The following is a 144,179-nucleotide window of genomic DNA, read 5'->3' as shown; positions in this document are numbered from 1 at the left end:
CTTCTTAAACTTTTGAGTCGCGAGTGTCTTAGTCGAGCGAGCTAAGCACTGGGGAGCAAGGCTGACTTAGCAAGATCAAGCGTCTTGGCTTGTCTAAGTGCCGCACGAGCTTAGTGAACGACTAAGTCCGTGACACTAAGGTACCTAAATGGGCCTAGGGTGCCTAAATGGGCCTAAGGTACCTAAATGGGCCAAGGGTGCCTAAATGGGCCTAGGGTACCTAGTGAGCCTAATGTCATAGGATGCTTCAAATGAGCCTCCTCATGGGCTAAGGCTACCTAAATGGGCCTAGGGTCCTTAAATTGGCCTAGGGTGCCTAAACGGGCCGTGGGTGTTTAAATGAGCTTAGGATGCCTAAATGGGCCTAAGGTGCCTAAATGAGCCTAATGTCACAGGATGCTTCAAATGAGCCTCCTCATGGGTTTATATAGAGCTCAGGAAGCTTCTGGAGACTCTTAGAGCCATCTACACTAAGCCATTGGAGGAAAGAGTGTGGAAGATTCTAGATATGCCTTGAGATGTCCACACATCTTTACACTATGGTGGAAGACATGAGAGGATTCCAAGGCTTTCTAGAAAATTCTAGAGATCTCTTGTACATAGGGTTGTACATAGAATTGTGTAGGGTATTCTAGAATCTTCTTGATTTTTAAGGAACTCTCCAAGGTTCCAGAGAGTTCCATTGGTGCGTATAAATAGGTGAGGACCTCATTTGGCTATGGCACCACCCAAATCACTTCCTAACCAAGCAAGTGAGCTTCTAAGCATTGTATAGATTCCTTTGAAAGCAATAAAGCTTCCATTCTTTAAGAGTTTCCTACTATGCCTTCTAAAGCTTCCGAGTTGTGAGCGTCTTAGCCTAGCAAGCTAAGCATTGAGAGCATGGCTGACTTAGCAAGATTAAGGGTCTTGGCTTGTCTAAGTGCTGCACGAGCTTAGGAAAAGACTAAGTCTGTGACACTAAGGTGCCTAAGTGAGCCTAAAGTTCCTAAGTGATTCTAAGTCTAAATAGGACTGCCAAGAGTCACAATGGGGTTAGGTAAATCCCTCAACCAAAGTCTCTAAGGTGGCTTAGAAAAGGTAGGCTACACAAGTAGTAATGGGCTACCAGGGAATTGCTATAAAGTATCGAACAAATAACTAATAGGATATGTGCTAGGAGGACAAAATGGAGGGTCTACAATGACCTTAGCATGGTCGAGATAGATGTTAAGGAAACTTGCTTGGCCGTTTTCTTAGCATGCTAGTTATGCAAGTTTGTTCTTCCTTGGGGGATGTCAATTTGATTCATCTTAGAGTCTTTAAGGTAACTAGTAGAATGGCTCAAGGTGAGACATTTAGCCTTGATGTTCTAGTGCTAGCAAACATTTACAATGGCTTAAATGAAATTGCTTATTCTTCAAAGCCTTGGACTAATTGTAGACCCTCCATTTTGTCCCTTTAGCACATGTCTTTAAGTTCACTTTCAATGCTCCACAGTAGTTCCTTGGTGGCCCATTGCGACTCATACTACTTACCTTTTTTAATCACTCTGGAAACTTTGGTTGAGGAATTTATCTAGCCCCCCATCCGTTGTAAACTTGGCAGCTTTGAGTTTAAGTTAGGCTTCACTTGGGTGCACTTTAGGTTAGATTCCATTTAGTTCGCCCTACATCACTTAGACATTTTTTAACTCACTTTCTTGCATGTTTTGCATAGTTTCATGACTCGCATGGCTTGTACAACTTGCATGTGCTTGATTATTTTTTATATTGGTTAGTTTTATTCACTTATTTATTTATTTACTTGTTTTTAGGAAATTGATTAAGATTACTGATTCTTTCTTTAAGTTATTTGAAATCATATTTTATTATCATAAGTATTTAAATATGTATGCATTTGATATTTTAGTTTTAATTTCATGATTTTAATTTTAAATTTCAAATTTTCAATTACATGATTTTTTTTATTCTATTCTTTACTTTTTATTTTGCGAGGAAATCTTCACTTTCCAAGCAAGTTTGACTCGAGAGGAAACACCCCAGTAGCTTATGGATGGAAAGTTTGGCCACATTGGAAAGTAGATTCTTTACATGGTACATAAGGTTTTGCAAGAGAAGATGCAGTGGCATTTTTTTTTTTAAGAGAGTTGAAGATTTTTAGAAAATGAAAGTAGTAGTTTCCTTTATAAAGAAGGATAGTGATTGACTTTTTACATGGAGAAAAGGAAAGTGGCAGAGTTTTTGATATGAAAAAAGGAGAATGATAGAACTTACCTTGGGAAAAAAAGAAAGTGGCATATTTTTTATATGAAAAAGAAAAGTAGCAAATTTATTGAGGAATACCTTCGATTATTTTTCTTTGAAGACGATCAACACACACCATCATGAGATGCACCGGATTGTGATTCATCACCAGAACTTCATCCATTGAAGAGCAATAAGTTTGGATCATTGTAGGAGGAATCAACATGCATCATCAGCAATCACCATTGTGCACCATCAGATTTCTTTATTTTTTAGCACTAAAATGCTTGGATTCTTGAATTTTTAGGAAAAAATGGCAGCTTGATGGAATTTATTTTAGTGGAAAGTTTTTTTTCAATGAAGAAATTTCATCCCCTTTATGCTTGTTGATGCCTTGATTTAATGGAGAAGATTCTATACACATTCAGTCATGTTGATGCATTGGTTAAATGGAAAGACTGTCATTCATTTTCAGTCGTGTTAACACTTTGATTCTAATGGAGAATGGGCAACCACTTTGTGAATACTAATTACTTGATTTCAATAAGGTTTCAATGGCCTTGAATTTATAAATCTCCATGGATGAATTTTATAATAACTTAATGGAGATAATGGCCTTGAATTTATAAATCTCCATGGATGAATTGCAGAATATATGGTTGCATATGGAGAGTTCCTTTGAAGGTAGTTTCATGCAAAAGGTGGATTCTTGAAGACTGAATTTTGTGGTGGACACAACTCTTCATCGGAAAAGGCTCTTAGGCTTACTAAACACACAGCTACAACCATTAAGACTCTGGACATGAATACAACTGTAGATTTTGAAGAAAAAGGGGCCAAGCTCCTACATAGAGAGACTCCGAAACATAGCACCATGGAGGGAGGAAAGAGGGACATGCTAGAATTTTCTTTAGGAGGAATATACATGCACCCGAATTTTTTTTTAGGAGTCCACGCATAGGTGATGGAAAGTTTCATTCATTAAGGGGTTTATCTAGATTTTTTTAAAGAAAAGACAGGCTGCCACTCAGCATATGGTAGCCGTGATTCGTGTCCAGCTGGTGTATGTCCTGTTGATTGGTGTTCAATCAACTGGTGTACCTTGATTTCGGTCCTCAGACAGGAGTAATCAACAAAATTTATAAACCTATTTCACCATGTACTAGGATAGCCTCAACTAGCATAGCATAGTGGCTCTAGGATCGTTCACTGGGATGAGTTTTCAAATTACGACTGATATTAATTCAAAGCTGAATTAGTGCTTTTTCTTTTCAAGGTTAGTTTTAAAAGAAAACATAAAGATGTTTGAAAAGGTTGGTTTTTAAGTGAAACCAATAATAAAGTAACGAAAATTACTTACAAAGAAAAGTGTTTCTTGGAGTTTTTAGATCACTGGGCTCAGGTTCCTATTACAAAAAGAGAGTTTCAGTCACTTGAATCTTTTCCTCACATTGGGGATTTAACATATAGTTATTTCCCGAACCGGTGTGGTACAGATGCCTCTCTTTTATGGATTCAAACACTAATTCCCTATCACTGAATCATCTTGCATTGGTTCATACCTCTCACCTAGTATTGGCCATTCAAGGTGATTCTTAACCTTGGATTACCCGTCAAAAGCTCGCAAGAGATAACTAATGGATGTCTCCTTGGAGTCCAAAAGCTTACCAAGTGTTGGCTATTCTAGAAAATCCTACCTTTAAACGACTTCCCAAAGGCTCGCAAGAGATAAACTAGTGTATCTCAATGGATGGAGACCACTTGCCTTACCAAGTGTTGGCCTAGGTGAATTTAAGGAGTTTTAAGTTAACTAAAAAAATAAAAAACCATTAATGGGTCACACTTTCTCTTCATTAAAAACTTGAAACAACAAAACTTCCAATTTTGCATTCGGAACCTTACCTAGCTTTCTTCACTCTAAGAGACAAAAAGCTTAGTCACTCATCCTCTATGGCCTCAGATGATGTTTTGGCTAGAAAGAAAATGAAAAACAAAAAGGTGAAGGAAAAACAGAGCAAGTGCTCTGTAAAATATATTTTTTACTACGATTGTCTTCCTCCTTCCCCCATCTCTTACCTTACATTGGTTCAGAGATATATATAGAAGATATTTTCTAAGAAATATCTAGAGAGATGTTTTTAACCTACTTTTAGATATCCTAAATATCCCAATAATATCTTTAGCTGATTACAAGGAGAAATTAGAAATTTACACAAAATATCTTGAGAAAAAATCTAATTGAGTCGGTCGCAAATATATGAGATTACACAGGTGGATTTCGCAAGTTCAAATTGTCCATTTCGCAAGTTGATTCATTTCGCAAGTTGATTCACATGATGCGAAAATGGAATTTGAACTTGCGAAGTGGCACACGTGTGCCTGCAAGTGGTTTCGCAGCTGCGAAACAACTTGCGAAATTGTCTTTCAGCTTGGTGTGGTTGTCTTCCAATAGCCATAACTTCTTTGTTTCAGCTTCAATTTGCACACCGTTTGAAGCGTTGGACTCCTGACTTCTCAAGATTCAAAATGATATATAGTATGTATAAAATGAACTCCAAGAAGTTTTTGAAATGTGTCCTTTAGATGCTTTCCTCTTGAATTTCTTTATGTTATATTCCTCTCTCTGTTTTTCCTCCTTGCATTCTTGACTAGCTTTGGCAAAGGACTACGAAACTCCAAAGCTTGGATTCTTCATGTAAATGAGCTTTCATTTGCTTTGCCATGGATTATATAGAGCTTTCCCTTATCTTAGATTGCTTTGGTTATAAAAAAGCTATCAAAAACACCAAAACTTAACACAACTTGATTAGAAATGATTGCAAGGGTCCTTAACATGCCAATTGAGTTAAAAGGTAATAACTACTACTCAAAAGTGTTTAAAAGAGTTAATTACAAACTATAAAATAACACTTTTTGAGTAGTAATCAAGCCTCACAGTCCAACGTACCTCCATGTGGCTGCAACTTTGAGGGGAAACAACCAACCACACCACAAAATTTCTCCATATGATACACCATAGGATGAAAGGCAGGTTGCACCATTAAAGAATGAAAGTGGAGGCTACATCTTGGAATGACCACACTCATATAGCTTGGAGACATTACAACAGTCCACGCACCTATTAAAAAAGGTAAGTGAGTTTTTTTGTTCTTTAGTTTTTTATTTCTTTTTTATTTATTAGTTTATTAGTTTTTTTTATTAGATTGAAAATTAGAGTTTTGTTTATTAGTTTTTTTATTCAATTTAGTTTTCGAGTCTTCAAAATTTTAGTTGATTAATTTATTTGGTTTTATGTCATTATCATCTTGTTTTTATTTAATTTTAGTTTTTGGATTCACTCTAATTAATTTGTGTGATGCTTTAGAATTTTAGTGGATTAATTTATTTGATTCTATGTCATTATCATCATGTTTTAATGTTATTTTATTCTCTTTTATTTCATCTTAGTTGATTCATGTGACGCTTTGGGTTTTTAGGTGATTAATTCATTTGATTCTATGTCATTATCACTATGTCTTTAGAATTTTAATTAATTAATTTATCTAACCCCCTATCATTATATTCATGTTTTAAGTGTGTTAAGCTCTAGTGCTTGATTGATCCTTATTTAGTTCAAGTGCTTTAGAATTGTAAGCGCTTATGGTACTATATTTTACATTACTTTAATCATAGTTTTGTGTGTTCGAGTGATCTAATTTAATTATTGATTATATCCTCAGTTTATGCGCTTGATTAATCCTTGTTAGTTCTTGATTGATATCTGATTGACTTTATTTGATTTAAGGTCGTTTAGTTATTTGCTTTGACGTTTGTTCGTTAAATTTAATTCTTGGAGACCATCGGAAACTCATGAAGGTTGGCTTCTACTTTCACCATATTGGTTTGATTGGTTGTCAAAAATTGTACTTTGAAATTTTGTCTTCCTCTAGGTTGCCTTTGTTTGACCTTTGTGTATTGTTGTTTATGAATAATGTCTTTCCTTTTAAAAAGAATCCTTTTCTTAAAATGTTCCTCATTAAAGTGCATTTCAAAAATTCATTTAGAGTACTTAGAATCAAAATCCTATTTTCTTAAATAATATGCAACCATGTCTTGATAGGTTTGCATCTTTCTTAGTTTTCACTAAAAATTTTGGTTTTGAGTGGAATACGTATCCAAGCTTGTGGTCCCAAATAAATGGTATAATTCTAGGCTAGATTTGTGTATTTCAATTGGGGAATTGGTGGAACCCCTACATAAAATCATTCTTTCAAAAATCTTCCCACTTGCTAGTTTTCACTCAAACACTGACCCTTTAGGTTTAAAATTTGTTTTACCAACTTTAGAATATTTTAAAAATTTTCAAAAACTTGTATGATTTTACTCACTTTTTGAAATCGAAATTAAAATTTCATTTGAGTTAGAAAGCAATTCTGAAATAGAAGATATAAATGAGTTTTTGAAGGGCTCTGTTTTCACCCAGTTCTAGACACATGAACTATTTTTCTAAAAAACAGATGACTTTTTAAATTTGATTAAATATTTTTTCTTAATTCTAGACTTCTTGAAATTGATCTTAAACATATAAAATATTTAAAAAATATGCATTTTTGAAATAGATATGATTTTTCAAAGTTGTATCTCCCATACATAATGAAATCTGGACATCTGAAAAGTTGGAGTATTTTAAAAATATTTTTGAGTATTACTCAACCTTGAATTTGTTTTTCCTATGATATAGGAACTTTGAACGATGTGTGTGATTTTTTGTGATCTCTTATTATTTTTAAAAAATTTGTATATGCATGTCACTTTTTTTTTTACCTAATCTGGACCTTTTGGAACTTTTGGGTGTCTTTGCTGCAATCTATCATTTGAATGAGTGTTTTTTTTTTTTTGGTATGCTGTTCTAGATGTGTAGGAGTTGTTTCTTAAACTTTTTTTGTAATTAAATTTCACTCCAAGATATTTTTTTAGAAATTGTTTTGTGATGCTCCTGTTTTTAATTGCATGCTGATGATCTTGTACATTGCTTGAATTGGTTATTTATTTTTGGAGTCATTTGACTTACCTTGGCTCAATTTTGGCTTTGGTGCTGCATATTAGACATAATAAAGATTTTATATAATTTATACTTGTCCTAACCACTCTAGCATTTTTGGAGGAATCTTATAAATTATGCATACTATCGAGGTACGTTTTCTATTACTTACTTTTCAGAATTTTATGAACATGCATGTTGTTGTGAGCCTTATTTATGTTTGATTCCATCCTTAGGTGCCTAGATGTCTGTTTGATTTGCTTTAATTAAATACATGTCATGTGCTATATTTTTATGCTAACTTTAATGTCTTATGATAGCGCTTGAGAGGCAGTCCAAGTACACATCCAAACCTTCCTTTGTGATTGTGATTTGATTTTTTTTTTTTTTTTTTTTTTTGGCATGCTAGTTTTAAAATCACCTTAGCCTACCTAGGTACCTTCAATCAATTGATTAATTGCCATTTCTCCCTTAACTTAGTCATTAGAGACCTCTTTCGGGCTTAGAGGGGTGCTATCTCTTAGAGGTACTTTCCCAATAGGTAACTTGATCCCTGGACCAAGACTCTAGTTTTTTCAAGACTTGCTTTTCCTAAACTATGGAGTCACTTCTTTAGGGGTTTCTTTCTTGTTTTTATTTTCCCTTTTAAAATAAAATAAAATAAGCGTCGAATCCAACTTTTCTAAAACTAATTTTTCACCAATAAAAATGAGTCTTGCCATTGAGTAGGGACGCACGTGAAAAATGTGGGTTCATAAATTAGCGACTCTGCTGGAGATTTTGAGGATCAAGCTTGAACACTAGTTGACGAAAATGTGATGTTTAATTGGTCGATTAGAGGGTACCTCATTTTTTTTAGGCAAGGTGATTTAGTTTGCTTGTTTGATTGGTTTGCTATCTTAACATGTCTTTATACTTTTTTTATCTTGCATGATCACTTGACTGCTTTGTTCACTTTAGCATGATTCACTCTCACATATGATAGATAGGACTTTTACTGTTTAATATTTATCTGCTTTGCATGACCGCTTGATTCATGCCTAATTGGTGTCTCAGCTGATTCGTGTCCAGCTGGTGCTCCTTGATTGAGGGAGTAATCAACAAAATTTATAACCTATTACACCATATACTAGGGTAGCAAAGACAAAGCTACTATAGCATAGTGGCTCTAGGATCGTTCACTGGGATGGGTTTTCACTTTGCAAATGATATTAATTCAAAGCTGAATTGGTGCCTTTTCATTTCAAGGTTAGCTTTAAAAGAAAACATAAAGATGTTTGAACAAAGATTGGTTTTAAGCTAACCAAAATTAATAGTAACTAATTTTAATTACAAAGAAAAGTGTTTCTTGGAGTTTAGATCACTAGGCTCAGATTCCTCATGCAAAAATGGAGTTTCGGTCACTTGTTTCTTTTCCTCGCATTAGAGAATTAACATATAGTTCCTTCTCCAACTGGTGTTATACAGATGCTTCCCATTAATGGGTTCAAACACTAAATCCCTCTCACTGATGCACCTTGCAATGGCTCATACCTCTCACCTAGCACTTGCCATTCAAGGTGATCTTTAACCTTGGATTTCCCTTCACAAGCTTGCAAGAGATAACTAATGGATGTCTCCTTGGAGTCCAAAAGCTTACCAAGTGTTGGCAATTCTAGAAAATCCTACCTTCAAGTCACCTCCCAGAGGCTCGCAAGGGGTAAACTAGTGAATCTCCATGGATGGAGATCACTTGCCTTACCAAGTGTTGGCCCAGGTGATTTAAAGGCATTTTAAGTTAACTAAAAAGATAAAAACCATTAACGGGTCACAATTTCTCTTCATTAAAAACTAAAACAACAAAACTTCCAATTTATGCATGAGGGAACTTACCCGGCTTTCCTCACTCCAAGAGACAAAGAGCCTAGCCACTCATCCTCTAAGGAAAAATCCTCAGAGTTTGATTGGCTAGAAAGAAAAATAACGAGAAAACAAGAATATATATGAAAAGCAGAGCAAGTGCTCTGTATTTTACTTCCTTGCAAATTTGTACAAAGGATGCGTCGGAACCACCTCCTCCGAGAATCCCCCTGAGAGTTTATATAGGAAGGTAATTTACCCTTCCTTGGATACTTCCTAGCTAAGGAATTACATGAGTGGCTGAATACAAGGAGAAAATGGAAATTTATACAAAAATATCTGAAGAAAAGATCTAAAAGAGTCGGTGCACAAATATCGGGTAACTTCAGGAGAACACTGTGCAAAATGGCTGCGAAATCATTTTGCAACAAAAGGGTGATTTCGCAGCCGTGCAAAATTCTTCCTTCAGCTTGGAGTGATTGGCTTCCAATAGCTGTAACTTCCTCATTTCAGCTCCAAAACGTGTACCGTTTGAAGCATTGGATTCTTGACTTCCTGAGCTTTGAAATGGTATATAGAATGTAGAAAATGAACTTCGGGAAGTGCTCCAAAAGTGTGAAAGAAGACTGCAGCTGCTGTCCTCTGTTTTCTTCACTCTGTTTTCCTCTTTGCTTCTCTCCTTTTTGCATTCCGGATTTGCTTATGGCAAAGGACTTCAAAGCTTCGGTTCTTCATGTTTCTGAGCTTTCCTTTTCTTTGCCATGGATTCCAAATAACTCTCCTCAATCTCGGATTGCTTTGGTGATCAAAAAGCTATCAAAACACCAAAACTTAACACAATTTGATTAGAATTGATTGCAAGGGTCCTTAACATGTCAATTGAGTTAAAAGGTAATAATTACTACTCAAGAGTGTTTAAAAGAGTTAATTACAAGCTATGAAATAGCACTTTTTGAGTAGTAATCACCGCTTATTTCATGACAACCCTTCCACTTGCCTGATGTATGATTGCTTGTCTATGTTTACCTTCTCACTTTAGATTTTAGGTTTTTTGGATGCACCCACATCCTTTACTATACACTTTAGATTATCCTTGAGTGTTGAGATATGAGAAAGCCTTCACTATTAAGAAACCTCTTGGGAAAGTGAGGAAGCGCATATGTGGAGGTGATGATCACCTTGCATGGAAGCATCCCGTCTCCTTTTAGGCGTGCAGAGGATTGTGTACCGCCGGAAGGTACGATCGCTTATGCTAGGGATCTTTTAACCCACCCATTTTGTCTTATAGAGCCACTTTAACCTTGTAGGCTAGCCTAGACCCAATTAAGATTTCATTCATACACGTGGGTGCATCTGTGGAGCTTCACAGCTACCTTGGTCATAATTGGGTTCAATTACTCTCGTCATGGTTTTTTTTGGTTAGCTCAAAGAATGGTACATGTTTGAGTTTTGATTGGGCCACTTTTCTGTATTGTGATTAGTGCATTTCCACCTCTTCTAAGCTTTCTTCGTGTCATTTCTCTTTTCATGTCTTTGTACCATATAGGAGTGTTATTCATTTTGGTTCGAATTCGACTTCTTATATTAGAGTTGGAGATAGATTAATTAAGGTTTCAAAGCAGTAAAGTATAGATCCTCAGAATGTTATAGTTGATTGACTTATAATCACCATGACTCTATTCAAGAGACATTAGCAAGTTTAAGCTAGAGGATTGATGAACAGTGAGATAGATAGCATCCAATTTAGGATAAGATGTCATGTGATTCATTGCCTCCCATTCCCACCACCTAGTTAGCCAATGCAATTATTGAGTGTAACATTGTACATATGATGAGTTTAGTGGATTATGAGTCAAAGTTTATCAAATGATAGTTCTTATAGAGGATGTTAGTTTTTTCTCTAAGATGGGAAATTTAATTGACATGGTTTACTTCATGATGAGCATGAGATGGACGTATTGGATGATAGTTGGATGGTTTGCATAGATTAACTAGAGATAGTTCACTCTCTTGATATGCTTGAGGTCTTCATCATTGAGAGTTCAGAAGAGATTCAGTTTATTTATGTTGGGGCATCTCGCTTATGTTAATGATATATTTGAGGATGGTGTTAGCCCAGTTATGGTCATGGAGATTCATCGATTCCAAGAGACTCTAGGGACTTACTTGGAGTACACCACATTTCACTAGAGAGTTGACCCCAAAGAGGAAATATGATTGACATATCTGGATAGAGACTAGTTCTTAGACCCGACCATTGTGGATCAGCTGAAGAAGTATTACATTTGAGACCATGGTCACAGGATGGGTGGCCATCATTTCGGTTAGCCTTACACTTTATCATCTTTATCTATATATTAGACCGTTGTTAGCCCATTGAACTTCACGTGGTATGTTAAAGCATTTTTTCTTTCTTATAGCCTTGATTACCCTTTCTATACTCGGGTTGAGGCCCTTTGATACATACACATGCTTTGTTAGGAAAGTCTCATGAGCTTTAAACTTATAGGCCTATCTTCTCATTCTTATTACCATCTCCTTATCACCCCATTTGTTCTATTTTATTATCACATTTTCATTCACTTTCTCGCTTTTATCATTATTTGTTTCATCTTGTCTCTTCTCTTCCTTGGGTTGATGATTCTTCACATCTTGGTGCAAAGAGGATAGTCATATCACTCCATTCATCCCATCATTTGGCATTAATTCAGAGATTTTAGTTTGAGAGGTTGTCTCATGGGATGAGGTTCATGTATTCATCAATGATTTGAGAGAGTTTGTTCATTCCTTATATCTTTTCCATTGGATTTTGATTTATTGATGATCACAGCATGCACATTCATGCAAAAAAAGGTGCAATGATATGTTCATGTATGGTATCTTGCTCTATAGGGCACTTATGTCACCTTTTGAGGCCTGTTTATTGGGCATATTTGTCATTGTGGATTCTTGTGAGATTTTTATATGGGTTTCCACTTCTTGAGCCACTCTTATTATGTTTTTGGAGTGTCAAGGGTTCATGTGAGAGTTTTATGAGATCCTATGCTTCTTGGATCATGGTTGATATGTATTAGGTATGAGAGATGAGTAACCTTTTAATAGGGTCTCTAAATCATTGTCTTATCCACCATTCCATCATTGGTGATATGACTTTCCTTTATTGTACTAATATGGACTAATCATCATTCATTCCACTTTCTCATTGTTTTTTTTTTTTTTTTTTTGTCTCATCACCTCTTTCCAAATCTTCGTTCCACCTTTTATCCATTTCTTACATATTGATACACATTTATGATTCGATACATTCTTCACATCATTCACATGTTTCATTGATGGTTTGACCACTTATCCTTTTTTTTTGTTTCGCCATCGACATTTCCCTTGGTTACCTTTGGGTCCATGGCTCATGAGATTTTTCTATGCATTACATCTTGCACATGAAGGTATGGGTTTGGTCATTGGGTATTTGAGCCTAGTTTTCCTTCATTTCTTTCACCTTATCACCTTGGCCTACGTTACGTCCTATGTCTTAAGACCACCCTGAGGCCATGAGATTAGATGCTATCTTTGATAGCCTCTACTTAGGCTGGTGTTTGGGATTTGGTTGATATATAGACATCGTCTTGTTTCTTATTCTAAGAGATGTTTCTTTGATGCTTGGAGGTGATTTAGTGGTGGATGTAGAAGATTGCTTCATCTTATGGATGATATTTGATGTTGTCTGGCTTCCCATTCTACTATGCATTAGCTATCATACTGGAGTACATTCCTCTATTGAGACTACCATTTTTTCATGGTTTATGATGATAGATGATGATTCGGTAGTATACCTTTGCTCCGATGCCTCTAGTGAAGTTTTCCCCAAGCCATTGAGTCATACTCATACTTTTTGATATCCTTAATATTCTCGATGGTTTTACCCTAGTGAGACAAGTTTTCGTCCATATTCTTAATAAAGTAGATCAACATGATGATTTTTGATTCCTAGCGGGGTCTGCTTTTTAGTTAGCATGGTGGGTCATTGCACATGTACCATTTGAGTTGTTGATTATCTCATCATTGGATACAAAGAATATGGGTTAGTGTCATTTGAGGTACCTTGTGACTTTGCATCAATTGCTATACTGGGGCATATTCCCCTTTCATTTGGTTGAGATGAGCCCTTAGTGGAACACTTTCTTTGAGCCTGAGCATTTTCACCAATCAAAGATCCCTAGTGGAGTATGTTGAGATGATATCAGTTCTAATGGAGCATCGTTGAGCTCATTGACGGTTTTCATGATTCTAGGTCCCATTTATGGAGTATTTATGAGATAGACTAGTGGATTATTACTGAGTTGGAGACAGTTTTCAATGCAGTGTATAGATCTTGTATACTGAGGCATATTTCCCTATTTTGAGGTTACCAGATTCCTATAAGATGTAGTTAGAGATTCATCAGAGGCATGCTTCTACTCTTAAGATTATCACATCCCTCATTATTTTGGTTATTCCTTTGAGATTAGATTTAAAGTGTCTCCCTTAAGGCATTGGCCGATACATCTTTTTGGCTTCTTAGCAGATTATTGTTGAGCTTGAGATAGTTGATTGGTGATGTTGGATTCATCCTTTTTTTGTGCATTAGATATCCACACTGGGGCATATTTCCCTTCTTCTTCGAGATTCCTAGTTGTTGTTAGGTTGTATGGCTATCCTTATTCATGGTTATAGAGATGTTTGATTGATTTTGATAGATTCTTTATTGTATATCAGTTATCTATACTAGGGTATATTCCTCTTTCCTTGATGAGATTGTGTTTGGGTAGTGGTACAAGGATGGATAATCATTGTTGTTTGTTTACCTCATGACTTTGACATCGGAATATCCATATTGGGGCGTATTTCCCCATTTTCTTTCAGTATCCTTGAGATTGGGATAGTGGCCAACTTGGTTTTAGATTGAGTACTAGTCTGGGGCTTCCAATGATTGACTGTATTAGGACCTCCCTACATAGATTTGTTCAAATAGAGATGAATCACATTAGGTTTCACCCGAGAAGCATGGGTGGATCTTTTAGCTAGATGCTCATGAGATAGATTGTTTTCTCCATTGTTATCTTGCGGATTAGACTATCCAGAGGAGTAGTATTCTGTGCACTTTGAGATTTTCTTTTAGATGAGCCACGATATACACACTTTGAGATTCACTTTTTGAGATTTGTCGACAGAGCATCTTTTTAGACTCAGAGAGTTCTTTCAATTAAGGTTTTTCAAAGATTTGTCATGATGCATCAATTTCTGGCCCATGGATTCCAACGGATGATTGATTTATTGGTTGTTTTAGCAGTGCAAGCACCTTGGATATTGGGGCATACTTCCTTTCCTAAGTTTAATAGTCTGACCCTTGGCATTTTTTAGTGAACGACTTTGAGCCCATTTACTTCCTATCCACTTTCGAGTTGGTCTTCTTTATCTATTCCTTTTAGGCCTTGAGTCTTGTAGCCCTGAGCTATCTATTCCTTCTAGGTCCCGAGCCTCGTAGCCCTAAGCCATCCCTCTCCTCTTAGGCCTTGAGCCTCATAGCCCTGAGCTATCCATTCCTTCTAGACCTTGAGTCTTATAACCTTGAGCTATTCGTTCCTTCTAGGCCCTGAGCCTCATAGCCTTGAGCTATCAATTCCTTTTAGACCTTGAGTGTTATAGCCTTGAGCTATCCAATCCTTCTAGGCCCCGAGCTTCGTAGCCCTGAGCTATCATTTCTTAAAGGCCCCGAGCCTCGTAGTCCTGAGCTATCATTTTTCCCTTAGGCCCTGAGCCTGATAGCTTTGAGCTATCATTTCCTAAGGACCTAGAGCCTTTCTAGCCCTGAGCTGACTCTTCATCATTTGGTCGCCCATGAGTGGTTTGAACTGAAGTTTACATATCATACTATCCTTCTAGCCGATCAGTCATAGAGCCTGGAGCTCATAGCCTGGAGCTCATAGCCTTGAGCTGTTCACAAAACCCTGAGCTATTTATCGTAACCTTGAGTTACTCATTGCATCACAACCTAGAGTGATTCTTAGCATTTAAAACCTTAAGCCTCTAACTTGGAGTCATCCATATCATTTAAAACCCTGAGCTTCTGACCCAAAGTCATTCATGGCATCCAAAGCCTTGAGCTCATGACCTAGAGTCGTTCGTTTCCTTCACATCCCTGAGATGTTTTGTTTTCATCATTCTAGCCACTTGTGAGTGGCCTCGACTTGGAACCATGAGCTGGAAAACATCCTAATAAGCTATCCATTCAGAGCCCTAAGCTCACGACCTAGAGTCATTCTTCTCATTCATGACCTAGAGTCATTCTTAGCATATAGAGCCTTGAACTCACAACTCAGAGTTGTTTTACTCATCCACGACCTAGAGTCATCCATACCATCTAGAGCCTTGAGCTCTTGACCCAGAGTTATCCGTAGCATTTAAAGCCCAGAGCTTCTGACCCAGAGTCATCCATATCATTGAAAGCCCTAAGCTTTCGACCCAGAGTCATCTATAGCATTTAAAGCCCTGAGCTTCTGACCTAGAGTCATTCGTATCATTTAAATCCCTGAGCTTCCGACCCAGAGTCATCTATAGCTTTTAAAGCCTTGAGCTTTTGACCTAGAGTCATCCATATCATTTAAAGCCCTGAGCTTTCAACCTAGAGTCATTCCTAGCATATAAAGCCAAGAGTTCCATGACCCAAAGTCATTTATCCCATCCATGACCTTGAGTCATTCTTTTCATCATTTTCCATCTTTGTGCTACTCATCACATACTTTTCACCCTTTATTGTCATTACTCCACATAGAGTTGTTCCATTTTTGCAATTGTGACCCCATGTTCGGAGTTTACTCCGTCATGGACTAGGACAAAATCTCTGGTCCTCTTTTTTAGTTATTCGATATAGTTCACTTTGTTCCACTCATTATTTGTATTTCAACTCACATTCTCTACACTTGTGATTTCTACCGAAGAAGGGCATATTTGTAGACCTTCCATTTTATCCTCCTAGCACATGTCCTATTAGGTGTTTGTTCGGTACTTTACAACAATTCCCTGGTGGCCCATTACTACTCATGTAGCTTATATTTTCTAAGCCACCTTAGAGACTTTGGTTGAGGGGTTTATCCGACATTGTGACCTTGGTTGCCATTTGAGTTTAGATTTGGTTTCACTTAGGTACACTTTAGGTTAGACCCACTAAGGCTCATTAGGCCCATTTAAGTCCACTTGACTCATTAGGCACCACCTAGGTCACTTGGGCCCACTTAGGCACACTTGGCCCACTTAGGCACACTTGGCCCATTAGACATTCTTAACATGACTCACATGGTTGCATGACTTGCATGGCTTGCATGGTTCATTTTATTTATTTATTTATATTATTATTATTTATTATCAATCACTTATTTTTATTTATTTATTTTTATCAGTCACTTATTTTTATTTTATTTATTTATTATCTTGCTACTTGTTTATTTATTATCATTTTATCATTCTCTAAAAATTTTATTCATTTATTTGATTCAATAATTTGATGTTTTTTAAGAAAATTTACCAACAAATAAGGAGAAGTTGATTCTTGTAAGACTTTGAGAAAGAAAGAAACTCTTTTGGCCGTTATTGGAGATCACCTTTAGAGAGTTAAATATGGTGATTAAGAGGTTTTTGAAGAAAGTGGGATTGTCCTTGGAAGAAATTTTGGGAGAGTTTGAAATTCTAAGTGTTTGTTTTAGTAAGGAAGATATAGATATTGGGAGTTTAAGGAAAATTGGACTCCTTGAGAATAATGGGAGAGTCCACGATTACATGTTTTTTTTTTTTTTTTTTTTTTTGAAGAGAAAAAAAAAAGAAAGAAAAATGGTGGACTTTATTATTGGAGAATGGATTCACGGACATATGGAATTCTTTTGGAGATCAGATCATTAATGGAATTATGTGGGCTACCATATATATATATATATAAACCACCATTGGAAAGGGAAGGTTGCCACTAAAACTCTACAACACACATTCCATTGAGAGGAGGGACTGACATTACCATGGGGGATGGGTGGATTTTTCTCAGACAGGTTGATCACTCGGACAATGGGACAGATTCTCCACGGAAAAAGCTAGGGAATCGACCGTCATCTCGACGGGAAGAAGCAGTATGCATGTGTAGGCCTTTTTTTTGGTCACTTGGAACACACTATGAGTCGAAGACATCCAATCCACGCACAAGGATCCCACAACTGCAACTTTTGAGGGGTCCACATCCCAATTTCCATAAGATATCCATGGTATCTTCAAGAGAACCATGTACGCCACTGATTCAAAGCGAGTAGGCTGCATCTTCCAAATGTAAGGAGAGACAAGGCAACACGCATGGATGAAGGCTTCATTCTGCTGCCAGTCCATAACCTCCATGGGCTGCAATTCAATAGACGTATAGTCCAATTTGGGATTGATCACGCACCATGGACGTCTCCAACACTTTGCCCGCATATGGAGAATACCATCCATGGACCTTAGGGAGAAACATCAACGCACACCAGATTCTTGTTCGAAAGATGGCGTCCGTCATCACCATTGGTGTTCCATAGATGCACCAACAACAGCCACCATTTTGACATGGATATGAATATCACACTGCTTTGGAGTGGAGAAAAAAAGGAACCAACCGCCATGCCCACAAAAGAAAGGTGCCACCTTTGATGAGGATTCATACAACCACATAGAAGTGGAAATGGGCTAGCATATAAAATCAATACAACCATGCATGGATTGAAGGGGCAGTCTACTTTCATAGCAAAAAACGGTCAATGCACCAAGATGAAGGATCTCCACTTTCCATTAACAATCACATGGCTACAAATAAAAGGATGCCACAAATTCTCTTCATGGGTATGTTTATATTAAGGGGATGTACAGTCCACAATGAAGACGACTTGCATGCATAAATGGATCTCCACACGAGCTACAATTTTTAAGAGAAAATAGCCTGCACTTTTGGACTTTGAAACAGCCCCCATGCATTGATCTGAAAGGTAAGTTCACATTCTTAAACTCACTTTAGTTTAGTTTAAATTTATCCATTCGGTTTAGATTTTTTATTTCTTGTTATTTCAATCCATTGGTAAAATTTCTTTTGTGCTAAAGTTTTTATTTTTTTAAACCTATTTTCATCCATTTTAGTTAGTTTGGATTTTGGTTTTGATAAGTATGGATGTATTCGCTATATTAGCTCTAATGATTGGATTTTAGTTTCAATAAGTGCGGATGTAGTTTGTTGTATTGGTTTTGATGAATAATGGACTTTAGTTTTCAAATAATTGTTGATGCTAATTTGGATTTTAGTTTTTGATAAATAATGAGGTTAGTTTGAGTTTGAGTTCTAAAATTTTCATTGAGTATTAGTTTCTTTAAGTTTACATGTTTGATGCCTTTTAAAAACTTATTGAGCATTCATTTGTTTAAATTCACATGCTAGATGACTCTTAAAAATTTACTAAGTTTTAGTTTGATTAAATTCACATGGTAGATACCTCTTAAAAAAATTCATTGACCAATATATGGGATGTTATATGTGACTGAATTGTTAGTTCTCTTTATATTTGATACTTATTTTATAGGCACCTTAGGGAATTCTTGAGTTTGAACTTTCTTTTAGAAATGTTTTTTTGTTAAATTGATATTTTGAGTTGAGTCAAACTTTCCTTTTTCAAAAATGAATTTTTCCATCATAAGTTTGGTTCCTTCATTCTAAATGAAAGGTAGTAAAAAAAAGGGATCCAATTAATTTTTTCTCTTATTTTCAAAACCTTTTTAAGTTAAAAATAAAAAATCCCTCTTTTGTGTATATTTATTAGGATTTAACAAATCATTGGATCTTTTTTTTTTTTACTTCCCTTAAAGTCATTTTTAAAAGCATTTAAATCACCAATAAAAGGTTTTAGAAAACATTCATTATATCTTTAGGTAAAGAACACACTTTCTATTAAAATTATGCAACTCATTTCATTTAAGTTGCATTTTTCCTTTGTTGGTTTTTCAAAAATTTGGTTTTTATTCACATAGGTTTGGACTTGTGCTCCCTAACTAATGGGGATACACAGGTAAAACTTATGGGAATTGAATGAGGACTTGATGGAACTCCTACAGAAGATAATTTTTCAAAACTCTTTCTTGCTATCAGTTTTCACTCAACCACTGACCTTTTAGTTTTAAAATTCATTTCAGCAACTTCAAAATATTTTTTAAAATTTTTTCCAAAACTTGTATGAGTTTTCTCACTTTTTGAACTTGAATTTAGAATTTCGTTTGAGTTAGAAAGCAATTATGGAATAGAAGATACTAATGAGTCTTTATGAGGGCACTGTTTTCACCCAATTCTGGACGCCCGAAATATTTTTCTAAAAATAAAATAACAAATAACTTTATAAATTTGATTAAATATTTTTTCTTAATTCTAGACTTCTTGAAATTGATCTTAGAGATATAAAATATTAAAAAAAATATGCATTTTTGAGGGAGATATGATTTTTCAAAATTGTACCTATTATACATGATGGAATCTGGACATTTGATTAGCTGGACTATTTTAAAAATATTTTTGAGTACTACCGGACCCTGAATTCATTTTTTATATGATATAGACACTTTGAACAATGTGTGTAATTTTTTGTACGATTTTATTTGATCTATTGTTATCTTAAAAAATTTTGTTTATGCATGTCACTATTTTTTTTTTTTATCTAATTTGGATCTTCTGGAACTTTTGGGTGTCTTTGCTACAATCTAATCATTTGAATGACTGTTTGGATCTTGGTATGTTGTTTAGATGTGTAGGAGTTGTTTCCTATTTTTTTTTTTTTTTTTGTAATTAAATCCCACTCCAAGATATTTTTTTAGAAATTGTTTTGTGATGTTTCCTTTTCTAATTGCATGCCGATGATCTTGTACTTTGTTTGAAATTGTTATTATTTTTAGAGTTATTTGACTTACCTTAGCTCAATTTTGGCTTCGATACTGTATATTAGACATAATAAAGATGTTATATAATTTATACTTGTCATGACCACCCTATCATTTTTGGAGGAATCTTATAAATTATGCATATTATCCAGGTACGCTCTCTACCACTTACTTTTCGGAATTTTAGGAACATGCATGTTGTTATGAGCCATATCTATGTTTGATTCCATCATTAGGTGCCTAGATGTCTGTTTGATTTGCTTTGATAAAATACATGACATGTGCTATATTCCTATGCTAACTTTAATGTCTTATGATAGTGCTTGAGAGGCAGTCTAGGTACACATCCTAACCTTCCTTTGTGATTGTGATTTGATTTCTTTTTTGGCATGCTAGTTTTGAAATCACCTTAGCCTACTTAGGTACCTTCAATCAATTGATTAATTACCATTTCTCCCTCGACTTAGCCAATAAAGACCTTTTTAGGGCTTAGAGGGGTGCTACCTCTTAGAGGTACCTTCCAAATAGGTAACCTGATCCTCAGACCAAGAATTGGGTTTTTCAAGACTTGCTTTTCCTAAACTATGGAGTCACTTCTTTAAGGTTTTCTTTCTTGTTTTATTTTCCCTTTTAAAATAAAATAAAATAAGTGGCGACTCCAACTTTTCTAAAACTAATTTTTCACCAATGAAAATGAGTCTTGCCATTGAGTGGGGACGCATGTGAAAAATGCAGGTCCACATAATTCCATTAATGATCCGATCTCCAAAAGAATTCCATCTATCTGTGAATCCATTCTCCAATAATAAAGTCCACCATTTTTTTTTTCTCTTAAAAAAAAAAACATGTAATCGTGGACTCTCCCATTATTCTCAAGGAGTCCAATTTTCCTTAAACTCCTAATATCAATATCTTCCTTACTAAAACAAACGCTTAGAATTTCAAACTCTCCCAAAACGTCTTCCAAGGACCGTCCCATTTTCTTCAAAAAAAAAAAAAAAAACCTCTTAATCACCATATTTAACTCTCCAAAGGTGATCTCTAATAATGCCCAAAAGAGTTTCTTTCTTTCTCAAAGTCTCACAAGAATCAACTTTTCCTTATCCGTTGGTAAATTTCCCTAAAAAAAATCAAATTATTGAATCAAATAAATGAATAAAAATTTTAGAGAATGATAAAATGATAATAAATAAACAAGTAGCAAGATAATAAATAAATAAATAAAAATAAGTGACTGATAAAAATAAATAAATAAAAATAAGTGATTGATAATAATAAAAATAAAAATAAATAAATAAATAAAATGAACCATGCAAGCCATGCAAATCATGCAAACATGTAAGTCATGTTAAGAATGTCTAATGGGCCAAGTGTGCCTAAGTGGGCCCAAGTGACCTACGTGGTGCCTAATGGGTCAAGTGGACTTAAATGGGTCTAATGAGCCTTAGTGGGTTTAACCTAAAGTGCACTTAAGTGAAACCAAATCTAAACTCGAATGGCAGCCAAGGTCACAATGAGGAGTCGGATAAACCCCTCAATCAAAGTCTCCAAGGTGGCTTAGAAAAGATAAGCTACATGAGTAGTAATGGGCCACCAAGGAATTGCTATAAAGTACCGAACAAACACTTAATTAGACATGTGTTAGGAGGACAAAATGGAGGGTCTGCACTAATGCATCTATTTTCCCTATTCATTATTTTTACAGATGGTTAGATGAATATTTTGATACCCATTTCATTTATTTATTTATTTATGAAAATTTAAAATAAAAATAAATTTATAAATTTTGTTGAAATTATATATGGATTAAAAAAAAATATTTTTTATTAATTGTTTTGATATTTTACTTATTTATCACTAAGTATATTTTTTTTTTGATATTTTAAAATTATAAGATTTAAAATGATACATATATATATATATATATATATATATATATATAAAATTAAAAGTAAAGGTGGGAGAATCTATTTAATTTGATTCATGTGGTACATATGAAAAAATTAATGTGATAAATATATTTTTCATATTTAATATCTAATAATATTTTTTCTTAATTTTAATAGCAAGTAATTTTTTTAATTCAATACTAAATTTTCAATAACAAGTAAAAATGAAGTTCTCCAAAATAGTTTAAACATAAAATAATATATATTTTTAGTATTTTAAAATTTAAAATAATAAATGTATACAAAATTAAAAGTCAAGACAATTTTTTTTTTTTTAATTTGATTAATGTGGAAAATTTAGTGTAATAAATATGTAATTTTTAAAAAATAAAATTAATTGATAAATATAGAAATAATTAAATATAAGAAAGATCAATCACTATATTTATGATATATATTTTAATGAAATAAAAAAAATTCAAATTGAAAAAACTATTGTGATACATATGCATTTAAAAAAAAATTAATATGATAAATATAGGAAACATTAAATAAAAAAGATGAAATAACCAATTTTATAAACAAGAATCCCCAAAATCATTGAAAATTAGTAATAAATTGCCACTTTTTGATATTTTCAATATTAATCATTAGTGATTTTTTAAAGTCCAATTTATCTGTACCATCGTCCCATTTTTTTTATATCGTAGGTTCAATATCTTTGTACCTTCATCCTGTTTCCTTTTATCATGTCTTATTTTCTTGTACTTTGATCTAATTTTTTATATCTTGGCGTAATTTTTTTATTCTTTAGTCTTATTTCCTTGTACATTCTTCTCATCCATTCATATATCAGGTTCATTGTTTTAAAAATGAAGTGTATTTACCTATAAGTTGATCATATGATTAACTTATCATATTTATGTAATATACCAGTCATTACAACCTAAAAAAAGTGAATTTTTAATAATTTTGTGATTCCACTCTCATTCATTCATCTTTTACTCCCTAATTTCCCAATTGCACTCTCAATTTCTCTAATTTCTTTTTAAAAGACAAGATTATAAATAGTTCAGAGTTAAACCCAAAGTTCCATTTAGTTGTATCTTGGTCATATCTATTTGTACCTTAATATATGGTTTTGTATCCTATGTTGATGATTTTTAATAAGACATAAGAGTTTGTTTGATAGTGATTTTACGAAGTGTTTCTACCCTTCTAACACTTGAAAAATTAAAACCTTTTTCTTAGAATCCCTACCAAACGAGCTCTAATAATGTGTTTGACAGTGATTATTCGAAGCATTTCTAGTCTTTTTTAATACTTGAAAGATAAAAATTTTAAAATGTTAGAAATGTTAAAAACACTTCCTAAAATCACTACCAAATATACTTTTGGTTAAATAATTTTGGATTATTACACTAAGAAACCAAATAATGCAGAAAATTTTGAACTTCTCATCATTTTAGTAATTCTACCCCCATACCTTACAAATTTGCTCATTATTCCAATTCTACCCCCATGGTACCATCTCTTTATACCATGATCCTATGGCTTTAGCCCTCTCTCTCTCTCTCTCTCTCTCTCTCTCTCTCTCTCTCTCTATATATATATATATATATATATATATATATATATATATATATATATATATGTAATTAGCTTTTTAAAAATATAAATTTTCTCACACTTATAGTGATTAATTTTTAAATTTTCTCATATTTATAGTGATTTTGTTTTCATACCTTCAACTTTTTCTCCCTTTCTAGTTTTCCAATTTTGCTCTCAATAATCTAAATTTTTGAAATTTTAATTCGTTTTGCTCCTAAAATTTGAAATTTTGCTCCGGGTATTGAAATATTGAAAATTATATTTCTAATTTGTATTATTGAATCATTTTTATTTAAAACTTATATTTTATAAAAAAAAAAATTTAACTTATTCTTTATTATTTGTTTTTGATATTTTAGTTATTTGTCAATCACTTTATTTTTTATTATTTTAAAATGAAAAAAAGAGAAATGATAAATATATAACAAATAAAAATTGAAGACCATATAATTTTTTATAATTTAATTAATGGGCTAAATATAGAAAAATTAATATGACAATTAAGCAATTTTTGTAATTTTAAAACTAAAATGAATTGATAAACATGGATAAAATTATATATACAAAATGGATAAATCATTGATTTTTAGTAAGATAAAAAATTTGGCTTGAAAACATTGTTGTGATAAATTTGTAATTTCTTGTAATTATTTAAAAAAAATTAATTTGATCAATAGGGGAAAAAAATTAAATATAAAAAGAATAAATCACACATGTTAGCAAAAATGGCAAGGGATAAAAACTAATGATTAATCTTTTTCTTATATTTATTTATTTGTTTTCATATTTATCAATTGATTTTATTTTTAAAAACTGAAAAAAGTACACATTTATCATGTTAATTTGTCCATATTAATCACATTAATTAAATTAGAAAAAAAATTGAGCCTTCATTTTGTATTTTTTTTCATATATTTATTATTTTCATTTTTAAAATGATAAACATTTTTCATTCATAAAAAAAAACTTATTTAAAAATTATCTTAAAGAAAACTAATTTTTTTAAAAATGCATTCATAGAAGGTTTATTTATATTATCACAAACATAAGACAAAAAATTGTATTCATATAAGATTTATTTATTATTTTAAGAATTGTTTTTAAAAATAAAAATTAAATATGCCATAATATTAAGAGAAAAAAAAAATGTATTCATACAAGATTTCTAAATGAGATGTCTAATGCTCCCATAACCAACTATTGAGTGTTTCATTGTAAATGAAGTGGTATTGTGAGAGTCCTTACCCTCAATTAAGATTTTGTCTACTTTCTTGATTTATTTATGCTTATATGATTTACACATCAAATTTGCTGATTAAGCTCTGTCACGCCCCAAGACCCACTCCAAGGGCATGACAGTCATTTCACACTTTAAACCCGAAGGCTTATAGTGTAACCTGACCCAAACACTTATCTTGTAATTGGAAGTTACCAACTACCAAATACCTGTTCAGAGTAGCGGAACAAAATTTAAAATCCTCAAAATTCAATTTCAAAACTAAAACATCCACTATCCAAAATCCATTGTCCAAATATTTGCAAACTTAAACAATTCAAGTACTAGAACAAATTTCAAATCTCCAAAACTCAACTTTGATCTAACATAAAATTTGAAGGATCAATATCCAAATAACTTCCAAATACCAAATGATCCAAATGAGCATAACTAACAGTTAAATAAAATCCAACATAAAATCTTAAGTCAAATCCTAATGATGACCATTCCTCAGCCTAGCCATCACTCCTCACCCGAACTAAGAGTATCTGAAAAATTGTCAACAACTGGGAATGAGCTCACAGCCCAATAAGGAATATTAATGCAATTCATGGATCAAATATTTCCATTTCAAATAGGAGATATCATTTTTTTTTCTCATCAAATATCAGAGTTTCAAAAATACTAATATATTCAAAATTCAACCAACCATTTTCATATCAAATTCAAACACTTTCACATAAGATTCAATCAAATCCATTCAATTTTCATTACTCTGGTTATCAAATATCAAATGCCCAGTTAGGTGGGACTTTTCAAATGGGTGGCTAGCCTCAAATTGTTCCTGGTGGAAGGAACCAAACACTACTAGTACTAGTAACCTCTAACCAAACCCCTAGAGGCTGGGGTCCAAATCAATTACATTCCCACCATGAAATGTAAAGGTCAACTATTATATCCCGTTGACAGGGCCGAATAGTCAACTATTATATCCCGTTGACAAGGGCCAAATAAATCAGAGTGATGTTTTTGTTCAAGTATTCAAATTTACACAACATAATATCTCCGTATTTTGTGTCATAAATAAAACAAAATATTCCAACATAATATTTAGTGCAAAACAATTTGATCCATGCATAGTAACAAAATATCATTTTCTTTTCCACAATTCAAAATAACATATAAAATAATTTAATTTTATAAATATTGCATTAACTTCCCTTACCTCAAAATATGCAAAGACCTTGAAGGAAAAATAACCCTGAAAAGTCTACTCCTCACCTAACACAATAAAAAGACAACTATTACTATTTATCTCAAAATATAAATCTGATAATCCTAAAATTTCTAAATGTTAAGATTAATATTTATGATTAACAAAGTAATAATTTAATTACTCTATTCCTTATTTAATTATAATTAATAAATTCCCAATTTGTTTCTAATAACACATTACTAATTTAATTAAATTACAATTTTATTTCATTATAAAATTCTCTCTCTCTCTCTCTCTCTCTCTCTCTCTCTCTCTCTCTCTATATATATATATATATATATATATATATATATTGCTAAATCTCTCATTCTATTTATTACAAAAAAAGACCATTATTACTATTATCTTATTTATTAATCTAAAACTAAATATTATTATTATTATTATTATTATTATTATTATTATTTTAATTAACCAATTCAAAAGCCACTCATGTCTCGGGTACACCAAACCAAAAAAAAAGCAAGTTTTTTTTTTTTTTTTTTCCATTGCCATTATCATGATTCATTATATATATAAAAGGCTTTCTTCCGGCACACGCCCTTTTTTTTTTTTTTTTTGCTTCCAGTAGCACAGTACGCGTGCACCCCCCCCCCCTTTTTTTTTTTTCCTTCCTTCCTTTCTTCCAGTGCTGTGCACACGCGTTCCCTTTTTTTTTTTTTTTTTTTTTTTAATAAAATTAACCCTAACCTAAAATCGAAACTTTCCAAGGAATTTATTTTTTTTTCATCTAATAAAATTTAAGATCTCCCAGATTCCAACAATAAAATCAAAATCTTAAATTTTTATTATTTTGATATTAAAACGAATTAAAAATAAAATAATCTAACCCTAATCTAGATTTGGGGTTTTCCAAAAAAAATATATCTAATGTGTTTGAAATTAATCAATGAATCTAAAATATTAAACTAGGGGTTAGATTCTTACCTATAGAGATCTGTTCTTCAACCCTGAAATCTGACTCCAACCTACGTTCTCTGGAATTCTGCGAACAGGAACTCTATTCAGAAAAGAACGGAAAGAATAAAATTTCTAATTTATACCTAGGGTATTTATTCGTAAAATTACCCTTTTACCCCTCTTCCTTTTTATTAAATTAATTAATTAACTAAATTAATTATTATTAGTAATTTCCTAAATTACCCTTAAAAGAAAATGCTTGGGCATTACAGTTTACTCATTGAAATGCTTTAATGAAGCATTTCAAATGCATATGTAATTCACTTTTACAACCAACCAAAATGCTTATAGGAATGAATCACTAATAAGGAAACAATTTTAGTAAATACTTACCCTTCATTTGTCTCTATTTATATGCATTTCATGTCATGCATGCTTCATTCAATTGAAGTAATCACACATAATTGTCAGACTGTATATATAAATAATTGATGACTCAATTTAATGTTAGATATGTACACTTTCAATTGAATACATTATACCTTGTCTAATATAACTATGTTAGTATTCAAAGCATAACATGCTATTTGTGGTTTGCACTACCATTAAGACCTTTCTTATTGGTATGATCACATAGTTTCATTGAAAGCCTGGATTTCTCTTAATTGGCTTCATGAAGACAAGGTCTATGGCCAATGCAATATGAAAGTATGCGGAAATTCCTTTCTCAAAATTTGAGTTTCATCCATTACAATCTTCACTACTTAGCATGTGTTTGATTATATTTCTCAAATATGATCAGAGCTCGTGTCATGGATCCGAATGAATATCTGAAATAGAAATACAACAAAAAATAGGATTATTTCTAAGCTATAAAATTTATTGCTAGTGTTTTGTGTGCTAAAATAAATAGCTACCTTGTCACAACCATCAATGTTGGTCATACAGTTACTAAGGAAGCCAAATATCTTCTATGAGAATATTTTGTTTCCATCCTTAATGATCGAAATTATTTGCTATAAAGATAAAATAATTGAAGTATTAGGTAAGTAACGATAATTATAAGTTTATAAATATTTAAGGAGCCTTCAAATCCTACTTCCTTCACAGTCAATTTTTAATTTGGTTTTTGTCACAGTTCGAATTCTAAAACCATGGTTTAATTATAATATAAAAGAGTTAATCCATAATTCTAGAATTTGAAATATGAATTAAAGTCTAATAATATAATTATTAATAATTTACTTTCATATTTAGAAGTTTTATTTTATGGAGTACAAATATCAACAATTTTTTTTATTAAATATATATTTCCTACTAATGATAATAGCATACATTTTATTTTTCGATTCCCAAACTTAAAATTTTATTTATTTTAAAAGTTTAGATAACATAGTACAAGGGATTAAAGTTCAAGTGCATCAAAGGCTATTGACATAAAATATCTTGTTGTGAGAGAAGGGAAACAAAATTTAATAGTGTCAATAGAACAAATTAATACAAACTTGATGATTGCGGACCCTTTGACTAAAGCATTGGTGCCAAAGACCTCTAAGGAACATGATTGTAACATAGGGTCTCCATATTTTGTCAAAGGATTTTTAATTGAGACACTATGAGATCTCTTTATTGTTTATTGTGATTCTACTCTCATATTTCCATTATGTGCACATCTTGATGGAATAATATTCAAAATAATATTGCCATGTATTTGACTTTAAAGTTGAACCATTAAAGTTTATGGGCATAATAGAGTTATTTTAGCCCAAATTCTTCATCAAAGGTGGTTTGAGCAAGAAAATTACTGATATTGTGGTGCATGTTTGGAATTACATTAAAAGAGTAATATAGGACCATCATGATCCAGAGTAGCAATTTGTTTGTTCAAGTTATACAATTTTGGAATTTCAAGTAATTGTGATTATGGATAACCACCTAATGAATCTAGTAAAGGAAAATTTAAAGTCATCATTATAAACCAAGTGGGAGAATGTTAGAACCAAAAGTGGTCTTAATGACCACCTTAAATTTTCTTTTCTTATAAGTTAAGTTTTCTTTTCTTAAATATCTTGATTCATTTTCCCATGCATGAATTTTGATGAAATTAAATTAGATTCATTTTAAAACTCACAATTGGTTGATAGTTCAATATTGATAGGAAAAACCATACTACACCTATAAATAGAAGAATTCTTGGTCCTTCTCTCCACTTTTACAATTTAGTGGAAGTATCTCCATACCCATTACTAAGGAATGCGTAAAGAGAGAGTAGGAAAGGGAGGATCAAGAGTAGAAGAGTTTAAGATGGTTTCTTGAAGAACTTCAAATCATATTAAAGTTAGGAGTATGGATCAAGGTATGTTTTTCTTCTTCATATCCTAAATGATATTTTTTAAAAAAAAATTCAATATTAAATACCAAATGAAAATATTTTTCCAACATTTTGTTTATTTATTGATGAAAACTAGAATGCAAACATGCAGAATATGATTTAAAGGGAATATTAGTATCCAAGAAAGGTGATATATATAGCTACAGGACCATGCTAATGGAACCTTTTACAAGGAAAAAGGCTATAGATGGTATGTTTCTAGGGTTGAAGACTTGGGTAAAGTCATCAGCCAATAACATAGTGAAACTTATATATGCCAATCTATTAAAAGAAGAAAATGAATGTTTTTCTTTAAAACGAGTTTGTTTTCTTCCATCATAACATTAGCTTCAGATTGTAGAGTTTATTCTCTTAAAGTGGATTAACATGAAAGATGTGTAGTTAGAGTCAAAAAGATCTTGAATCATATTGTCGATGTAAGGATTCCATAAGAAAAAAAAAAGGCATGGAGATCATGTTGATCCATTTCTTCCATGCTAAGCTTGATTTCTTGATACAAATCAAGAACCAAGGACCATTAGGCATTATCTGCTAGGTATTGAAAATTCCTTATTATATTAACTCTATATGAATTATCCTTAAGTGTTTGTGCAGTTCCTTCTATTTTTCCTATGTAATTTAGCTTGAATAATTCAATGGGTTTGTATGCTATTATTTCAATGGGTTTGTATGCTTTTATTTCATTTTTTACCATCAACATAATGTTAGGAGAAGACACATAAGGAGTAACTTCTGGAAGAACATTTCATGCTTTTCTTTTCAAGATTCGTCAGAGATTGGACTGATATGCCTTCCAAACCTAGATAGAGTTTACTATAATAAAGTTGTAGTAATAATGAACCAATGACAGACAACATGCATCAACCATGAATTGTAGACATATTTTAATTATTGTCTTATGAGTTGCAATTACTTTAATAGAAAAATACAAGTTCAAAGAGAAAAGATTTTATTGATTGAGCTAGGAAACAAGATTAGTTTAGCTTTGCCTAATTAACAAGCTTGACAAAAAGAGAGGTCTCTAGCAAAATTAACATTAATATCAAAGTGTTATAGTACATGAGATAAAATTGTAAAACAAGGGTGACAAAGTTTTCTATGTCACAAATTAATCATTTTACTTTTATTGTTATTTTTACAAAAACTAGTGGTAGAAGTACATGTACAATTGACTTGAATCAAGAAAACATGAGGACAATTTGCATCTTGTTGATGACAAAGATTGTAGTGCTAACGTCTTAGAGCGATCAAATTGGTACAAACCATCTTCAAGTCTCCCTTGAAGCAACACACAAGTATTCTCATCCTCAACAAGGCAAAAATAAGGATGAAACTCAACAATCACATTATTATCTTTAGTAAATTGTGATATACCCAATAGGGTTTTGGTAATGTAGGGAACATGTAAAATGTTGTTGAAAAGAAGAAGTTTAGATTGTGCATTTGAGTCAATAATAATTGCTTCTATATGAGAAATAGATAAGTTTTGATCATTACTTATTATCAATTTGCCTTTGCCTTTGTATTCATTCTTGAAAAACATGTTGTTGAGATTTGAAGTAACATAATTGGTTGGATCACTGCTCATGTACCAAGAAGGATCATTCATAGTTTCTGGACTAAAAAAGTATGCTTAAGAGTTTTGATTTGGGTTGTTGGCTTGACGAGTTAAAGAATTATTGTTTTCACTAATGTTTGGACCAATGAAACTAAGATCAAATCTATGATAACATTTGCCTGCTATGTGACTTGGTTTGCTTTGTGATAACATTGTTGATCTTAAAATTCATGCTTTTGTGTTTATAATTACATTGGAAATTCCTGTTGTTTTGATTGTTGTTACTGGTGTAGTCTTCCTTTGCTACATAATTTTTTAATATTGTCATATCAATTGAAATAACAATATTTAATTGCTTTAAACATACTTCTTGGCTCTAGAGGAGGAATTGCACTTCTTGTAAGGAGGTGTTGTCACTTCTTGTGAGGAGATGTTGTCACTTCTTGAGGTGATGTTCATTACTATAGAATCATATTCTAATTTAAGACGTCCAAGAATTTAAAGAGTAAAATCATCATTTGAAATAAATTTTCAAAAAGCTGAGAGAATATCAACTATGTTTCACATTTTAAGAAATAGTCATTGATGCCGAGGAAACCTTTTCTTGCAAGATTGCAAAATATAATGGAGTTGCATGGTTCTTGCTTTAGATTCTTAGATGAAAAGCCTTTTCAAGGTAAACCAAATATCAATAGAGTTGATGCAGCAAACAACAAGTCCAAACATTGATTTAGATATGGATGACATTAACCAACTCATGAGAAATTGATAAAGACACAATCTAGTTTGGAATTACCTGAATTGAATATCCAATTTTTCAATGGATTGTAGTGGACAAATTTTGGTTCTAGTGAGAAAGCCATCATGTTTGTATGCTCTTACTACCAGAAGAATTTGAGATCTCTAAAAGCCATAGTTGTTCCTATCAAGCTTGATTGAAATAGGATTCAAGTTAGAGGAGAAAGGAATTGTAGTTGATACCATTGAATATCGTACTAATTGCAATGGTTAATTGATGAGGTTTCAATGGATGAGATCGAAGTAGCGGTAAGATTGAGTTGATCGATTGCCATTTATGTTAGTTAAGAAAGCACTGATACTAAGTTATGATACAAAAATAAAATATAAAATTTAAATGAAATAACTATAAAAGGCTCTCAGATTATAACTAATAACTTTGAACTTTGTTTCATATATAATACTAATTTACAAAGATAACAATCTTTAATAACAAACTTCATAGTATAATAAACAAAGTTTCTAATTGCAAATTAACTATACTTAACACATATGCATAGTTGGATTTGACTTATTTCAAAATCATGACATATAATAATTAAAAAGTTAGGGAAATCATATTCAAATATGACTTCCTTTTTTCAAATATGTTTTATGTTTCAAAAGAATCTAATATAAATTGATAACAATCAATTGTTTTAAAAAAATGGAGCAAAAAGGGTGTTTTCTTTACTCAATTAGAGATATGACATGATCAATGTTTATAATTGAATTTGAACAATTTTGAGAAGGTCCTACAATTTTAATTTTTTATTTTTAATATTTGAGAATTAAAATCTCAAATTGGCAAAAAAAAAAAAAAAAAAAAAAAAAACCAGTACAATGTCATAACAAAAAACAAAAAAAAAAAATTGAATGAAGATTAGCTTTTGGGATAATATTTATAATTGATTTGTCAAAGAAGCAACTTTTCCTGAAAATAAAATCAGGATGGCAATGCTAACTATGGTTTTATGTTTATAAACAAAAAGTTGTAATCTCATCAAATTAAGATATATAGTAATCAACAAGTTTGAACTCAAATTGAATTTTTTAATCAAATATTTAAGATAGCTTAGATTTCTTGTGAATACTTCAAATTAAGAATTTGAAAATATGAGGAATAATTCTTTCATAAAATATATTAAAGAATATATTTAGGATTGGTGATACTAAAAATATGGAATTAATTAATATAATTTGATTAAAAAAAATCAGCTAATCAAGCAAGCTCATACTTGAAACGAAACTCCAAGTCTTAGTTATTTTGGCCTCAAAGCCCAAAAAAAAAAAAAAATAGGGCGTCCAAGCACCTTTATTTATTTATTTTAGTCTTTTTTTACTTTACAAACACCCTTCCATACTTTTAATGTTTGAGAATTTTATTAAAACTCTGGTGTTAGTGGGATAGGTTTAGGTATTGTATTGTCCCATTCGAGTACATATATAATTAAATAAAAATAATTTAATATTTTATTTTTCAATTTTTAACTGAGGAAGAATGAAAATTCAATTCTTATATAAATAAATTATAAATTAATAGTATTTATTTATAAATTATATTATTTTAATATAATTATAATTTTTATTTTTAAAAAAATAATTAAAAAATTAAATAGGGTTGGGTGGGCAAGGAAGGTAAGAGAAATTCTCGTGCCCACTCTTGACACCCCCTCCCCAAATTTAAACTTGAAAGGACCTATTTTATAATAGTGTTGTCACATATGAGGAGGAACAATTATAAAGGCACAAACCACAACTTGAAAAGTTAGAGGACTTGAATTGAGTTTATTATTGTAGAGGAATAAATAAACAAATCAAATAAATATTATAATTCTCTTAATTAATTATAATAATTAAAATAAATGATAATTATTATGGGATAATTATCTTTAAAAAATTTAATTATAATAATAATGTAGACCCCTCATTTTGGGTCTATAGGGAGACATCTTTTTGGTTGTTTTGGAGGCTTGTAGACTTTTGCTATGTTTTTGCTCCCTTTAAGAGGGAAACGCATGGACAGGAGATGAGCTGTGAGTGAGGTGGTGCTTTTCCTGCAAGAAAGGGGATTTTGTGTGAGGTGTTAGAAAGAGTTGGCTGCAGCAGTGACACGTAGGAGGGTGACAGAGGAAGATATTCTGGGGTTTTTGGAGAGGTGCAGAGGAGGCTTGGACGGCAAGAAAGTAGGCAAGGAGAGGGAGAGCAAGCAAAGGAAAAGAGCAGAGGAGTGGGAGAACCAGAGGAGGGGAAACTGAGCAAGCTTTGCTTGAGAAGCTTAGGTATGGCCACTATGGATTTCTTTGCTTTCCTTCTCTGTTATTGCTGATTTTGACTATTATTTCTTTACTTCTTGTTGTTGATCTTTTGGATTCTGTGATTTGGTTATAGTTGATTCCTGTCTCATTTCATTTGGTACCGTTTGAGCATGATTTGTCTTTGCTGTAGCTTTAGCGTGGCATCTCTATATCCCTTAGATAGACCGATTCGTCCTGATGTTATTAAAAAAACCTTAGAACATATAATGCCAAAGAATTTAAATAACAAAAAGAAGTTAAGCTGGGAAAAAAGGATAAATAATTTACAACCTTAGAACATGCTTCTCTATTTCCATTTGACTCCTTTGAACACGAGAGCTAGTCATTAGAGGGAAGACAAGGCTCATGGAGTATGACTTATGTCTGAATAATGCCTGTGTTCTTGTTTAAGCCCGTTGATTAAAACATGAAATGTGGCTTAGTATAGTAATTCACCTTTGCTTTCTATTTCTTTCATTTGTGCTCTGTTCTGTGCATCCCATTTATCATCGACTGTATCATTACTCCCCCGTGCCTGTCATTCTTTGATACAATGGAGAAATGGACAATGGACCAGTAGAGGTTTTGGTTTGATACCTGGTGTTGTTGGGCATTTTGACTCGTCTAATGGTTTCCGAGTACCTCATATTGGGTGGAATGCTTTACACACAGTGAAAGACTCTGAGATTTTGGATGATATTGGAAACCTTCATATCTATTTTGTTTAGTGGAATCTACTTTGTTCCCAAAGTTTCCATGAAGCTTAAAGCATGCCCAGTTAATGTTCCCAAGGATATGCAACAGCTTCAACCCATAGCAGGCAGCATTTGTTTTGTAAAAACTGATAGACTCAAGAGGGGCTTGCAGAGTATGGGATCATCTGATTATCCAATGGGCGAAATTATAAGTGGAGAAAATTCTAGGGAGGTGGATGAAGTAGCAGCAAGACAGTGTGAGCATGCACTTTTGTAGAATACAATGGACAAAAAGTTAAATGCAGCTATTGTTCTGACAGAATTCAGTGATAAAAACAGATTTGTATAGTACCCAGACTGGAGGAAGAAAGTAGTTTTTGCCTTCTATGTTGGAATTTTTATATAGGATATTATTTTTTTTTCCTTTGGAAGACATGTTATTTCTTAATAAATACAACTTATTTTAAAGAACGTGTTTTGTATTTAAAAGACAAAACCTCTTCCAAAGGATGTGCTTGATGTCTTAAGACACAACCCTTCAAAGGATGTGTCTAGTATTTTAAAAGCACATCTCTTCTAATAAGTCACCTTCAAATCTATAAATAGCCCCCATGACACTCTTTCTCATTTCTTGTTATTCAAGTCCTTCTTAACTTCAAGTTTAGTCATTTCTCTTTTTTACCAAATATTTGATACACAAAAGAGTACAAATCACTAAGTGATTTGTTGTTTCTTGTGATTTAAAATGCTACTATTACAAGAAACTAAATGTTGTATTTTGGAAGATTGTCAATAAACCGTAAACACTTGAGCGGGACAAATCGTTTTAAGAACATGAAGTCAAACTTTAACCTTGATCAACCTTATTCGTGAGTTCCAATTTTTTACTTACTTTTTTTATTTGTATATTTATTATATACACTTGTTATCCGTTTGGATAACATTGTAAACATTGCCCGAAAAAGTCTTTTGACATTGGTGGGCTGAGCTATTACTGTTGAGTGAGCAGAAACTTTTGACATTGGTGGGCTGAGCTATTACTGTTGAGTGAGCAGAAAATTTTAAGAGAGTAGTATTGTAAGGCTGACAATAATTATATTCTATTCTGGGGAACTCATTACTCGTTACGGGCAATCATTGAATCGCCCCTTGGGGATACTTTCTTTCGACTGAACATGGACCAGAAAAATTTAAAAGCACGTGCAATGACAAGCAATGCGAGGCACCTTCATGATCAGCAAAGCTAGAAACTTTCGGGAAATCCAAGCCAGTCATAGATAACCAGGAAAGTGGACACCAGAATGGGAGATAAGGCACAACATGCAAGTGAACCCCCATCAAATGGAGGGCTTCAATTTTCTGATAAGCAACTTGGTGGCAGAAAATCCCAGGGGCGGCATTCTGGTTCATGCTCCAGGGTCTTGGAAAACTTTCATGATCATCAGTTTCTGTCACGCCCCAAGACCCACTCCAAGGGCGTGACGGTCATTTCACACTTCAAATCCGAAGGCTTACAGTGTAACCTGACCCAAACAATTATCTTGTAATCGGAAGTTACCAATTATCAAGTACCTGTTCAGAGTAGCGGAACAGAATCTAAAATCCTGAAAATTCGATTTCAACACTAAAACATCCATTATTCAAAATCCATTGTCCAAAAAAAATTGCAAACTTAAACAACTCAAGTACTAAAACAAACTTCAAAATCTCCAAAACTCAACTTTGAACTAACATAAAATTTAAAGGATCAATATCCAAATAGCTTCCAAATACCAAAAGATCCAAATGAACAAAACTAAAGTTAAACAAAATCCAACATAAAATCCTAAGTCAAATCCTAATGATGACCATTCCTCAGCCTAGTCATCACTCCTCACTCGAACTAAGAGTACCTGAAAAATTTTCAACAATTGGGAATGAGCTCACAGCCCAATAAGAAATATTAATGCAGTTCATGGATCAAATATTTCCATTTCAAATAGGAGATATCATTTTTTTTTCTCATCAAATATCAGAGTTTCAAAAATACTAATATATTCAAAATTCAACCAACCATTTTCATATCAAATTCAAACACTTTCACATAAGATTCAATCAAATCCATTCAATTTTCATTACTCTGGTCATCAAATATCAAATGCCCAATTAGGTGAGACTTTTCAAATGGGTGGCTAGCCTCAAATTGTTCCTGGTGGAAGGAACCAAACACTACTAGTACTAGTAACCTCTAACCAAACCCCTAGAGGCTGGGGTCCAAATTAATTACATTCCCACCATGAAATGTAAAGGTCAACTATTATATCCCGTCGACAAGGCCGAATAGTCAACTATTATATCCCGTTGACAAGGGCCAAATAAACCAGAGTGATGTTTTTGTTCAAGTATTCAAATTTACACAATATAATATCTCCATATTTTGTGTCATAAATAAAACAAAATATTCCAACATAATATTTAGTGCAAAACAGTTTGATCCATGCATGATAACAAAATATCATTTTCTTTTCCACAATTCAAAATAACATATAAAATAATTTAATTTTATAAATATTGCATTAACCTCCCTTACCTCAAAATATGTAAAGACCTTGAAGGAAAAATAATCCTGAAAAGTCTACTCCTCACCTAACACAATAAAAAGACCACTATTACTATTTACCTCAAAATATAAATCTGATAATCCTAAAATTTCTAAATGTTAAGATTAATATTTCTGATTAACAAAGTAATAATTTAATTACTCTATTCCTTATTTAATTATAATTAATAAATTCCCAATTTGTTTCTAATAACACATTACTAATTTAATTAAATTACAATTTTATTTCATTATAAAATTCTATATATATATATATATATATATATATATATATATATATATATATATATATATATATATATATATTGCTAAATCTCTCATTCTATTTATTACAAAAAAAGACCATTATTACTATTATCTTATTTATTAATCTAAAACTAAATATTATTATTATTTTTTTAATTAACCAATTCAAAAGCCATCCAAACTATTACCCACTTGTCTCGGTACACCAAACCAATAAAACAAAGCAAGGTTTTTTTTTTTTTTTTTTTCATTGCCATCATCATGATAATGAATCATTATATATATATATATATATATATATATATATATATATATATATATATAAGCCTCCTTCATACACCCATTTTTTTTTTCATCTAATAAAACTTAAGATCACCCAAATTCCAACAATAAAATCAAAATCTTAAATTTTTTATTATTTTGATATTAAAACGAATTAAAAATAAAATAAACTAACCCTAATCTAGATTTGGGTTTTCCAAAAGATATCTAATGTATTTGAAATTAACCAATGAATATAAAATATTAAACTAGGGGTTAGAATCTTACCTATAGAGATCTGTTCTTCAACCCTAAAATCTGACTCCAACCTACATTCTCTGAAATTCTGCAAACAGGAACTCTATTCAGAAAAGAACAGGAAGAAATAGAATTTCTAATTTATACCTAGGGTATTTATTCGTAAAATTACACTTTTACCCCTCTTCCACTTTATTAAATTAATTAATTAACTAATTTAATTATTATTAGTAATTTCCTAAATTACCCTTAAAAAAATACTTGGGCGTTACAGTTTCATGCAGAGTTTCCTAGCTATCTTCCCAAGCCAAACCTCTTGTTGTACTTCTCAAGGGTATCTTGGCAACATGGAAGAAAGAATTTCTGATTAGGCAAGTTGAGGATACTCTACTGTATGACTTCTACTTTGTGAAAGCAGATAGGCGGCCTCAGCAACTAAAGGTGTTGAAACAATGGGTGGTAGAGAAGAGCATCCTGTTTTTCAAAGTACAAGCAGTTCTCCTAAATTGTTTGTGGTGATGGAGCTTCCATCTATTGCATGTCACATGTCTCCGTGTTCCAGAGAGAAACCACCCATGTAAGGAGCCACTCCAACTCAAGTACATTGATGAAGAAGATGATAGACAGAGCAATGTGAACTCGGGATTGTATTTTAGATAAGCAAGCAAGGAGCAAAATGCCTTATTCCAGTTGGTCTTGGCAATGGCGATCAATGCATGAAGATGATTTGCTGCTTGGAGAGAATTAGTGTGGCCTGAGTTAAATCTATTACTCCAAGATGAAGATGATATAAGTCCTGTGTCCATTCTTCGAATAACTGTTACCTTTGAATATAGAAGTCAATTTTACAGTTCAGCAAGAGCTGCATACACTGGAGCCTGATCGTTCCTGCATACGTCTGGAGTTTGACACATCAAGCACTGGTATAACATATGAAGCTGTAGATCATGTGGGTGTTTATGCTGAGAATTGTGATGAAACTGTTGAGGAATCAGGAAAGTTGTTGGCTCAACCCAGTAAAGTGAATCTAGTAGAGTTGGGTCCTGGACAAAGAACTGTCATGACTGATCTTCTTTGCGGTACATCTAAGTTTAAAAACCTCATAGGATCATTGCAAATACACATGGTTGAATGCAGGCGACAATACAGAAGTTTCAACACAAGAACTTGAAATGTGTGAACGAAGACATTCACAATGGAAATGTCGATCAAAAGGGATCCTTGGCTTTCCTCAATTATCTGGCACAGCTGATGTTTAAATCCACAAAGAAGTGCACGTCTCCTAATTTCAGTTTAATTGGTGTTTAAATGACATCGGATGCTCTAGTCGTGGATTTTTTCCTTGGTAATTTGCAAGAGGCTATCTTTACCATGGACCTAAAAAAAAAATCACACAGATGGAGGCGTTGTTTTGCTCAACAATGGTGAGGTTTCCCTTCTTACTTGTACCCAGGACTCTTAGCAGGAGAATTGTTCAATGGCATGGGTTCTGCTTTCTCCAATCAGACAGTCCCTCCTGTTGCACCAAGGATTTCTCCCCACTGTTGTGCTACACTGCTACCTCATCTCATCCACAGGTGGGCCCACCTGGGACTGTCACCCATGCAGTTTCTGGACTAAGTCCTTTGCCAAGCCCTTCAACTTACTGCCACAACCTTACCTATTACTGGAACCCAATATTTAGATGCTAGGAATTTGGTCAGGGTGCAGGTATTAAGAGCAAAAACTGTGAATGGGAGGTTGGAGAGAACAAAAAATGTTTCACTAGTGAAATATGATCCGGTGCATGCAAAAGTAAAAGGGGGTTCATTGGTGAATGGTTTAGATATTCAGCAATCCATGCCCTCAACTGCTTCACACGCAAGAACATCCAGATCCGGAGAAAATCAAACACAGGTGGGTGAATCCACAGATAGAACATTGGATGAAAGCACGACGAATATTCCTTAGAGAGCATCATCTGAATCTGAGTCGAGAATTACCGCAAAGCGATCACTGCTACTCAGATGCTTGGATCTATAATCAAGTCTCTTTGTCCAGTCCGTGTTAAAGCTACTGATATAGCCAATGCAGTTCTCGGTGGGTCTGACTGTGATGCTGAGTGGAGTGAGTGCATCAAGAGCCTCCAGAGATGGTCCAAATACAGGCAAATGATGGAACTACACTGTATGGAGCTTTGTATAAACTCGATCAAACAAGGTTCGTACCTCCACCATGCAAAACCTTGATCGCTGTCTATGGTGGTCCAAGCGTGCAGCTTGTTTGTGATTTTTGTTCACTGCTGAATCGTTCATCTTCAATGAAGCCTTATGTGGAGCACGACATTTTCAAGTCATAGCATGTGATAAAAACAACCGCACTCAATCATGGAAGACAAAGTCATTCATCTTGAAATATATTCTACTACCAGTCGGATCAACAGTAACTTTAGTGGCTTTCATTGTTCTGTGGATATGTAGACGAGATAACACGGAAATACCAGCTCCAATTGATTCATGGCTTCCTGGAGCACATGAAAAAATTTCACAGCAACAACTTCTTTATGCAACAAACGACTTTGGTGAAGACAAATTGATTGGGAAAGGAAGCCTAGGCATGGTATACAAAGGGGTATTATCTAATGGCTTAACTGTTGCTATAAAGGTTTTCAATTTAGAATTCCAAGGAGCCTTGAGGAGTTTCGATTCAGAATGTGAAGTGATGCAAGGGATCTGCCACCGAAATCTTATCAGGATAATTACCTGTTGCTCAAACCTTGATTTCAAAGCATTGGTGCTTGAATATATGCCTAAAGGAAGTCTTGATAAGTGGTTGTATTCTCATAACTATTTTTTGGATCTCTTCCAAAGATTAAATATTATGATAGATGTAGCATCGGCATTGGAGTATCTTCATCATGATTGTTCGAGCCTTGTGGTGCATTGCGACTTGAAGCCCAATAATTTTTTGTTAGATAACAACATGGTTTTTCATGTGGCTGATTTTGGGATTGCAAGACTCTTAACTGAAACAGAGTCTATACAGCAAACAAAGACCTTGGGCACAATAGGCTATATGGCACCAGGTAAAGTTCCTCACTACTTATATGCCTATTTACTACAAAAAAAAAAAAAAAAATTAGTATCTACCTTATTTTATTATATTTTTTTTATTGAATTTATGACCAAAACTAACATCACACTCAAGCAGAGTAAGGCTCAGATGGGATAGTATCCACAAAGGGCGATGTTTATAGCTATGGGATCTTGCTTATGGAAGTATTTGCAAGGAAGAAGCCTATGGATGAAATGTTCACTGGGGATGTAACCTTGAAGACTTGGGTGGAATCATTATCCAGTTCAGTGATAGAGGTTGTTGATGCCAATCTATTGAGAAGAGAGGATGAAGACCTTGCCACAAAGCTAAGCTATTTGTCCTCACTTGTGGCTTTAGCTTTGGCATGTACAACTGATTCACCTGAGGAGAGGATCAACATGAAAGATGTGGTAGTTGAACTCAAGAAGATCAAAATCAAACTATTGATGTAAGGACTACTTCAAAAGATGGGATGGAATTTAAGAACATCAAAGTGTTACACAATACTTCATGTCAATAGTTCAAAGGAAGTCGGAAGTCGGAGCTGGTTAAGAGTACACAAAACAACACCCTTGGCATTGTTAGGTATATGTATGTCATGGGTATATATGTTTGATTTTCTTTGGTATTTTTCATAAGACAACCAAATATGAGAAAATAATTTTTCGTACTGTTTTTTTTTCTTTCCTTAATACTTCCCGAGACCCAAACATAACCTAAAGGAATCATGGTAATAGATTAACTCAACATAACTACCAGTTGATCAAATGACCATGAAAATCAAGGTATCATTCTTAAGTAATATCTTCAATAGAAACATAGTTTCCAAATACATGCAGTTTTAATGAGCTATATGTGTTAAAGCTTGTTGTGTCCTCAAGTAATTTAGCATTTGGATTTCTTTTTCTTGCCTTGATAGTCTATAGTACAATTTTAGTTGACATACATTTAATTTGTAAGTGAGATTAATTTTCTCTAAATATAAAATGAAAACATCACTGTTTGTTAACTTGAGTAAATTCTTCACAATTTCATTAAATTTTTAGAAACGATTGAGACATTGAAAAAAGAAAAAAAAAAAAAAAAAGACTAAAATCCAACCATTCAAACAAATTCATATTCAAAATATCCTCTAAGTTGTTAATGATTCTACTACTTGAAAAATGTACTACCCAAATAAAAATATGAATAGTAATTACAAATTATGTACAAACCCAGACTAAACTTGCAAATAGAATTGTATGCTATAGAGATGAATTTGGAGCAAGAAAACTGGATTATGAAAAATGATTTTTATCATTACTCAAATTTCAGATGAGCAAATCAAATCCTTGAAAATATGACTGCAATCATATTTTTAATCATTCCACAATTTAAAAAATGGATGAAAAAAGAAGGGAAAATAAGATACAATCTACAAAAATTTTCTTTTGTAAAATTTTACATTTTATTATATCGAGAGTTGGATTTTAGGGATATATTGAAAAATATTAAAAAAAAATTATTGATTTTCATAGGTATATCGATAGTTGAGGTCATTAGTAGCTTTAACGTACAAGTGAGACCTTAAGATGGTTATATATTCCCTATGGTTGAGTTACTATTGATTAAGATAAGTGACAATAGGTATTTTAAAGACATACACCATGATATCTCATAGGTTTGAGATAATGTGTTTCCTTAGGTTATCCTAAGGATTTGTGATCATGAAATCCATGTCATAATAATTCCGTTGGTGGAATTTGACATAAGCTCTTAAGAGCTAGAATGTCTCAGTTGATTACATAATAAGAGGATTTAAGACTCAAGGATAGTAGAGTGATCTTAAGAGGATGATGACTATACCTCACTAGATTACAAACACCAGTTCATGAAGAGCTTACATACAATGCTTACTAAGTCACAAACCCGAAAGATTGATTAAATTGGATTTAATCAATTTTTTCTCTATCTAATATCATAGGGTACAAGAATATTCTGGTTAACTCTCTAAAATGCTGAGTTAACTTCAAAATTGGATTCTAAGGGAGCTAGTATTTCCTTAGGGTCCTAGTGGTCCTTATTTGAGTTCACACTCCTTGGTAACATATTATTTTCAATGATTTATGAGTTTTTATTCATATATGTTTGGTAAATATGCAAGGTTGCGAAAGAGTTTATGAATGAACTTTTTGGATTGGGCTACTTAAAATTAATTGGAGATTAATAGGACTAACTAACTAATTAAGACCAAGTGGATTAGATTAAGTGATCCAAGCTTAAGATGGGCTTAATTCACCTATAAGAAAGTTTATATAAACCCCTCAGGCATTTAGGGTTGGATACTCTTAGCCATTGTCTTCTAAAGAGAGAGCCTCAACCTTCATCCTTGCTGAGAGTTAACTCCATCATTTAGCTTGAATAATTCATGGGTTTGTATGCGTTTGTTTCATCTTTTATAATCAGCATAGTGTTAGGAGAAGGTACTTGAGGAGTAACTTCTAGAAGAATATTTTGTGTTTGTCTTTTCAAGATTTGTCAAAGATGGGATTGATATGCCTTCCAAACCTAGATAAAGTTTACTACAATAAAGTTACGGTAGTAAAGAGCCAATGACACACAACATGCATCATCCATGAATAACCTTGTAGACATATTTTAGTTATTGTCTTATGAGTTGAAATTACTTCAATAGAAAAATACAAGTTCAAAGGGAGAAAAAGTTTTACTAATTGAGCTAGGAAACAAGATTAGTTTAGTTTTGCCTAATTAACAAGCTTGACAAAAAGAAAGGTCCATAGTAGAATTAAAAATTAATATAAAGGTGTTTTAATAAATGAGATAAAACTGTAATACAAGGGTGACAAAGTCTTCTATGTCACAAAAAAAACATTTTGCTTTTATTGTTATTTTGACACGAACCAGTGGCAGAAGTGTAGGTAGAACTAACAAGAAATTGACTTGAATCAAGAAAACATGAGAACGATTTGCATCTTATTGATGACAAATATTGTAGTGCTAATGTCTTGCTACAAACCATCTTTAAGTCTCTCATGAAGTAAGATACTTGTATTCTTGTCCTTGACAAGGCAAAAATAAGGATGAAACTCAACAATCACATTATTATCTTTGGTACATTATGATATACTCAATAGGTTTTTGGTAGTGTGAGGAATGTATAAAATGTTGTTGAGATGAAGAGGTTTAGATTGTGCATTTAAGTCAATAACCTATATGAGAAATAGATAAGTTTTGACCATTACCTATTATTAATTTGCCTTTGCCTTTGTAGTCGTTCTTGAGAGACAAGCCATTGATATATGAAGTACCATGATTTGTTGGACCACTGCCCATGTACCAAGAAGGATAGTTCACAGTTTTTGGACTAACGAAGTATGCTTGAGAATTTTGATTTGGGTTGTTGGCCTAACAAGTTGTATAATTGTTGTTCTGACTAATGTTTGTACCAGTGATATTAAGATCAAATTTGTGATAACATTTGATTGCTATGTGACCTAGTTTGCTTGGTGGTAACATTGTTAATCTTGAAATTCATGCTTTTGTGTGTTTTGGTTGTAATTTCTTTGGAAATTACCTTTGTTTTAACTGATATTGTAGGTGTTGTCTTCATTCGCTGCATAATTTGAAGAAATTGTCATATCAATGGAAATAACAGTATTTAACTACTCTAAACACAATTTTTGGCTCTAGAGGAGGAATTTCACTTCTTATAAGGAGGTGTTGTCACTCCTTAAGTCGATCTTCACTACTACAGAATCATATTCTAATCCAAGACCTTCAAGAACATAGAGAGTCAAATTATCATCTAAAATAATTTTTCTAAAAGCTGAGAAAGTATCAAATATGTTTTACATCTTAAGAACATAGTCATTGATGTTAAGGAAACCTTTTCTTGCAAGATTGCAACATATAATAGAGTTGCATGGTTCTTACTTTGGATTTTGGGATGAAAAGCATTTCTAGGGTAGACCAAATATCAGTAGAGTTGATGCAACAAACAACATGTCTAACATTGATTAAAAGATGGATGACAGTAACCAACTCATGAGAAATTAATAAAGACACAATCCAATTTTCATATATTCAAGGTTTGGAATGACCTTAATTGAATCTTCAATCTTAACTTCGATGGATCATAGTGGACAAATTTTGGTTCTAATGAGAAAACCATCAAGTTTGTGGGCTCTTACTACTGGAAGAATTTGAGATCTCTAAAAGCCATAGTTGTTCCTATCAAGCTTGATTGAAATAGGATTTAGGTTAGAAGAGAGGAATTGCAATTGATACCATTGCAATATCGTACTAGTTTCAATGGTTGATTGAGGATTCACAAAATGAGAAGTTTTAATGGATGAGATTGAAGTAGGGACAGGATTGCGTTGATCGATTGCCATTTATGTTAGTCAAGAAAGCACTGATACCAAGTTATGATACGGAAATAGAATATAAAATTTAAAGGAAATAACTACGAAAGACTCTCATATTGTAAATGACAACTTTGAACTTTATTTCATATATAATACTAATTTAGATAGATAACAATCTTTAATAAAAAAAAAAAACTAAACAATATAATAAACTTAGTTTCTAACTGTAAACTAATTATACTTAACACATATGCATAGTTGGATTTGACTTATTTCAAAATCCTGACATGTGCGGATTAAACAATTAGGGAATTGATATTCAAATACATCTTTCTTTTTCCAAATATGTTTTATGTTTCAAAAGAATTTAATATAAATTGATAACAATTGACTGTTGAAAAATGGAGTAAAAAGGGTGTTTGCTTTACTCAATCAAAGATATGACAGGAACAATATTTATAATTGAATTCCAGCAATTTTGAGAAATCTTACAATTTTAATCTTTTATTTTTTATATGTGAGAATTAAAATCTCAAATTGGAAAAAAAAAAAAAAAAAAAAAAAAACAACAACAACAACGAACCAGTACAATGTTATAAAAGAAAAAAGAAAAAAAGAATGAAGATTAGCTTTTGAGATAATATTTATACTTGATTTGTCAAGGAAACAACTTTTCCTAAAAATAAAATCACAAAGGCAATGCTAACTACGGTTATATTTTTATAAACAAAAAGTTTCCATCTCATCAAATTAACATATATAGTAATCAACAAATTTGAACTCCAATTAAATTTTTAATCAAATATTTGAGATAACTTAGATTTCTTGTTAATACTTCAACTTAGGAACTTGAAAATATGAGAAATAATTCTTTCATAAAGTATATTAAAGAATTTAGGATTGGTGATACTAAAAATATGGAATAAATTAATATAATTTGATTAAGAAAAAAAATCACTTATTCAAACAAGCTCATACTTGAATTGAAACTCCAAACTATTTTGACAGAATCCATCTCAATTATGTGACAACTCTACTTCCAACCTAATTAGAGTATTGAAGATTAATATTATCGAGTAAAGCCAACTTTATATATGGGCTTCATCCTCAAATTAAAAGTGCTCAAGTTGAAAGAATGTCGGGAAAATTATGAGTTTTTGTCTAGAAAGCACATGCGATGCATGTGAAGGTGTGTATGTAGATAGGTGATGTTGAGATATAAGATTAATGGAAGGGGATAAAGAACGTCTAGAAAGGTAATTAGTGAATGAATTATAATTTATTTGGTTTGAATTATTTATAAATAATTTTACATTGATTAAAATAATATATAAAATGATGTAGCATACCTATAATTTAATTAATCCATAAATAATAATTATATATATATATATATATATATGGAATATATTATTGTATATGATTATAGTGATAGATAATATATGTAATATATTATTGTAATGTAAGATGATGTTTTAGGTTGCTTTAAATTCTTTATATTTTTTATAATTAAGTAATTAAGTTAGGTATGAAATCCATCTTAAAGGTCATATATTTGTTTTTAAAAATTTGAATTTGTTGTTCATCATTATTTGAAATATATTATTTGAATCGATATTTATTATTATGATTTTAAGACATTTTACTTGTAGAAAAATAGATAGAATATAAAATTTCAATGAACATATTTGTGTCATAATCTATATGTTTTATAATCAAGCATTGTTGTGATATATCATTTGAAACAATTAACTTAGTTGTCTTCTTGTAAAACTTTGGAGGAATCATTATTATAATGATCATTAACTACTTGTTTGTTTTTACAATAGTTTGGGTCATATTCTTTTCCTTTTTTTCTCCTTCATAAAAGTAACACATATTTGAAAAGGTATTAAATAAAATAGAAAAACAACGTTTTAAAAAATATGTGCAAAACATTTTTATCTAAGTTAAGGGTATATTACCTTATATTGTTTTTTGAATATATATATATATATATATATATATTGTTCATTTTTCTCTTAATGTTTAAAAAACTGCATAATTTGCATTGAAGAAATAAGTTTTATTATTTTAAATTTAACTTAGAAAATGGTAATATTGATGAAACTTAACATTCATTTATAATGATACTAACAAATACTTACCTCACTAATAAAAAATTCTTCTCTTTCATATTTTTTTTTTCCTGAAATGAATTGATGGGAAGATAGATTTTGTTTATAAAATTTCAATTTAATTATTTGGAAATAAGCTATAGAATATATAGGATATTCGTGTTAAGAAAGTCGACATCCCATCGTCTTTTTGATGAGTTTTACCCAGCTAAGAATAGTATAAAGATTAATTTGTGTAATATTATCGATAAAGAGATACGTACCATAGTCAATTCAAACTCTAAAGATATAGCAATTGTATTCTTGATTAATGTAAAAATATGAAATTAGAGTTATTATAAATACATGATAAAAATGAATTAGTTTTTATAAGTTAAGAAAATAAACCATTGTTTCTTCTATTTTGTCAAAATATTTTTGACCATCATCCATAGAATTTGGCGGATTAACTTTGTCTGTAGCACTCCATTATGGACCATAAAGTTGTAGCTTCAACTAAGATTATTTTGGTTAAATTGGTAATTGTAGTACACATTTAAAACTTAATATTTTGAATATTATATTTAAGATGTAATACCTTATTAGTGGTCATTGAGGATAAATGTCCTTTTATTGCATGGGAACCAATATGGAAATTGGAAATGTTAGAGTGAAGTATAAATATATAGAAAGATGTTTGTAATTTATTATGTTGAACATAGAGCATTAAGTAGATAAACTCACAACTAACAATATAATGAGAATTCAAACATTATATTATTTATTATCAAATATTTTATAAGGAGAAAAAATGACACTATAAAAATGAAACTTCTTCTATTATTAAGATTATTATTTTTATAATATAAAGAATCTTAGACATATATATTACAAAATTAAAAATGAAGAAAAAGACCTCCCAAAAAAATAGACTTGGTAAAGCTTGTTGAAATAGACTTTTTTTTTAATTTTTTTTTTTCAATACACAAAGGGAAGATGAGATTTTGGATGGGAGAGGTGGTTTTAGATAACGGTGTTCAATAAACGGACCACATTCCTCTACCAATTTCGAGTTTTTCCAATGGGTTAGATAATGGTGTTTAGATTCTTAATTTTAATTTAAATATATATATATGCACACTCCGGTATAGGAGAGGAGATGTATATGGTTTTTTATTCGGGGTAGAGTCTCCAACATGATTTTCTTACGGCTATTGCAATGATTTCTCAGCTTCTATTTATAAAAATTCTTAGAATATTGAAAAAAAAAAAAAATTCTTATATACACCGTACTTCACTATCTATGGTGGTCCAAGAGTGCAGCTTGTTTGTGATTTTTGGGATGAATGCAGTTGACATAAGAGTCCAGCTTTAATCTAGCTGAGACATCCTAGTGTGGAGGCTAGATAACAGAAGGTCGCACTTCTGCATGGCTGCATGGCCATCTTCTTAGAGATTCTTCAAGACAACATGGCTCCAGAACAAGCTGCATTTGCAGTTTCCCAAAAGAATGCATGGCCACTTCAGTGCATGCTAAGAACTTGTGTGAGGGACCCTTAGATGATATCTGCATTGAAGTGTAGGAGCTCCAGTTTGGTTTGTTGATTGGAATGCACTATCTAATGCCCATGTTCTTGAATTTCTACCACTATTGGAGAAATGTTTTGCTGATGTCAACATAAGTGATGATGTTAACTTGAAACAGAAGTGGGTTCTTGTCATCCAGTGATAACTGGTCTAAGAAGCGTGCAAAGGATGGAGCAAATGCTTAAGTGGTTGCAAGATAAAAGAGCATTATGGCTGCTCTCAATATGACGCTCAAAAGTTCTCAAAGCTGGAGTGTTGCTACTTTCCTCTTGTTGGAAGCATTATGCCATGCAGCTGCACTCGGAGGATAAAAACTTTTCTCAGCAATACAAAGACTTGTTGGACCACGGATAGCAGAATTGGAGAGCTCACACTCTTCCCTGAAGCTGCAATCAACAACACCTTGGCATCCTGGGACCCACTCTTGCATGGTTTACATGGCCACTTTTGGTGTGCCATTTTCAAGCACACGTGTGCCCTTGCCAATTGTGCAGATTCTTGGTTTTATACTGCACCTTCTTTCATGCTTTAAAATTGATTTTACACCCTATTTTCAATAAATTTATCTCCACATAACTTTTCTTTTAAAATTCTTCTTTAATATTTCTTTTAGAATAATAAAATCCGATTTTAATAAATTATTTGTTGCCAAATTTCCTTCTGGCATGCATTCTTTTATTTTTCTTGATTTTTAAATAATTTCTTAATTTTATGATTTTCTCAATTTTTAATAAACATGAATAAATTCTATAATTCTACGGTAATTGAATTTTCTCCAAATTCTATGATCCTTCTCCTCATCAGCAAAATGGAATTTATAGAATTAATTCATACAAAAATAAATCGGGCATTAGTGGAGCCCAACATCTCTAATTTTTTTTATTGGATATCGATTGATTTTGCTCGGTTCTATGACATGCATGAGATATTTTATGCTTGCTATTATACACTAACCTAATTTCTCATGAAGCACTTAGTTAGCTGCTCAAGTACGCCTTCTATTCATTCTCATATGTTTGATTATATGTCTATCCATATCTTGATTATTGTATATTGTATTTATTGCTCGATATCCATAGATTAACCATTTCCTTAACTTATTATTAGTGACCTGATTTTAGGGTTTAAAGGGGTGTTACGACTTAGCACCATATCTTTCCTATATATAACATGATCCCCGAATTTATATTTTGTTTTTCATAGACCTGTTTTTCCTTTCTAAAAGCCATATTTAGGGTTTTCTTTCTTATTTTATTTTTTCTATAAAAAATAAAACAAAAATAAGTGGTTACTTCAAATCTTTTCAAAAAATTATTTTTTTCACAATAAAAAACTAGTCTCACTATCAAATGGAACACACGTGAAAAATGTCAGTCCACAAATAATTATTCTCGATAATTAATTATTATAATTAAAATAAATGATAATTATGATAATCAATAAGATAATTATCTCTAGAAAATCAAGAGATAATATGAAAATAAAAATTTCAAGGAGACAATTTGAAGATCAAAGAAAATTTAGAGAGTTCTTGAAGAAATTTTTGGAAAACTTAAGATTTCTTGTATACTTCAAGAAAATTTGAAGATTTCTTCAAGAATCAAAGATGATTCAGATTTTTCTTTAAGAATCGAAGAAGAATTGAATATTTTTTGAGGAAAAGAAGATTTGAAGATTACTTTTTATCAGAAAACTTTGTATATGATGAAATCCTTTTTGATCCAAAATCAAGTACTAAATTATTAAAATGGTGTTTTTGTCATTGTTATTGGAAATTATTTCCCTCAAATTATAAAATTACTATTTTTCCATAGTTTCTTTATTTGGGAACATTTGGGTGTACAATTGTCATTATGTTGTAATTATGAAATTGCCTAACAACAATTTATTAACTTAGGTCAAAATTGGGAACCTAAATCCAATCTTTTAAATCATGTAAGTTATGTTACCACAATTATGGTTCATTACCCCAACCTATAATATATTCTTATTAATAGTTTACCTTGATTTTATAGTATTTTAATTTAATAAAAGCACAACATCAGAATTTCCAAATTTTTAATTATATTATTATTATTAGATTTTGTTAGAATTTTTAAAAAAAAAAAGTACGAGAAAAAGGAAAAGAAAATGTAAAGAAATATTTGGCTTCATTTTATTTTGTTAACTTAAAAAATAAAAGTTTAACAAACTTTTGATGAAAAAACAAATTTATTTTTTTAGAATTTGCTTTGAAAACAAGTTTTTACTAGAATAAATTTTTAAGTGTTTTAAGTTGTTGGCTTTTTTCTTTTTTTGTTTATAGTTTTTGAGCAATAATTAAAAATAAAAAATATTTTGAAATTTTTTTTTATCATACATAGGTTTATAATATATTTATAGAGAATAAGCCTAGAAGATCGTATTTAATATTTGTGTTCAATTTTGACATTTTTTTTTAGTATCCATCTAAAAATCTATTTTTTTGAGAATTTTTTTTAAAACGTGGGTGGAAGATGCCCTTAAATTCTCTTATTTGTTATGGGATAAAAAATACCATAAAAATCAAATTTGATTATACTTTGTATATTTTTTAAATTCTTGTTTCTTACATGAACGAGAAAATAAGAGAAATAAATTTTAAAAATCATTTTTTAGTTCTTTATCCTTTTTTCCTTGAGAAGACAAAGAAGAGGCAAAAGAATAGTAATGGATGGTTGATGGCCAGTCCATGTACAAAAAGTAGACACCTCTATATGCAAGTGGAGTCAAGTCTCCTCTGGAGTGTGGACTAGGGCACCGTGATGGGCGGCACTCGGCTTGACCTAAGACTAGGTCTTTTGCCCCTTCTTGACTGGCTTAACCCACTTCTCCAAAAGAGGTTGAGGGGTTCTTTTCATTGTAGGGACCACAACACCAGGGTTACCCAACAATTACTTTATTCTTTCTTCATTCTCCCTACATTTCTCCACCTGCATTATGACACATATGCAAATGTTGTTGAATTGTTTGGTCGATGGTCAGTCAGAAAATAACTCTCTGGAATTAAAATTTGGATGGGAGTTAGGAAAGTCTTGCTTCTTTGATGAGTATCCAATGGTTCAAGCATGGCATCCAGAAAATGTAAACCTTCATGTTTGGAACTTACTTCTTCAGAAAATGTATGATTCTCCAACAATCCCTAATTTCACACCCATAAATTCGCCAATCCATTTACAAAAGGTAGACACCTCTATATGCAAGTGGAGTTAAGTCTCCTGTGGAACGTGGACTAGGGCACCGTAGGCCGCACTCTTCTGCTGCATGAGGCTTGACCCGAGGCTAGCTCTTTTGCCTTTTGGAAAACTGCACTGTAGGTGCTCTCTCTTGACCGGCCTAACCCACTTCTCCGAACGAGGTTGAGGGTTTTCTTATCATTTTAGGGAGCCCCATATTCAAAAGCTGTTGAATTGTTTTGAGTATGTCCAACGAAAGACAGTTGTTGCAACAGCTGTGGTCATAATCCATGTATCAAACTTTGTGTTTGGTATAGGGTCATGCAGAAAAAGAACAGTTTTTTTTATTTTATTTACTTTTTTAAAAAAACGAGAGTGATTGATAAGATGTTTTAAAAAATAGTTTTTAAAAACAAAATAACAAAAAACTTGCCATCCTTCCATTACTTTTCATTCTGCTATTAGCTTCAGGTCCTACTGTGGAAAAGTTTGCTCAATGTGTCTCAATTCCGAGATTCTTGTCCCAGTACCCACGGCCTTTTACACCTCAAACACTTCTTTCAGTGCTATTCTGCAGTCTTCTGCCCATAACCTCAGGTACCCCTGAGTTTTCAAAAACAATAGAGAATCTTGTTTTTGAAAATTGTAACTTAAAAACAATTACCAAACATATAAAAAAATTTTAAATTTGTTTTCTATTTTTTAAAACTAAAAACTGTTTTAAAAAACTCCGTCAAACAAGCTTTAAATCTTCATATATATAGGATTGAACTTACTTCTTCAGAAAATGTAGAAGTTTGTTTGACTGTGTGATTTAAAAACAGTTTTTTACTTTTAAAAACATAAAATTGTTTTTAAAAATTTATTACATTGTTTTTTCATTGTTTACTAGAAACAATTTTTTAAAACAAAGTAAAATAGAGAACAAGAGTTGTTGTCACTAGTTTTTAAAAATAAAAGGAAAACATTGACCCATTTGACCATATTTTCTTAAACTTGTTTTTAAAAACTATTTTTAATTCTTGAACTTAAAAACAGTTTTTAAAAAGAAGTTTAAGAAAACATGACCAAATGGGTCCTAAATCTTCATGAATATATGATTCTCCAACAATCCCTAATTTCACACCCATAAATTCATTATTCCACTCCTATAATTTGTATCATGCTCCCATATTATATTATTCTTCTCTAATAATCCCTAACTCTGCTTTATTCCACTCTAATAATTCCCTTATTCACTGCATGAGACTTGACTCGAGACTAGGTCTTTTGCCCCTTCTTGACCGGCTTAACCCACTTCTCCAAAAGAGGTTGAGGGTGTTCTTCTCATTGTAGGGTCCACAACACCGGGTTACCCAACAATTACTTTGTTCTTTCTTCATTCTTATTACATTTCTCCAATTGCATTATGACACATTCAAATGTTGTTGAATTGTTTTGAGTAAATATGTCCAACGAGAGACAGTAGCAGCAACTCTAGTCATAGTCCATGCATTCGATGATGTGTAGGAAGTATCAAACTTTCTATCTGGTCAATGGTCATGCAGAAAATTATTCTCTCGAATTATAATTTGGATGGGAGTCAGAAAAGTCTGGCTTCTTTGATGATTATCCAATGGTTCAATCATGGCATTCAAAAAATGTAAATCTTCATGTTTATAGGTTTGGAACTTACTTCTAGAAAATGTAAGACTTCATGTATATATGATTCTCCAATAATCCTTAATTTCACACCCATAAATCCGTTATTCCACTGCGATAATTCATATAATACTATTCTTCTCTAATAATTCCTAATTCTGCTTTATTCCACTCTAATATACATATATGTCTTAATTTTACTTTCAATGGAAAAGTTATAAATCCTTTATTCTATTAATTTGTACCATGATCTAATTGTTCTATGTCCTTAGTCACATTGCTTCATTTTTTTTATTTCCCAATTATAAGATATGGTGGACTTTAGGATTTTAATTGAACTAAAATATTTTTATTAGATTATTAAAAACTGGACAAACACTCAAACCTAATGCTCAAGTGCTCATACTTGGCACTTAAGCGCTTTGAGAGCACTCAAGAAGGGGAAGCTTGAGTGTTTGAAGCATATTTTTCCAAATTTGAATTCTCGATTTTGTTTTAAGAATTGGTTTTTGGAAACTTCAATTACATATCTATCCACTAGGGTTTCATCCCTATATAAATATTATGCCTAAAAATTGTTTTTGTTATTGATGCAAATTTGAAAAAGAGATTATTAGCCTTTACTACATTCTCACACTCCTAGGTTTTTATAGTTCACATTCTTTGGGTTCGTGAGAAAAATATGTATCCTTTCAGGTATTGAGATAGTCTATTGGTTGCACATGCATGCTGCGTTGCAAACTTGAAAACTAGTATATGTATTGGTGAATAAAACTTAGGGATAATATATATCCACTACGTAAATTTGTATATTTTTCTTTTACAGTCTTTAATCCTATTATTTTTATATCTATATGATCTTTGAAAGACTTCGTAGATGCTTTTCCACATAAAAATCGTTGATTTCTCTTCTTTCTTTCTAATTATTGATGAAGAATTAAAAACAAAAATTTGTACCAAAAAAGTTATTAGATATTCACCCCTCTTTATGTTTCATAATCAAAATGTATAAACTTTTAACATGTTATTCAATTAATTTATAAAACGTGGATAAATTTTTTTGAGTATAATTAAGAAAGAGAATTCCAAGCACAATTAAGGTTGATGGATTTAGTATGAGTTAAAGAGGAATTAAAAATAAAAAAATTCATTAAAAAGAAGTTAATACATATTCACTCCTTTTAAGAAGAGAAGATAATACTATTGTGTAGCTTTTCTTTGGAGATTTCTTTAAGAAGAGAAGAAGATTTAAAGATTTCTTGAGGAAAAGAAGATTTGAAGAGTCCTTTTTATTGAAAAACTTTATAATCTATCGTTTGTTGATGAAATCCTTTTTGATCCAAAATTAAGTACTAAATTACTTAAAATGGTGTTCTTGTCTTTATAAGATTAATTAGAGGGTATGTCGGAAATTATTTTCTGAAATCATTAATTTACAAATTTTTCTTTCTTTTATTCGAGAACATTTGGGTGGACAATTGTGATTATGTTGTAATTATGAACTTGCCTAACAACAATTATGGTGAAGACGCAAATAAATCCGTGACATTCATTTTCTTTGTGTGATGTGGGTTCACCTAATGAATTATTGTCCTTTAAAGTTAGCTTCCTTTTCACGGCAAGTGAAGGAATGAAATAAAAATAAAAAATCAGAAGAAGTTAAAATTAAAAAGTATAGATGGGTCTCCTTGTTCTTTTCTTTCCCAACAATTTCATGTGGACGGATGGAGTTTTCTTATGAAGAGAAAGCAAAATAAATAAATAAATGGTAATAATAGAAAGTGAAGGATGATAGAAAAAACGTTTTATAGATATATAATATAATATAAAGAATAAATGAGGGTCTAGTCAATGCGATTATTAAAAGAGAAAGAAACCAATGAAAATCAGGAAGCAAAAAGTAATGAAAATCATGGGATTGGTGGTGATTGAATTAGTATGGCTGAATAACGTTATAAATGTATAATTTGTATATTATTAAAATTAAAATTAATTATAAAAAATTTAAAATATATATGAATAAATTAAAAATCAATAATATCATTTTATATTTTTGATATTATTAAATTAAATCATAAGGATAAAGGTATTTTAATTTAATAAATGCACAATACTAGAATTTCCAATTTTCAATTATATTATTATTATTATTATTATTATTATATTTGGTCAAAATTTAAAAAAAAAATTACAAGAAAAAGAAAAAGAAAATGTAAAGAAATCTTAGGCTCTATTTGGAAAGTATTTTTAAAGAAAAACAAAATTTTAACTTAAAAATTGAGTTTAACAAACTTTTGATGAAAAAACAAGTTTATTTTTTAGAATTTGCTCCGAAACAAGTTTTTTCTAGAATAATTTTTAAAGTGTTTTAAGTTGTTGTTTTTTATTTAATAGTTTTTGAGAAATAATTAAAAAATAAAAATTATTTTGATTTTTTTTATTATACATAGGTATATAATATATTTATAGAGAATAAGCCTAGAAGATTGTATTTAATATTTGTGTTCAATTTTGAAAAAACTTTTTAATACAGTTTTAAAAATCTGTTTTTGAGAATTATTTTTTAAAACATGGGTGAAGAGGCCTTTAAATTCTCTTGTTTGTTATGGGATAAAAAATACCATAGAAAATCAAATTTGATAAAAATTTATATATTTTTTTTGCTTCTTTATCCTTTTTCCTTGAAAAGACGAAGAGGCAAAATAATTGTATTGGATAGTGGATGACCAATCCATTTATAAAATGTAGACAGCTCTACATGCAAGTGGAATTAAGTCTCCTATGGAATATGGACTAGGGCACCATGGGTTTAGTTTGAGTACACTCATGATTGAGTTGTAATTATATAAAAGTTGTTAAAGTAATTTATTAAATTATTAAATAGGTTTCAATCTTTTAAAAAATGAGTGGCACCGAAAGTGAGACTACCAAACCAAATAACCAATGCTTTTAAAGATTGACACTTTAGATGAAACTCCACTTAAGTCTTTTTCCACCTCCTTGATCCACTTCTTCCAAGATGTTTGTTGCCCACCACCTAGTCTCCCTTCTTTAACATCTGCTCTTACAAACCTCATCGTCTCCTTCAACCATTATCAACTATCTTTTCTTCTTACTTTCTCATAGCAAAGATGCATCTTTTTTCATCTTATGTTTTAGTGTGTTTTTGGGTGCATTGCTTCGCACCCATGGTGTTGTCCATCAATTTGGTTGATGAGTTTGCTCTTATTGCCTTGAAAACCCACATTACATATGATTCCCAAGGTATTTTGGCAACAAATTGGTCTACCAAAAGCCCCCACTGCAGTTGGATTGGAATTTCTTGCAACGCTCCTCAACAAAGTGTTTCTGCAATCAACCTCTCTAACATGGGTCTTGAAGGAACTATTGCGCCACAAGTCGGCAACCTCTCCTTTCTTGTTTCCCTTGATCTTAGTAATAACCACTTTCATGGATCTCTTCCTAAGGATATTGGTAAGATTCTCATAAATTTTGTTTACTTTATGTGTCAGTACTCATGTTTCCTTGTGTTTCCTGCTTCAATATTTAATATCAATAAAGGCAATTCATGTTTGGTTCCTAAAATTTAAGAGAAAGTGCGAGTAAAAATTTAATAGTTGAGTAATTGATAAATTATAGTTTCAAAAATAATAATTAAATATTTGATAAATTGGATTGCTAAATTATTGTGATCATGTTTGATACAAAATTCATAATTAAATAAATTATTATACAATTTAAAAATTAGTTCATTTTTTATCATTTCTTAAAAAAAAAAAAATTCTATTTTGAATGAATTCAAGTAAACATAATTTTAAATATAGAAAATTTTGAACCAAAAAAATTAAATTATTGAAAAAAAAAACCAACATAATTTGAGGAAATATATTATACATTAAAATGAAATAAAATATTTAATAGAAATGAAATCATTTCATATATATATATATATCACTTAATTTAATTTAATATAATATAGTTAAAGCTATAATATAATATTTATTTGTGACAAACAATAGTAGATATTTTTGTTGTTAATATTCCCAATAAAAAAATAAAATTAAAACATCAATTAGCTAATTATATTCTATACTCAACACTTGTGTTAAGTGTATTAGTTAGTTTCACAAATTATTTGATAATATATAATAGAGTAGGAGACATTATTGTACACAATTCAAACCATCATATAGGCTACCTAAATGCTTGGCAACCATCAATATGTGATTCATGATATGTTTTCCTCCAAATTAGTGCTATTCATGACAAGTTTTGCTCAATATTATTAGTGTCTCTTTTAAATATTATTGTCATGTTTGATTCCAAGAAAGTATTAAGAAAAAATATATTAAAGAAAATAATTTTTTATATCTGCTTTTACTATGATAAATATATAAAAAAATGAAATATAATTAAAATCAATTAAAACTTATTTATTTTAAAATTATTTAGTCTTTATATAGAAGAGGTAAGACAAGTGAAATAACATGTAAATAATCTATTGATTTTAAATTTACTTTCTAGTTTTCTTTACTTCTTTTTTTTTCATTTTTCTTCTCTATTTTCTTTTCCTCGTATTTTCTTGGAATCAAGCAAAACCTTTGACTATGTTTGGTTCCCAAAAAAAATATGAGGGAAAAAAAATAAAAAAAAAAGGAAACTTAAAAGGAAAAAAATGAAGAAAAATAAAAAATAGATTTAAAATTAATAAATTAATTTTATATATTGTTTCAAATTCATTTAAAATAAATATATATATATTTAAAGTAAATAAATTGATTTTATTTGTTTCTTCAAATTCATTTACATATTTTAATCTTTCTATATAAGAAATTAATAATTTAAAAATGCATAAAATTTTAATTAAATTTAATTACATTTTATTATGGTTCTTATTTTCTATAGTAAAATCAATCACGAGAAACTAATTTTTTTTAAATATTTTTTTTCTTTCTTTTATTATCGGAACCAAACATATTCTATATGTTGATGATAATAATATTTCAAATCATTTTTTTTAGGTAAGTGCAAGGAGCTTCAACAGCTGAATTTATTTAATAATAAATTGGTTGGAGGCATTCCAAAAGCCATTTGTAATTTATCAAAACTTGAAGAGCTATATCTTGGCAATAATCAGTTGATTGGTGAAATTCCAAAGAAAATGAATCATCTTCAGAATCTGAAGGTATTATCATTCCCAATGAACAACTTAACAGGTTCCATACCGGCCACCATTTTCAACATATCTTCTTTGCTCAATATTAGTCTCTCCAATAATAACCTCTCTGGGAGTCTTCCCATGGATATGTGCTACGCCAATGCAAAGCTCAAGGAGCTTAATCTTTCATCAAATCATTTGAGTGGAAAGATCCCCACTGGTTTAGGCCAATGTATGAAGTTTCAAGTAATTTCCTTATCATATAATGATTTCACGGGAAGCATACCAAGTGGAATCGGTAACTTGGTGGAGCTTCAGAGATTGTCTCTACGGAATAACAACTTGACAGGTACACTTTTTCTTTCATCTATTTTTTTCCCTTTTTATTCTCTCACTTTCCCTCAAGCTTTTAAAGATATTGTTTTTCCAACCCATTCATTTTAATTATGTTGTAGGAGAAATACCTCAATTATTGTTCAACATCTCTTCGTTGAGGTTTTTGAGTCTAGCAATAAATAACCTAGAAGGTGAAATCCCCTCTAGTTTGTCACATTGCAGAGAACTCCGAGTGCTATCATTATCTTTCAATCAGTTCACTGGAGGCATTCCACAAGCCATAGGGAGTTTATCCGACCTTGAAGAAATATATCTCGGTTATAACAAATTGACAGGTGGAATTCCTAAAGAGATTGGGAATCTTTCAAATTTAAATATTTTGCTGTTTTTATTGTTTTTCCGACCCATTCATTTTAAATGTGTTGTAGGAGAAATCCCCTCCAATTTGTTGCATTGCAGAGAGCTCCGAGTGCTATTATTATCTTTCAATCAGTTCACTGGAGGCATTCCACAAGCCATAGGGAGTTTATCCAACCTTGAAGAATTATATCTTGCCTTTAACAAATTGACAGGTGGAATTCCTAGAGAGATTGGGAATCTTTCAAATTTAAATATTTTGAAGTTAAAATCTAATGGAATAAGTGGCCCTATTCCTGCCGAAATTTTCAATATCTCTTCATTGCAAAAGATTGATTTCAGTAATAATAGCCTTTCTGGGAGTCTTCCAAGGGATATTTGCTATGGTCTTCCCAAACTTGAATTCATTTATCTCTCAACCAATCAACTCAAAGGTGAAATCCCCTCAAGTTTTTCTCATTGTCAAGAGCTCCGAGTGTTATCATTATCTTTCAATAAATTCAGAGGAAGCATACCAAGAGAAATCGGCAACTTATCAAAGCTTGAAGAGATCCATCTAGGCAAAAATAGCCTCGTAGGCTCCATTCCAACTTCATTTGGTAATTTAAAGGCCTTAAAATTCCTTCAGTTAGGGATAAACAATCTTACAGGGATGGTACCAGAAGCTATTTTTAACATCTCTAAACTACAGTTCCTTGCGATGGCGCAAAATCACCTTTCAGGCAATCTCCCATCAAGTATTGGCACCTGGCTCCCGGATCTCGAAGTGCTTTTGATAGGAATCAATAAATTCAGTGGAATAATTCCAATGTCTATTTCAAATATGTCGAAACTTACCGCGCTAGACGTATCTTACAACTCCTTCATTGGTAATGTGCCAAAAGATCTCGGTAACCTAAGAAAGCTTGAAGTTCTCAACCTTCAAGTCAATCAATTGACTGATGAACACTTAGCCCCTGAGGTTGGTTTTCTTACTTCTTTGACAGATTGCACATTTTTGAAAAAATTGTGGATAGGAAATAATCCTTTGAAAGGTACTCTTCCAAATTCACTAGGAAATCTTCCCGTTGCTCTTGAAATTTTTACTGCATCAGCCTGCCAATTCAGAGGAACCATTCCCATGGGAATTGGTAATTTGACCAATTTGATAAGTCTAGACCTGGGAGATAATGACTTAACAGGGTCGATTCCAACTACATTGGGACAGCTACAGAAGCTTCAGTGGTTGTCCATTGCTGGAAATAGAATACAAGGATCCATTCCAAATGATCTTTGTCATTTGAAGAACTTGTGGTTATTGGGTTTGAGTTTTAACAAATTGTCTGGATCAATCCCAAGTTGTTTTGGAGATCTTCCTATGCTACGACAACTCTTTCTTGACTCCAATGTGTTAGCTTTCAACATTCCTACATCCTTTTGGAGCCTAAGAGATCTGTTGGATCTTAACTTGTCTTCAAATTTCTTGACTGGTAATCTACCTCCCGAAGTTGGAAACATGAAGTCCATTAAAACATTGGACCCGTCAAAGAACCTAGTTTCAGGTTACATTCCAAGCAGGATGGGAAAACTACAAAATTTGATTACACTCTCCTTGTCCCAAAACAGACTACAAGGCCCAATACCTGTAGAATTTGGTGATTTGGTAAGCTTGGAATCATTGGATCTGTCCCATAACAATTTATCTGGAATCATTCCCAAGTCATTAGAGGCCCTTATTTATCTCAAGTATCTAAATGTTTCTTTCAATAAACTACAAGGAGAAATTCCGGATGGGGGAGCTTTCGTAAATTTCACTACTGAATCGTTCATTTTCAATGAAGCCTTGTGTGGAGCACCTCATTTTCAAGTCATAGCATGTGATAAAAACACTCGCAGTCAATCATGGAAGACACAGTCATTCGTCTTGAAATATATTCTACTACCAGTCGGATCAACAGTAACTTTAGTGGTTTTCATTGTTCTGTGGATACGTAGACGAGATAACATGGAAATACCAACTCCAATTGACTCATGGCTCCCTGGAACACAGGAAAAGATTTCACACCAGCAGCTTCTTTATGCAACAAACAACTTTGGTGAAGACAATTTGATTGGGAAAGGAAGCCAGGGCATGGTATATAAAGGGGTATTATCTAATGGCTTGACTGTTGTTATAAAGGTTTTCAATTTAGAATTCCGAGCAGCCTTGAGGAGTTTCGATTCAGAATGTGAAGTGATGCAAGGGATTCGCCACCGAAATCTTGTCAGGATAATTACCTGTTGCTCAAACCTCGATTTCAAAGCGTTGGTGCTCAAATATATGCCTAATGGAAGTCTTGAGAAGTGGTTGTATTCTCACAACTATTTTTTGGATCTCATCCAAAGATTAAACATTATGATAGATGTAGCATCAGCATTAGAGTACCTTCATCATGATTGTTCGAGCCTTGTGGTGCTTGCGACTTGAAGCCCAGTAATGTTTTGTTAGATGACGATATGGTTGCACATGTGGCCGATTTTGGGATCGCAAAACTCTTGATTGAAACAGAGTCTATGCAGCAAACAAAGACCTTAGGCACAATAGGCTATATGGCACCAGGTAAAGTTCCTTACTACTTATATTCCTATTTACTACAATTTTTTTTTTTAATATCTACCTTATTTTATTTTTATTTCTTCGAATTTATGGCCAAAACTAACATCACACACAAGCAGAGCATGGCTCAGATGGGATAGTATCCACAAAGAGTGATGTTTATAGCTATGGGATCTTGATGATGGAAGTATTTGCAAGGAAGAAGCCTATGGATGAAATGTTCACTGGGGATCTAACCTTGAAGACTTGGGTAGAGTCATTATCCAATTCAGTGATACAGATTGTTGATGCCAATCTATTGAGAAGAGAAGATGAAGACCCTGCCACAAAGCTAAGTTGTTTGTCCTCCATTATGGCTTTAGCTTTGGCATGTACAACCGATTCACCTGAGGAGAGGATCAACATGAAAAACGTGGTAGTTGAACTCAAGAAGAGCAGAATCAAACTATTGATGTAAGGATTATTTCAAAAAATGGGATGGAATTTAACAACATCAAATTGTTACACAACAGTTGATGTCAATAGTTCAAAGGAAGCCAAAAGTCGGTAGTCGGAGTTGGTCAGCAATATCCCAAGCACTGTTAAGTATATGTCATGGGTCTAGATGTTTAATTTCTTTGGTATTTTCCACATGACAACCAAATGTGAAAAAATCATTTCTCTTAGCATTGTTTTTTTCTTTCTTTAATGCTTTTTGAGAACCAAACATAAGCTAAGGGATTCGTGGTGATAGATTATCCTAGCATAATTTTCAAATGATTGAATGACCATGAAAATCATGGTATTAGTCTTGAGTAATATCTTCAATAGAAACATAGTTTCCAAATACATGTAGTTTTAATGAGCTATGTGTGTTAAAGCTTGTTGTGTGCTCAAGTAATTTAGCTAATTGATTTCCTCTTCTTGCCTTGATAGTCCATCTCACCCATGGCTCTAGGGCATTTTGGGTTAAGGTTTCCTAATGGTTTTAAACAATCGTTTTCCACCTCCAGATAAAGAAAGAGAGTTAAAGTTTTCTCTCTTCCATTGTCCGCATTTTGGAGTGTCAAGATCATGGTTTGAGTCATTGGACAAAAAATCTTGGGTGTACAAGACCTTCAAACTTTTTCTTCTCCACAAGGAATTGATCTAAGAACATCCAAATCCAGGTGTGAGCTTTTTCTTCTCTAGATTGTTATCTTAATATGGTTTTTGTAGTCATATGTTTTCGTTTTGATAAATTTAGAGAAGTCTAGGATATTTTGCATGCACCTTATGCAATCTAGGGCTAGGGAATTGAGTAATTTGATTTTCCCTACAATAAGCCCAATTATGGTCAAACATTTTTTTGTGGACACATTTTTTTCTTTTGATGTATCTTCGGGATTTGTCTCCCACTCTAATGATGTACTCACTATTTCAGTTATGGATATGTGAATTTTTTTAGTATTTGTCTGGTTTCTATGATGATATTTCTTTATGTGCATCCCATTCACCCACATCACATATGTTTGATATAGATAATGAGTTCAAACATTGTGATTCAAATGAGGACTCGCCTAACTCCAATTTGAACCCTATAGATCATGGAGCTTTGCCCATCTTAGAGAATGTCGGGATTGTTGACTTTGGCATTAAGGCAGACCATATGTCATCCGCAAGCTAACTCCAAAAGGGGCCGCATAATTGATGGACCCAGATGGAAACCAATTCCCAAAGTCGACCAATGTGAACCAATTAAAGAAGTATTATATTTGAGACCTTGGTTAAAGAATGGGTTTGTAGATCCTTAAATTTGTCTCATACCCATTCTTTTTTTATTTTATTTTATTTTATTTTATTATTTATATTTATTTTTAAGGCCCGGTTAATGTTTTTGGACCTATTTGTTTTACATTTGTTTTTACCAAACTTTCAACCTCTTTCCATACCCATACGTGGGACTAAATCTTAGCCATTCATCTCAAGACCTCATCTCCACCATCCATCTTTCTAAAAAAACCTCTATTTTCCCCCATTTCTGACACCCCACTTACCCTTTTTCTCTCTCTATTTCTTTTCTTTTCTTCATTTCCCTTATATCCTCTCACTCCATTTACAACCCACATCATCTCCCCGTTTCTTTCCTCTCTTCTGCCATTAAAATCCTCATCACTGCACGCAAGCCCGACGATCCTAACGACCCCCACCATGCATCCTAAGGTCTTTGTTGCTCGCGACGTCAACAACCAGTAGATCTGATGACCCTCAGTCTTCCTATTGCACCCACACACCTCCATTCCCTACAATGTTGCCTTCCTCATTACACCTCCATGGCGCGGCTAATAACCTCATTTTTCTTTCCTCTCGTTGCCATCAAGTCACTGCACCATTCATTCTTCACACGTCTTCCAGGAATGGGTAAGATTCATCTTGATCTCCATAGTAGATGTTTGTGAACTTGAGTTTCTTGTTTTTGTACATATTTGTATCTATTTCTGTATATATTTGTATCTGTTTCCATATATATGTGTATATGTTTGACTTTTTTATTCATTGTTTTGTAGATATATTATTGTCATGAATATGCCACCATTGTTTATTATTATTAAAGAAATACGTGTATAGGTTATTTGAATTGAAAATATCTTTTTGAATAAAAATTTGGAAAACAAGAAAACAAAAACAAAAAAACAAAAAAATCTTTTCAATGACGGTTGTAAAGATCATTTTGAAGTTGTAAAAATCTCATTTTGGAATATATAAATAAATTCGTAAAAATTGTTTTTCAAAATAAATTTTTTTAAAAAAGATCACTTTTATAGTAAATAAAAATTGAAATGGAATATCCTTTGTAAATAAATTTGTAAAATTCAATTTTCTAAATAAAATTATAAGAAAATCTTCTTTTTAAAAAAAATTAATCCATTTTCAGATTACTTTTGTAAATAAAATTGTAAAAATCTATGAAAGAGTAAATCAAAATTCAACTTTTTCGATAAGCTCATAATTATTATTATTACTTGTTATTATTTTTTTCTTTTAGACAAAGTTATCTTTTTAAATAATTTTTTTTAAAAAAAATCCTTAGATAAAGTAAAAATTCCTTTTTTTTAGATAAATTTTTTTAAAAAAAAAAGTAAATTCATTTTCTAAACTATTTATAAGCATCTTCTTTTTTTTATAATAAAAGTAAATCAAATTCTTTTCCTTTTAGATAAAATTTGTCAAGATGTAAATTCCTTCTTTAAATCAAATAAAGTCCTTTTCAAAGAAAATAAAAATTAATTTGAAAATCAAATTGCAATGCTTTCAAAAATTTGAAAAATCTTTTTCTTAAAGTAAAATTGGATAAACTATTTTTTTAATAAATTCAAAACCTTAAAGACAAAGAATAAATTTGAAATTTCTTTCTATAAAATCAAAGATAATTTATCTATTTTAAAATTATTTAATCTTTATATAGAAGAGTTAAAACAAGTGAAATATCATATAAATAATCTATTGATTTTAAATCTACTTTATAATTTTCTTTACTTTTTTTTTTTTTCCTTTCTATTTTCTTTTTCTCGTATTTTCTTCAAATCAAGCAAAACCTTTGACTATTTTTGGTTCATAATATAAGGGAAAGAAAATAAAAAAGAAACTTAGAAGAAAAAAAAGGAAAATAAAAAATAGATTTAAAATTAATAAATTAATTTTATATATTGCTTCAAATTCATTTAAAATAAAAAAAAAGATTTAAAGTAAAAATATTGATTTTATTTGTTTCTTTAAATTCATTTACATATTTTAATCTTTCTATATAAGAAATTAATAATTTAAAAGTGCATAAAATTTTAGTTAAATTTAATTATATTTTATTATAGTTCTTATCTTCTATAATAAAATCAATCACGAGAAACTAATTTTCTTTTAATATTTTTTCCTGACATCTTTTTGGTTGGTTTGTAGGCTTGTAGACTTTTGCTATATTTTTGCCACCTTGCAGAGGGAGACACGTGGACAGGAGGTGAACTATGAGTGAGGTGGTGATTTTCCAGCAGGAGAGGGGATTTTGTGTGAGGGGTTAGAGAGAGTTGGACGCAAGAGTGACACGTAGGAGGGTGATAAAAGGAAGATAATCTGGGGTTTTTGGAAAGATGTGGAGGAGGCTTGGACGGCAAGAAAGGAAGCAAGGAGAGGGAGAGCAAGAAAAGGAAAGAGAAGAGGAAAGGGAGAGCCGAAGGAAGGGAAGATGAGCAAGCTTTGCTTGAGAAGCCCAGGTATGGAAACTATGGAAACTATGGATTTCTTTGTTGTTGGGTGTTTTGACTCGTTTAATGGTTTCAGAGTACCTCATTTTGAATTGAATGCTTTACATATAGTGAAAGACTTAGAAATTTTGGATGATATTGAAACCATAATCTCTATTTTGTTCACTTTTACCATGCTTGGAGAGAACCGTGCTCGTCTTATTAAATTGGCAAAATGATTAGTGGAATTTACTTTGTTCTTTTAAGTTTCCATGAAGCTTAAAGCATGCCCAGTTAATGTTCCCAAGGACATGCAGCAGCTTCTGCTTCTAACCCACAGAAGGCAGCATTTGTTTTGTAAAAACTAATAGACTCAAGAGGGGCTTGCAGAGTATGGGATCATCTGATTATCCAATGGGCGAAATTATAAGTGGAGAAGATCCTAGGGAGGTGGATGAAGTAGCAGCAAGAGAGTGTGAACATGCACTTTTGCAGAATACAATGGACAAAGAGTTGAATGCAACTACTGTTCTGACAGAGTTCAGTGATGAAAACAGATCTGTATGGTACCCAGACTGGAGGAAGAAAGTAGCTTTTGCCTTGTAAACATTGCCTGGGAAAGTCTTTTGATATTGGTAGGCTTAGCTATGACTGTTCAGTGAGCAGAAATTTTAAGAGAGTAGTATTCTAAGGCTGACAATCATTATATTCTATTTTGGGAACTCATTACTCGTTATGGGCAATCATTGAAATAAATGATAATTATGATAATTAAAATAAATAATAATTATGATAATTATTTCTAGAAAATCAAGAGATAATATCAAAATAAAAATTTCAATGAGACAATTTCAAGATCAAAGAAAATTTATAGAGTTCTGGGATAAATTCATGGAAAACTTAAAATTTCTTTAAGAATCAAAGATGATTCAGATATTTATTTGAGAATTGAAGAAGAATTGAATTTTTTTTTAGGAAAAGAAGGTTTGAAGATTCCTTTTTATTGGAAAACTTTGTATATGATGAAATCCTTTTTATCCAAAATCAAGTACTAAATTATTAAAATGGTGTTTTTGCCATTAATTATTATTGGAAATTATTTCCCTCAAATTATAAATTTACTATTTTTTCCATAGTTTCTTTATTTGGGAACATTTGGGTGTACAATTGTTATTCTGAAATTGCCTAACAAGAAGGTCCAAATTGGGATCTAAATCTAATCTTTTAAATCATGTACGTTATGTTACCACGATTATGGTTCCTTACCCCAACCTATAATATATTCTTATTAATAGTTTACCTTGATTTTATAGTATTTTAATTTAATAAAAGCACAACACCAGAATTTCCAAATTTTTAATTATATTATTATTATTATAATCAGATTTTGTCAGAATTTTTTTAAAAAAAAGTATGAGAAAAAGGAAAAGAAAATGTGAAGAAATCTTTGGCTTCATTTTATTTTTTTTAAAAAAACAAATTTCTAACTTAAAAAATAAGTTTAACAAACTTTTGATGAAAAAACAAATTTATTTTTTAGAATTTGCTTTGAAAACAGGTTTTTACTAGAATAACTTTTAAAGTGTTTTAAGTTGGTTTTTTTTTTTTTTCTTTTTTTGTTTATAGTTTTTGAGCAATAATTAAAAATAAAAAATATTTTGATTTTTTTTTTTATTATACGTAGGTTTGTAATATATTTATAGAGAATAAGCCTAGAAGATCGTACTTAATATTTGTGTTCAATTTTGAAAGTTTCTTTTAGTATGGTTCTAAAAATCTATTTTTTCAGAATTTAGTTTTTAAAACGTGGGTGGAAGAGGCCCTTAAATTCTCTTATTTGTTATGGATTAAAAATACCATAAAAATCAAATTTGATTGTACTTTATATATTTTTAAATTCTTTGTTTCTTATATGAACGAGAAAAGAAGAGAAATAAATTTTAAAAATCATTTTTTTTTCTTTACCCTTTTTTCCTTGAGAAGACAAAGAAGAGGCAAAAGAATAGTATTGGATGGTTGATGGGCAATCCATTTACAAAAGGTAGACAGCTCTATGTGCAAGTGGAGTTAAGTCTCCTTTGGAGTGTGGACTAGGGCACCGTGATGGGCTGCACTCTTCACTGCACATGGCTTGATTTGAGACTAGGTCTTTTGCCCCTTCTTGACTGGCTTAACCCACTTCTCCAAAAGCGAGGTTCTTGTTTTTGTCCCAATTTTCTCGTCATACCATAGATTTTTATCATAGACTTTTGTCGCATTCATATGTATTATAACCATATGTTATATACTCAACAATTAATTATTATAATTAAAATAAATGATAATTATGATATTGAAAAAGATATCTCTAGAAAATCTAGAGATAATATCAAAATAAAATTTTTAATAAGACAATTTGAAGATCAAAGAAAATTTTGAGAGTTCTTGAATAAAATTTGAAGATTTCTTCGAGAATCGAAGAACATTTGAAGATTTATTGAGGAAAAGAAGATTTGAAGATTCATTTTTATTGAAAAACTTTATACTCTATTGTTTGATGATGAAATCCTTCTTAATTCTTCAGTACTAAATTACTTAAAATGGTGTTTTTGTCTTTGTTAGATTAATTAGAGGGCATATTGAAAATTATTTCCTCAAATCATTAATTTACAATTTTTTTCGGTAGTTTCTTTTCTTCGACAACATTTGGGTGGACAATTGTGATTTTGTTGTAATTATGAACTTGCCTAACAACAATTTATTAACTTTGCTCCAAATTGGGAACCTAAATCCAATTTTTAAAGGATATGTTTGATAGTGATTCTAGGAAACGCATATAACTTTTCTAACATTAGAAAATTTTTATTTTTCAAGTATTAAAAAAATATTTTTCAAGTATTAAAAAAAATAAAAACATTTTCGAGAACCACTGTTAAACACACTCTAAATCATGTAGCTCATATTACCACAATTATGGTTCCTTACCCCCACCAATAATATATTCTTACTAATTGTTTGCTTTGATTTTATGGTATTTTAATTTAATAAAAGCACAACACTAGAATTTCCAATTTTCAATTATATTATTATTATTATTATTTTAGATTGGGCAGAATTAAAAAAAAAATACAAGAAAAAGGAAAAGAAAATATGAAAAAATCTTAGGCTTTAGTTAGTAACTATTTTTAAAGAAAAACAAATTCCTAACTTAAAAAATAAGTCTACCAAATTTTGATGAAAAAACAAGTTTTTTCTAGAATAATTTTAAAGTGTTTTGAGTTGTTGTTTTTTATAAGTTTTTGAGCAAAATTTAAAAATAAAAAGTATTTTGAAATTTTTTTAATTATACATAAGTATATAATATATTTATAGAGAATAAGCCTAAAAGATGGTATTTAATATTTGTATTCAATTCTGAAAACTTTTTTTAGTACAGTTTTTAAAATCTATTTTTTGAAAACTATTTTTTAAAACGTTGGTGAAGGGGCACTTAAATTCTCTTATATTTTTATGGGATAAAAAACCAATAAAAATCAAATTTCATTAAAATTTATATATTTTTAAATTCTTTGTTTCTTACATGAATGATGAGAAATAAATTAAATTTCTTTTTTCTTTGAGAAGAAGAAGAGGCAAAAGAATAATATTGGATGGTTGATGGCCAATCCATTTACAAAAGGTAGACAACTCTACATGCAACTGGAGTTAAGTCTCCTGTGGAATGTGGACTTCGGCACCATGATAGGCCGCACTCTTCGCTGCATGAGGCTTGACCCGAGGCTAGCTCTTTTGTCCCTTTTAGAAAACTGCACTGTAGGTGCCCCCTCTTGACCGGCCCAACCCACTTCTCCGGAAGAGGTTGAGGGTGTTCTTGTCACTTTAGGGAGCCCCATATTCAAATGTTGTTGAATTGTTTTGAGTATGTCCAGCGAAAGACAGTTGTTGCAACAGCTATGGTCATAATCCATTCATTCAATGATGTTAGGATGTATCAAACTTTGTGTTTGGTCTATGGTCATGCAGAAAAAAAAAAAGTTTTTTTTTTATTTTTAAATTTTTTTTTTTAAAAACAAGAGTGATTGATAAGATGTTTTAAAAAATAGTTTTTAAAAACAAAAAACAACAAAATTGCCATCCTTCCATTACTTTTCATTCTGCTGTTAGCTTCAGTGACAGCTTCTGATCCTACTGTGGAAAAGTTTGCCCAATGTGTCTCTCTCAATTTCGAGATTCTTATCCCAGTACCCATTGCCTTTTACACCCCAAACACCACTTCTTTCAGTGCTATTCTGCAGTCTTCTGCCCATAACCTCAGGTACCCCAAACCTTAGTTTTTAAAAACAATAGAGAATCTTGTTTTTAAAAATTGTAACTTAAAAACAATTACTAAACATATAAAAAAAATTAAAATTTGTTTTCTATTTTTTAAATATATTCTTATTAATAGTTTACCTTGATGAAAAAACAAATTTATTTTTTAGAATTTGCTTTGAAAACAGGTTTTTACTAGAATAACTTTTAAAGTGTTTTAAGTTGGTTTTTTTTTTTCTTTTTTTGTTTATAGTTTTTGAGCAATAATTAAAAATAAAAAATATTTTGATTTTTTTTATTACACAAGTTTATAATATATTTAAAGAGAATAAGCCTAGAAGATCTTATTTAATATTTTTGTTCAATTTTAATTTTTTTTTTTTAGTATGGTTCTGAAAATCTATTTTTAAAAACGTGGGTGGAAGAGGCCCTTAAATTCTCTTATTTGTTATGGGATAAAAAATACCATAAAAATCAAATTTGATTATACTTTATATATTTTTAAATTCTTTGTTTCTTATATGAATGAGAAAATAAAAGAAATAAATTTTAAAAATCATTTTTTTTTTGTTCTTTATCCTTTTTTTCCTTGAGAAGACGAAGAAGAGGCAAAAGAATAGTATTGGATGGTTGATGGGCAATCCATTTACAAAAGGTAGACACCTCTATATGCAAGTGGAGTTAAGTCTCCTTTGGAGTGTGGACTAGGGCACCGTGATGGGCTGCACTCTTCACTGCACATGGCTTGACCTGAGACTAGGTCTTTTGCCCCTTCTTGACTGGCTTAACCCAACAATTACTTTGTTATTTCTTCATTCTCCCTACATTTCTCCACTTGCATTATGACACATGCAAATGTTGTTGAATTGTTTGGTCGATGGTCAGTCAGAAAATGACTCTTTGGAATTAAAATTTGGATGGGAGTTAGAAAAGTGAGTATCCAATGGTTCAAGCATGGCATACAGGAAATGTAAACCTTCATGTATATAGGTTTGGAACTTATTCCTTCAAAAAATGTATGATTCTCCAACAATCCCTAATTTCACACCCATAAATTCGCTATTCCACTCCCATATTATATTATTCTTCTCTAATAATCCCTAATTCTTCTTTATTCCACTCTAATATATATATATATCTATATATATATATATATATATATATTAATTTCTCTTTCAAGTGCAAAATTATAAATCCTCCATTCTATTAATTTGTACCATGATCTAATAGCTTTGTGTCCTTAATCACATTACTTTATACCCTTGGTCACATTGTTTTATAGTGGGGTTTTTGTTTTTGTCCCAATTAGCTTGCCATACCATAGATTTTTATCATAAACTTTTGTCCATTCATATGTATTACAATCATGCCTTATATACTCAACAATTAATTATTATAATTAAAATAAATGATAATTATGATAATCAATAAGATATCTCTAGAAAATCTAGAGATAATATCAAAATAGTGGGACAATTTGAAGATCAAAGAAAATTTTGAGAGTTCTTGCATAAAAGTTGAAGATTTCTTCGAGAATCAAAGAAGATTTGAAGATTCATTTTTATTGGAAAACTTTATAATCTATTGTTGGATGATGAAATCCTTCTTGATCCAAAATTAAGTACTAAATTACTTAAAATGGTGTTTTTGTCTTTGTTAGATTAATTAGAGGGCATATTGAAAATTATTTCCTCAAATGATTAATTTACAATTTTTTTTCCATAGTTTCTTTTATTGGACAACATTTGGGTGGACAATTGTGATTATGTTGTAATTATGAACTTGCCTAACAACAATTTATTAACTTTGGTCCAAATCAGGAACCTAAATCCAATCTTTTAAGAGTCTATTTGATAGTGATTTAAGGAAACGTTTTTAATATTAGAAAATTTTTATGTTTCAAATATTAAAAAAAATTTTAAAAGTTTCCCAAAATCACTATTAAACACTGTTTAAATTATGTAGCTCATATTACCACAATTATGGTTCCTTACCCCCACCAATAATATATTCTTACTAATAATTTACCTTGATTTTATGGTATTTTAATTTAATAAAAGCAGAATTTCCAATTTCCAATTATATTATTATTATTATTATTATTATTATTATAGATTGGGCCAGAATTAAAAAAAAAATGCAAGAAAAAAGAAAAGAAAATATGAAAAAAATCTTAGGCTTTAGTTAGTAACTATTTTTAAAGAAAAACAAATTCCTAACTTAAAAAATAAGTCTACCAAATTTTGATGAAAAAACAAGTTTTTTCTAGAATAATTTTAAAGTGTTTTGAGTTGTTTTTTTTTTTAATTTTTGACCGGCCCAACCCACTTCTCCGACTTTTCTTGTCGTTTTAGGGAGCCCCATATTCAAAAGCTATTGAATTGTTTTGAGTATGTCCAACGAAAGACAGTTGTCGCAACAGCTGTGGTCATAATCCATTCATTCAATGATGTTAGGTCATGCAGCCAAAAAAAAAAAAACAGTTTTTCTTTTAATTCTTTTTAAAAAACGACAGTGATTGATAAGATGTTTTAAAAAATAGTTTTTAAAAACAAAAAAAAACAAAAAAACTTGCCATCCTTCCATTACTTTTCATTCTGCTATTAACTTCAGTGACAGCTTCAGGTCCTACTGTGGAAAAGTTTGCCCAATGTGTCTCTCTCAATTCCGAGATTCTTATCCCAATACCCACGGCCAGTCTTCTGCCCATAACCTCAGGTACCACAAGCCTGAGTTTTTAAAAACAATAGAGAATCTTGTTTTTAAAAATTGTAATTTAAAAACAATTACCAAACATATAAAAAAATTAAAATTTGTTTTCCATTTTTTAAAACTATAAACTGTTTTAAAAAAACTCCGTCAAACAAGCTCTAAATCTTCATGTATATAGGATTGAACTTACTTCAGAAAATGTAAAACTTTGTTTGACCGAGTGATTTAAAAATAGTTTTTTTTAAAAAAAAAAATATAAAATTGTTTTTAAACATTTGTAACACCGTTTTTTCATTGTTTACTAGAAACAATTTTTAAAAACAGAGTAAAATAGAGAACAATATTTAGAGAACAAGTAAAAGTTGTTGCCACTAGTTTTTAAAAATAAAAGGAAAACATTGACCCATTTGATCATATTTTCTTAAACTTGTTTTTAGAAACTATTTTTTATTCTTTAACTTAAAAACAATTTTTAAAGACAAGTTTCAGAAAACATGACCAATGGATCCTAAATCTTCATGAATATATAATTTGTATCATACTCCCATATTAAATTAATCTTCTCTAATAATGCCTAATTCTGCTTTATTCCACTCTAATAATTCCCTAATTCACTACATGAGGCTTGACCCGAGACTAGCTCTTTTGCCCCTTCTTGACCGGCTTAACCCACTTCTCCAAAGGAGGTTGAGGGTGTTGTTATCATTTTAGGGACCACAACACCGGGTTACCCAACAATTACTTTGTTCTTTCTTCATTCTTCCTACATTTCTCCAATTGCATTATGACACATTCAAATATTGTTGAATTGTTTTGAGTATATGTATCCAACGAGAGACAGTAGCAGCAACTCTAGTCATAGTCCATGCATTCGATGATGTGTAGGAAATATCAAACTTTCCGTTTGGTCAATGGTCATACAGAAAATGACTCTCAAATTATAATTTGGATCATCCAATGATTCAATCATGGCATCCAAAAAATGTAAATCTTCATGTTTATAGGCTTGGAACTTACTTCTAGAAAATATAAGTCTTCATGCATATATGATTCTCCAACAATCCTTAATTTCAGACCCATAAATTCGTTATTCCACTCCGATAATTTGTATCATGCTCCCATATAATACTATTCTTCTCTAATAATTCCTAATTCTGCTTTAATCCACTCTAATATATATATGTCTTAATTTCACTTTCAAGGGCAAAGTTATAAATTCTTTATTCTATTAATTTGTACCATGATCTAATTGTTTTATGTCCTTAGTCACATTGCTTCATATTTTGTTTCCAATTATGAGATATGGTGGACTTTAGGATTTTAATTGAGTTAAAATATATTTATTAGATTATTAAAAACTGGACAAATGCTCAAACCTGATGCACAAGTGCTCAAACTTGGTGCTTAAGTGGTTTGAGAGCACTCAAGAAGGGGAAGCTTGAGTGTTTGAAGCATATTTTTCCAAATTTGAATTCTCGAATTTGTTTTAAGAATTGGTTTTTGGAAACTTTAATTACATATCTATCCACTAGGGTTTCATCCCTATATAAATATAATGCCTAAAAATTGTTTTTGTTATTAATGCAAATTTGAAAAAGAGATTGTTAGCCTTTACTACATTCTAACACTCCCAAGTTTTTATAGTTCTCATTATTTGGGTTCGTGAGAAAAATATGTATCCTTTCAAGCGTTGAGATAGTCTATTGGTTGCACATGTGTGCTGCGTTGCAAACTTGAAAACTAGTATATGTATTGGTAAAAAACCTTAGGGATAATATATATCTACTATGTAAATTTGTATATTTTTCTTTTAATAGAAGATTTGTGTTTTACGGTCTTTAATCCTGTTATTTTTATATCTATATGATCTTTGAGAGACCTTGTAGATGGTTTTCCACATAAAAATCGTTGATTTCTCTTCTTTCTTTCTAATTATTGAAGAAGAATTAAAAACAAAAATTTGTACCAAAAAAGTTATTACATATTCACCCCTCTCTGTGTTTCGTAATCAAAATGTACAATCTTTTAACATGTTATACAATTAATTTATATACAATTAATTTATAAAACATGGAGGAAATTATTTTGAGTATAATTAAGATAGAGAATTTCAAGCACAATTAAGGTTGATGGATTTAGTATGAGTTAAAGAGGAATTAAAAATAAAAAATTTCATTAAAAAGAAGTTAATACATATTCACTCCTTTTGAGTATTTCATAATCAAAATGCACAATCTTTTAGTATTTCATAGAATTAACTTATAAAATATGAAGAAGATTTCGAGAGTATAATTAAGATAGAGAATTCCAAGCATAAGCTTGATGGGTTTTTTTGAGTGCATTCATCATTGAGTTGTAATTATATCAAAGTTGTTAAAATAGTTTATTAAATTATTAAGTAGGTTTCAATCTTTTAAAATAGGAGTGACATTGGAAGTGAGACTACCAAGTCAATAACCAATGCTTTTGGACCACTTACATAGTTCCATGGATGTCACTTTAGATGGGACTGCGTTGAAGCTCTTTTCCATCTCCTTGACCCACTTCTTCCAAGAAGGTTGTTGCCCACCTATTACTCTAGCTCCCTTCCTCAACCATTACTTTTATGAACCTCATCCTCTCCTTCACAACTACCTTTTCTTCTTGCTCTCTTGGAGAAAAGATGCATTTTTTTTCACCTTATGTTTCAGTGCTTTTTTGGGTGCATTGCTTCACTCCCATGGTATTGTCCATCAATTTAGTTGATGAGTTTGCTCTTATTGCCTTAAAAGCCCATATCACATATGATTCCCAAGGCATTTTGGCAACAAATTGGTCTACCAAAAGCTCCTACTGCAGTTGGTATGGTATTTCTTGCAATGCTCCTCAACAAAGAGTTTCTGCAATCAACCTCTCTAACATGGGTCTTGAAGGAACTATTGCACCACAAGTGGGCAACCTCTCATTTCTTGTTTCCCTTGATCTTAGTAATAACTACTTCCATGACTCTCTTCCCCAGGATATTGGTAAGATTCTCATAAATTTTGTCTACTTTATGACAATACTCATGTTTCTTGCTTCCATATTTAATATCAACAAAGGTAATTCATGTTTGGTTCCAAAAAATTTAAGAAAAAATGCGAGTAAAAAAAATTAAAGAGGAAAAGTAAAAGAAAATAAAAAATTATTTTAAAATCAACAAATTATTTTTGTATTTTGTTTTAAATTCATTTTACTTATTTTAACTTTTTTTATATAAAGGTCAAATAATTTGAAAATACAAAAGTTTTAACCGATTTTAATTATAAATGATTTTCTTCTCCAATCTTGGGGCATGATTGGGATTATGATGATGTTTGTCTTTCAAAAATGATGAAAGGAAAACAATTAAGTTGTGATAAAGATTGTTGAGTAATTGATAAATTATAGTTTCAAAAATAATAATTAAATATTTGGTAAATTGGATTGCTAAATTATTGTGATCATGTTTGATATAAAATTCATAATTAAATACATTATTATACAATTTAAAATTTAGTTCATTTTTTTTTATCATTTCTTAATTTTTTTTCTATTTTGAATGAATTCAAGTAAACATAATCACACCAGTTGTAATAATTTTTATTTTAAATTTTAGAATAAGTAATACCAAACACAAATTAGAACATCTTTCATTTGATAGATAATTTTAAATATAGAAAATTTTGATCCAAAAAAAATTAAATTATTGAAAAGAAAACAACATAATTTGAGGAAATATATTATACATTAAAATGAAATAAAATATCTAATAGATATGAAATCATTTCATATATATATAACTTAATTTAATTTAATATAATATAGTTAAAGCTATTATATAATATTTATTTGTGACAAACAATAGTAGATATTTTTGTTGTTAATATTCTCAATAAAAAATAAAAATAAAATATCAATTAGCTAATTATATTCTATACTCAACATTTGTGTTACGTGTATAGTTAGTTTCACAAAATATTTGATAATATATTATAGAGTAAGAGACATTATTGTACACAATTCAAACCATCATATAGGCTACCTAAATGTTTGGCAACCATCAATATGTGATTCATGATATGTTTTCCTCCAAATTAGTGCTATTCATGACAAGTTTTGCTCAATATTAGTGCCTCTTTTAAATATTATCGTTATGTTTGATTTCAAGAAAGTATTGAGAAAAAACTATTAACAAAAATAATTTTTTATATATGCTTTTACTATGAAAAATATATAAAAAATAAAATATAACTAAAATCAATTAAAACTTATCTATTTGAAAACACCGGGTACTTGCACTCGAGTTACGCCCCCTCATTTACAAATATAATAATGTGGAAAAGGAATGGCAAAACGGTGAATAATTAGGAAAAATAGGGGCATTTAGTAAGGTCATTCTCTTTTCGGAATTTGTGGTAGTACCGTGGAGTCCAACCGGGGTGGTCCCGGGGCTTGGACAATAATCTGCTGCATCGCCTACCACGATACTTTGTCTCCAAATGTATTTTTGTTTTTTACAATAGAGCTTAGGATGGGATGGATAAAGAATGGTTCAGATTGTTTAGTGAAACGAGAATAGCGTGGGACTGTTTTCGATTATGGTTGTCATTTTGTGCCAAGTGGTCACCCGCTCCCTGGTCTTTGTCTCGTGTCACAAGTTGTTTATTTTAGGTTGTTGAATCTCATATTAAAGTTGTTATAATTTTTCTTTTTTAATGTTAGGTAAGTGCAAGGAGCTTCAACAGCTGAATTTATTTAATAATAAATTGGTTGGAGGCATTCCAAAAGCCATTTGTAATTTATCAAAACTTGAAGAGCTATATCTTGGCAATAATCAGTTGATTGGTGAAATTCCAAAGAACATGAATCATCTTCAGAATCTGAAGGTATTGTCATTCCCAATGAACAACTTAACAGGTTCCATACCGGCCACCATTTTCAACATATCTTCTTTGCTCAATATTAGTCTCTCCAATAATAGCCTCTCTGGGAGTCTTCCCATGGATATGTGCTACGCCAATCCAAAGCTCAGGGAGCTTGATCTTTCATCAAATCATTTGAGTGGAAAGATCCCCACTGGTTTAGGCCAATGTATAAAGCTTCAAGTAATTTCCTTAGCATCTAATGATTTCACGGGAAGCATACCAAATGGAATCGGTAACTTGGTGGAGCTTCAGAGATTGTCTCTACGGAATAACAGCCTGACAGGTACACTTTTTCTTTCATCTAATTTTTTTTTTTTCCTTTTTATTCTCTCACTTTCCCTCAAGCTCTCAAAGATATAAGCAAAACGTTATTGTTTTTCCAACCCACTCATTTTAATTCTATTGCAGGAGAAATACCTCAATTACTGTTCAACATCTCTTCATTGAGGCTTTTGAATCTGGCAGTGAATAACCTAGAAGGTGAAATCCCCTCCAATTTGTCGCATTGCAGAGAGCTCCGAGTGCTATCATTATCTTTCAATCAGTTCACTGGAGGCATTCCACAAGCCATAGGGAGTTTATCCGACCTTGGAGAATTATATCTTGGTTATAACAAATTGACAGGTGGAATTCCTAAAGAGATTGGGAATCTTTCAAATTTAAATATTTTGCACTTAGCGTCTAATGGAATCAGTGGCCCTATTCCTGCCGAAATTTTCAATGTCTCTTCATTGCAAGCGATTGATTTCACTAATAATAGCCTTTCTGGGAGTCTTCCAAGGGATATTTGTGAACATCTTCCTAATCTCCAATGGCTAGATCTTGCTCAGAATCATCTCAGTGGTCAACTTCCTACAACTCTATCCTTATGTGGAGAGCTCCTGGTCCTGTCACTGTCATTGAATAAATTTGGAGGAAGCATACCAAGAGAAATTGGCAACTTATCAAAGCTTGAAGAGATCTATCTAGGCACAAATAGCCTCGTAGGTTCCATTCCAACTTCATTTGGTAATTTGAAGGCCTTAAAAGTTCTTAATTTGGGGATGAACAATCTTACAGGGATGGTACCAGAAGCTATTTTTAACATCTCTGAACTACAGATCCTTGTGTTGGTGCAAAATCACCTTTCAGGTAGTCTCCCATCAAGTATTGGCACCTGGCTCCCGGATCTTGAAGGGCTTCATATAGGAGCCAATGAATTCAGTGGAATAATTCCATTTTCTATTTCAAATATGTCCAAACTTACCAAGCTAGGTTTATCGAACAACTTCTTCACTGGTAATGTGCCAAAAGATCTCGGTAACCTGAGAAAGCTTGAACTTCTCAACCTTGGAGGCAATCAATTGACTGATGAACACGTAGCCTCTGAGGTTGGTTTTCTTACTTCTTTGACAAATTGCAAATTTTTGAGAAATTTGTGGATAGGTTATAATCCTTTCAAAGGTACTCTTCCAAATTCACTAGGGAATCTTCCCGCTGCTCTTGAAAAATTTATTGCATCAGCCTGCCAATTCAGAGGAACCATTCCCATAGGAATTGGTAATTTGACCAATTTGATAGAGCTGGACCTGGGAGCTAATGACTTGACAGGGTCAATTCCAACTACATTGGGACAGCTACAGAAGCTTCAGTGGTTGTACATTGCTGGAAATAGAATACGAGGATCCATTCCAAATGATCTTTGCCATTTGAAGAACTTGGGATACTTGCATTTGAGTTCTAACAAATTGTCTGGTTCAATCCCAAGTTGTTTTGGAGATCTTCCTGCGCTACAAGAACTCTTTCTTGACTCCAATGTGTTAGCTTTCAACATTCCTACATCCTTGTGGAGCCTTAGAGATCTGTTGGCCCTTAACTTGTCTTCAAATTTCCTAACTGGTAATCTACCTCCCGAAGTTGGAAACATGAAGTCCATTACAACATTGGACCTGTCAAAGAACCTAGTTTCAGGTTACATTCCAAGCAGGATGGGAAAACTACAAAGTTTGATTACACTCTCCTTGTCCCAAAACAGACTACAAGGCCCAATACCTGTAGAATTTGGTGATTTGGTAAGCTTGGAATCGTTGGATCTGTCCCATAACAATTTATCTGGAATCATTCCCAAGTCATTAGAGGCCCTTATTTATCTCAAGTATCTAAATGTTTCTTTCAATAAACTACAAGGAGAAATTCCGAATGGAGGACCTTTCGTAAAGTTCACTGCTGAATCGTTCATGTTCAATGAAGCCTTATGTGGAGCACCTCATTTTCAAGTCATGGCATGTGATAAAAACAACCGCACTCAATCATGGAAGACAAAGTCATTCATCTTGAAATATATTCTATTACCAGTCGGATCAACAGTAACTTTAGTGGTTTTCATTGTTCTGTGGATACGTAGACGAGATAACATGGAAATACCAACTCCAATTGATTCATGGCTCCCTGGAACACATGAAAAGATTTCACACCAGCAGCTTCTTTATGCAACAAACGACTTTGGTGAAGACAATTTGATTGGGAAAGGAAGCCAGGGCATGGTATATAAAGGGGTATTATCTAATGGCTTGACTGTTGCTATAAAGGTTTTCAATTTAGAATTCCAAGGAGCCTTGAGGAGTTTCGATTCAGAATGTGAAGTGATGCAAGGGATTCGCCACCGAAATCTTGTTAGGATAATTACCTGTTGCTCAAACCTCGATTTCAAAGCGTTGGTGCTCGAATATATGCCTAATGGAAGTCTTGAGAAGTGGTTGTATTCCCACAACTATTTTTTGGATCTCATCCAAAGATTAAACATTATGATAGATGTAGCATCAGCATTAGAGTACCTTCATCATGATTGTTTGAGCCTTGTGGTGCATTGCGACTTGAAGCCCAGTAATGTTTTGTTAGATGACGATATGGTTGCACATGTGGCCGATTTTGGGATCGCAAAACTCTTGACTGAAACAGAGTCTATGCAGCAAACAAAGACCTTAGGCACAATAGGCTATATGGCACCAGGTAAAGTTCCTTGCTACTTATATTCCTATTTACTACAATTTTTTTTTTTTTAATATCTACCTTATTTTATTTTTATTTCTTCGAATTTATGACCAAAACTAACATCACACACAAGCAGAGCATGGCTCAGATGGGATAGTATCCACAAAGAGCGATGTTTATAGCTATGGGATCTTGTTGATGGAAGTATTTGCAAGGAAGAAGCCTATGGATGAAATGTTCACTGGGGATCTAACCTTGAAGACTTGGGTAGAGTCATTATCCAATTCAGTGATACAGGTTGTTGATGCCAATCTATTGAGAAGAGAAGATGAAGACCTTGCCACAAAGCTAAGTTGTTTGTCCTCTATTATGGCTTTAGCTTTGGCATGTACAAGCGATTCACCTGAGGAGAGGATCGACATGAAAGATGCGGTAGTTGAACTCAAGAAGAGCAGAATCAAACTGTTGATGTAAGGATTATTTCAAAAGATGGGATGGAAGATGTCAATAGTTCAAAGGAAGCCAACAGTCGGAAGTTGGAGCTGGTTAAGAGTACACAAAGCAATATCCCAGGCACTGTTAAGTATATGTCATGGTTCTACATGTTTAATTTCTTTGGTATTTTTCACATGACGACCAAATGTGAAAAAATCATTTGTCTTGGCAATTTTTTTTTCCTTCTTTAATGCTTTTTGAGAACCAAACATAAGCTAAGGGATTTGTGGTGATAGATTATCTTAGCATAATTTTCAAATGATTGAATGACCATGAAAATCATGGTTTTAGTCTTGAGTAATATCGTCAATAGAAACATAGTTTCCAAATACATGTAGTTTTAATGAGCTATGTGTGTTAAAGTTTGTTGTGTGCTCAAGTAATTTAGCATATCAATTTCCTCTTCTTGCCTTGATAGTCCATCTAACCCATGGCTCTAAGGGCATTTTTGGTAAACTTGAGAGAACTACCTCAATTCTTATCCTATCATTAATATGATTTATGATTTATACAAGACTTGAAAAACTTGAAACTCTTGTCAAACATGTAATGATTTACCTAAAATATAACAATGAGAAGAACCATTAAAATATTATTTTAACAATTTTATTAAAAATGCGGTGGAAAACCAAAATTTGAAGGACCTAATTATTTTAAGACTTGGAAAATAACTATTTATAGAAGAAATATACAATTTTAGTTGGCATACATTTAATTTGTACATGGAATTAGTTTTCCCTAAATACAAAATGAAAACATAATTGTATGTTAACTTGAGTAAATTCTTCACAATTTCATTAAATCTTTAGAAACAACTGAGACATTGAAAAAAAAAAAAGAAAAAAGAAAGAATTAACTAAAATCTAATCGTTCAAACAAATTCATATTCAAAATGGACCTCCTTGTTGTTAATGAATCAGCAACTTAAAAACACAGTACCTAAATAAAAATATGAATAGTAATTACAAATTATGTACAAACACAAACTAGACTTGAATATAGAATTGTATGCCATGAAGATGAATTTGGAGCAAGAAAATTGGATTATGGAAAATGATTTTTTTCATTACTCAAATTTCAGATAAGCAACAAATCAAATCCTTGAAAATATGACTGCAATCATATTTTTAATCATTCCACCATTTCAAAGATTGATGGAAAAAGAAAAGAAAATAAGATACAATCTGGAAATTTTTCTTTTGTAAAATTCCACATTTTATTATATCAATAGTTGAATTTTATGTATATATTAGGATATTGTGGACCCACATTTTTCACGTGCCCTACCACTCGATTGGCAAGATTGGCTTTTATTTGCTGAAAAATTAATTTTTGGAAAAGTCGGAGTCGCCACTTATTTTATTTTATTTTTGAAAGGGAAAATAAAAAAAGAAAGAAAAACCCTAAAGAAGTGACTCCATAGTTTTTGGGAAAACGTGTCTTTGAAAAACCCGATTCTAAGTCTGGGGATTAGGTTACTTATTGGGAAGGTACCTCAAAGAGGTAGCACCCCTCTAAGCCCTAAAAAGGTCTCTAATGACTAAGTTGAAGAAAATGGGGCAATTAATTGATTAATTGAGGGTACCTAGGTAGACTAACGTGATTTCAAAAAATAACATGCCAAACAAGATCAAATCGCAATAAAGGAGAATTAGGGTGCGTACCTGAACCGCTTCTTAAGCGTCATCAAAAGGCATCAAAGGTTAGTTTGAAAATATGACACATAACATGCATTTTTATCAAAGATGATCAAACAATCAAATGTATATCAAGGCAATCAAGCAGGACACCAAGCAAAGGCATAGTACACAAAGAAATGGATATTCGTGGAATTTTGAAAATGGGGTGATGGAGAGCATACTTGGACAGTGAGCTTAATGCTAAAATAGGGAACAAGATTAGCTCAATAGCATGTGTAAAATAATCTCATGTATTCATAAAGAGGAAGCACAATCAATTAAATATCAAACAAAAAATATTGAAGAAAATATCATGGATGTTAGGCCCCCACCGAAGCCTTAATTGCTTTTGCATGAATTGGTTCAATGAATTCCATTGTTTGGAATCATGAAGCTTGTTTGAAGTTTGTTCATACTTGTTGAAAATCGAGAAAACCATGAAAATAGTTGAAAATAAAAGAAAATAGTGAAAATGCTTGCCCGGAGGAGAGTGGCAACAAATTGATTAAAATTCGGATTTTAGTGACTAGAAGGGCTCTAAAGATGGATTTTTCAAAGCTGGAAATGTTTAGTTGAAAAAGGATTCAAAAATTCAATTTAAAATAGTACCCAATCAAAAAAGCAAATAGAGGACGAGGTGTGTGTAGCAAGGTAGCCATGATGGAGTGGAGTCTGGGAATTCGGGATAGAAGAACCCAATTCGTTGCCAAAGTATTCAGCTGTCAGAAGCATTTCCATTTATAAGGTAACTTGATCCATAAGCTCAAATGGATTTTCCCCAACATTGGTCAAACACTGAACATAAAGCTCAAAATTCCTACTTTTCTGCATTGTTATATTTCCTGCATTCTGTGTTATTTTCTAACCATCAAGACTTGATTCAATAGCTCCGCTAGAATACATACCCTTGTTGTTGCCATGAACCAAGCATATTTCACATTTTCTACTTTGATTTATAATGGGACTGAACCTGCAATGAATGGTTTCTGTTTCACTGCTAGTCGAGTTTGACTAACAGTGTAGAAAAGAAACTACTCGTTTCATCTTGTGGTATAAGCAAAGTTCATTTGATTAATTTAACAGAACTGGATGAATTTTTCACTATTAACTCCAGTTCTTGGAAGTAGGAATAACCGAATTAGCATAAACTTTATGGTTCTGTCCAACCCTATTTCACCATTAAACCGGAATGACCTTAAATTTTTGCACAATATCTTCAGCATTCTGCCCATCTGTTTCTTCTTGGAGAGCCTGTCAAAAATGTTTTTCTTTCAATCCCATAATGTCTTCACCGATTTGTTCGTCCTCCATCTATGCTTCGTTAAGCACCAATTTTGAGAGAGATTCTAGTGTTCTGAATTTTCCAACACGAGTCTTTCTCCAAAGGACATGCTTTCATACTGAGATTCTGGACAAAGAATGCTATTCGTTAAAGCCTGGTATGAAAATGAGACATTTTGGAGGGAGGCACTCATATTAGACATAATCACAGCGTTTTTGGTCATACTCAGCAACTGACCTGCTGTTAAGTCCATCATAATGCAAAAATGCGCGCATTCCCACTTTTCTGGTTATTTAGAGCTCACATCAAGAAGTACAACCCATGCACCCTCCATGATATCCCTATTATGGTTCTTTGTAATATGCTCTGGAACCGCTCTACTGATGATAATTTTCTGATCACCGCCTCAGATCTTCTCAAAACCTTCACAGTTTCAAATAAATTAACCACCTGTAGCGTTCCACCAGAAATACGGTCTGCCCAGTAAGTTGGACGTCTTTTACAGAAACTTCACAGCAAGGTCAGCATTTTCAGTGCCTAAAGACTGCATTTCCAGACTGTATCTTTGGCCTAGTCACAATGTCAATGTAGTTGTAAGTGAACTCCTCTTCAGTTAGGTGAAACATAAGAGCCTCTTCAAGGAAGATGGGAAAACATTTGGAGGCAAGTCTGCTGCTAATTTCATTTGGTGTGTACTGTCATTTTTATGAACTCGATGGGCCATAAGCAGGATTGAAATTTAGAAGATTTTGAACTCAAATTTGGAAGTAATTTGAAACAGCTGGGGAACTTGAGCGCATACGCTGAAGACTCTCCATCCTAGGAAGCCGTCTCTTCAAGATGTGTTGCTTCCGTTTGCGTTTAGTTCCTCAATATGTACTTGTCATCTAGTAATATGTACGGTGGATGTCTTGACTATGATGCAAGCTTTTCAAACATTACTGATGATGTGACAGACTGTTCATTGCTAGGTTGTGGCACATGGTGCCATTTTGAAGCGAGAAGCATGCTTTGGAAAATCATGGCTGTCAATTGGACCATTTTCTATGGTATTAACAAGAGCCCCAAGTGAAGCACGAGCCTTGTTAACTGTAAGAGCATTTTACTGGTAGCTGCAAAAAAAAAACAGTTCAACGGCAGCTGCGAATGTAGTCAAAACTGAGTGGAAAAATTCATGTCCTCATGACCAATTCACTAAAACGAAATTATGGGAATCCAATCATATTGCGGCAAGGAGAATACTAGGATCTCTATTTTTCATCTTCCTTTTTACTAATGACTCCAGTGGCAAGGGGTCTCCAGCGGCTAGTTCGTATTCCGCCAAATATTCTGTTCTAGAATGAATCCCCTCTAAACTGCCAGTAACTTCAGAGCCTTCGCGTTGATGTGTACATATAACATGCCTGATGCCATGAATAAATACCCCAAAGTGCTTTCAGGACGAACACCATGAATGGAATCAGATTGGCATCCACAACCAGGTTTCTGAAATTGGAGTTCATAAAAAAAAAAAAAAAAAAAATGAAGCTATAATCCATTTTTTCAGCATTCCTCTTCTCTGATCCACCTTGAAGATTTTAACTGTACAATGATGAGATGCATTTAATTCCCAGCTGAAGAAAAGAACAGAATCTGCATGTGATTCTATTTTTTTTATCAAGAACAAGCTGATGATTTCTTTGGTGACGAAGGATAATAATTTCAACCTCTGCAGATATGAAGTCTTCTTTGACATCCTGAACCCCATTATTCCGAGACCAATGAAACTAATACATTGTACAATTTTTGATTTGGTCATAATTTGATTTCCTAGCTCTTGATTTTCTTTTGATGAAGGGAAATTCTATTGTCTTTCGAATGTCTCCAGAAGCTAATTGTGCGGTCCTGAAGTTTCAGCCTGCTATAGGTTTGCTTTCCCTATTCATAGAAATTCTGAAATGGTCTAAACCACTCAAAAATTTTGAAATTTGCCAAAGTATGTCCAGCTAACAGTCCTGGAAACGAACTAATATCTCTTCACAAAAGGCAAAAGGGGTTAGTAGGCTTCGCAAATCTTTTCAGTGTATTCTGCCTCATTGGTTCTACAACAACCATGAGGAGAATAATGGAAGAGAGATTATAATTGTGAGTTGTATCCTTGCCTGACTCCAATCTTCGAACCACAAGTTCAAAAGCAAAGTGGGGGAATGTCACTTCCTAAAGCAACTGACACAAAGAAGCACTCATAAAGAAGCAAAAGTTGTTCTTTAGTAGAAAGTATGGATGCCAAATTTGGACTGCTTGTCAATAAGTTCTGAAGAGGAGTCAATCCAAACTGAAGGTTCTTGACCAGTTCGGATTTTTCATCAGTTGTTACTTTCCCATTAGAGACTATCAAAGAATCATCAGGAACATTCTATAGAGTAACTGATTTATTTGCTGTATCAGTTTGAACCTCAGATGTATTGAAGGATGAGACATTAAGATTAAGTGTGTCCTGGTCATTCGAAATTGCAGCACCTTGATTGCGAATTAAAAATGAAATAAAACCAAGAAGAACATCATAGAATGCTTCTGGTTCACTGATCTCGAAGTTTGGTTGATCATTATTGGCTCTCAAGTACGCATTGCCAACATAAAGTTCTTTCAATAATGCTTTATATACAAAAGAATGTGAATCTTTCACTTCATATGAACCATCTGGGCCTTGGCTTGCTCGCTGCGGGTCAACAAATCTTAGTAATTCTGCTTGAATAGGAGAGTTCCAGATAATCTCTGGTGACTCCAAGTTTGCGTTTAATTTGGATAATAAGTCTTTGGGTAACTGATCTTTTATCATGCTGGCAAGTTTTGGAGTTATCTAAGCTTTGAATGCATCAGCTGCAGCCTGATTAAGTCTTCCTAATGATTATGCATTATGATCCCATTGTTCACAAGGAGCTGCAATGCTAAAGCTTCCTCCACTTCCTTTAAGCCTTTGAGACAAATGGCACCGAGGCCATTAAGAAGACGCATGAGAGCTTCTGAAAAAGGAAGTGCCCTGGCCACTTCTCCAATAGAGGATCCAGTAGGAATTTCTTTCATCATACTGAATCATGCGTCCTTCAAAAATATGATGACCAATTATAATATGGTCACCTGAAAGCATGGGGGTATATCAACTTGGCTTTAACCCATCAACTATCCCTACAGATAACTTCAGAAGTTGACTCTGCACAATCTAACTTCCTCTCCAAATGGTTAAAATCCATCTCCGAGTTAATTTCGGCCAAGTGAACTTACTAATATGAACCATTTCAACAGTTCCATTTCCAATTCAATTGTGAATTCAACATACCTACTTGTCGGTGATGGTGTCGTTATAGCGAGGATGGCAGTGTTGGAGGTTGCTGTAACTGCTGATGAGAAAGCCACAGAACCACTAAATGGATCAAGTTTCTGCTTGAAAGGTACATTTCCACATGACAGACTTGAAGCCATTGTCTGGGAATTTGAAGAGCGCATGCCCCAAAAGGCCACAATAGGGAGAGCATTAGATCTGCCAGAACTACTGTTTGGAGGAGAACCTTTAGCAATGCTCACTGAATTATTTGAAGCATTTTTGGTAATAGGTTTCCCCATGGAAGCAGAGTTGGTTTGCAGAAACTGTTTCGCTTCTTTCTGACAACCTTCAAGAAAATTTCAAATGTTCCATGAGAGTATGGCTTCTTGTTAGCTGTTTTCCAGCCTTTCCTTGCAACATTTGTTGTCTACGTCTTCTGGCTCGATTTTCTTGTACGGACTCTCCTCCGAGGAGGCAAACATATAATTTCTAGACATTTAGTTTCTGAAACACAATCCCATCTAACATTAACTTTTTCTTCACCACCTATATTTCCAAAAGAATCAGCATCAGTAGAATTAAAAGCATCAATAAGAACATCAGCTCCTGAATAACCTGGCTCAAAAAAAATCTCAGAGGAACTATTATCCACAACACCAGAGTAGCAATAAGGTGGCGGGGAGTCTGATTTTTCAAGAGTGTAATCAGGAGCCATGTTCGATGATCTTTCTCTTAAATTATACATATTTTCTTCAATAGGTGATATCTGGCTGCACATTTCACCCTTCATTCCCCAAAAAATATCATTTTTCTCTTCCACAACCTCAGTCACTGTCTCTGCAGAGGAACCATCGAATCTTGCAGTAACCCTCTACACATTCCCTTCAACACAATCAGTAGGTGAACTAGCCACAGAAAAATGCTCCAAGGGAATTTTACAATCCTGTGAGGGAAAAAAGTTGTCTGATCTTGTTGTTCTGTGATCCAGCTAAAATATCATCCATAAACTCAGTTGCTCTTACATCAGAGGGACCACCAGCAACCCCAGAATCCTTTTGCTTATTCTGTTCCGCAAAATTACTCAGTGAATCCAATGGCCTTCCACAGCCCTGAGATGGCAATATTTGCTCATTTATCATACGTAAGATGTCACTTTTCTCTTTTACAACCTCCCTAATCTGTTTGCAACAAGAGGCATTAATACTCAAATTAACCTTGCACTCATCATCCTTGGCACAATTACTTAGTGAACTCTTAATTAATGACTCCAAGGGCATTTCACAACCCTGTGAAGGCAAGATCTGCTCATCTATCCCATTTAAAATATCACTTATCAAAGAAACAACAAGGGATGGTGTAGCATCAAGAAAACCACTATCACTTACTTCTTCAACTGTGTCACCAACTGAAAGCACAAGAGTAGCATTTGCAATTGAAACAACAATTTATATATCAGACTCATCATTGACATTCTTGCTATCGCTTCCAAATTCTAAGATCTGGAGGAAAGGAACACGAATCAATGCTAAATTCAGTCAAAGCTTTCTTCAAGATATCTCTAAGAGAGTAAAGACCCTCGAAGGCCATGGTACTGTGTAAAGCAATAGGCATTCCAAGGCAAAATTAGGCTATGGCGATAGCTTGAGTACAATTTCAGTCCCTGATTTCTCCACAGATGACCAACAAGTTTTGGACTTCTTAATATTCTGTAAACCAGAACAAATACATGAAAGATGAAGGTTGGACGAACTGCTCATTTTTTATATCAACTGCAGCTAGCCATCATTTTATTTTATTTTTTAAATAGGAAAACTGTTGCACTGGTATTGTCCATGAGCTGCTCGTCAGGGGCACCATTAGATTGAACAACGGATGCAAATGCAAGAAGGCGAATCTGGTTGTACAGTCTGCAAGTTCTGAGAAGAAGGCACAAGCATATCTCATTCTGGTCAAGCACAAGCTCTTCATAGTCCTCTTGGACATCAAACCCTGTCTCGATCACTGCGCAACATGTAGGTTCCCAGCTTACTATTGCCTTTAGGGATCATAAGGTTCATATTTACCTTAAGTCTTGGAAAATCGGTTCTCTTCCTCATCAACCTATTATAACATCTCGAGCCAACCATTTAGTACCCGAGTTGTAATCCATTAACACACAACCTTTCAAAACTAGACAAGCTGCAATGGGATTCATCGAGATAAGGAAATAGAACTGCCGGAAATACGTCGAACATGCTACAGTTTGCTGCACACCTTACCTCTCATATCAAACACCTCTGTCATCCTCTCAAAACGTGCCCAAATATACTAAGACTCGAACATCATACGAGAAAGGAAACATAGAATCATGGATGAAAACGTGGTAAACGCAAAGAAAGGATGAGCAGAAAATATCAATCAACATAGACAGCTCCATTTCACATGTTAAATCATGGATGAAAACGTGGTAAACGCAAAGAAAGGATGAGCAGAAAATATCAATCAACATAGACAGCTCCATTTCACATGTTAATTCATGGGCTGGACAGGGGGACAATAAGAAATAGGATTTAAACATAAACAGAGTATTGACCAATTTCAGGCACGAGGTCACATATTTCAGCAGACACCAACGACATATAAAGAAATCAAAATCAAAATAGGGCAAAGAAGTAGGCAACCAATCTCAACAAAAACAATTGTGGCCCATAGTGTCCACACCAAATAGCAGAGATTGAATGTTCAAAAATGGCCAGAGAATAATGGAGGATAGAATGTAAATGGGAATACAAAAAATAACAAGAAACATACCCGGCAACCTTAACTCAACTCGCTTGACTTCCAGCTATGGTTCTTCTCTGAAATCCTCAAAAGAAAACCCAATGAACCGCTGCTATCCTTATTCCCACCAAAATGAACGCCTACATCCTTCTTTTTCCCGCGTTCCTTTTTGTATCTCCTAGCCTCTAGAAAACCCCTCCGCTAAAAAAGGAAAATCCTCAATTTCTTTCTTCCTTTTCTCTTCCTTTTTCGAAAATCAGAATACCTCTCCCTTTCCTTTAGAGAATCCTTTCCTTCCATATGTATGCAGCTAAGTTGATCTCTTCCCTCCCAAAATCCTTTTTTTTTTTATTTTGCCTTTTTGAGTGTACATGCCTTCGTGAGAGGTCAATCGACAGCAGATTTCCTTGCAAAAATAACAAAACGAAAATAAAAAATAAAATATAAGTTAGAGATCTTGCAATATATAAAATAGAATAAAGTAAAACAAAAAATATAGATAAAAAATAAAAATAAATAAAGCAAAACTATCAATTCCATGCAATTTTTATTTTTTTATTATTTTTCATTTTTTTATTTTTTTGTTTTTTAAAAAGGATAAGTAAATGTGTGAATATATAAATAAGTAGATCAGATACATGCAGACTATACAAATTATGTGGGTCAAACAAGTCATGCGACTATGCAAATCATGCAAGAAACACTAAAAATGTCTAATTGGCCAAGTGTGTCTAAGAGGGCCTAAGTGAAACTAGATAGACTTAATGTGTTTAAATGGGTCTAAGGTGATGCCTAATGGGTCGGGCATACCTATACGGGCCTAGGATGAGACTAGGTGGGCTTAATTGAGTCTAACCTAAAGTGCACCTAAGTAAAGCCTAATCTAAACTCGAATGACAGCTGAGGTCATAATGTGGAGCCAGATAAACCCTTCAACTAAAGTCTCCAAGGTGACTCAAAAAAGGTAAGTTGTATGAGTAGCCATGGGCCACCCAAAGACCAAAGAAAAAAAAACGATTCAATGCTATTAAAAAAAATAATTGAATGAAGATTAGCTTTTGGGATAATATTTATAGTTGATTTGTCAAGGAATCAACTTCTCCAAAAAATAAAATCACAATGACAATGCTAACTATGGTTTTTATTTTTATAAACAAAAAGTTCCCATCTCATCAAATTAACATATATAGCGGTCTACAAGTTTGAACTCAAATTGAATTTTTTTAATCAAATATTTGAGATAACTAAGATTTCTTATGAATACTTCAAATTATGAATTTGAAAATATGAGGAATAATTCTTTCATAAAATATATTAAAGAATTTAGGATCGGTGATATTAAAAATATGGAATTAATTAATATAATTTGATTAAGAAAAAAAATAGCTAATCAAACAGGCTCATACTTGAAACGATAATATGAGCCTTATGTCATAGGATGCTTCAAATGACCCTCCCCATGGGCTTATATAGGAGAAGGGAAGCTTCTGGAGACTCCTGGAACCATCTACACTAAGCCATTGGTGGGAAGAGTGTGGAAGGTTCTAGAAATGCCTAGAGATGTCCACACATCTCTACACTATGGTGGAAGGCATGAGAGGAGTCCAAGGCTTTCTAGAAGATTCTAAAGATCTCTTGTATATTCTTGTACATAGGGTTGTACATAGAATAGGGTAGGATGTTCTAGAATATTCTTGATTTGTAAGGAACCCTCCAAGGTTCCAGATAGTTCCATTGGTGCCTATAAATAGGTGAGGCCCTCATTTGGCCAAGGCACCACCCAAATCACTTCCTAACCAAGCAAGTGAGCATCCAAGCACTTGTAAAGGCTTTCTTGAGTTAATAAGAGCTTCCATTTTTTAAGGAGTTGCCTACCAAGCTTCTTAAGCTTTTGAGTCGCGAGTGTCTTAGCCGAGCGAGCTAAGTATTGGGAGCAAGGCTGACTTAGCAAGATCAAGCGTCTTGACTTGTCTAAGTGCCGCACGAGCTTAGTGAACGACTAAGTCCGTGACAAGTGGTATCAGAGCACGGTTACGAGGTGCGCATAGCAAAGGAAGCATGTCGGGCTCTAACATGGAGGAGAGTAGCAAGCAAACCCGTGAGAGGGAGACCGAGCCTACTGCACGAGGCAGGGGCAAGAAGGATAAATCTCGTGATGCCATTGCTAACATGGAGGCAAGGCTAGCTAAGGTGGAGCTAGCCATGGCGGACACTCGGGAGGGGTTGGACTTGATCAAGCAAGGCATGGAGAAGGGCTTAGAGGATCTAAGGGAGCAGATCCAAGACCTTTGTGAGGGGGTGCAAGTCTCACAAGTTCAGCCAATGTCACACGAGGAGTTCATGTCCTTCCAAGGAAAGGTCTTGAGCATGCTTGCTAGCATGGAGTCAAGGATAGAGGCCTTAGCCACTCGAATGGAGTCCCGAGACCAGGAGGTTAGGCAAGAGTTGGCCATCTACAAGGCTGCTGTGTCAGCACAGGTCATGGCCACACATGAGACATCTAGGGTGGAGGTGCCGAAGCCACATGGGTTTAGTGGCAAACAGGATGCCAAAGAGTTGGATAACTTCTTATGGCATATGGAGCGATACTTCGAGGCTATCGCATTGACGGATGAGGCGGCTAAGGTAAGAACTGCAACCCTCTACCTTACTGACACAGCTACTCTATGGTGGCGTCGAAGGTTTGCCGATATGGAGAAAGGCATTTGCACCATAGAGACGTGGGAGAACTTCAAGAGGGAGATCAAGAGGCAGTTCTACCCCGATGACGTGGCTTACCTGGCTAGGAAAAACATGAGGCGTCTCAAGCACACAGGCTCGATAAGCGACTATGTCAAGGAATTCTCTTCGCTCATGCTTGAGATTCCTAACATGACTGAGAAGGAGTTATTATTCAACTTCATGGATAACCTGTAAGGGTGGGCCGAGCAGGAATTAAGACGCCGAGGTGTTCAAGACTTAGCCACTGCTATGGCAGTAGCAGAGTCTTTAACGGATTATAAGAGGGGAAACTCCTCCAATAATGAGTCTTTGGAGGATAGCCACGCCATGGGTGGCGGAGACGAGGTTCCAAGGGACCACAATGCTCCTAAAAATGGATCAGGCAAGACGTCTAACGTCCGAGAAGGAAGGGGTAAGGCGGAAAGGAAAGAATTCACGCCTAAAATCAAATGCTTCCTATGTGACGGTCCACATTGGGCACGAGATTGTCCAAAGAGGAAGGCGCTTAGTGCCATGATCGAGGAGAGGGAGCAGGAGGACGAAGCACATATGGGCTCAATGCAGCTATTAGGTTCCCTCCAATTCAACCCTAAGTCTAGTACGCCTAAGACCTCCTTACTAGCAGGGGTGCAAGTAAAGGAGGAAAAATGGGAGCGAGCTGAGGTAGCCCGCACACACATGGAAGATGTCACCAATGGAAAGGTGAACTCAATGGGTAAGAGAAAGCAGCACTCTAAGCATCGAAAGCGCACGGGTCTGCATCCATATGGAGCCTCACGGGAGAAGGAGGTGAAGAATATCCTGGCTGAACGGGTCACCAGGAGACAAGGGGTCCCTCCTATGATAGAGTATCTAGTCCGATGGAAAGGACTACCTAAGAGGCAGGTAAGCTGGGAACATGCAGATGCCTTGAAGAAGTTCTGGAAACACATCGAGAGGTTTCAGAATGAGGCAACGACGATGACGTCGATGGCATCGGTGGGGGAGAGTGTCACAGGATGCTTCAAATGACCCTCCCCATGGGCTTATATAGGAGAAGGGAAGCTTCTGGAGACTCCTGGAACCATCTACACCAAGCCATTGGTGGGAAGAGTGTGGAAGGTTCTAGAAATGCCTAGAGATGTCCACACATCTCTACACTATGGTGGAAGGCATGAGAGGAGTCCAAGGCTTTCTAGAAGATTCTAAAGATCTCTTGTATATTCTTGTACATAGGGTTGTACATAGAATAGGGTATGATGTTCTAGAATATTCTTGATTTGTAAGGAACCCTCCAAGGTTCCAGATAGTTCCATTGGTGCCTATAAATAGGTGAGGCCCTCATTTGGCCAAGGCATCACCCAAATCACTTCCTAACCAAGCAAGTGAGCATCCAAGCACTTGTAAAGGCTTTCTTGAGTTAATAAGAGCTTCCATTCTTTAAGGAGTTGCCTACCAAGCTTCTTAAGCTTTTGAGTCGCGAGTGTCTTAGCCGAGCGAGCTAAGTATTGGGAGCAAGGCTGACTTAGCAAGATCAAGCGTCTTGGCTTGTCTAAGTGCCGCACGAGCTTAGTGAACGACTAAGTCCGTGACACTTAGCTATGCTGGCCCAAAAGCCCAAAATAAAAAATTGGGCCTCCAAGTCCCATCTTTATTTTTAATTTTTTTTTAATCTTTTTAACTTTACAAACCCTTCCATATTTTTATGGTTCGAGGATTTTATTAAAACTCTAATGTTATTGTTATTGGTTTAGGCATTGTATTATCCTACTTGATCACGTACATAATTAAATAAAAATAATTTATTATTTTTTTATTTTTCAAATTTTAATCTATGAAGAATGAAAAATTCAATTCTTATAGAAATAAATTTTAAATTAATAGTATTTATTTATAAATAATATTATTTTAATATAGTTACAATTTTTATTTAAAAATAATAATTTAAAATTAAATAGGGTTGAGTGGACAAGGAAGTACTAAAATTTCTCCTGCCCACTCGTGACATCCTTTCCCCAAATTTAAACTTGAAGGTGACATATTTTTTTTATAGTGTCACGATAATTATCTTTAAAAAAAATTAATTTTAATAATGTAGACCCCTGGTTTTGGGTCCATAGGGAGACATCTTTTTGGTTGGTTTGGAGGCTTGTAGACTTTTGCTATATTTTTGCCACCTTTCAGAGGAAGACACGTGGACAGTAGGTGAACTATGAGTGAGGTGGTGATTTTCCTACAAGAGAGGGGATTTTGTGTGAGGGGTTAGAGAGAGTTGGCTACAAGAGTGACACGTAGGAGGGTAATAGAGGAAGATAATTTGGGGTTTTTGGAAATGTGCGGAGGAGGCTTGGGCAACAAGAAAGGAAGCAAGAAAAAGGAGAGTAAGAAAAAGAAAGAGCAGAGGAAAGGGAGAGCCGAAGGAGGGGAAACCGAGCAAGCTTTGCTTGAGAAGCCCAGGTATGGCAACTATGGATTTATTTGATTTCCTTCTCTGTTATTGCTGATTTTGAGTATTATTTGTTGTTGGTTTGGGTGTGGATAATCACAGGCAACACACTTCTTGTTGTTGATTTTTTGGTTGTTGTATTCTCATCTCATTTTCTTTGGTTCTGTTTGAGCATGATTTGTTTCTACCATAACTTTCCCGTAGAATGTCTGAATAATGCTTGTGTTCTTGTTTAAAATCTATTTGGATTTACTCACCTATGTTTAAGCCTGCTGATTAAAACATGAAATGCGGCTTAGTATAGTAATTCACTTTTGCTTTCTGTTTCTTTCATTTGTGCTCTGTTCTGTGCATCCCATTGATCTATTGTATCATTACCCCCTGTGCTGTTCATTCTTTGATATAATGAAGAAATGGAAAATGGACCAATGAGAGGCTTTGGTTTGATACCTGGTGTTGTTGTTGGGAGTTTTAACTCATCTAATGGTTTCAGAGTACCTCATATTGGATGGAATGCTTTACACAAGGTGAACGACTTAGAAATTTTGGATGATATTGGAAACCATTGTGTCTATTTTGTTCACTCTTACCATGCCTAGAGAGAACCGTGCTCGTCTTATTAAATTGGCAAAATGGTTAGTGGAATCTACTTTGTTCCCTAAGTTTCCATGAAGCTTAAAGCATGCCTAGTTAATGTTCCCAAGGACATGCAGCAACTTTTGCTTCTCAACCCACAGAAGACAGCATTTGTATTGTAAAAACTGATAGACTCAAGAGGGGCTTGCAAAGTATAAGATCATCTTATTATCCAATAGGCGAAATTATAAATGGAGAAGATCCTAGAGAGGTGGATGAAGTAGCAGTAAGAGAGTGTGAGCATGCACTTCTATAGAAAATCCTATAGCTAGCATTCTGGTTCATGTTCATGCTCTAGGGTCTTGGAAAACTTTCATGATCATCAGTTTCATGCAGAGTTTCCTAGCTAAGTCTTCCCATGCCAGACCTCTTGTTGTATTTCCCAAGGGTATCTTGGTAACATGGAAGAAAGAATTTCTGACTTGGCAAGTTGAGGATACTCTACTGTACGACTTCTACTCTGTGAAAACAGATAGCCGACCTCAGCAACTAGAGGTGTTGAAACAATGGGTGGCGGAGAAGAGCATCCTATTTTTCAGTACAAGAATTTCTCCTCAATTGTTTGCGGTGATGGAGCTTCCATCTAGCACATGTCACATGTCTTCGTGTACTAGAGCGAAACCACCCATGCAAGGAGTCACTCCAACTCAAGAACATTGATGAAGAAGATAATAGAGAGAGTGATTACTACTCAAAACATGTTATTTTGTGGCTTGTAATTAGCTCTTTTAAACACCTTTGAGTAGTAATTATTACCTTTTAACTCAGTTGGCATGTTAAGGACCCTTGCAATCGTTTCTAAACAAATTGTGTTAAGTTTTGGTGTTTTTGATAGCTTTTTGCTCACCAAAGCAATTTAAGAATGAGGGAGAGCTGTATATAGTTCATGGCAAAGCTTTTGGAAGCCCAAATTCATGAAGAAACCAAGCTTTGGAGTCTCATAGTCCTTTGCCTTAGTCGTTCAAAGTATGCAAGGAAAAATCAATGGAGAAAGGAAAACAAAGTGAAGAAAACAGAGGACAGCAGCTGCAGTCTTCCTTCGCACTTTTGGAGCACTTTCTGAAGTCCATTTTCTACATGCTATATGTCGTTTCAAATCTTAGGAAGTCATCAATCCAATGCTTCAAACGGTGCGCAATTCGGAGCTAAATGAAGAGTTACAGCCGTTGGAAGCCGAACACCGCAAGCTGAAAGCCAACTTTGCAGCGCTGCGAAATCAGCCTTTTGCTGCAAGTGATTTCGCAGCCCTTTTTGTGCGTCTGCGAAATCTCGCAGACCTCATTTTCACCTGCGAAATGGTCCTTAGTGCTTCCCGATATTTGCGTCCGACACTTTGAGATATTTTTCTTCAGATTTTTGTGTCTAAATTTCCATTTTCTCCTTGTATTCAGCCACTCATGTAATTCCTTAGCTAGGAAGTATCCAAGGAAGGGTAAATTACCTTCCTATATAAACTCTCTTGTAAACACTAAAAAGGGACTCTCGGGGAGCTTTCTCCAGGAGACCAACTTATGTATATTTTACACTTAGTGAAATACAGAGATCTCTTTTGCTTTCTTTTTCCTTCTACTATTTTCTTTTTCTTGGAAGCCAAACAACCTCTGAGGATGTTTTCCCAGAGGATGAGAGGCTAAACTTTTGGTTTCTTGGAGTGAAGGAAGCTAGGTGAAAAGTCCAGATGCTAAAGTGGAAAACTCTCGTGCATTAAATACAGGTAGTTGGAGTTCATAAATGGCTTTTAAATCTAAAGTTTTGCTTTAAATCCCTTAGAATCACTTTGAATGGCCAATACATGGTAAGCTTCAGGTCTCTGTGGATGCTTATTGCTAGATCCATATCAGTCCATTAGTTATCATGTACGAGCCATTGGAAAGTGATCAAGGTGAAGACCCACAGTGTCTAAAGCCATTAATGGAACTTGACTACCACTTCTATTGACTTTTTATGGATTAAATCTTCATTGTTAAACCTATACCGGTTCGGGAAAAACTTTAGGTTATCCCCAATGCGAGAAGAAAAATCCGGAATTTCCCACTTTGCATTCTGAACTTGATCCTAGCAACCCTTAGCTCCGGGAGACTTTCTTTCTTCCATTTTTACCTAGTTCTATATTAGTTTAGTTTCAAACACCACTTTCAAAACAAATTTTATTTTCTTTTAAACTTTAAGTTTTTGACAAAGGAAATCATCAGATTCAATCTCTAATCTTGAGTATATCACTGGTAGAGTGAAAACCCATCCCAGAGTTCGACCCTAGAGCTGCTATACTATAGTAGTTTTGCTACGCCAGTATGAGGTCATAGGATTTATAAATGTTTTTGATTAAAATACCCGACTGGGCATGAATCAAATGGCGCCGTTGACGGGAATGGTGCCACTTTGTAGTGATATGATCTTATGAGAACACTTGTGATTTCCATCACAAGTTTGGTGAATTCCTTTTTCACTAACTTCATTTCCTCTCTTTTAATTGTAGAATTTCCTTTGTTAAGTTTACTTTCAATTTTTCTAACCTTAACTTTCTTCTAGCTTTCTTTTGTTTTTGTTGTCTTTGTTTTGTTTTCAGGTAAGTTGTAACTTGTGCATGCCCTATTGGATTCGGGACCAAGAGGGAAGATTAGTAAGGATTGAGAATCCTCAAGACACAGAGTTGGATATCTATGTAAACATCATGGACCCTCCAACCGAGGATCAGAATTCTCAACACGGTCAAGGGGGTAATCCAAATGCATATCTATCCATGAGGGATAGAATGCACCCACCAAGGATGAGTGCACCCTCATGCCTCATGCCTTCTCTTGAGCAGCTGATTATAAGGCCCCATATTGTGCCCCTCCTACCAAATTTCCATGGAATGGAGAGTGAGAACCCATATGCCCACATCAAGGAGTTTGAGGAGGTGTGCAATACCTTTAGAGAGGGAGGAGCTTCAATAGACTTGATGAGACTCAAGCTATTCCCTTTTACTTTGAAGGACAAGGCAAAAATATGGCTTAATTCTTTAAGGCCAAGGAGCATAAGGAATTGGGTTGATCTTCAGGCCGAATTTTTAAAGAAATTTTTCCCCACCCATAGGACCAATGGGTTGAAGAGACAAATCTCAAACTTTTCTGCCAAAGAAAATGAGAAGTTCTATGAATGTTGGGAAAGGTATATGGAGGCCATCAATGCTTGTCTCATCATGGCTTTGATACATGGCTCTTGGTGAGCTATTTTTATGATGGGATGTTTCCTCCATGAAGCAAATTCTTGAAACCATGTGTGGGGGAGATTTTATGAGTAAGAATCCGGAAGAAGCCATGGACTTTTTAAGTTATGTGTCTGAGGTGTCAAGAGGATGGGATGAGCCCAACTCAAGAGAGAAAGGAAAGCTTCCCTCTCAACCAACCCAAAATCCAAAGGCTGGAATGTACATGTTAAGTGAAGACATGGACATGAAAGCTAAGGTTGCAACAATGGCAAGGAGGTTGGAAGAACTTGAGTTGAAAAAAATGCATGAAGTCCAAGCCATTTCCGAGACACAAGCCCATGTCATGCCATGCACCATTTGCCAATCATGTGATCATGTGGTAGATGAGTGCCCAACCATCCCAGCTATGAGGGAGATGTTAGGTGATCAAGCCAATGTTGTGGGGCAATTTAGGCCCAACAACAATGCACCTTATGGAAACACCTATAATTCAAGCTGGAGAAACCATTCAAATTTTTCTTGGAAACCAAGGCCACCTCCATACCAACCACAAGACCAAACCCAAGCACCTCAACAACCCTCTTCAGTGGAGCAAGCCATTGCGAACCTAAGTAAAGTCATGGGTGACTTTATGGGTGAACAAAAGGCGATCAACTCCCAATTGCACCAAAAGATTGAAAATGTTGAGAGTTCTCAAAATAAGAGAATGGATGGGATGCAAAATGATCTATATTAGAATATAGATAATATTCAATACTCCATCTCTAAGCTTACCAACCTCAACACAGTAAATGAGAAAGGAAAGTTTCCCTCTCAACCAAGCCAAAATCCAAAGGGTGTTCATGAAGTTGAAACCCAAGATGGGGAGTCTTCAAATTTGAGGGAGGTCAAAGCTGTGATCACTTTGAGGAGTGGGAAGGAGGTTGATCAACCCTTGCCTAAGGTGAGGCAAGAGGAAGAACTCATGTCAAAGAGAACCTTGGTTAAAGAGGGCAATAACCAAGAGGAGAGTGGGAAGAAAAATGCATCTAAATCAAGCATTGAAGATGAGCCAAGGATAGTGATTAAAGAGGATATGATGAAGAAACATATGCCTCCACCTTTTCCTCAAGCTTTACATGGAAAGAAGGAAATCAAGAATTCATCAGAAATTCTTGAAGTTCTGAGACAAGTGAAGGTGAATATCCCCTTACTTGATATGATTAAGCAAGTCCCCACATATGCAAAATTTTTAAAGGACTTGTGCACGGTCAAGAAAAGGTTACATGTGACAAAGAATGCATTCCTCACTGAGCAAGTAAGTGCTATCATTCAGAGTAAGTCTCCAGTTAAGTACAAAGATCCTGGATGTCCCACCATTTCAGTCAACATTGGAGGGACACATGTGGAGAAAACTTTACTAGACTTGGGGGCAAGTGTGAGTTTGCTCCCATATTCTGTGTACAAGCAACTGGGACTTGGAGGATTGAAGCCCACAACCATCACTCTCTCCTTAGCTGATAGGTCAGTCAAAATCCCAAGGGGGGTGATAGAGGATGTTCTAGTTCAAGTGGACAAATTCTACTATCCCGTGGATTTTGTGGTGCTTGATACTGATCCCATTGTTAAGGAAGCAAATTATGTGCCAATCATCCTTGGGAGACCTTTCCTAGCTACCTCCAATGCCATCATTAACTATAGGAATGGGGTGATGCAGCTCACATTTGGAAACATGACCTTGGAATTAAACATATTCCACCTATGCAAGAGGCATCTCCACCCAGAAGAGGAAGAAGGATTTGAGGAGGTGTGCTTGATCGATACTTTGGTTGAAGAGCATTATGACAAGAATTTAGAGGAGAGCTTGAATGAAAGCCTTAGAGTGCCAGAAGAAGGGTTACCTAAACCCTCTGATGTGCTAGCCATCATGTCTCCTTGGAGGAGACGGGAAGAGATCTTATCACTGTTCAATAAGGAGGACTCATAAGGAGCTGCTACGGAGGACCCTCCAAAGCTTGTTTTGAAGCCACTTCCTGTTGATTTGAAGTATGCATATTTGGAGGAAGATGAGAAATGTTCAGTGGTGGTTTCTTCAACTCTCACAAGTGATCAAGAGGATAGTTTTTAGAGTCCTCAGAAAATGCAAAAAAGCCATTGGATGGACAATTTCTGATCTGAAAGGGATTAGCCCTTTGATATGCACCCACCATATCTACATGGAGGAAGATGCAAAACCAGTGAGGTAGCCCCAGAGGAGGTTGAATCCTCACATGCAAGAGGTGGTAAGGGGTGAAGTTCTGAAGCTACTTCAAGCAGGGATCATATATCCCATTTCAGATAGCTTGTGGGTGAGCCCAACCCAAGTAGTCCCAAAGAAATCTGGAATACTGTGATCCAGAATGAGAAAGGGGAGGAAGTCTCTACACGTCTTACCTCAGGATGGAGGGTGTGTATAGACTACAGGAGGTTGAATTAGTGACTAGGAAGGACCATTTCCCATTGCCTTTCATGGACCAAGTCCTTGAGAGAGTCTCAGGGCATCCTTTCTACTGTTTTTTGGATGGTTACTCAGGGTACTTCCAAATAGAGATTGATTTGGAAGATCAAGAAAAGACAACCTTCACTTGCCCCTTTAGTACTTTTGCCTATAGGAGGATGCCCTTTGGTCTATGTAATGCACCTGCAACTTTCAAAGATGTATGCTAAGCATCTTCAGTGATATGGTGGAGCGCATCATGGAAGTCTTCATGGATGACATCACTGTATATGGAGATTCTTATGAGGAGTGTTTGTTGCATTTAGAAGCTGTTCTCCAAAGATGTATTGAGAAAGACCTAGTGCTAAATTGGGAGAAGTGTCATTTTATGGTACAACAAGGAATTGTCTTAGGACATATAATCTCCAAGAATGGCATTGAGGTAGATAAGGCAAAGGTGGAGCTAATTGTTAAGTTGCCACCTCCCACAAATGTTAAAGGAATTAGGCAATTCCTAGGACATGTCGGGTTCTATAGGAGGTTCATTAAGGATTTCTCAAAAATTTCAAAACCTCTTTGTGAACTCTTGGTAAAGGATGCCAAGTTTGTGTGGGATGAGAAATGTCAGAAGAGTTTTGAGGAACTGAAGCAATTCCTCACAACTGCACCAATAGTGAGAGCCCCAAATTGGAAATTACCTTTTGAGGTAATGTGTGATGCAAGTGATCTTGCTATGGGGGCTGTTTTGGGGCAAAGAGAAGATGGAAAGCCCTATGTGATTTATTATGCAAGCAAAACTTTGAATGAGGCTCAAAGGAACTACACAACTACTGAGAATGAGTTGTTAGCAGTGGTTTTTGCCTTGGATAAGTTTCGTGCCTATTTGGTAGGATCCGTTATAGTGGTGTTCACTAACCATTCTGCTTTGAAGTACTTGCTAACCAAGCAAGATGCCAAGGCAAGATTGATAAGATGGATCCTTTTGCTTCAAGAATTCAATCTCCAAATCCGGGATAAAAAGGGAGTTGAAAATGTGGTAGCTGACCACTTGTCAAGACTTGTGATAGCACATGACTCACATGGTTTACCTATCAATGATGACTTCCCTGAGGAGTCTCTCATGTCAATAGAGGTAGCTCCATGGTATTCTCATATAGCAAATTACTTGGTTACTGGAGAAGTTCCAAGTAAGTGGAGTGCCCAAGACAAGAAGCATTTCTTTGCTAAGATCCATGCCTATTATTGGGAGGAACCTTTTCTCTTCAAATATTGTGCTGATCAAATCATAAGGAAATGTGTTCCTGAACAAGAGCAATCAGGGATTCTATCCCATTGTCATGATAGTGCATGTAGGGGTCATTTTGCTTCCCAGAAAACAGCCATGAGAGTGATCCAATCAGGTTTTTGGTGGCCCTCTCTTTTCAAGGATGCCCACTCTATGTGCAAGGGATGTGATCGGTGTCAAAGGCTAGGGAAGCTAACACGCCAGGAATATGATGCCCTTGAACCCCATCTTGATAGTGGATGTCTTTGATGTTTGGGGTATAGACTTCATGGGACCATTTCCAATGTCATTTGGACATTCCTACATTTTGGTGGGAGTGGATTACGTCTCTAAGTGGGTAGAAGCAATCCCATGTAGGAGTAATGATCATAAGGTGGTTCTCAAATTTCTCAAGGGGAACATCTTTTCAAGATTTGGAGTGCCTAAAGCCATTATCAGTGATGGAGGAACCCACTTTTGCAACAAGCCTTTTGAGACTCTTCTAGCCAAATATGGGGTCAAGCACAAGATAGCTACACCTTATCGCCCTCAAACAAGTGGCCAAGTTGAGTTAGCCAATCGGGAAATCAAGAATATACTGATGAAGGTGGTGAATGTGAATAGGAAGGATTGGTCTATTAAGCTCCTGGATTCATTATGGGCTTATAGGACTGCTTATAAGACCATTCTTGGAATGTCTCCGTATCGCCTTGTTTATGGCAAAGCGTGCCATCTCCCAGTGGAGATTGAATATAAAGCATGGTGGGCAATCAAGAAGCTCAACATGGATTTGACAAGAGCCGGGTTAAAAAGATGTTTGGATTTGAATGAATTGGAGGAAATTAGGAATGATGCTTACCTCAATTCGAAAATTGCAAAAGCAAGGTTGAAGAAATGGCATGATCAGTTGGTAAATCGGAAGAATTTTACCAAGGGACAAAGAGTCTTGCTTTATGACTCTAAACTTCATCTTTTTCCAGGAAAATTGAAATCCAGGTGGACGGGTCCTTTCATAATTCGTGAAGTGTATCCCAATGGAGTGGTGGAAGTATTCAATCCCAAAGGCAATCAAACCTTCAAAGTCAATGGTCATCGTTTCAAGCCATTCATGGAGCCATTCAAACCAGAAAATGAGGAAATCAACCTCCTTGAGCCACAAAAAGCCTAAGCAAATAAGGGTTTGATGGACTTGGTTTCACCAAAGTCCAAAATTTTTGTAAATTTTGTAAATTTCAAAGTTTTATCCATATTTTTTATTTTAATTTTTGATCTTAAATTGTGTATTTATATGTAATTTAGTCTTTTTGAATGATCTCAGGTTGGAGAAAATGCAAAGAAATTGAAAGGAAGTCTTTCGGAGCGGGAACAGAACAGGGGTCTGCGAGATTTCGCAGCCTCTGCGAAATAGGCACTTTGCTGCGAAACCATTTCGCAGCCTCAGGCCCCTCTCTGCGAAAATTTTCACAGCTGCGAAGCCAACTTTTGGCACACGAGTGCCATTTCGCAGCACAGGAACCCCATTTTCGCAGCTGTTTCGCAGCTGCGAAATCCCAAAGCGTAAAAACTTCCAATTTCGCAGCCAAAGCTCCATTTCGCAGGGTATTTCAAAGCTGCGAAACCAATTTTGGCACACGAGTGCCACTTCGCAGCACAGTGACCCCATTTCGTAGCTGCGAAATGGGCTGCGAAAATAGTTTTTTTTTGCGAAACCCCTTTTTTGCTGCGAAATCGGCCTTCTTCTTCGAAAATCAAAATGACCTTTAATATTCCGTTATTTTTTTAAAAACCGGTCATTTGAGTTGCGAAAGGGTTTCAGGAAGAGAAAACGTCATAGCAACCGTTTGGTCATTCCTTTGCCCGAGCCCAACGACGCGCGAACCTCCGGTCATCTCTTCCGGTCATCACTTCCGGCCAAATTTCGTCAGTCCGATATGGCACGCACCAGAGGAGCCAAATCATCCTCTCCTTCCAACCGCAAACGAGTCCCGCGAGAGGCGCCTGTTCAAGGCCCCATCTCTGAACCTCCGCGACCAGAAACTGCTTCACCTCCGGCGAAGCCTGCGCCATAGAATCCTCCGGCGAAGCCCGCACCATAGAATCCTTCCGGCGAGGCGTTATCTCACTAGGCCAGGGGGCCGTCCCCTGCAAAAGAGAGCCAGGGTCGAAAGCTCAGAGCCCATTGACTTAACAGAGCAGTCCCCGGTTCCCTCACCAGAGCCCTCTCCGGCACCATCTTCGGCGCCGTCGTCACAGCCTCCTGCGAAGCCTCAGGAGCACCAGCCGCCACTTTTAGAATCCCAAATTCCATCTGGGATAGCTCCTGAAGTGCTAATCAGGCGTCCGATGCTGACTCAACCACCAATTGAAGGGAATTTGGACTGCCGAGCTCGACCATTTCACTCTGAGCTGTGCTTTGACACAGCCACCTTCAAATTGCAGTCGGAGCTTGTAGATTCATTCCACCTACTGCGCAGATATCGCATGGAGCATCTACTGACCCCAAGAGATTTCTTCTATCCCAGAGTAGCCATGGATTTTTATCAGTCCATGACTACTAATTAGGTCAGAGATCCTACTCTAATCCATTTTACTATTGACGGTCGGCATGGCATTTTAGGAGCTCGCCATATAGCAGAGGCCCTGCATATACCATACGAGCCAAGCCATTTTGAGGATTACCAAGTATGGACTAGTCCCTCTCAGTTGGAAATGGTTCATATCTTGTCCAGAAGAGCTTCCACAAAGCCACATCTAGTGAGGAGGGAACTTCCTCCGAGCATGTTTCTCATTGATGCACTCTTGCGTCACAACATTTATCCACTACAGCACTGGACTCAGAGGACGGGAGTTCTTTTAGAGGCCCTGTTCAAAATTTCAGAGGGATATTTCTTTGGCCCTCACCACCTAATTATGGCTGCCCTTCTCTACTTTGAAGAGAAGGTGTATAAGAAGAAGCTGCAGCGAGCTGATGCCATTCCACTTCTTTTTCCACGGCTGCTGTGTCAGATTCTGGAGCATTTGGGGTATCCATCAGATCCTCAGCTGGAGCGCAAACGTATATGCCAAGAGGTATTTACTCTCGACAAGTGGACCAATATGACAACATATAGAGCTGAGCAGCCAGAGCTCCCACAGCCACCTGAGATACCAACTGCCAGGAGAGCATCTCCAGATCATATACCTAAGGGAATACCCATTGCTTCTCCTACCATATCCAGAGCCCCTCCAGTTACTCCAGCCTTATCAGAGCTCTCTGCTTCAACAGAGCCAAGGATGGCCATTCCCATTTCAGAGTATAGAGATTTATGCCGCATACTGCAGTCCCTGACCATGTCTCAGAGCAGCCTTGCTCAGGAGATGGCAGCTATTCGAGCTCGCCAGGAGCAGATGTTGACCACCCAGGCTCAGCACACTGCCATCTTGAGGCAGCTCCAGCATCATCTCGGTCTTCCATCAGCTGCTGAGCATCTCACCCCCACCGCTGCAGTGCCACACTCACAGGCCACAGAGCCTCAGGCCCCTCCTGAATCAGCTACTGAAGAGGCAGAGCCATTTGCCTAAGCCATCAGCTCCAGCATCATCCACTCATCTGATCATTTATATATCTACTATATATTTCTTTTATGTATTTCGTTTTTGTTAGTCTTTTATGAAATCCCATCATTTTGATATCATATATGAGGATTACTTGTATTATTTTCTTTCCGATTGTACTCACATGAATTAAAGTAATACAAGTCTAGCATTTTTTGTTAACTCTTAGAATTAATTTATTCTTATTTCCTTTACTCACATCTTTTATTCTTTTTGAAACATGTAGTTTCTCCAATCAGTATTCGAAATTGATATCACTCAAGAGGTACCACTTCCTCCCTATAATTTCAATCACCCATATCACATTTGGGACAATGCTCAGCTCGGTTGGGGGGGGGGGGGGGGGGGGGGGGGAGAAATGAGGAAGGAAGTATGCATGCTAAGTTATTTTGGTAATTCAGTTATGCTAGTAAATTAGTTGTAGTTTTTTACTTTTTACTCTAATCTCCATGGATTATGAGGAAAAAATTTCAAATCAAAATAGGAGAAACTGAACTTTTGCTTTTCACTTGACTTAAAATTTGGATTATGCTTACTAAAGTGGTTCAATTGTTGAAGCTTCTATTGAAATCAAGTTTAGTTCTTCCACTTTAAGCTATCCACACACTGTGCACAATAGATTCTGATTATAAGATGAAAAACTATTTCTCTCTTGACTTAGCAAAATTTTGGGACTTGGTACCTTTGACCTCATTTAATAATGTTGAGACACCTTATGAAAGGCCAATGAGCCTTTGGAAAAAAAGAAAGCAAAATGTTTGCTTGCCTTGAAACCCGAGCAAGGTCTGAGGGGTATATGGTGAAAATCTTTAAAACCTGGTGCCCTAAGCCTTAATTGGTTGGGAGTCACCGACCTCAATGCTCGTTACAAGGGTGGATAGGTGGAGTTAGCATATGGTAGGTGCTTGGGTATTAAAAATTCATTCTCAAAAGTCCGGGGTGAAATCCGAGGAGTTAGTGGTTGAAAAATCCTTAAAGCTTGATGCCCTAAACCTTAATTGGTTGGGAGTCATTGATGGACCCCCGTTACATGGACAATTCAGAAAAGAATACCCCTTAAGCCTTGTACCTTTTGAAAAAAAAAAAAAAAAAGTGTGTCCTCAGTCTAGTGAATTTGGTAAGTTTGCTAAGTATTAAAAAGAGATAGGTTGGGGGGAGAGATTAGTTTAGCATACTATATTCGGAAGCTATCATCTTACACATAGATTTTTGTGGAAGAATAAAGTTTGGTTCTTTGGAAGTGAAAATGATTTTAAAACTTCAATTTGCATAATGCATTCCCTTGATCAATAGTGTTTAGTAAAGTTTTTGATAACTCTTGTTGAAATTTGAGTTTATATTTCTTTAATGTTCCATGTGAGAGTTAGATCATCATGCCACTTAAAATTTTTTGAAGTAATCAACATGATGTAGTAAATTATAGTATTGTTTATTTTTATTTTTCTCTCCTTCATTGCTAAGGGACTAGCAATATGTCGGTTGGGGGGAGTGATTACTACTCAAAACATGTTATTTTGTGGCTTGTAATTAGCTCTTTTAAACACCTTTGAGTAGTAATTATTACCTTTTAACTCAATTGGCATGTTAAGGACCCTTGCAATCGTTTCTAATCAAATTGTGTTAAGTTTTGGTGTTTTTGATAGCTTTTTGCTCACCAAAGCAATTTAAGAATGAGGGAGAGCTGTATATAGTTCATGGCAAAGCTTTTGGAAGCCCAAATTCATGAAGAAACCAAGCTTTGGAGCCTCATAGTCCTTTGCCTTAGTCGTTCAAAGTATGCAAGGAAAAATCAATGGAGAGAGGAAAACAGAGTGAAGAAAACAGAGGACAGCAGCTGCAGTCTTCCTTTACACTTTTGGAGCACTTCCCGAAGTCCATTTTCTACATGCTATATGTCGTTTCAAAGCTTAGGAAGTCAGCAATCCAATGCTTCAAACGGTCCACAATTCAGAGCTGAAATGAAGGAGTTACAGTTGTTGGAAGCTGAACACCGCAAGCTGAAAGCCAACTTTGCAGCGCTGTGAAATCAGCCTTTTGCTGCGAAGTGATTTCGCAGCCCTTTTTGTGCGTCTGTGAAACCTCGCAGACCTCGTTTTCACCTGCGAAATGGTCCTTAGTGCTTCCCGATATTTGCATCCGACACTTTGAGATATTTTTCTTCAGATTTTTGTGTCTAAATTTCCATTTTCTCCTTGTATTTAGCCACTCATGTAATTCCTTAGCTAGGAAGTATCCAAGGAAGGGTAAATTACCTTCCTATATAAACTCTCTTGTAAACACTAAAAAGGTGACTCTCGGGGAGCTTTCTCCAGGAGACCAACTTATGTAAATTTTACACTTAGTGAAATACAGAGATCTCTTTTGTTTTCTTTTTCTCTCTACTATTTTCTTTTTCTTGGAAGCCAAACAGCCTCTGAGGATGTTTTCCCAGAGGATGAGAGGCTAAAATTTTGGTTTCTTGGAGTGAAGGAAGCTAGGTGAAAAGTCCAGATGCTAAAGTGGAAAGCTCTCGTGCATTAAATACAGGTAGTTGGAGTTCATAAATGGCTTTTAAATCTAAAGTTTTGCTTTAAACCCCTTAGAATCACTTTGAATGGCCAATACATGGTAAGCTTCAGGTCTCTGTGGATGCTTATTGCTAGATCCATATCAGTCCATTAGTTATCATGTACGAGCCATTGGAAAGTGACTTAAGGTGAAGACCTACAGTGTCTAAAGCCATTAATGGAACTTGACTACCATTTCTATTGACTTTTTATGGATTAAATCTTCATTGTTAAACCCATACCGGTTCGGGAAACAACCATCCTTTATGTTGTTGTCCCCAATGCGAGAAGAAAAATCCGGAATTTCCACTTTGCATTCTAAACTTGATCCTAGCAACCCTTAGCTCTGGGAGACTTTATTTCTTCCATTTTTACCTAGTTCTATATTAGTTTAGTTCCAAACACCACTTTCAAAACAAATTTTATTTTCTTTTAAACTTTAAGTTTTTGACAAAGGAAATCATCAGATTCAATCTCTAATCTTGAGTATATCACTGGTAGAGTGAAAACCCATCCCAGAGTTCGACCCTAGAGCTGCTATACTATAGTGGTTTTGCTATGCCAGTATGAGGTCATAGGATTTATAAATGTTTTTGATTAAAATACCTGACTGGGCATGAATCAGAGAGTAATGTGAACTCGGATTGTATTTAAGCACTCTCTTCTGAAATCTAAACTACTAAGCAAGCACGGAGCAAAATGCCTTGTTCCAGTTGGTCTTGGTGATGACGATCAATGCATGAAGGATGATTTTGCTACTTAGAGAGAATTGTTATGGCCTGAGTTAAATCTATTACTCCGAGATGAAGATGATATAAGTGTTGTGTCCTTTCTTCGAATAACTGCTATCATTGAATATAAAAGTCAATTTTACAGTTCAGCAAGAGCTACATACACTAGAGCCTGATCGTTTCTACATACATTTGGAGTTTGACACATCAACCACTAGTATAACTTATGAAGTTGTAGATCATGTGGGTGTTCATGCTGAGAATTATGATGAAATTGTTGAGGAATCAAGAAAGTTGTTGGGTCAACCTAGTAAAGTGAATTTAGTAGAGTTGAGTCCTGGATGAAGGAACTGTCATGCATTAAGTCCTCTGCCAAACCCCATTCAACTTACTACCACAACCTTACTTATTACTGAAATGTAACATTTAGATGATAGGAATTCAGTCATTGAGCAAGTATTAAGAGCAAAAACTATAGAGGGGAGGCTGGAGAGAACAAAAAATGTTTCACTTGTGAAATCTGATCCAGTTCATGCAAAAGTGAGGAGGTTCATTGGTGAATGGTTCAGATATTCAGCAATCCATGCCCTCAACTGCTTCACACGCAAGAACATCCAGATCAGGAGAAAATCAAAGACAGGTGGGTGAATCCACAAGTAGAATATTAGATGAAAGCACGATGAATATTCCTTCGAGAGCATCTTCTGAATCTGAGTTGTGAACTACAGGAAAGCGATCATTGTTACTCAAATACTTGGATCTAGCTATGATCAAGTCTCTCCGTGCAGTCCGTGTTAAAGAAGCTAATATAGCCAATGCAATTCTGAGTGGGTCTGATTGTGTGATGCTGAGTGGGGAGAGTGCAGTAGGAGCCTCTAGAGATAGTCCAAACACAGGCAAATGATGGAACTATACCGTATGGAGCTTTGTATAAACCCGATCAAACAAGGTTCGGACCTCCACCATGCAAAACCTTGATCACTATCTATGGTGGTCCAAGAGTGCAACTTGTTTGTGATTTTTGGAATGAATGCAATTGACATAAGAGTCCAGCTTTAACGTAGTTGAGACATCCTAGTGTGAAGGCTAGATAATAGAAGGTTGCACTTCTGCATGGCTGCATGGCCATCTTCTCAGAGATTGTTCAGGATAACATGGCTCTAGAACAAGCTGCATTTGCAGTTTCCCAATAGAATGCATGGCCACTTCAGTGCGTGCTAAGAACTTGTATGAGAGACCCTTAGATGATATTTACATTGAAGTGTAGGAGCTCTAGTTTGGTTTCTTGATTGGAATGCACTATCTAATGCCCATGTTCTTGAATTTCTACCACTATTGTAGAAATGTTTTGCTAATGTCAACATAAATGATGATGTTAACTTGAAACAGAAGTGGGTTCTTTTCATCTAATAGCTATTGATAAACTAGTCTGAAGATGCATGCAAAAGGATTGGAGCATGGTTCAAAGTTGCAGTATCAGTCATTGACTTGGAAGGTCCTAAGGCGTATCGGTCTTGGTGAATCGGTTTGGTATCAGACGATACGTAAAATAAGCTAATTAGAAAATTCAAAAAATTATAAAAATATTATGTAAATCATCAGAAAAATATATACAATTAAATAAGCTCAAAATTTTAATAAAATTAAATTGTCTCACATTTAACATTATTTAAATAGTTATAAAAGTATCTGCTCAAAGTTATTTATGATAATGCTAATAAAAGAAAATTATTTTATTTCAAATATAATAACATTTTTACTAACAAACATACAATACAATAATCAATTCCATGTTGAATGACGAGGGGGTTCAAAATTATCATCATCAGTCCTACAACGAGTATATAAATTGGGGTGGCAATTCCCGTAATGAGGATATGGTTGAAAGAGTTGTTCATAACTCAAATATGTTGGCTAAGATGATTGGCTTGATGATCCATAATCAGGAAAATATGATTTCGAAGGTTGTCCGGGATCAACACCATATTGATAGTATCTAAAACCTCGATAAGCAATGCTACTGCTACTAGAAGATTGATCATATCTATATGAATTACTTGCTCGTGTTCCAGTATTTGATTATCCTTCTGGATGCATCATTGGAAATCGATCAAAATCATTTCTACTAAAAGTGCTGGAAGACCTATCACAATCTCTAAAGTTGTGATATGATCTATCATCTACCCCTCTGAAATATGGCCTTGATCCTATACCCAAATTTTGTAAGTGCTCATCAATACGGTGATAATTTGATCTATGATAATCATGCCCACTAGAGTAATCATCATCACTGGGAAATGTAGTTAGTATTTCGAAATGTTTTTGTTGTTCCCATATCTTTGGTCGATATCCATGATCTGTATCTTGTGTGGCATAGTAATTTTTACCTCCTTGTGCCCATGACATGTTAGGATCTACTTGACTAACATAACCGCCCCCAGTGCTACCATCTCCTCCAATACCCTCACCAGTGCCACCAACTCCTCTACTGCCCCCACTATTGCCACCACCATGCCTACTGCCCCCATTGTCACCATCATCACTACTAGAACTTGAAGAAATTGTTATAGGAGCCTTACCTTTACGACGAGAATCAACATCTCTTTCTTATGTAGTATTACTTGTACGCCTACTAACTCTACGATTTGTGACACCATCATCTTCATGAATTGTTTATCTACCTTCTTCATTAGTGAGAAGACCTTTATCCAACCAATCCAAATTATCAAATGATAAAATAGGCTCTTCTCCTTCTCGTATCCACTCATCTAATATATCATCATCATTAAAGATATGATTCAGATCAATTGGATTGTAAAAATCTTCATTGTTTCGCTCTTGCATCAAATTCTTAACTCGAAGTCAAATGTTGCAGTGCACATAAACTAACTTATGCAACTTTTTCATTACCAAACGGTTGTGCAACTTTGTGTGATCAATGACCATGTGCTCCAATTTCTTTCACAGCATGATGAAAAACAAGTTTGGCTTAAAATTTTAACAGCAATTTTTTTGTAGATGTGGACCTTCGTCGCCATAATTGTTCCACCATTCAGCTATAATAAAGAAAATGCATACTTATTAATCACTATGATATATTTAACAAAAAATAATGATAATTTATTATTTGTAATAGATGTAAATGTATTGAGTACTTGGAATAGATTGATTTATTGCTTTCTTTGTAAGTGCACTTCCAAATTCTCCTTAGCCGTCAACAAATAATTTCACCTACATCATTAACATTTTTTTTTTCTGTTAATGCACATTACATATACAAAATGTATTATATAAAGGTCACAAGCTATCATTATACCTCGTTAATATCTTTTGCTTATCTATCCAAATCTGACTCTAATATCTTGATAACCTTCTTTAATCCAACTTTAATTTTCGGATGGTTAGAGAAATGCTTTGAATATTGGAACATTGGATTTAAAAAATATGTTGTCATAAGTTAAATAATGACCAATTTATAATAATTTGTACTTGAAAAATAATAATAAAAAATATATAAAGAATTTTTTTATTGCTTGCAGCATGCAAATGTCTGTGCAATTGACATTTTCACCTTCTATCAATGACTTCCCAATACTTTTCCCATTGCTTGACCAATGCCTTGATAGCCAATTTAGCTCTATCCATTGCTTCATAAATGATTGATAGTGTGGGCTTTTTATCTTGATCAACCAATGTCAATACTTTGACGAGAGTTTCCATGATGGTTTGAACTTCCCCTACCTTCTTCCAAAATCGATCAGTTAAGATAAGGTTGGATACCTTATCTCTTAGACTTTTTCTACTCCTATCTTTATTGAATTCACATCACTCATTTGTTGTGCACATTCTCTTCAAATCAGTCTCATAACGCATAAAACTCTCAAGTGAAATGAATTCAATGGCAAAACGGGTTATTCTTGGCCTTAACAGATCTCTATCCTTGGTTAACACTTTCATCAAATTCACTACTTTCAAGCTATTATAAATAAATCCTGTGATCATATTAGCTTGATCTAATGTCTCATTAATCTGTTTCATGCTTGCAATATCTTCAAGCATTAAATCAATACAGTGAGCTGCACAAGGAGACCAAAACAAATGCTTCCACTTCTCCATCAACAACATACCGGCTGCTTTAAAACTTGTCTCATTATCAGTGACTACTTGAACAACATTTTCCTCCCCAACCTCCTCTACAACTTTATCTATAAAGGAAAAGATGTAGTCTGCTATCTTAGGTATGTTAGTAGTGTCAACTAAACAATGGTATATCATACTCCTATCACAATAAATCATGAAATTGATGATAGGCTTTTTAGTCCTCAAGCTCTTGCACCTCCTCTTCCAAATATGTATTTCCAATTTGGTATCCCGTGGGACCCTTGATGTCTAGACCTACTTCTGCTATGGTATCAATCATTGTTTGATAGTAAGGCCCACTGTCAGCTGCATTAAAGGGTATTGTATTAAAGAGAAAGAATTTAGAAATAGCTTTACCCACTTTCTTCGCGTCTTCAATAGAAAACAAGCTTTTTATTGATTTCTCTTTGATGGGAACATGTAGGGATCAATTCCTTTTGGAGGTTTGCTAGCTCCTTCTCTTACACTGAAGCTACGTGTCAATCCCTACTTAATCCTAGCATTAGAAGATTGTGAGGAACTACCACCCTTCTGATGCTCTTGTCTACCTTCTTCAAAAATTCGACAATTTTCTTTCATTTCTTGTTTCATTTGTCTTCTTTCAAAATCAGTCATAGCAACTTCCTCAATTTCATTATTAGAATCACCCTCATCAATTTCATAGAAATTTTCTTTATTTAAGGAACTCAAAAGTCGTTCTTTTTTTTTCTTTAACAATGTTTTTTTCTTTTGAAGTATCAAACATATGTTGTCTAACACTATGTGACACTTCTACCGGTACACGTGGACATCCTTCCACTTTTCCAGATATATGTGCGATGTGTTGTTTTAATCTTGTTATACCACTATGTATAACTTTCCCACAATATTTACACTTCGTGGTTCTTCTACTACCACCAACAAGTTCTGCATGTTCCCAACCAATATTATGTTTTGAAGCCATTTTGAAATTTTAACCTAACCATGTATAAAAGGAAAACAACTTACTTTTCAAATTAAATATATATAAACACATTTATATAAGAATTATAATATTCAATTTTCCACTCCCTTATATATTTCATATTGTTACCATATAAAAATAAATTCTACTAAAAAAACAATAAACCCGATCTCACCTAAGTTCATCATCTTTTGTTTTTCACTTATTTATATGTTTTTTTAATTAAAATAAATAATAGTTAAATAAATGAATATTTTTATATAAAAAAAGGTTCTTTTAAAAAAGTTTGTTTTGATAATTATTGATTTTCTATAGTAATTTAATTGTAGAATATTATAAAATAAAAAATCTACATAATATAATGAAGTAAAATAGATTCAAATATAAATGTGATTTACCATGTAAATGCATACCCTTCGTTCCGTATTATTAAATCATTTATGATTATTTGAAAAAAATTAATTTAAATAATTATTAATTTTCTAATGTAATTTAATTTTGCAATATTATAAGATAAAAACATAAATTAAAAATATAATATCTATACCATATAAAGTTTACCATATAAATGTACTTTATATTTCTATACCATACAAAAATAATTTAGTGAACCAATTTATTGTTTTGATAATTATTGATTTCCTATTATAATTTAATTGTAGAATATTATAAAATAAAAAATCTACATGATATAATGAAGTAAAATTGATTCAAATATATGTGTAATTTCTCTATATCATGTAAATGCATACCCTTCATTTAGTATTATTAAATCATTTATGATTATTTGAAAAAAAAAATTGTTTTAAATAATTATTAATTTTCTAATGTAATTTAATTTTGCAATATTATAAGATAAAAATATAAATTAAAAATACAATATCTATACCATATAAATGTATTTTATATTTCTATACCATACAAAAATAATTTAGTGGACCAATTTATTGTTTTGATAATTATTGATTTCCTATTGTAATTTAATTGTAGAATATTATAAAATAAAAAATCCACATGATATAATAAAGTAAAATTGATTCAAATATAAATGTAATTTTTCTATTCCGTGTAAATACATACCCTTCATTCCGTATTATTAAATCATTTATGATTATTTGAAAAAAAATTATTTTAAATAATTATTAATTTTCTAATGTAATTTAATTTTGTAATATTATAAGATAAAAACATAAATTAAAAATACAATATTTGTACCATATAAATGTATTTTATATTTCTAAACCATACAAAAAGAATTTAGTGAACCAATTTAATATTATAAGATAAAAAAAATCACATAATTTAATAAATTAAAAATATAATCTCTATATAAAATAAAAACATTACATATAAATATATTTAATATCATCATAATGTTATCATTATGAATTCTCCAATTTCATATAAACATTATTTTCCAATTCTTCAATTTCATAACATTACATCTAAACATTATTTTACACTGCATACATGAATTTCCTAATTTTACCAATTTAAATACATGTAAATCAATTTAATATTATAAAATAAAAAATTACTGTAGACCCTCGTTTTGGTCTATAGGTCTTTAGGATATTTGAGGGCTTATTTGGACCACTTTGAGGAGCTTTTGGCAGCTGGTATGAGAGGGTGGCATGAGAGGAGTGGTCTTAGAGGTAAGAAATCAGAGATTGACACGTTGCATGGGGATATTCTGGCAGTAGTGAGGCACATATTTTTTCTGTTAGAGGAGGTAGGTGCTGATTGGGTGCAGAGGAACCTTTGGCAGGAGGTAGTGGAGGCAGAGGCAGCCGTTGGAAGATATTTTTTAGGGAGAAGAAGCTAAGAGGGAGAGGGACATTCGGGAGGAGGAAGCTGATATTTTTCTGGAGAGGATTCCTTGGAGTCCAGGCTGGTTACGAAACGGAAGAAAATCTGAGGAGAGGGGGTACATCTGGGGGTGATCTACAGAGGCGGGTAGCTTGAGAAAAACAGAGGATTCAAAGGGAGAAAACAGGGAGATTTCTAAGATTGCACACAAGGTGTCCACAGAGAAGAGGAAGGCTGCAGAGAGATCTTTCTTGGAGGGGAGAGGGTTTTCTTTCTGAGAGTTAGGGTGGTATTCGATTGCTAGAAGGAGAGGTTGAAGAAGGTTGCCCGTGGAAGTCCCAGACAGCCCTCAAGCTAGGTACGTTCTTGTTTCTCAATATGCTGTCTCATTCTTTACTGATTTATGAGCATAGCTTTGATTGTTTGCCGTGGACGCCAAGGGCCACAGGGTTGTTTCGATTGAGTATGCTTATTCATATATGATGCTCTGCTTTGTCTCTCTCATGCGTTTGATTTTCTTTTCTTCTGAAAGTGCTTGGATCCTCTTTGAACATGGTTTGGTTTTAACTTGTTATATTGAAGATTTCCAGATCATCCCCACCGGTATTAGTTCATAGCTATCACATGAAACGTGAGGCTATAGTTGCTCTGTTATGTTTTCCCTCACCTATACTCTGTTTTCATGGTTTGGTTCTTTTTCTTCTTTCCCCTGTTTTGATGCTTACCTATGGAGAGTTGTGCACGGTGAACGCAAGACATGAATATTTTCTGGGTGCTTACGGACATGAGGTCCTTTGAAAGATGAGTTCATAAAGCTCTCTCCCATCTCCTTCATGGGTAAATGCCTAAGCCTCCACCAGAAATTCCGAGAAGTTTTTTTGTGAATAAGATGGCAAGCATGCAACAATCTGTGCAGTGCGTACGATCCTTGTGGTTTGAGAAGCTCACATGGGTCACTCTGGATGTTGAAAGCAATGACCCTTCAAGCCATTGAAAATAACCAAGTGAATAAAGAAGGTTGGCATTAATGGGAAATATGGCACTCATTATGGAGATAGTTGGCATAATCAGATTGAGAAGATGAAAGTCAGTCGACGTAGCAAATGTTTATGTGAATTTTGAGGAAAGTATGTAGTGAAGATAAAAACTGTAGGGATTTGGGACTGTAAGGTTTGTGGCAAATTAAAAGCAAGTAAAGCTGTCTTCGAGCCGCCGGCGGCGAAACGCCTCTGCCATCACTGGAATCGCCAGCGCATTCACCTACTTCTGCCTCCACCCCCTCGGCACCATCAAAACGAAGCTCCAGCTTCCAAGAGGCGGAATCCATTTCATGACACCTAATAACGATTGTGATGTAAGAGAGCATAACATGGAGAGCTTTCAGCTTTTGAGCTACTTCTGTTTCCCTTGGCCAGTGAATCATACATCCATAAGCCCAGACCGCAAGCTTGCTACTGTTGTTGGAAACCACCTTACATGGATGGCTGGTAGATTCCCACAACGGGAAGGTGGTGAGCTCTATGGAAGGTCGTCTAGATTACCCTTTTGATTCAATTCAGCATCTCACTGGGCAGAAGCATTGCGAGCAATAACGTGACCTGGGATGCTTGCAAATGGTAGACATCCTGCTCATTTGGCAGCGCGTTGAGCCATCTTTCTATGAGCGTGTTGGCAAAGACATGAGAGTCAAAAGGTATATTTCCCAGAAGGAATTCAGGCTTGGAAGCACCAGCAACCAGGATCAGGATGATTCTCTACTGTTTACCCTTCAATGGGATCTGGCTATCAGCAAGAAGAGAAGAAAATATAGTGAGAAACCAGCAGCAAAGCCGCGATCAGGGCTATCTGGGCCTGTGTCATCCACGAGTAGTATTAGAAGCCCAGGTCCAGGTTCAATACAGAAGGATTGAATATCCACTTAGCACGTTACACATCAACAGGCATGAGATGCAGCAATGTAGTCTCGTTTGCACTTGCGGGCCCCCATGTATAATTGTTATTTGCATGGACACTTATTCTCACCACTCTTTTAACCACTGTACCCATGAACAAAATCCAATGCCATTCATGCCCCTATCCCACTACCCATTCCATTAATCTCATACCCATATCTTCCTACACCGTCTGTACCCATTCTCTTGATCCTCATCCTGCAAACGTCACACCTATCCCCTCCACTATCCATCTACTACACCCTCAATTCGTCTCAATCACTCCACACTTGCATCCAACTCTCACCGCATGACCACCTGAAATTCCCTCAAAGTCTCCCTTAAAAGGCTAAGTTCCTACTTACCCCCATGCAAGAGAATCCTACGTCAATGGCCACCTTTCGATGAAAAGTATCCCAAGCCGACGTGAAGGTCACATGCAATAATAAGCTATGCTAGCCTCTGGACGAATTTATTCCGATTTTGATAGCTGCCGAGATGAGGAAATTTCATATTATAAGTCATGGGATCAACTGCTTTGTTAACAGATAGTTGATTTACAATTTCCTAGAGGAACTCTTTGTAGATGCAGGAGTACTTGCAATTGAGCATGCTGATTCTGATGACATTGAACAGTCTGGCTCTAGTAACTGGTGGTGAGATTGCATCAACCTTTGGCAATCCAGAGTCGGTTAAGCTTGGGCACTGCAAGCTGATTGAAGAAATAATGATTGGTGAGGATAAATTGATCTATTTTAGGGTGTTGAAATGGGTTAAGAATGCACAATAGTATTGAGAGATGTGACGCCAGCTAGTTTCAAAGTTCTTCATGATCCTATTCGGAAAACGGATACTCTAATTGCAGATTTCGGTGAGAGTGCAAGTGGATGAGTGGCTCTAATTGACTCTGGATTCTGGTGGATTATTACGCTCCGTGCCTATACAAAGTTCGATGGAGAATTATCTTTAGCTGAAACACCAGAGTGTCACAAGGATGTGGTGCTGTCTAGCTCTGGCTGCTGTCCTGTCCACTCACCGGTAATAGAGGAAACCATACCAACAGCAGCGCAGCGGAAGCAACTTGCTCCGGTTCTACACCGATGACGCTCAGGGCTTGAAGATTATTCTGATGATGGTGCGCACTTCATATAATCAGATGTTGCAGTCGAACTGGAGCTAAATATTGATAAGAGTTATGAAGATCGCAAATGATGATCTTTCCGAGAGTATGGAGAAGCAGTGTTGAAACTCCTGGAGAACCTGACTGATTTAGATCCTAAGTTACAGAAAGCTCTAGTTAACTATGAAGGAGTTCGAGTTTCTGGCCTTGGAGGATGGTTCCTTCTAAGACTCTCGCTTCATGACCCTGTTCTTCCTCTTAACATTGAGGTACCAAGCCCTGGTGATGCCATGAAGCTTGGACTTGCTGTTCTCGCTGCTGTTAAGGAGTTTCTACTCTGGATTCATCCGCCTTAGACAAGGTTGTACAGTGTCACTGCATGGCCACCTTAGCATGGCCACTTTTCTGAGCCACGTGTCACCCCCCAAAAATTCTTTCCCTTCGTTTTCAAAAATAATTTCCTAACTCCGTTTTCAAATGATTTTCTAGCTTATGTTATTATTATTCTTGTTTTATTTTTTTACTTTTATTTATTTATTTATTTATGTACTTTATTTTAAAGGAATTCTACTCTTTAGTTTTTCATCTTTAGAATTTTTAGGATCACTTAAAATCTCTTTTTAATAAAATTTGCTTCCACTTTCTATTCGGCAAGCAATTTTCACATATTTCATGATCTTTAAAAATGTTTTAAAAATAAGCAAGAATTAAATTCCGTAATTCCAAGTGATGGAATTTATGGAATTGATTCATGCAAAATGAAAGGGCTTTGGTGGGGGCCCAACATCAAATAAATTTTCATCCAAATAAAATTGAGTGAAATGACACATGTGCTATTGATGATTTTGTATTCAGTTTAGTGACATATATGCTATATCTTGTGATCGTTGTTTTGTACTAATCTCTTCTTCATGATAGCGCGTTGTTATTTGCTGCTAAGGTACGCATTTTCTCTTACTTTGTCCATCTATCATGCATGCTTTGATTCTTGGTGTGTAATTACGTTGATATTCATTGATTTCCTCATCATTGCCACGTCAGCTTCACTTTATTAGTAGAGACCCGACTTTAGGGACTTAGAGGGGTGCTACGGTTTTTACCGTACCTTCCCGATAAGTAACCTGACCCCCGAACCCGACCCGGTTTTTCACAGACCGCCTTTTCCAAAATAAGGAGTCACACTTAGGGTTTTTCTTTCTTATTTTGTTTACCCTTTAAAAATAAAACAAAAATAAGTGGCGACTCCAAGTCATTTTCAAATAATAAATAAAATCAAAATTTTCAAAATAAAAATCGAGCTCGCCATCGAGTGGGAAACGCATGAGCACGAAATGCGGGGTCCACATTACATAATTTAATAAATTAAAAATATAATCTCAACATAATAAGGTAAATCAAATTTTAAATATTTTTTTAATTGATTCAAATTATGTAATTTTTTTAATCTAATCTCAAATTATGAATCAAATTAGCCAACAAAATTAATTTACCAATTTATATAATTAGATTCAGTAAATTAAAAATATAATCTGGTGTGAATATGGCAGTGTGGGTGTGTTGATTTAAATAAGGTAAGTGTAGAGGTATTTTGATTTATTACTTTAAAAATATAATCTTGACTATGGCATTTAAATAAGGTAAAGTTAAAAATATAATCTTGACTGCAGTGTAGGGGTGTTTGATTTAAATAAGGTAAATCAAACTTTACCTTTATTATTTGTTGGATTCTTCCCCAAAACCCTTGCCCGCTATCTTCTTCCCCACCACGAAGACCACGATCTGTAGTCTCACTATCTTCTTCCCCAACACACCATGAAGACCACGATCTGCAGCCTCTCAGATGACTCGGACCTTCCCACTGCTACCATACAACCACAATCGGACTATTGGAGGGAGGAGGGTTACAATTGAAGGGAGAATGGTTGCCTTGCCGGCGTCCAGTCATCGTTGCGGCACCGGCAGTGCACCAAAGATGAAAAATCTACACTCCGGCAATGGTGGATTAGGGTTAAGTAAGTTATTCTTCAATCGTGTCTCTTTTTAAAGGCTTTTGAAAGGGTCACGAGTTTGTTTCAAATTTTCACGAGTTTTCTTTTGCAGAGGAATCTCTTATTTCTCTGAAAATTTTGATTCTTATTGTGATGGGTTTCTTTTACAAGGAATTTGTTGATTGGTTTTTTTCTTTTTTGAGTCGACTGAGTTAACTCGGGATATTAGTCGAGTCATTCGAGTCCAACCGATTCAAGGCCGAGTCTAGGTATAACTTATATCTGGTATCAGACTCGTCGCGGCCTACGTCGAGGCGGATACTACTCAGTCGAATCGTACCGGACTCGGCTGATTTTTTTAACCCTGGATTGGAGCAAATGCTTAAGAGGTTGCAAGAGATAAAAGAGCATTATGGCTTTTCTCAATATGAGGCTCAAAAGTTCCCAAAGCTGGAGTGTTGCTACTTTCCTCTTGTTGGAAGCATTATGCCATACAACTGCACTTGGAGGATAAAAACTTTTCTCAGCAATACAAAGACTTGTTGGACCACGAATAGCAAAATTGGGGAGCTCACACTCTTCCTTGAAGCTACCATCAACAACACCTTGGCATCCCTGGGACCCACTCTTGTATGGTTTGCATGGCCACTTTTGGTGTGCCATTTTCAAGCACATGTGTGCCTTTGCCAATTGTGCAGATTCTTGGTTTTATATTGCACCTTCTTACATGCTTTAAAATTGATTTTACACCCTATTTTCAATAAATTTATCTCCACATAACTTTTTCTTTTAAAATTCTTCTTTAATATTTCTTTTAGAATAATAAAATCCCGATTTTAATAAATTATTTGTTGCCAAATTTCCTTATGGCATGCATTCTTTTATTTTTCTTGATTTTTAAATAATTTATTAATTTTATGATTTTCTCAATTTTTAATAAATATGAATAAATTCTATAATTCTACAGTAATTGAATTTTCTCCAAATTCCTATGATCCTTCTCCTCATCAACAAAATGGAATTTATAGAATTAATTCATACAAAAATAAATCGGGCATTAGTGGAGCCCAACATCTCTACTTTTTTTATTTTTATTATTGGATATCGATTGATTTTGCTCGGTTTTATGACATGCATGAGATATTTTATGCTTGCTATTATACACTAACCTAATTTCTTATGAAGCACTCAGTTAGCTGCTCAAGTACGCCTTCTATCCATTATCATATGTTTGATTATATGTTTATCCATATCTTGATTATTGTATATTGTATTTATTCCTCGATATCCATAGATTAACCATTTCCTTAACTTATTATTAGTGACCTGATTTTAGGGTTTAAAGGGGTGCTACGATTTACCACCGTATCTTTCCTATATATAACCTGATCTCCGAATCTATACTTTGTTTTTCATAGACCTGCTTTTCCTTTCTAAGAGTCATACTTAGGGTTTTCTTTTTTATTTTGTTTCCCTCTAAAAAATAAAACAAAAATAAGTGGTTACTCCAAAAAAAGCGAGTCTCACTATCAAATGGAACACATGTGAAAAATGTCAGTCCACAAATAATTATTCTCGATAATTAATTATTATAATTAAAATAAATGATAATTATGATAATCAATAAGATAATTATCTCTAGAAAATCAAGAGATAATATCAAAATAAAAATTTCAATGAGACAATTCGAAGATCAAAGAAAATTTAGAGAGTTCTTGAAGAAATTTTTGGAAAACTTAAGATTTCTTGTATACTTCAAGAAAATTTGAAGATTTCTTCAAGAATCAAAGATGATTCAGATTTTTCTTTAAGAATCAAAGAAGAATTGAATATTTTTTGAGGAAAAGAAGATTTGAAGATTACTTTTTATTGGAAAACTTTGTATATGATGAAATCCTTTTTGATCCAAAATCAAGTACTAAATTATTAAAATGGTGTTTTTGTCATTGTTATTGGGAATTATTTCCCTCAAATTATAAAATTACTATTTTTCCATAGTTTCTTTATTTGGGAACATTTGGGTGTACAATTGTCATTATGTTGTAATTATGAAATTGCCTAACAACAATTTATTAACTTAGGTCAAAATTGGGAACCTAAATCCAATCTTTTAAATCATGAAGTTATGTTACCACAATTATGGTTCATTACCCCAACCTATAATATATTCTTATTAATAGTTTACCTTGATTTTATAGTATTTTAATTTAATAAAAGCACAACAGTTTCCAAATTTTTAATTATATTATTATTATTAGATTTTGTTAGAATTTTTTAAAAAAAAGTACGAGAAAAAGGAAAAGAAAATGTAAAGAAATCTTTGGCTTCATTTTATTTTGTTAACTTAAAAAATAAGTTTAACAAACTTTTGATGAAAAAACAAATTTATTTTTTTAGAATTTGTTTTGAAAACAAGTTTTCACTAGAATAACTTTTAAAGTGTTTTAAGTTGTTGGTTTTTTTTTTTCCTTTTTTGTTTATAGTTTTTGAGCAATAATTAAAAATAAAAAATATTTTGAATTTTTTTTTATCATACATAGGTTTATAATATGTTTATAGAGAATAAGCCTGGAAGATCGTATTTAATATTTGTGTTCAATTTTGACATTTTTTTTAGTATCGTTCTAAAGATCTATTTTTTGAGGATTATTTTCTAAAATGTGGGTGGAAGATGCCCTTAAATTCTCTTATTTGTTATGGGATAAAAAAAATACCATAAAAATCAAATTTGATTATATTTTGTATATTTTTAAATTCTTTGTTTCTTACATGAACGAGAAAATAAGAGAAATAAATTTTAAAAATCATTTTTTTGTTCTTTATCCTTTTTTCCTTGAGAAGACGAAGAAGAGGCAAAAGAATAATATATTTACAAAAAGTAGACACCTCTATATGCAAGTGGAGTCAAGTCTCCTCTGGAGTGTGGACTAGGGCACCGTGATGGGCTGCACTCTTCACTGCACAAGGCTTGACCTGAGACTTGGTCTTTTGCCCCTTCTTGACTGGGTTAACCCACTTCTCCAAAAGAGGTTGAGGGGTTCTTTTCATTGTAGGGACCACAACACCAAGGTTACCCAACAATATTTACTTTATTCTTTCTTCATTCTCCCTATATTTCTCCACTTGCATTATGACACATGCAAATGTTGTTGAATTGTTTGGTCGATGGTCAGTCAGAAAATGACTCTCTGGAATTAAAATTTGCATGAGCATCCAGAAAATGTAAACCTTCATGTATATATGCTTGGAACTTACTTTTTCAGAAAATGTATGATTCTCCAATAATCCCTAATTTCACACCCATAAATTCGCTATTCCACTCCCGTAATTTGTATCATGCTCCCATAAATTCGCCAATCCATTTGCAAAAGGTAGACACCTCTATATGCAAGTGGAGTTAAGTCTCCTGTGGAACGTGGACTAGGGCACCGTAGGCCGCACTCTTCTGCTGCATGAGGCTTGACCCGAGGCTAGCTCTTTTGTCCCTTTTGGAAAACTGCACTGTAGGCGCTCTCTCTTGACCAGGCTAACCCACTTCTCCGAACGAGGTTGAGGGTTTTCTTGTCATTTTAGGGAGCCCCATATTCAAAAGCTGTTCAATTATTTTGAGTATGTCCAACGAAAGAGAGTTGTTGCAACTAATTTTGTTGACTTTTCATTAAATAAAATTATATCAGTCTTTTCTTCTTCCATTCTTCTTCACTTTAGCTCACACGCTGCCACTTCATCCTCCATCCGACCCCATTTCTTTTCCCCCATTTTCTTCATTCCTCCCCCCTCCTTCTCCCATCTTCCTCTCATTTTTATTTTATTTTATTAATTCTTTTTATTATTACTCCTCATTTTCTTTTCTTCATTTTTTTTTCTTTCCCAAAAACCCATCAATCCTCATCACGGGTGAGCCATTGCCCGTTAACAATCATTTATCACTTTTCTTTTATTATTGTTTGATTTATATAATAGTGGTTTTAATGTTTTGAGTTTGCTTGATTTATTTAGTTATTTATTTATTAAATTGGATTGATTTTGATTATGAATTTAGATTTATATATTAAATTGGGTTTGAATTATATGATATTAAGTTTAGGTTATAATCCATTCATTCAATGATGTTAGGATGTATCAATAAGATGTTTTAAAAATAACAGTTTTTTTGTCATGCAGAAAAAGAACAGTTTTTTTTTTTTTTTTAATTTATTTAAAAAACGAGAGTGATTGATAAGATGTTTTAAAAAATAGTTTTTAAAAACAAAAAACAAAAAACTTGCCATCCTTCCATTACTTTTCATTCTGCTATTAGCTTCAGGTCCTACTGTGGAAAAGTTTGCTCAATGTGTCTCAATTCCGTGATTCTTGTCCCAGTACCCACCGCCTTTTACACCCCAAACACTTCTTTCAGTGCTATTCTGCAGTCTTCTACCCATAACCTCAGGTACCCCAAGCCTAAGCTTTCAAAAACAATAGAGAATCTTGTTTTTGAAAATTGTAACTTAAAAACAATTACCAAACATATGAAAGAATTTTAAATTAGTTTTCTATTTTTTAAAACTAAAAACTGTTTTAAAAAACTCCGTCAAATAAGCTTTAAATCTTCATATATATATAGGATTGAACTTACTTCTTCAGAAAATGTAGAAGTTTGTTTGACTGTGTGATTTAAAAACAGTTTTTTGTTTTTAAAAATATAAAATCGTTTTTAAAAATTTATTGCATTGTTTTTTCATTGTTTACTAGAAACAATTTTTTAAAAACAAAGTAAAATAGAGAACAATCTTTAGAGAACAAGAGTTGTTGCCACTAGTTTTTAAAAATAAAAGGAAAACATTGACCCATTTGACCATATTTTCTTAAACTTGTTTTTAAAAACTATTTTTTATTCTTTAACTTAAAAACAGTTTTTAAAACAAGTTTAAGAAAACATGACCAAATGGGTCCTAAATCTTCATGAATATATGATTCTCCAACAATCCCTAATTTCACACCCATAAATTCATTATTCCACTCCTATAATTTGTATCATGCTCCCATATTATATTATTCTTCTCTAATGATCCCTAACTCTGCTTTATTCCACTCAATAATTCCCTAATTCACTGCATGAGACTTGACCCGAGACTAGGTCTTTTGCCTCTTCTTGACCGGCTTAACCCACTTCTCCAAAAGAGGTTGAGGATGTTCTTCTCATTGTAGGGTCCACAACACCGGGTTACCCAACAATTACTTTGTTCTTTCTTCATTCTTCCTACATTTCTCCAATTGCATTATGACACATTCAAATGCTGTTGAATTGTTTTGAGTAGCAGCAACTCTAGTCATAGTCCATGCATTCGATGATGTGTAGTGTAAACCACAATCTTGAGGGTCACGTTGGAAGAAGAATTAGCTTGAAAAGGCAAGAAGCTAAAGTCAAAAATTTAAACAAGAATTAGCAGTCTCCACCCTGCAATGGTACCAACTAAGAAGACCAAACGGCAGGACCAAATTACTAATGCCACTATCACACTTGCAATTTGTCGAGAAAGTAGCAGTATAGGTAGGCAAAAGATAAGCATGGGTCTCCAAAGTCTGCTTTGCTTAGATTTTAGTGGGGCAGAGGGGGGTGATAATGGTATATTATATTGATAATGAATAAGAGAGAAAACACCAAAAACAAAAAGGACGGTCCAGAAATCGGGCTGATTTCTTTGCGAGGATTACGGTGTTGGGTAGCGAAAACGTTGTTAAATAATGAATAACAATTAAATAAAATGGGGGAGGAAATGGGGTTCGGGTTTCCCTCTCATGGTATATTTTAAATGTTGGGGAGGAGGAGAGTGGTGGGGGGTGGGGGCCAAGGGGCGAATCTGATGGAGGGGTCAAGCGGGGAGAGAATAGCATGGTATATTTCTGATTATAATTAAGATAGAGAATTCCAAGCACAATTAAGGTTGATGGATTTAGTATGAGTTAAAGAGGAATTAAAAATAAAAAATTTCATTAAAAACAAGTTAATACATATTCACTCCTTTTAAGTATTTCATAATCAAAATGCACAATCTTTTAGTATTTCATAGAATTAACTTATAAAATGTGAAGAAGATTTCGAAAGTATAATTAAGATAGAGAATTCCAAGCACAAGGTTGATGAGGTTTTTTTTAGTGCATTCATCATTGAGTTGTAATTATATCAAAGTTGTTAAAATAATTTATTAAATTATTAAATAGGTTTCAATCTTTTAAAATAGGAGTGACATTGGAAGCGAGACTACCAAGTCAATAACCAATGCTTTTGGACCACTTACATAGTTTCATGGATGTCACTTTGGATGGGACTGCATTGAAGCCCTTTCCCACCTCCTCGACCCACTTCTTCCAAGAAGGTTGTTGCCCACTGATTACTCTCCCTTCCTCAACCCTTTCTTTTATGAACCTCATACTCTCCTTCACAACTACCTTTTCTTCTTGCTCTCTCGGAGAAAAGATGCATCTTTTTTCACCTTATGTTTTAGTGCTTTTTTGGGTGCATTGCTTCACTCCCATGGTGTTGTCCATCAATTTAGTTGATGAGTTTGCTCTTATTGCCTTAAAAGCCCATATCACATATGATTCCCAAGGCATTTTGGCAACAAATTGGTCTACCAAAAGCTCCTACTGCAATTGGTATGGTATTTATTGCAATGCTCCTCATCAAAGAGTTTCTACAATCAACCTCTCTAACATGGGTCTTGAAGGAACTATTGCACCACAAGTCGGCAACCTCTCCTTTCTTGTTTCCCTTGATCTTAGTAATAACTACTTCCATGACTCTCTTCCCCAGGATATTGGTAAGATTCTCATAAATTTTGTCTACTTTATGACAATACTCATGTTTCTTGCTTCCATATTTAATATCAATAAAGGTAATTCATGTTTGGTTCCAAAAAATTTAAGAAAAAATGCGAGTAAAAAAAATTAAAGAGGAAAAGTAAAAGAAAATAAAAAATTATTTTCAAATCAACAAATTATTTTTGTATTTTGTTTTAAATTCATTTTACTTATTTTAACTTTTTTTATATAAAGGTCAAATAATTTGAAAATACAAAAGTTTTAACCGATTTTAATTATAAATGATTTTCTTCTCCAATCTTGGGGCATGATTGGGATTATGATGATGTTTGTCTTTCAAAAATGACGAAAGGAAAACAATTAAGTTGTGATAAAGATTGTTGAGTAATTGATAAATTATAGTTTCAAAAATAATAATTAAATATTTGGTAAATTGGATTGCTAAATTATTGTGATCATGTTTGATATAAAATTCATAATTAAATAAATTATTATACAATTTAAAAATTAGTTCATTTTTTATCATTTCTTATTTTTGTTTCTTCTATTTTGAATGAATTCAAGTAAACATAATCATACTGGTTGTAATAATTTTTATTTTAAATTTTAGAATAAATAATACCAAACACAAATTAGAACATCTTTCATTTGATAGTTAATTTTAAATATAGAAACTTTTGATCCAAAAAAAATTAAATTATTGAAAAAAAACAACATAATTTGAGGAAATATATTATACATTAAAATGAAATAAAATATCTAATAGATATGAAATCATTTCATATATATATAACTTAATTTAATTTAATATAATATAGTTAAAGCTATTATATAATATTTATTTGTGACAAACAATAGTAGATATTTTTGTTGTTAATATTCCCAATAAAAAATAAAAATAAAACACCAATTAGCTAATTATATTCTATACTCAACATTTGTGTTACGTGTATAGTTAGTTTCACAAAATATTTGATAATATATTATAGAGTAAGAGACATTATTGTACACAATTCAAACCATCATATAGGCTACCTAAATATTTGGCAATCATCAATACGTGATTCATGATATGTTTTCCTCCAAATTAGTGCTATTCATGACAAGTTTTGCTCAATATTAGTGTCTCTTTTAAATATTATTGTTATGTTTGATTTCAAGAAAGTATTGAGAAAAAAATATTAACGAAAATAATTTTTTATATATGCTTTTACTATAAAAAATATATAAAAAATAAAATATAATTAAAATCAATTAAAACTTATCTATTTGAAAACACCGAGTACTTGCACTCGAGTTACGCCCCCTCATTTACAAATATAATAATGTGGAAAAGGAATGGCAAAACGGTGAATAATTGGGAAAAATAGGGGCATTTAGTAAGGTCATTCTCTTTTCGGAAGTGGTAGCACCGTGGAGTCCAATCGGGGTGGTCCCGGGGCTTGGACAATAATCTGCTGCATCGCCTACCACGATACTTTGTCTCCAAATGTATTTTTGTTTTTTACAATAGAGCTTAGGATGGGATGGATAAAGAATGGTTCAGATTGTTTAGTGAAACGAGAATAGCGTGGGACTGTTTTCGATTATGGTTGTCATTTTGTGCCAAGTGGTCACCCGCTCCCTTGTCTTTGTCTCGTGTCACAAGTTGTTTATTTTAGGTTGTTGAATCTCATATTAAAGTTGTTATAATTTTTCTTTTTAATGTTAGGTAAGTGCAAGGAGCTTCAACAGCTGAATTTATTTAATAATAAATTGGTTGGAGGCATTCCAGAAGCCATTTGTAATTTATCAAAACTTGAAGAGCTATATCTCGGCAATAATCAGTTGATTGGTGAAATTCCAAAGAAAATGAATCATCTTCAGAATCTGAAGGTATTGTCAATTTGTCATTCCCAATGAACAACTTAACAGGTTCCATACCGGCCACCATTTTCAACATATCTTCTTTGCTCAATATTAGTCTCTCCAATAATAACCTCTTTGGGAGTCTTCCCATGGATATGTGCTACGCCAATCCAAAGCTCAAGGAGCTTAATCTTTCATCAAATCATTTGAGTGGAAAGATCCCCACTGGTTTAGGCCAATGTATAAAGCTTCAAGTAATTTCCTTAGCATATAATGATTTCACGGGAAGCATACCAAATGGAATCGGTAACTTGGTGGAGCTTCAGAGATTGTCTCTACGGAATAACAGCTTGACAGGTAACACTTTTTCTTTCATCTATTTATTTTTTTTCCTTTTTATTCTCTCACTTTCCCTCAAGCTTTTAAAGATATAAGCAAAGCGTTATTGTTTTTCCAACCCATTCATTTTAAATGTGTTGTAGGAGAAATACCTCAATTATTGTTCAACATCTCTTCCTTAAGGTTTTTGTCTCTGGTAGCAAATAACCTAGAAGGTGAAATCCCCTCCAATTTGTCGCATTGCAGAGAGCTCCGAGTGCTATCATTATCTTTCAATCAGTTCACTGGAGGCATTCCACAAGCCATAGGGAGTTTATCCAACCTTGAAGGATTATATCTTAGTTATAACAAATTGACAGGTGGAATTCCTAGAGAGATTGGGAATCTTTCAAATTTAAATATTTTGCAGTTAAGATCTAATGGGATAAGTGGCCCTATTCCTGCCGAAATTTTCAATATCTCTTCATTGCAAGGGATTGGTTTCGGTAATAATAGCCTTTCTGGGAGTCTTCCAATGGATATTTGCAAACATCTTCCTAATCTCCAATGGCTCTATCTTTATCGGAATCATCTCAGTGGTCAACTTCCTACAACTCTATCCTTATGTGGAGAGCTCCTGTACCTGTCACTATCAGTCAATAAATTCAGAGGAAGCATACCAAGAGAAATTGGCAACTTATCAAAGCTTGAAGAGATCTATCTAGATGACAATAGCCTCGTAGGTTCCATTCCAACTTCATTTGGTAATTTGAAGGCCTTAAAATATCTTCAGTTGGGAACAAACAATCTTACGGGGACGATACCAGAAGCTCTTTTTAACATCTCTAAACTACAGACCCTTGAGTTGGTGCAAAATCACCTTTCAGGCAGTCTCCCACCAAGTATTGGCACTTGGCTCCCGGATCTTGAAGGGCTTTTTATAGGAATCAATGAATTTAGTGGAATAATTCCAATGTCTATTTCAAATATGTCGAAACTTATCCAACTACAAGTATGGGACAACTCCTTCACTGGTAATGTGCCAAAAGATCTCGGTAACCTGACAAAGCTTGAAGTTCTCAACCTTGCAGGCAATCAATTGACTGATGAACACTTAGCCTCTGGGGTTAGTTTTCTTACTTCTTTGACAAATTGCAAATTTTTGAGAAATTTGTGGATAGGTTATAATCCTTTGAAAGGTACTCTTCCAAATTCACTAGGGAATCTTCCCATTGCTCTTGAAAGTTTTACTGCATCAGCCTGCCAATTCAGAGGAACCATTCCCACAGGAATTGGTAATTTGACCAATTTGATAGAGCTGGACCTAGGAGCTAATGACTTGACAAGGTCAATTCCAACTACATTGGGACGGCTACAGAAGCTCCAACTGTTGGACATTGCTGGAAATAGAATACGAGGATCCATTCCAAATGATCTTTGCCATTTGAAGAACTTAGGATACTTGGGTTTAAGTTCTAACAAATTGTCTGGTTCAATCCCAAGTTGTTTTGGAGATCTTCCTGCGCTACAAGAACTCTTTCTTGACTCCAATGTGTTAGCTTTCAACATTCCTACATCCTTGTGGAGCCTTAGAGATCTGTTGGATCTTAACTTCTCTTCAAATTTCTTGACTGGTAATCTACCTCCCGAAGTTGGAAACATGAAGTCCATTACAACATTGGACCTATCAAAGAACCTTATTTCAGGTTACATTCCAAGAAGGATGGGAAAACTACAAAATTTGGCTAAACTCTCCTTGTCCCAAAATAAACTACAAGGCTCAATACCTATAGAATTTGGTGATTTGGTAAGCTTGGAATCCTTGGATCTATCCCAGAACAATTTATCCGGAACCATTCCCAAGTCATTGGAGGCCCTAATTTATCTCAAGTATCTAAATGTTTCTTTGAATAAACTACAAGGAGAAATTCCGAATGGAGGACCTTTCATAAACTTCACTGCTGAATCGTTCATGTTCAATGAAGCCTTATGTGGAGCACCTCATTTTCAAGTCATGGCATGTGATAAAAACAACCGCACTCAATCATGGAAGACAAAGTCATTCATCTTGAAATATATTCTATTACCAGTCGGATCAACAGTAACTTTAGTGGTTTTCATTGTTCTGTGGATACGTAGACGAGATAACATGGAAATACCAACTCCAATTGATTCATGGCTCCCTGGAACACATGAAAAGATTTCACACCAGCAGCTTCTTTATGCAACAAATGACTTTGGTGAAGACAATTTGATTGGGAAAGGAAGCCAGGGCATGGTATATAAAGGGGTATTATCTAATGGCTTGACTGTTGCTATAAAGGTTTTCAATTTAGAATTCCAAGGAGCCTTGAGGAGTTTCGATTCAGAATGTGAAGTGATGCAAGGGATTCGCCACCGAAATCTTGTTAGGATAATTACCTGTTGCTCAAACCTCGATTTCAAAGCGTTGGTGCTCGAATATATGCCTAATGGAAGTCTTGAGAAGTGGTTGTATTCCCACAACTATTTTTTGGATCTCATCCAAAGATTAAACATTATGATAGATGTAGCATCAGCATTAGAGTACCTTCATCATGATTGTTTGAGCCTTGTGGTGCATTGCGACTTGAAGCCCAATAATGTTTTGTTAGATGACGATATGGTTGCACATGTGGCCGATTTTGGGATCGCAAAGTTCGAGTCCCCTCAGGGCCACTGGAGGTTTACCCGGTCGTTAACTTCAGGGCTCCGTGGGATTAGTCGAGGTGCGCGTAAGCTGGCCCGGACATCCACGGTTATCAAAAAAAAAAAAAAAAAAAAAAAAAAAAAAAACTCTTGACTGAAACAGAGTCTATGCAGCAAACAAAGACCTTAGGCACAATAGGCTATATGGCACCAGGTAAAGTTCCTTGCTACTTATATTCCTATTTACTACAATTTTTTTTTTTTAATATCTACCTTATTTTATTTTTATTTCTTCGAATTTATGACCAAAACTAACATCACACACAAGCAGAGCATGGCTCAGATGGGATAGTATCCACAAAGAGCGATGTTTATAGCTATGGGATCTTGTTGATGGAAGTATTTGCAAGGAAGAAGCCTATGGATGAAATGTTCACTGGGGATCTAACCTTGAAGACTTGGGTAGAGTCATTATCCAATTCAGTGATACAGGTTGTTGATGCTAATCTATTGAGAAGAGAAGATGAAGACCTTGCCACAAAGCTAAGTTGTTTGTCCTCTATTATGGCTTTAGCTTTGGCATGTACAAGCGATTCACCTGAGGAGAGGATCGACATGAAAGATGCGGTAGTTGAACTCAAGAAGAGCAGAATCAAACTGTTGATGTAAGGATTATTTCAAAAGATGGGATGGAAGATGTCAATAGTTCAAAGGAAGCCAAAAGTCGGAAGTTGGAGCTGGTTAAGAGTACACAAAGCAATATCCCAGGCACTGTTAAGTATATGTCATGGTTCTACATGTTTAATTTCTTTGGTATTTTTCACATGACGACCAAATGTGAAAAAATCATTTGTCTTAACAATTTTTTTTTCCTTCTTTAATGCTTTTTGAGAACCAAACATAAGCTAAGGGATTTGTGGTGATAGATTATCTTAGCATAATTTTCAAATGATTGAATGACCATGAAAATCATGGTTTTAGTCTTGAGTAATATCGTCAATAGAAACATAGTTTCCAAATACATGTAGTTTTAATGAGCTATGTGTGTTAAAGTTTGTTGTGTGCTCAAGTAATTTAGCATATCAATTTCCTCTTCTTGCCTTGATAGTCCATCTAACCCATGGCTCTAAGGGCATTTTTGGTAAACTTGAGAGAACTACCTCAATTCTTATCCTATCATTAATATGATTTATGATTTATATAAGACTTGAAAAACTTGAAACTCTTGTCAAACATGTAATGATTTACCTAAAATATAACAATGAGAAGAACCATTAAAATATTATTTTAACAATTTTATTAAAAATGCGGTGGAAAACCAAAATTTGAAGGACCTAATTATTTTAAGACTTGGAAAATAACTATTTATAGAAGAAATATACAATTTTAGTTGGCACACATTTAATTTGTACATGGAATTAGTTTTCCCTAAATACAAAATGAAAACATAATTGTATGTTAACTTGAGTAAATTCTTCACAATTTCATTAAATCTTTAGAAACAACTGAGACATTGAAAAAAAAAAAGAAAAAAGAAAGAATTAACTAAAATCTAATCGTTAAAACAAATTCATATTCAAAATGGACCTCCTTGTTGTTAATGAATCAGCAACTTAAAAACACAGTACCTAAATAAAAATATGAATAGTAATTACAAATTATGTACAAACACAAACTAGACTTGAATATAGAATTGTATGCCATGAAGATGAATTTGGAGCAAGAAAATTGGATTATGGAAAATGATTTTTTTCATTACTCAAATTTCAGATAAGCAACAAATCAAATCCTTGAAAATATGACTGCAATCATATTTTTAATCATTCCACCATTTCAAAGATTGATGGAAAAAGAAAAGAAAATAAGATACAATCTGGAAATTTTTTCTTTTGTAAAATTTCACATTTTATTATATCAATAGTTGGATTTTATGTATATATTAGGATATTGTGGACCCACATTTTTCACGTGCCCTACCACTCGATTGGCAAGATTGGCTTTTATTTGCTGAAAAATTAATTTTTGGAAAAATCGGAGTCGCCACTTATTTTATTTTATTTTTGAAAGGGAAAATAAAACAAGAAAGAAAAACCCTAAAGAAGTGACTCCATAGTTTTTGGGAAAACGTGTCTTTAAAAAACCCGATTCTAAGTCTGGGGATCAGGTTACTTATTGGGAAGGTACCTCAAAGAGGTAGCACCCCTCTAAGCCCTAAAAAGGTCTCTAATGACTAAGTTGAAGAAAATGGGGCAATTAATTGATTAATTGAGGGTACCTAGGTAAACTAACGTGATTTCAAAAAATAACATGCCAAACAAGATCAAATCGCAATAAAGGAGAATTAGGGTGCGTACCTGAACCGCTTCTTAAGTGTCATCAAAAGGCATCAAAGGTTAGTTTGAAAATATGACACATAACATGCATTTTTATCAAAGATGATCAAACAATCAAATGTATATCAAGGCAATCAAGCAGGACACCAAGCAAAGGCATAATACACAAAGAAATGGATATTCGTGGAATTTTGAAAATGGGGTGATGGAGAGCATACTTGGACAGTGAGCTTAATGCTAAAATAGGGAACAAGATTAGCTCAATAGCATGTGTAAAATAATCTCATGTATTCATAAAGAGGAAGCACAATCAATTAAATATCAAACAAAAAATATTGAAGAAAATATCATGGATGTTGGGCCCCCACCGAAGCCTTAATTGCTTTTGCATGAATTGGTTCAATGAATTCCATTGATTGGAATCATGAAGCTTGTTTGAAGTTTGTTCATACTCGTTGAAAATCGAGAAAACGATGAAAATAGTTGAAAATAAAAGAAAATAGTGAAAATGCTTGCCCGGAGGAGAGTGGCAACAAATTGATTAAAATTCGGATTTTAGGATTTTTCAAAGCTAGAAATGTTTAGTTGAAAAAGGATTCAAAAATTCAATTTAAAATAGTACCCAATCAAAAAAGCAAATAGAGGACGAGGTGTGTGTAGCAAGGTAGCCATGATGGAGTGGAGTCTGGGAATTCGGGATAGAAGAACCCAATTCGTTGCCAAAGTATTCAGCTGTCAGAAGCATTTCCATTTATAAGGTAACTTGATCCATAAGCTCAAATGGATTTTCCCCAACATTGGTCAAACACTGAACATAAAGCTCAAAATTCCTACTTTTCTGCATTGTTATATTTCCTGCATTCTGTGTTATTTTCTCACCATCAAGACTTGATTCAATAGCTCCACTAGAATACATACCCTTGTTGTTGCCATGAACCAAGCATATTTCACATTTTCTACTTTGATTTATAATGGGACTGAACCTGCAATGAATGGTTTCTGTTTCACTGCTAGTCGAGTTTGACTAACAGTGTAGAAAAGAAACTACTCGTTTCATCTTGTGGTATAAGCAAAGTTCATTTGATTAATTTAACAGAACTGGATGAATTTTTCACTATTAACTCCAGTTCTTGGAAGTAGGAATAACCGAATTAGCATAAACTTTATGGTTCTGTCCAACCCTATTTCACCATTAAACCGGAATGACCTTAAATTTTTGCACAATATCTTCAGCATTCTGCCCATCTGTTTCTTCTTGGAGAGCCTGTCAAAAATGTTTTTCTTTCAATCCCATAATGTCTAATATGAGGGAGGCACTCATATTAGACATAATCACAGCGTTTTTGGTCATACTCAGCAACTGACCTGCTGTTCAGTCCATCATAATGCAAAAATGCACGCATTCCCACTTTTCTGGTTATTTAGAGCTCACATCAAGAAGTACAACCCATGCACCCTCCATGATATCCCTATTATGGTTCTTTGTAATATGCTCTGGAACCGCTCTACTGATGATAATTTTCTGATCACCGCCTCAGATCTTCTCAAAACCTTCACAGTTTCAAATAAATTAACCACCTGTAGCGTTCCACCAGAAATACGGTCTGCCCAGTAAGTTGGACGTCTTTTACAGAAACTTCACAGCAAGGTCAGCATTTTCAGTGCCTAAAGACTGCATTTCCAGACTGTATCTTTGGCCTAGTCACAATGTCAATGTAGTTGTAAGTGAACTCCTCTTCAGTTAGGTGAAACATAAGAGCCTCTTCAAGGAAGATGGGAAAACATTTGGAGGCAAGTCTGCTGCTAATTTCATTTGGTGTGTACTGTCATTTTTATGAACTCGATGGGCCATCAGCAGGATTGAAATTTAGAAGATTTTGAACTCAAATTTGGAAGTAATTTGAAACAGCTGGGGAACTTGAGCGCATACGCAGAAGACTCTCCATCCTAGGAAGCCGTCTCTTCAAGATGTGTTGCTTCCGTTTGCGTTTAGTTCCTCAATATGTACTTGTCATCTAGTAATATGTATGGTGGATGTCTTGACTATGATGCAAGCTTTTCAAACATTACTGATGATGTGACAGACTGTTCATTGCTAGGTTGTGGCACATGGTGCCATTTTGAAGCGAGAAGCATGCTTTGGAAAATCATGGCTGTCAATTGGACCATTTTCTATGGTATTAACAAGAGCCCCAAGTGAAGCACGAGCCTTGTTAACTGTAACAGCATTTTACTGGTAGCTGCAAAAAAAAAAACAGTTCAACGGCAGCTGCGAATGTAGTCAAAACTGAGTGGAAAAATTCATGTCCTCATGACCAATTCACTAAAACGAAATTATGGGAATCCAATCATATTGCGGCAAGGAGAATACTAGGATCTCTATTTTTCATCTTCCTTTTTACTAATGACTCCAGTGGCAAGGGGTCTCCAGCGGCTAGTTCGTATTCCGCCAAATATTCTGTTCTAGAATGAATCCCCTCTAAACTGCCAGTAACTTCAGAGCCTTCGCGTTGATGTGTACATATAACATGCCTGATGCCATGAATAAATACCCCAAAGTGCTTTCAGGACGAACACCATGAATGGAATCAGATTGGCATCCACAACCAGGTTTCTGAAATTGGAGTTCATAAAAAAAAAAAAAAAAAATGAAGCTATAATCCATTTTTTCAGCATTCCTCTTCTCTGATCCACCTTGAAGATTTCAACTGTACAATGATGAGATGCATTTAATTCCCAGCTGAAGAAAAGAACAGAATCTGCATGTGATTCTATTTTTTTTATCAAGAACAAGCTGATGATTTCTTTGGTGACGAAGGATAATAATTTCAACCTCTGCAGATATGAAGTCTTCTTTGACATCCTGAACCCCATTATTCCAAGACCAATGAAACTAATACATTGTACAATTTTTGATTTGGTCATAATTTGATTTCCTAGCTCTTGATTTTCTTTTGATGAAGCGAAATTCTATTGTCTTTCGAATGTCTCCAGAAGCTAATTGTGCGGTCCTGAAGTTTCAGCCTGCTATAGGTTTGCTTTCCCTATTCATAGAAATTCTGAAATGGTCTAAACCACTCAAAAATTTTGAAATTTGCCAAAGTATGTCCAGCTAACAGTCCTGGAAACGAACTAATATCTCTTCACAAAAGGCAAAAGGGGTTAGTAGGCTTCGCAAATCTTTTCAGTGTATTCTGCCTCATTGGTTCTACAACAACCATGAGGAGAATAATGGAAGAGAGATTATAATTGTGAGTTGTATCCTTGCCTGACTCCAATCTTCGAACCACAAGTTCAAAAGCAAAGTGGGGGAATGTCACTTCCTAAAGCAACTGACACAAAGAAGCACTCATAAAGAAGCAAAAGTTGTTCTTTAGTAGAAAGTATGGATGCCAAATTTGGACTGCTTGTCAATAAGTTCTGAAGAGGAGTCAATCCAAACTGAAGGTTCTTGACCAGTTCGGATTTTTCATCAGTTGTTACTTTCCCATTAGAGACTATCAAAGAATCATCAGGAACATTCTATAGAGTAACTGATTTATTTGCTGTATCAGTTTGAACCTCAGATGTATTGAAGGATGAGACATTAAGATTAAGTGTGTCCTGGTCATTCGAAATTGCAGCACCTTGATTGCGAATTAAAAATGAAATAAAACCAAGAAGAACATCATAAAATGCTTCTGGTTCACTGATCTCGAAGTTTGGTTGATCATTATTGGCTCTCAAGTACGCATTGCCAACATAAAGTTCTTTCAATAATGCTTTATATACAAAAGAATGTGAATCTTTCACTTCATATGAACCATCTGGGCCTTGGCTTGCTCGCTGCGGGTCAACAAATCTTAGTAATTCTGCTTGAATAGGAGAGTTCCAGATAATCTCTGGTGACTCCAAGTTTGCGTTTAATTTGGATAATAAGTCTTTGGGTAACTGATCTTTTATCATGCTGGCAAGTTTTGGAGTTATCTAAGCTTTGAATGCATCAGCTGCAGCCTGATTAAGTCTTCCTAATGATTATGCATTATGATCCCATTGTTCACAAGGAGCTGCAATGCTAAAGCTTCCTCCACTTCCTTTAAGCCTTTGAGACAAATGGCACCAAGGCCATTAAGAAGACGCATGAGAGCTTCTGAAAAAGGAAGTGCCCTGGCCACTTCTCCAATAGAGGATCCAGTAGGAATTTCTTTCATCATACTGAATCATGCGTCCTTCGAAAATATGATGACCAATTATAATATGGTCACCTGAAAGCATGGGGGTATATCAACTCGGCTTTTAACCCATCAACTATCCCTACAGATAACTTCAGAAGTTGACTCTGCACAATCTAACTTCCTCTCCAAATGGTTAAAATCCATCTCCGAGTTAATTTCGGCCAAGTGAACTTACTAATATGAACCATTTCAACAGTTCCATTTCCAATTCAATTGTGAATTCAACATACCTACTTGTCGGTGATGGTGTCGTTATAGCGAGGATGGCAGTGTTGGAGGTTGCTGTAACTGCTGATGAGAAAGCCACAGAACCACTAAATGGATCAAGTTTCTGCTTGAAAGGTACATTTCCACATGACAGACTTGAAGCCATTGTCTGGGAATTTGAAGAGCGCATGCCCCAAAAGGCCACAATAGGGAGAGCATTAGATCTGCCAGAACTACTGTTTGGAGGAGAACCTTTAGCAATGCTCACTGAATTATTTGAAGCATTTTTGGTAATAGGTTTCCCCATGGAAGCAGAGTTGGTTTGCAGAAACTGTTTCGCTTCTTTCTGACAACCTTCAAGAAAATTTCAAATGTTCCATGAGAGTATGGCTTCTTGTTAGCTGTTTTCCAGCCTTTCCTTGCAACATTTGTTGTCTACGTCTTCTGGCTCGATTTTCTTGTACGGGCACTCCTCCGAGGAGGCAAACATATAATTTCTAGACATTTAGTTTCTGAAACACAATCCCATCTAACATTAACTTTTTCTTCACCACCTATATTTCCAAAAGAATCAGCATCAGTAGAATTAAAAGCATCAATAAGAACATCAGCTCCTGAATAACCTGGCTCAAAAAAAATCTCAGAGGAACTATTATCCACAACACCAGAGTAGCAATAAGGTGGCGGGGAGTCTGATTTTTCAAGAGTGTAATCAGGAGCCATGTTGGATGATCTTTCTCTTAAATTATACATATTTTCTTCAATAGGTGATATCTGGCTGCACATTTCACCCTTCATTCCCCAAAAAATATCATTTTTCTCTTCCACAACCTCAGTCACTGTCTCTGCAGAGGAACCATCGAATCTCGCAGTAACCCTCTACACATTCCCTTCAACACAATCAGTAGGTGAACTAGCCACAGAAAAATGCTCCAAGGGAATTTTACAATCCTGTGAGGGAAAAAAATTGTCTGATCTTGTTGTTCTGTGATCCAGCTAAAATATCATCCATAAACTCAGTTGCTCTTACATCAGAGGGACCACCAGCAACCCCAGAATCCTTTTGCTTATTCTGTTCCGCAAAATTACTCAGTGAATCCAATGGCCTTCCACAGCCCTGAGATGGCAATATTTGCTCATTTATCATACGTAAGATGTCACTTTTCTCTTTTACAACCTCCCTAATCTGTTTGCAACAAGAGGCATTAATACTCAAATTAACCTTGCACTCATCATCCTTGGCACAATTACTTCGTGAACTCTTAATTAATGACTCCAAGGGCATTTCACAACCCTGTGAAGGCAAGATCTGCTCATCTATCCCATTTAAAATATCACTTATCAAAGAAACAACAAGGGATGGTGTAGCATCAAGAAAACCACTATCACTTACTTCTTCAACTGTGTCACCAACTGAAAGCACAAGAGTAGCATTTGCAATTGAAACAACAATTTATATATCAGACTCATCATTGACATTCTTGCTATCGCTTCCAAATTCTAAGATCTGGAGGAAAGGAACACGAATCAATGCTAAATTCAGTCAAAGCTTTCTTCAAGATATCTCTAAGAGAGTAAAGACCCTCGAAGGCCATGGTACTGTATAAAGCAATAGGCATTCCAAGGCAAAATTAGGCTATGGCGATAGCTTGAGTACAATTTCAGTCCCTGATTTCTCCACAGATGACCAACAAGTTTTGGACTTCTTAATATTCTGTAAACCAGAACAAATACATGAAAGATGAAGGTTGGACGAACTGCTCAATTTTTATATCAACTGCAGCTAGCCATCATTTTATTTTTTTTTTTAAATAGGAAAACTGTTGCACTGGTATTGTCCATGAGCTGCTCGTCAGGGGCACCATTAGATTGAACAACGGATGCAAATGCAAGAAGGCGAATCTGGTTGTACAGTCTGCAAGTTCTGAGAAGAAGGCACAAGCATATCTCATTCTGGTCAAGCACAAGTTTGTGCTCTTCATAGTCCTCTTGGACATCAAACCCTGTCTCGATCACTGCGCAACATGTAGGTTCCCAGCTTACTATTGCCTTTAGGGATCATAAGGTTCATATTTACCTTAAGTCTTGGAAAATCGGTTCTCTTCCTCATCAACCTATTATAACATCTCGAGCCAACCATTTAGTACCCGAGTTGTAATCCATTAACACACAACCTTTCAAAACTAGACAAGCTGCAATGGGATTCATCGAGATAAGGAAATAGAACTGCCGGAAATACGTCGAACATGCTACAGTTTGCTGCACACCTTACCTCTCATGTCAAACACCTCTGTCATCCTCTCAAAACGTGCCCAAATATACTAAGACTCGAACATCATACGAGAAAGGAAACATAGAATCATGGATGAAAACGTGGTAAACGCAAAGAAAGGATGAGCAGAAAATATCAATCAACATAGACAGCTCCATTTCACATGTTAAATCATGGATGAAAACGTGGTAAACGCAAAGAAAGGATGAGCAGAAAATATCAATCAACATAGACAGCTCCATTTCACATGTTAATTCATGGGCTGGACAGGGGGACAATAAGAAATAGGATTTAAACATAAACAGAGTATTGACCAATTTCAGGCACGAGGTCACATATTTCAGCAGACACCAATGACATATAAAGAAATCAAAATCAAAATAGGGCAAAGAAGTAGGCAACCAATCTCAACAAAAACAATTGTGGCCCATAGTGTCCACACCAAATAGCAGAGATTGAATGTTCAAAAATGGCCAGAGAATAATGGAGGATAGAATGTAAATGGGAATACAAAAAATAACAAGAAACATACCCGGCAACCTTAACTCAACTCGCTTGACTTCCAGCTATGGTTCTTCTCTGAAATCCTCAAAAGAAAACCCAATGAACCGCTGCTATCCTTCTTCCCACCAAAATGAACGCCTACATCCTTCTTTTTCCCGCGTTCCTTTTTGTATCTCCTAGCCTCTAGAAAACCCCTCCGCTAAAAAAGGAAAATCCTCAATTTCTTTCTTCCTTTTCTCTTCCTTCTTCGAAAATCAGAATGCCTCTCCCTTTCCTTTAGAGAATCCTTTCCTTCCATATGTATGCAGCTAAGTTGATCTCTTCCCTCCCAAAATCCCTTTTTTTTTTTTTTTTTTGCCTTTTTGAGTGTACATGCCTTCGTGAGAGGTCAATCGACAGCAGATTTCCTTGCAAAAATAACAAAACGAAAATAAAAAATAAAATATAAGTTAGAGATCTTGCAATATATAAAATAGAATAAAGTAAAACAAAAAATATAGATAAAAAATAA

At 34.0% G+C, this 144,179-nt stretch overlaps 1 protein-coding gene and 1 long non-coding RNA gene across 4 annotated transcripts; both read left to right on the top strand.

Moving 5' to 3' along the window:
* The first annotated feature begins 57,033 nt into the window (after positions 1-57,033).
* LOC117923495 (probable LRR receptor-like serine/threonine-protein kinase At3g47570) lies at positions 57,034-135,190 on the top strand. 2 transcript variants are annotated; one of them, XM_034841809.1, is made up of 7 exons: positions 57,034-57,449; positions 58,997-59,482; positions 59,589-59,804; positions 59,898-60,041; positions 131,636-134,147; positions 134,285-134,352; positions 134,470-135,190. In XM_034841809.1, exons 1-7 carry the CDS (start codon positions 57,107-57,109, stop codon positions 134,805-134,807), a joined length of 4,107 nt encoding a protein of 1,368 aa, XP_034697700.1. In that variant the 5' UTR covers positions 57,034-57,106; the 3' UTR covers positions 134,808-135,190. The 2 variants fall into 2 exon arrangements, with proteins under 2 accessions (XP_034697700.1, XP_034697701.1); XM_034841810.1 differs by lacking the exons at positions 57,034-57,449; positions 58,997-59,482; positions 59,589-59,804; positions 59,898-60,041 and adding exons at positions 128,912-129,304; positions 131,220-131,510.
* Positions 64,282-67,337, top strand: LOC117923496. Of its 2 annotated transcripts, none has more exons than XR_004652631.1 (3): positions 64,282-64,780; positions 66,314-66,624; positions 66,862-67,337. It is a non-coding gene; the product is annotated as an uncharacterized LOC117923496 (long non-coding RNA). The 2 variants fall into 2 exon arrangements; XR_004652630.1 differs by having other exon boundaries at positions 64,293-64,780; positions 66,985-67,337.
* Positions 135,191-144,179: the final 8,989 nt, after the last annotated feature.

This window comes from Vitis riparia, chromosome 10 (genome assembly GCF_004353265.1).
Source record: "Vitis riparia cultivar Riparia Gloire de Montpellier isolate 1030 chromosome 10, EGFV_Vit.rip_1.0, whole genome shotgun sequence".
Lineage (NCBI taxonomy): Eukaryota > Viridiplantae > Streptophyta > Magnoliopsida > Vitales > Vitaceae > Vitis > Vitis riparia.
The sequence above is the reverse complement of the archived record's forward strand: the minus strand, read 5'-3'. Positions and strand labels throughout refer to the sequence as shown.

Coding starts and splice junctions, on each gene's coding strand:
- LOC117923495 (XM_034841809.1), top strand. CDS start 57,107: ATGCATCTTTTTTCATCTTATGTTTTAGTGTGTTTTTGGGTGCATTGC. Junction 57,450..58,996: donor ATCTCTTCCTAAGGATATTG/GTAAGATTCTCA, acceptor CATTTTTTTTAG/GTAAGTGCAAGGAGCTTCAA. Junction 59,805..59,897: donor CGGTTATAACAAATTGACAG/GTGGAATTCCTA, acceptor AATGTGTTGTAG/GAGAAATCCCCTCCAATTTG.